The sequence below is a fragment of the Acipenser ruthenus genome, chromosome 4 (genome assembly GCF_902713425.1).
Source record: "Acipenser ruthenus chromosome 4, fAciRut3.2 maternal haplotype, whole genome shotgun sequence".
Lineage (NCBI taxonomy): Eukaryota > Metazoa > Chordata > Actinopteri > Acipenseriformes > Acipenseridae > Acipenser > Acipenser ruthenus.
This window is the reverse complement of record NC_081192.1, coordinates 20295774-20421875: the sequence shown is the minus strand read 5'-3', so window position 1 is coordinate 20421875 and position 126102 is coordinate 20295774. Positions and strand designations below refer to the sequence as shown.

The 126102-nt window shown below is 36.8% G+C and overlaps 4 protein-coding genes, 1 long non-coding RNA gene and 2 other non-coding genes across 13 annotated transcripts in view; 1 reads left to right on the top strand and 6 right to left on the bottom strand.

Annotated features, from left to right (window-relative positions):
* The first annotated feature begins 5555 nt into the window (after positions 1 to 5555).
* LOC117400239 (tyrosine-protein kinase Lyn) lies at positions 5556 to 61882 on the top strand. Of its 2 annotated transcripts, none has more exons than XM_033999867.3 (13): positions 5556 to 5923; positions 20260 to 20390; positions 21028 to 21085; positions 21177 to 21282; positions 23635 to 23733; positions 23836 to 23939; positions 24466 to 24615; positions 25091 to 25243; positions 33724 to 33906; positions 40820 to 40896; positions 42404 to 42557; positions 46183 to 46314; positions 59817 to 61882. In XM_033999867.3, the coding sequence occupies exons 2-13, from the start codon at positions 20265 to 20267 to the stop codon at positions 60017 to 60019; spliced, it is 1545 nt and encodes a 514-aa protein (XP_033855758.1). In that variant the 5' UTR covers positions 5556 to 5923; positions 20260 to 20264; the 3' UTR covers positions 60020 to 61882. The 2 variants fall into 2 exon arrangements, with proteins under 2 accessions (XP_033855758.1, XP_033855759.1); XM_033999868.3 differs by lacking the exon at positions 5556 to 5923 and adding an exon at positions 18414 to 19542.
* Positions 61883 to 62948: 1066 nt separating this feature from the next.
* On the bottom strand, positions 62949 to 75764 carry LOC117400240 (uncharacterized). Of its 5 annotated transcripts, none has more exons than XR_009328425.1 (6): positions 75127 to 75764; positions 73739 to 73834; positions 73214 to 73333; positions 64697 to 64806; positions 64265 to 64332; positions 62949 to 64042 (listed from the first exon to the last, which is right to left on the bottom strand). It is a non-coding gene; the product is annotated as an uncharacterized LOC117400240 (long non-coding RNA). The 5 variants fall into 5 exon arrangements; XR_009328424.1 differs by having other exon boundaries at positions 62949 to 64091; positions 75127 to 75763; XR_004544196.3 differs by having other exon boundaries at positions 62949 to 64091; positions 64265 to 64806.
* A 2426-nt stretch (positions 75765 to 78190) lies between these two features.
* LOC117399969 (small ribosomal subunit protein uS10) lies at positions 78191 to 80136 on the bottom strand. Its single transcript, XM_033999434.2, has 4 exons — positions 79981 to 80136; positions 79115 to 79214; positions 78793 to 78866; positions 78191 to 78410 (listed from the first exon to the last, which is right to left on the bottom strand). Exons 1-4 carry the CDS (start codon positions 79981 to 79983, stop codon positions 78228 to 78230), a joined length of 360 nt encoding a protein of 119 aa, XP_033855325.1. The 5' UTR covers positions 79984 to 80136; the 3' UTR covers positions 78191 to 78227.
* On the bottom strand, positions 78580 to 78644 carry LOC117400797 (small nucleolar RNA U54). Its single transcript, XR_004544258.1, has one exon. It is a non-coding gene; the product is annotated as a small nucleolar RNA U54 (small nucleolar RNA).
* LOC117400796 (small nucleolar RNA U54) lies at positions 78936 to 79002 on the bottom strand. Its single transcript, XR_004544257.1, has one exon. It is a non-coding gene; the product is annotated as a small nucleolar RNA U54 (small nucleolar RNA).
* A 16258-nt stretch (positions 80137 to 96394) lies between the features above and the next one.
* On the bottom strand, positions 96395 to 97999 carry mos (v-mos Moloney murine sarcoma viral oncogene homolog). The gene has a single exon (XM_034920700.2). The coding sequence runs from the start codon at positions 97609 to 97611 to the stop codon at positions 96586 to 96588; it is 1026 nt and encodes a 341-aa protein (XP_034776591.1). The 5' UTR covers positions 97612 to 97999; the 3' UTR covers positions 96395 to 96585.
* A 5659-nt stretch (positions 98000 to 103658) lies between these two features.
* LOC117399829 (zinc finger protein PLAG1-like) overlaps positions 103659 to 126102 on the bottom strand; it is a 22576-nt gene continuing 132 nt past the window's right edge. Inside the window, exons 1-4 of one of the 2 annotated variants that reach the window (XM_033999230.3) lie at positions 126084 to 126102; positions 113815 to 113929; positions 112098 to 112459; positions 103659 to 111498 (exon numbers count right to left, since the gene is read on the bottom strand). The exon at positions 126084 to 126102 is cut by the window's right edge and continues 132 nt beyond it. In XM_033999230.3, coding sequence (XP_033855121.1) covers positions 110232 to 111498; positions 112098 to 112345 — 1515 coding nt within the window. In that variant the 5' untranslated portion in view covers positions 112346 to 112459; positions 113815 to 113929; positions 126084 to 126102 and the 3' untranslated portion in view covers positions 103659 to 110231. The remainder of the gene's footprint in view (positions 111499 to 112097; positions 112460 to 113814; positions 113930 to 126083) is intronic. The other variant, XM_033999229.3, reaches the window with a different exon arrangement.

Sequence of the window (126102 nt, the reverse complement as noted above, 5' to 3'; positions counted from 1 at the left end):
AAAGCACAATGTTAAATTAGTCGACAGCAAAAATGAAATGCGAGTTCAAAGTAGGATCAGGGATGAACAATTCACGTAATTTGTCAGCTCTGTTTGAAATAAAATTAAGGGGGCCAGAATTAGGTTCAGGCAAGATATGAAAGTAAAAGCAAAGATTGTTTTGTAATTAACAGCTTAGTTATGAAAACAGAATCAGCTCGATTTGTTTAAATGGACATCACGTGATAAAAAAATAAAACCCGCAAACTTCAAGCCCTACGTGTGTGTGTGTTTGCATTTACTTTTTCCAAAATACTTGTTTTATTTCATTTTAGCAATATAGACCTCTATTAATATGGGGCATAACACATTATTTTAAAATAAAATACAGTGCTTGGTGGGATACTATCGTATTAATTTCCACGGTTCGTGGCGCTGCTAGGAATTGTAACCGAACTATTCTAATAGACTGCCCCTGTTTTCATTTACGTATCAAATTCTGGGCAGCTTTGCCTTTCAGATAATGTCCCAAATTCTGGGCCGCTTTGGTTTTTAGATAACGTCCCAAATTCTGGGCCGCTTTGCATTTTCGAATTCAGCCCAGTTTTGGGGACTCAGTGACAGCCGAGTTTCTAAGTCATCCATGCAGTTTACCATAAACTGGATCGTGAATTCATTTGAGAGTAACCCTTAGTACATGAATCAAAGTTAATGTATTTTTTACTCTCCCCAGAAATCTTTTTTTTTTTTTTTTTTTATGAAAAAACAGAAATAAAATGTAAATGTTAAAAAAAAAAACGTATTTCTTATTACATGAAGAAACTACATTGCACTGAAATAGATACATGAAAATTAATTAAAGCAGTCGTTTTCCTTTATTAAAGACTAATATTAAAACACATTTTTGGGAAGGAACATGGTATTCCCAAAAAAGGACATCTCATTTTCTTATGTAACGTCCATCAATATATTGTAGTGTTTCAGGTTCTTTTTGGACAGAAATGGGACTGCAACTATGAGTAGATGAAGGCCGTTTATTTTGACAATAATTAAATAATCACAAAATAAAATCATAAAGTGAGGGTAAGGAGACTGGGAGTCGACAGTGAAAATAAATGATTGTAGTAATTTTTCTTTTACCCTACCCTTCCCAGTCTTTTCCCCGCCCCTCTTTTGCGCAAAACCTGCACACCAATTCCCCTCCACACACATGTACCACCATGCAACCCCGGCACGCACACACCACCATGCAACCCCTGCACGCACACACCACCATGCAACCCCTGCACGCACACACCACCATGCAACCCCTACATGCACACACCACCATGCAACCCCTACATGCACACACCACCATGCAACCCCTACATGCACACACCACCATGCAATCCCTGCTCGCAGACACCACCATGCAACCCCTGCACGCATACACCCATCGTAGCAATTCTTTGCAAAATATATTTTCGGGTATTCAGCCCCATTCATGTCTATGGCAGTGTTAAAAAACACATTTTCAGTCATATCTCTCGAACCAGAGCACCTATAACCACCGTTCAACAATATTTATCTATATATAGATACACGTTTTACTCACTCAGGGTTGTGTGTTCGGTGAGTGGAGAACGGGTGTGGAGAGGAGAAAAGAAAGTAAAATAACGTAAATAAGTGTTTAAACTCACCGTGTTTGTGTGTCTGTCCGTGCACCGTTTGTTAATGTTAGTCCGTTTTGTTTGTCTATTTATTTTGGCGTAAAGTGCCGTGTCCTGTGTTTTGTTAAAACCTTTTTATTTATAATAAACCGGCGCAAACAAGCGTCTTCATCATTTCATTTCATCTGTTCTGTGTGTTATTCATTTCCTTGATCTGACGGCACCACTCAGCCAGCCGTGTGACAAACCCCTTTGGGGCAACACCCACCATCTGGCGGTGGGGTGGCGTATGAACCCATGGCCGATGTCTTTCTTTAGCTAAGACTCTTCTGCACGCAAAGAGTGCCCTTCTGAGTTTGTTGGCCCAGGGGTCATGGAGATACGGGTACGATAAGTGACCACCCCCTTCCCTATGGCAATTTCCCTTTATAAAAACACCATCGGGGTAAGGCTCGGTCAATGGTGGTCGTGGGTCGTACGAACTTGAAGGAACCCATTTTCTTTAGCTAAGACTGTTGTGCATCTAAAGAGAGTACTAGCGAGTTTGTTGGCCCAGGATTTGTGGACTCATGGGGTACGACAGGAGGACCCCCCTCCCCCCACCCCCGACCACGATTTCCTATAGCAAAATACATACAAAAAATGTCCATTATATATAAGACCTGAAATGTGCACATTTTGTAGTGTATTTATGCAACAAAAGCACCAATTTAAGTCCATTCCAAGTGTTTTGTGATCACAGTATCAGCTTGAGTGTATCGGAGCATAGTTTTGCACCAAAAGCGAGCAGAGGCGAAAAAAAGCACTATATACCCTATTCTTTAAAATATCACTTTGCAGTGCAAATTTGAGGAATGCAATTTGCAAATTGGTACCGCAATTTAAAGGCCTGTAGTTTCAGACTGGTAGTCCCTAACTGATTCAAGTGTTTTTGGAATGATTCCTGAAAAGACTGATTTATAAGAAAAAAGAGAGATTGACAAACAGCATTTTGCTTTATATGCAGAAACGGGCAACTACAAGAGGGTGTCAAACCAGCTGTGAATGTCCTAGGAGGCTATAGATTACCTCTGGGTATGAATCCAGATGCTCGCAGTACCTGTTCTTAGATGTCCGAAACTACTGTATCGCTGTATAACTATATACCCTATAAATATCACTTTTTATTGTGTATTTGAGGAACACAACCAATTACAAACTTAATTTGAATTGCTGTGCTATCAGAATATCAGTGTATAACTTTGCTGGGTATTGCAGTGTATGCTGGGTATCAAAAGGCCTTCACTTTTACAAAAGGCTGTCAAAATTTAAAAAAGGCCGTCAAAGTTACAAAAAATAGGTGTGCTCCTAACCCAATACTTGTCTTTTTAATTCTGTGCATCCAAATACTTGTAGTTAAAAGTTTTAAGAATTAAGCCTACTGTTTGTTGTTCTGTCCTAAACCAGCAGTTTGTCACCCACATTTATTAAATAAACGGGGGGGGGTCATCACATTATTCTCCATTTTATTGTAACTGAGGTACCGTTCAGTTGAGCGAAAATTGTAAAGGGGTACTCGAGCTGAAACCTCCAGATAGAAAGGGTACAGTTTCAAAAAAAGGTTGAAAACCCCTGACCTACAGTATAAACTATCAGGAATAGATAAGGGAAATGTTGACTAATACAATACAATAGGATTTATTTGAAGTTGTTGAAGGGCACTGGTCTCTTAAACCCAGAAGTTCTGATAAACCCCTACACCTCACTATATATTGATGGACATTACATAAGCAAATGAGATGTGCTTTTTTTTTTTTTGGTATACCATGTTCCTAAATGTTTTCTGGGGACAGTAAAAAATACATTAACTTTGAATCATTTACTAAGGGTTACTCTTAAATGAATTAACGGTCCAGTTTATGGTAAACTGTGCATGCATGACTTAGAAACTCGGCTATCAGCTAAGCAGAATATCTCAAAAACTGGCCTGAATTCGAAAATGCCAAAGCGGCCCAGAATTTGGGACGTTATCTAAAAACCAAATCGTCCCAGAATTTGGGACATTATCTGAAAGGCAAAGCTGCCCAGAATTTGCGACGTAAATGAAAACAGGTGCAGTCTATATGTAAAACTGTGATTACAATAGAGATAAACTAATGCATCCTCTAACAAAACTGCAATAGTGTATACATTTTATATTAAAATATATCGCAAAAACGATTATAGATATATGCTACTTGAAAGAAAAAAGTACACCACCAAAGAAAGCCAATTCTTACATTCGTGCATAACATTATCATTCATATAAAGTAATCGCCCATAGTTTGTTATATCAGTACAGCGTAAAACCACATTATATTTTAACGGCAAGGTTGTAGAAAGCAGATCACTCTCTCTCTCTCTCTCTCTCTCTCTCTCTCTCTCTCTCTCTCTCTCTCTCTCTCTCTCTCTCTCTCTCTCTCTCTGATCACAATGTTAAAAATGCCTGCAAGCTTTTCCACTCGTGTGACGACATATTCATGTGACAGACATGGACCAATCAAAACGCGAGACTGTTATGCGGGTCCATCCCAAAAACCGGGCCTGTGTCATACCTCCCAGGGTTCTTACCTTTGTATTCCGGTCTTAGTGGTCAGCAGATGTGTCAGCCGCACAAAAAGCACAGCGTGTGGTTTTCACTAACTCTGCTGTGCAGAATAAATGATTTTTTTTTTCTATGTGTAAATATCGGGACTTTCTTCCAATGCATTGGGACGCGGGACTGTCCCGACCATAGGGACTGTTGGCATGTATGGGGTACTCTAAAAACTGGTACAAAGCTCACTGCACTTGCTCGCGCGTGTCTTATTAATAATGCCTAAACAACTTCAGCTAAGAAAGCAGGGAAGCGCCTATTCAAATGTGGTACGTTGTGCTGTTTTCGGTCTTTTTTTCGTTCAATTTATCATATGTTCCAGTCTTTTACATCATTTCTAATGTAATATATCATATTTTGGAGCTTGTACTTTTTTTTTCTTTACTTGTGCAACTTTGCGGTGGATTTTCTTGTTCATGGTGATTTTTTTTTTTCTTTTTGGAGAAATGCATTGTTTCCAGTTTGCACAGGTTAATTGTAAATTTACCTCTGTTTGACAATAGGAAAACACCCATCAGATCGCAATTGCTTGCACCTGTACTAAAATCTGACCGTGTACAATTTCCAATGTGACAGCGTACCACTTTCTGACATTACAAGTTTTGGTACACGTACCACTTTCTAACACTACACCAGTAAAATAAAAATAAAGTGCACTACATGTATTCATTTGATTTTACTTTTCTATAGGCCGACTATACATATTTATTACATTTTTTTTTAAACTCAAGTCTCCAGACATGTACAGTTTAAATTTTGGGGTGGGAGGCACTCCATTTACCGGTGCCCACAAAAACCTTGCGCCGGCCCTGGTTTATAGAACACTACAAAGCGGTATGTAATTCACTGTTAACGTAACATTATTCAGCAGGCAAAATTGGTTAAATATATAGGGTGATGCAAAACTGTTGGCCATAGCTTATCCAGGGCGACTTACAATTGTTACAAGATATCACATTATTTTTACATACAATTACCCATTTATACAGTTGGGTTTTTACTGGTACCTTGCTCAAGGGTACAGCAGCAGTGTCCCCTACCAGGGATTGAACCCACAACCCTCCGGTCAAGAGTCCAGAGCCCTGAGCCCTAACCACTACGCCACACTGCTGCCCTTACAGCAAGCAAGCAAGCAATTTAAGCAAGCATGCAAGTTTCCTTCATATGAGTCACACAAACTTGTTGGTTTAGATTAATTTCCTAAACAAACTTCCTAAACGTGTTTTGCAGGTTTGTCTCAAAGGCAATTGAAGTGAAGCATTTTGAAAGCACCATTATTATAATGACAAATGTCAAATTTTTGCAGGTTGAGTTGTTACCGAGGGTATGGGGTTGTACTTCTGCTGCGGATTTCAACTCTTACAAAACAAAACAAGTCGATTACGTTTATCAAAATGCTAACTATTTTACCGTCTTGATAGACCTTCGGCTTTGCAGTAATTATGCAAATACAAAATAAATAGTGTCCAATGTGCCGTGCGTAACAGGAAGTTAGTCCTTTCGAGACGGGTCAGCCAGTTCCTCTTATTTTAGTTTCTGGATCTAACGAGAGCAGAAAGAAGCTAGACTGCTCGCTTTAACTTTGTAAACCAATAAATGTTTAATATAGCTTATGAGGAATTATCGTAATTGTAGTGCTAACATTTTCTAGCGCTAGGAATTGGGCCAAAGCAGTAAAAATGTAAGTGTATTATTATTATTATTATTATTATTATTATTATTATTATTATTTCATATCAAAGTGCACGTATGTTTTGTAACTCGTATTCTTTAGTATGGTTGTGAATGCTGGCTAGCTCCGCTAGTACGTACCGTGGTAAAAGTTGCAGTTATTTTTAAACTTTTAAAAAATATATTTGATTTTATCTATAATTTGGAGTTGTAATAGGGTCTGATACCATGCTATGTAAAATAATTCGCACTCTACAACACAGCCCGGTGTTTGCATGTAAAGTAGGTGTAAACAGTGTAATATGTTCTATGTATTTATTTACAGCAGTTTAGAAGTGTATTACTGTACCGATATAACGCCAGTTTTTGCTACTTCGTCAAACTTTGCTACCGGTAGCAAAATGTGACATGTAAGCGTCACATTTTGCTACCTTGACAAAATCTGCTACATGAACTATACACGTTGTTTTATTTTATTTATTTATTTATTTATTTATTTATTTATTTATTTATTTTTTTGGTCAAGTTAAAATAATCCAACAGTTATTCTTGGTGGTTATATAGAGAGTAGTTTGGAGATATATAATGAATGTGTGTGTGTGTGTGTGTGTACACATATATAAATAATGAACATTACTTATTTGCAAACTAATATCAACAACATTATCAGAATTCACACCAGGAAATATCTCTAATAATAATAATAATACAGTAGGCCTATTACCTTTGGCAAAACAGTTTTACAAAGGTGTACTTATAGTATAAAGAAAACGCTCCGCTTCAATGCCTATAGTTGCCTTTATACCTTTTGCTTACAAAAATGTACCTAGCTCTATAGTATACTTTACCGTTCGTTAACACCAGCTGTCTGTATTTAATATAAAATTAATTATTACATGTTGAGTAAAATGTAACTTTACAAAACACATACGCATCTTACACATGGGAGGAATCATACGCAAAAAACACTCATTATCATATGATATATGATAATTATCATTATCATATAATAGACGTATCCCCCCAACTCAACACGACACGACCATCATGACAGTAAAAATAGACATAATGAAGTGTTCTTCCCTTTGTATAAGGTAGTAATCAGCAGATGTGTCAGCCGCACAAAAACCACAACGTGTGGTTTTCACTAACTACTGTGCAGAGTAAATGATTTTTTTTTTTTTTTTATGGGTAAATATCGGCACTTTCTTCCTATGCATCGGGACATGGGACATTTGCTAGGAAATTGGGACTGTCCTGACCATATAGGGACTGTTGGTATGTATGCTTTATGAACAAAGTGTGTGTGTAACTGCGGACATACATACCTTAAATATTGTAGCGCTCTTGGTTAACGCAGGCAGGTGCATCACACAGGGCGAGGCAATCCACAGACAGGCGGAGGGCGGGCGTGAACCCCGCCCCACCCTCCATCTGTGTATGGATTGCCCCGACCTGTGTGATGCGCCTACCTGCGTTAACCGATATCGCTACAATATAAGCAATACAAGAAAGCTTAACTGCCAAAGAATGGGAGTTTATTACTTGTACAAAACACGCCCCCTGTGGGCCGTACAGTGTAATACATAGTACCATTTTAAGAATTTATATTTTCGCTAAATGTAATTAAAATTGGGTACATTTAAAGTGTACAACAGCTGTGCCAACAAATACATAAAGAATAAAAATAAATGGCAACTGTTTTTCCTGCCTGACGTCACAAATTGCGCTGTGACTGTCATTTACTGTCCCGGGTGTACCTTGGCGCAAAATATCTACCTGTGGAACAGGAAAACTTTACATATTAAACAGTACTGTATGTATTATACTGTATGTATTTAACGCAAAAGACCTGCCTGTGGAACAGGGAAACTGTATGTATTAAACAGTACTGTATGTATTATACTGTATGTATTTAACGCAAAAGACCTGTCTGTGGAACAGGGAAACTGTACGTATTAAACGGTAGATACATTATAAACTGATCTGTTTTAACCAGAGTAGGGCCTAATTCCCCATTAAAGTTCATGTTGTTTGGCAGGGACATGCCTCCGCAATACGTTGTAAACGGAACTCCGTTCTAACAGGATCCTTTAAGTGCAGTGCTCCTGTACATTTCACTGATGGAAATTCTAGCAGTTACAAGCACTGTTCTACTGGCTATCAACAGGACAAACTGGTTCAGGATACTTGGATCTTTTTGAGGAGTTAGTAAACGTGTTCCAAGAAAAAAATAAATCCATTAAAAATCCCAAAACTACATTTTCTATAAATCAGTTGGGTTACTGTACCTGCTGGGAGCCAAGAGACCATAGGCTTATTTGTTCCAATTCCTAACTCTTAGCTTGTTGCCATACCAGTACTGTAGCCGGAGGAATTTTCTGTTTATTACATAAAACAGTATTTCTTCCTTAATAGAATTCGGGCCTAAAGGTTATAATGGATCATGCTTTTCAGTAGTATCACTTAATAGTTCCATTACCTGCAGGCTCATTATTATCACATTTGTGTAGACTTTACAGGTTACGTCAGCTTCCCTGCTGTGACCCAAATTAATCTGTAAACTAGAGTAAAATGTGTAAACTAGACACATACACATACTGATTACTTGATATATAAAGGACTTGTACTGAAATTGAATGGTAATTTGAAGACAGCAGTATTTTCCCAGATGCCTCGAGGGTTAAAGCACCTATAACAGGGATTTGTTACATGTGTTGGATCGTCACTGAACAATACTGAGGCAGACACAGAGCATTGAGTGTTGACACGCCGCACAGGCGTGCAGGATTTAATTAGCGCAAGTGCTGACACTAGGGTACCAGCAGTGGTAGCCATCACAAATCACAAAGGTTGTGATTTGTGATGGCATTGGCATTAAAACAAGTATTCCTTTTGTATGGAAAACTAAAACCTTTATATTCAAGCTAAATCTGAATCAAATACATTTGTGGTGTAATTAATTTTAGATGGCACAGTAACTGAAACATAACAAACATTAAATATCAGTCCATGAAGAGTTAGCTTTTATGTCCATGTAAATAACAAGAAACTTTAAATAACACACAGTATATAGCATTACAAGGGCTCTAGATGTGTATTTGATTAGGAGATGCAGTTTTACCATGTTTGTTCAAGCAATATGATCATATATTACTCTTGTAGCATAAAGCTGAGGGACAAAGCCAGTTCTTCATGAACAGTGGCTTGAAACATGGTTCCAGGAAAACTAGTTTGAGGCAACTTTGCTGTATCAAACCCCAAGTCTCCCCTGGTGTGCCATGCAGTGACCTAAAACCTAGTCTCCTGAAACCAAGTTCCAAGCCACAAAATGGCTTCTTGTTCTTCCAGTTTAAATAACGTGATTATTTTTTACTGATTACTGAACAAAAGTGATGCCATCCTTGCAATAATATAATCAGTCTTCTACTGTGACATACTGATTTTCCATCATGTTACACCTGTCTCAAAAGCAACAGACACAACTTTCTCCAGGTTCCCAAATCAGATACATTTGCAGTCATTTGTTTAGTTGTTTGAGCAGCATGTTGATAATGTTTCTTTTTAAATCATTATGAACTTGATTTATTTGTAAAAAAAAAAAAAAGAAGAAGAATCTGCATATCTGCATTCAGCTGTGGAAACACCTGTCATAGGCATGCACTCTGTGGTTTTCCTGGTAACAGAAATGCATTAAGCCTATTTGTTAAATGTAAATGTTTACAGGCATCAAAACATGCATGAGCGCATCAAGGAAAGAATATTATTTACAGTTTTGTTTTCTTTCCTGTTTTTTTGGATAAAAACAAAAGCAACTTAATATCGTATTACCATTGTGAAGACTTTGGCCTGTAATGTCCATTTTCGCTCTGGTTCTTTATCATTCAGTAGTCAGTAGTACAGTGCAAGGAGGTGATCATAGAATTAAGTTATCCTTATGTTTTCTTTTGCTTTCTGTTTTTGTTTGTTTGTATTTTTACCCTGACAACAAAGCTGCCTAGGTGGATGCATTATTTGACACTTGTACCAAAAGGGACCCCAGCATCTTACAAGAAACACACACATCTACACAGTACCACTTGCTGTTAAGACCACTTTTACTCTAAGCTGTAGTCTTAAGAATTCTGCTGTGCAATTTGTCAGTGAAGAACATTTCATCATGGAGCTTGTTCATAAAATGTTTTTTTTTTTTGTTTGTTTTTTTTCTGAGAGTACACTTACATTTTTCTGATCCAGGGAGCCCCTTTAATACAGTGTCTGTTTTTGTATCTCCATTTACTGTACATTTCATTTGAGTACATAGCAGTGGCCAAAAGTTTTGAATCACCCTATAGAATTCACTAATTTTGCTTCATAAAGTCAGATGAAACCTGCTGAATAATGTTACTTAAACATATTGAATTACATACTGCTTTGTAGTTTTCCATACACTTAACGAAAAACTGACAAATATTGACATTTCTCAGTCTAACATGAAATACTGTACTACGGCTTCCGGTAGACTTTTGCAATATCATTTTGTAGTTTCTTTGATTACATAATGTTAAATAAAAGATCTAAATCATTTATATATATATATATATATATATATATATATATATATATATATATATATATATATATATATATATATAATTTTATTTTATTATGTCTCAATCCTAAAATTCTAGGTGATCCAAAACTTTTGGCTACAGCTGTAGATCCATATTTTTTATCAGATTGTTTAGTTATTATTATATACTGTAGCTAGGAACTGAACGAGCAATAATGGCCGAATAGTCTCCCCTAATTTGTAATTGTCTTATGTTATTATACATAGAAGTATAGGGTGTAATCACTAATAGCTAATATCCATCCTACAGGAGAGCAGAGCAGCCAGACTTTTTTCTTTTTTTTTTATAACATATAGTTAAATAAGATAATTAAACAGTTTCACTAATATTAACATGATGTACAATGTATGTAGTTTGTGTAATTGTACCTTTTTATTGTTAACTGTCAGCAATTGTTTTTTACTGCTTAATTTTTATTTTTAAATGTAGACAATATTGAAAACACAAATCATCTTTTGTAAATTCTTTTCATTTTTTTTTTGTATAATATGTCTCACCAAACACATATTTGGTCAGTATATTTTAAACACAAATGTATGGACTTTATCTATTTCTACTACAGTCACAGTAAATACGCTTGCAGCAACATTAAGAACACGACATGAAAGCAGTACACTTTCTGTTTTATTGTGTTTTTTGGTACAAATTTTGATTGGGTGTATTCTAGAGTAGATGTCCAGATCTTTACAAGCACTACAATGTTACTTTATTTGTGGGGCAACTTTTAGCATGTCCACATCCTGTTGGTGCGGTTGTACAATGAGTAAACTGTGAATTTACAGATAGCTCATTCTGTCCACATTTTGCTTTTACAACCACAATAAAATGTGTTATTTATTTACTGGTTTTCTTTTTTTTAACCTAATAGTCGACTGTGACAATGAATCTTAATACAGAAACAATAATAGATTTGTGGAATATGTTACGAGAGGATTTGTTGAGCTGATTTATGCAAAGATTCAGTGAATTGGGTGGGTTTAAAGATCCCTTGGCTAAAGCCGTAGTCAAATCCTGATGTCAATGCTGCTTTGGCTGAATAGAGGATATGTCATTTGGAGTTTGATGTCCCTCCATTGCCTATGACATTAATACCGTATGTCCTAATTTTCCATGACAGATCTTGTTTAGGCCACACATTTTACATATTCTATAATTATCAGTAAGAACACTGTAGCTCCCTGAACTTGCTTGAAGGTATTGCTTGATAATCTATTAGTTTTTACAAGGCAGTACAAAATTGGCAATATGGAGCTCGTCCCTTCTAAGAAGTGAGCTGGTTGCTGAAATGTGCATAGAAACTTAGCCACATATGTTTTCCAAGAAAACTGTAAATATGAATAACAAAAAGAGGTCAGGGAGCAGGTTTTGTATGGTGCTGATATACTGTATAATGTCAGCATTGCGTCCCTGTCTGCCTTTAAAAAAAAAAAAAAAGTCTGTAACGCAAGTTCTGGTCAAAGGAGGAAGTAAAAATGTCACTTCTAAAATGTCACAATAATCTGGCATTCCCTCTGCCTCCCCCCCCCCCCCCCCCTATTGCCCAAGTTCCTGGCACTGTTATCTAAAAATAAGGTCTCAGCTGTTACATTTCCACATTTACAGGCTAAGTGAATGTCATTTTTTCATTGTTTGCATTTTAATGTGGTACTAATATAAGCAACAACACTAACTAAAGGAGTTTTTTTAGCTCCACGTTCTAAATGAGCTGCTCCCCACCCCCACGGCATCTGTCACATCTAAATAAAAAATAATCTACTTTTTCTTTTTTTTTTTTTTTAACGAGAGAAAGCAACAATTTTTTTTTTCTTTTATATGAATTTTAAAACAAACATACAAGCTTGTAATTCGGTAAACTTGGGGTCAAATATGTAATTGAATAACAGTATAATATATTTTGAGACTTTATGTAACTTTATACTACTTAAACTTACTTCGATTTTAAATGAAATGTTTTTACCCAAGGTGTTGATTGTATAACGACAGTAGACAACAATAGACAAACATTTTGGCGAGTACTTAAAACATTTATTCAGACTGAAATCATTTTATTATACCAATCATGTGGTAAAAATGTTTTGTTACTGCATGATTATAGCCTTGTCATTGTGACTTATAGCCTACTGCAGCACAAATAACATTTTTATTGCTAAGAAGGCTGCTTATGTTTAAAATAAACTATTTACAAAATGTAGATATTCACAAAATACCAAATATTTTATGATGCAAGTCAATTTTTATCCACATTTTGTCTAGGATGAGTATATCCTAAATGGGTATTAGGTAAGCACTTGTCTATATCCAGCTCATCTGTCGGAAGGGACAATCCCTTACCGTCTATTCCAGTAACATGTACTGTAGCTACTTTGTCCTTTCTGATATTGATATCTTATTTATAGAAAATGTAAACATTCGTGGAATAAACTAGAAATGTCATGAACAAATTGACATATGGTATCAATGCCATGGCTGGTGACCCACGTCCGCCCATGTCACAAATACTGTATGTCATGGTTTTTCATGACATATTCTCCATTTGTTGAATTGATTGATTACTAGCTGAGGAGGACCATGAGTGGTGAGACATCAGCCTTTAGTAACATCAGTTATCTGACGGTTATGTTACATCGAATATTTTTCTTTCCGACTGTTTAACAAGTTTAGGGGATGAGTAATGATTAGTTGTAGTGATTGTAAGAGTAAAATAATTAGAAATTGAAACAGCATTTTATTCCCCTAGTGTAAGTCTGTATATTTGTAGCTTTTATTGTTGTTATGGACTATTTAGCTGTTAGTGTAGTTGCTGTTCTGTCTCGATGGCAGTGCGCTGTGTTTATTCATTTTTAAATAGGGAAAGAGTGATGCAGTTTGATTGCAGGTTTCTAATGTGACAGTGTAGGTGCTGTGAAACTCTAGGAAAAAAACAAAATGCAGCACTTTAATTGGCTGAAACACTTTACAGCATGGTGATGCAGAGTCGTTACTGGCATGAGATGGGATGTTGGTGTGGTACAGTTTTGCGTACCATGTGAAATATTTCTTGGGGCACTCCTGCATCCAACATATTGTTACACATAAATACATATTTGTTTGCTGCTGATTTTGCTTTAGTGACTCTAGTATTCTATTTTTTTTAAAACACATCTTTTTTTAATGTATAGGGAGGTATCACATGATTATGACAACATAGCCCAAAGTAAAAAATGATCGTCAGTCAACATAACTACATACAGGTTTACAAAACATTTGGATATAAAATCAGACACACTATGAAAGCTAACCATTGATTCCTGGTTTAAAATGAAGACTGGACATGCCTGGTTTTAGTGATGCAGTACACCTCTTGCTAGGCTGTGTTACCATTTACTTATTTTGTGCAGCCTTGACGTTTCCCCCTATGATCACTAGAAAACAACTTTCAATCTTAATACACATAATGTATATGGGGAAATAACCTACAGACTTACCTACCTTAAGGAATGCTTTATATTCCATTTTATTTTGTTAGACTGTTTATATAACCCACTTGGTCACCTGTTTAGAAATGTGAGAAACAGCTTTGATAAGAAGTATAGAAAGACAGTTCAGAGAAGCAAAAGCCATTCTGAATTAAGGTGCCAAGGCCAGGTGATGGTGGACGATCGACTCCCTAAAATGTACATGCTTTACAAAAGAACAGGAGGGTTTTTTTTGTTTGTTTGTTTGTTTGTTTTGGATAAGGACTTGAGCTTTTTAAGTTTGGTTTAACCAATAGGATTTAGAGAAATAATTATTGCAGTCCTTCAAAACATGCTGTCAAGTTGCAATCATGTAAAGCAGCAGTGTGGAGTAGTGGTTAGGGCTCCGGACTCTTGACAGTGTTTTGACAGTGAGAAATTTAACCCCATCCCTGCCAACCCATTATTCTCCACACCAACACATACACACGTGCACCGGCAGGGCTTCCCCTGCCACACTGCCACAGGGACCCAATTTAAGATTTGGTGAACTTGATATTCCAAACACTTACACATGGGAAAGATGAAATAACCAAAACTGTATGTGTCTAGTCTTAACAGCTCTATGCAGTGTGGAGTAGTGGTTAGGGCTCTGGACTCTGGACTCTTGACCAGAGGGTCATGGGTTCAATCCCAGGTGGGGGACACTGCTGCTGTACCCTTGAGCAAGGTACTTTACCTAGATTGCTCCAGTAAAAACCCAACTGTATAAATGGGTAATTGTATGTAAAATAATGTGTAAAAAAAATGTAATTGTATGTAAAAATAATGTGATATCTTGTAACAATTGTAAGTCGCCCTGGATAAGGGCATCTGCTAAGAAATAAATAATAATAATAATAAAATAAAGGTTGGAAAAAAAGTAAAATTTACTGCAGAGTTGCAACACCTATTGGGATCTACGTTATTTATCTAAACAGATTATAATACTCATAATAGGGTGTGGGGGGATTCTTTGGGCAGACTAAATTTAACAATAGATAAAAAAAAAAGAAATATTTATTATATCTACACAGTGCTCCAGAGGAAGGGTGTACCATCATAATTCCCAACTAAAAAACAGCCATTTACGACCTCCAAAAATATTGAGGATTTGTTTTACAGCCGTGGAAAAACAAATACGACCCCTGCCGCTTTAACGGCAGTACAGAAATTAATGAGTGCGTTCTTATAAAGCAGATTTCCAAAGTTCTGCACAGATCTGCGCAGTTCACAACAGAATTACAGAAATTTCTGTTTTTCAACCGCCAGTTTCTATTGGTGCTGCGGTGCAGGCTGTGTGGTCCAGTGGTTAAAGACAGGGGCTTGTAACCAGGAGGTCCCCGGTTCAAATCCCACCTCAGCCACTTACTCATTGTGTGACCCTGAACAAGTCACTTAACCTCCTTGTGCTCCGTCATTCAGGTGAGACGTAATTGTAAGTGACTCTGCAGCTGATGCATAGTTCACACATCCTAGTCTCTGTAAGTCGCCTTGGATAAAGGCGTCTGCTAAATAAACAAATAACATACTTAATGGTTACAATTCTTTCTCTCTGTCTCTCACACGATAAACACACGTGTCGCGCAGAAGCCAAAATAAAAAGAAGCAGGCAGTTCGCACTTCAAAAAATGTCACAAAGAAAATTTCGACTTGTATTTTAAATATGCCAGCTGTAATGTTGAAGAACCTGAAAATGCTAACATGGAATTACGCAACCTGAGAAAAAAAAATAGAAAAAAAAAGTTTAAACGTGTCGTACAAAACAACACGGTTTACTTGTTGCAGTGTTTTTGGAAAGTTGAAACAAATTACAGTATATTGTGCCATATATTGCATGTGTATTGTTCAGAGTAAATGGTATACAGGTATATAATTAGAAATTTTAATTTTATCTGTGGAAGAGTCTAAAGAAATGCAGATTTTGCATGTATGATAAGAAGGTAATGGAATTGTTACACTGCTAGTCCATACCACACAATCCATTAAAAAAAAAAAAAAAGTTTAGTTCCTCCCTTGTAACAACTGTAATGGACTATACCTTTTATTTGAGAAGGGAAACTTGAAAACGTATGTGATTTTTATTTTTTTCCATGAAAATCACTATAGGGCTATACAAATTATACTTTTCGATATTTTCTGTTTTAGTGCAATGTTTTATATTGCAAAACCACTACAAAAGTTGCAAACTAAACAAACTAAATAAATTTTGTTATGATGCATGATTATTATGTTACACAACAGTGTACAATATATCTGTTTATAGTAATTTAACCTACAGAATAAAAACCGGGTGTAAAGCCCCTTGAGGATTTTATACCTGTAGTGACTAAAGATTATTCAAAGGATTAGTCTACAAAGACTACAACAATATAAAAGCCAGGGTAACCCTGACTTATTTTATTATCACAAAACTGTACTGCTGCAGTTTGTGGGAAATTTAAAATTACTCTTGCTGACAGTTCTGGGAGTGGTTACTGCTGACAGAAAAGAAAAAAAATCTGGAGCATTGTCTGCGAGCTAATTATTTGTTCTTTGATTTTCGCAACCAAAAAAGAAGGTATATATGCCTTTTAAATAATTTACTGAAACAGCTATATGCAAGTATTTACTAAAAATTAGTACTTCTTAAAGTAATGGTCAATTAATTGATCATTCTCGTGTTCATATTTAATTTATATATATATTTTTAAAAAATCATCAAGATTGAAAGCCTAATATTAACCCTTTAAAGATGTGATCTGTATTACTGTATCTCTTAGTTATATCTTAGCACAAGTTGGTGAGGGTTTTGGAATTATCATTGTGAACCGCTGTAGGAGTTCTATAGCTATACTTTATTGGTTGGCTGGGATATAATTCTCATGATGCTGATAGTTCTAATTATGTATTATAGCTTGTTGAGGGATATAGTATATGTTACTAGCATACTTGCTGGATTTGTACTATATACTGTAGGCCTAAATGGATGTAATAATCTGCAAGTATTAATATTGCAGACAAAACCTCAGAACTTGCCATCGTAGGGGGAAGATACAGTACAGGGCAATCACAGTTCCAGTAAATCGTGCCTATGCAAAGTAAAAGCAGGAAGTACAGTACTCAAGAATTTAAGGTTAATCAACCCTAGTTAACTATTCACAGAATTTGGTTTGAAACCAACAGGGCCTTAAAGAAAGTCAATCTTTAATAAGAAGCAACAGCCAATTTTAGCTGCCTAGCATTCTAGAGATTATTAAACTAATTAAATTGTTTAACGTGAAAGCTGGTGGAGTGCCAGATCTACTACTAGGTACAGTACATCTATTGTAGTTTATAGCAATAACAACTTACCTCTATTGTGTTGGCCTTTACCTATGTAGGTTACAGTTTAGGGGACTGTGACAGGACATCGTCACTGGCGATGCTGTTTCAACCAGGAATAGAGACTCAGACACAGAAAAGCTGCAGTGAAGCACTAATGTGCATGTTTAGTAATAACAAATAACAAACAAAACACTGGACATAAAACAGAACAAAACACATTACCAAAATAAAACGGCACAAGGCCCAAAATAAAAGGTCTAAAAACACCCACGGACGCGTAAACAGAACACGAAAAACCTCCACCTCTCAAGAACATCAACTCTAATCATTACTTCAATTCACAGCTCCAGCCACATTCCCACGTGTTTTGACAGTGAGAAATTTAACCCCATTCCTGCCAACCCATTATTCCCCACACCAACACATACACACGTGCACCGGCAGGGCTTTAACTGCAACACTGCCACAGGAACCCAATTTAAGATTTGGTGAACTTGATATTCCAAACACTTAAGCATGGGAAAGATTAAATAACCAAAACTGTATGTGTCTAGTCTAACAGCTCTATGCAGTGTGGAGTAGTGGTTAGGGCTCTGGACTCTTGACTGGAGGGTTGTGGGTTTAATCTCAGGTGGGGGACACTGCTGCTGTACCCTTGAGCAAGGTACTTTACCTAGATTGCTCCAGTAAAAACCCAACTGCATAAATGGGTAATTGTATGTAAAAATAATGTGATATCTGTATAATGTGAAATAATGTATAATGTGATATCTTGTAAAAATTGTAAGTCGCCCTGGATAACGTCTGCTAAGAAATAAATAATAATAATAATAATAATAATAATAATAATATGTTCTATTGAAGCAAATGTCCGCAAACAGACAAGGTGCAACAGGAGAAATCATCTACTGTGTGTGTGTGTGACAACCGTAGGGTCTCCTCTACCAGCTACAGTAGCAGAAAAGCAACAGACACTGTGTTGGAGAGGCACAAATAATAATCCCTTCATTTTCCCTGAGCCCTTTGAAATGGTCACTTTCTCATTACAGGCAGATACCACAGAGAAAGACAACATTAACTTTTACTGTTAACAAAATAAATGATGATAATTGCCCCCGCCGCCCATTTTACCACACATCTATCACTCACACTTTTTTGCAAGTCACACGTTACCAAGTAGCTGTATAGTAAACAACACTAAACCTACTTATCACTTGCTACAGTGAAGTGCACACAGCCAACCACAGTCAATGGTACTGTGGGGAAGTGGGCAAAAAAGTTATATAGCTTTCAGCTCTCACAACCCTTAATGTGCCTTAATGAGGTAAGGGTCAACTGTAACAAAGTTTAGAATCAAACACTTGTACAGTAGCTGATTTGGAGTTTGAATTAAAATGGCTTTTTAAACCTGTGAATCTAACTTGTCAGCAGAAGGGGCACTTGAGCAACCACGCATGCTTCTAATTTTAAAATCAGGAAGGACTTCTTAAACCATTAGTCATTTAAGATCATAGCAACCACATAAACACCAGTCCAAAGGCAAAGTTAATAAGTTATTTTTGATTAGGCTACCAAGTCTAAACCTTGATCTGATAGTATAGACATGTCATTATTTAATTTCCTTACCTTTCATTTGCTTTAGTACCATTTCCACTCCACATTGCCCCTTCATTGTACTTTGACTGAAATGTATATTTTCAGCTGGTCAGTCTCTAATTTGGTACACACCTACGTACAGTCCTTCTCTCCCTGACTCAAGGAAGCTTGTAGTAGCTTAATCTAAAAATATATATTATCATTTACCATCTTCCCTCTGTCGTATGTTTTTGGAGCAGAGGGAAGCTTGAACTGGATTTATATCCACTAAGATTGCAGAATTGTATTGCAGAGCATAAAAGCACCCCAAATCATACTGCTATTCGAAAACACTGCAATCTGACATCGCTGCCTGGATCTCCAGAGGAACACGTGTTTTATCAAACCAGACCGACTGCAAAAAAAGGAACACTTGTTCCAGAGCAGACACAGAAAACTCCAAAATGGTGAACCACACAGGCTGTACCAACACTAAAGGTGTATGCAAACCTAAACTACAAAAGAAACGAGCGGACTATAAACTTTGTCTGGCAAAACAGCCAGAGATAGTGATCACACACCAACCTCATTACTCAAAGAAAAAATGCAAGTCTTATCAAGCATTACACTCCTGAAGAAACTGATCAAGAAATGCAAACACTGTATGTAAATATATACTTGGAACAAGTTGTTTTACTTGATATTTGTGATGCCTCCTCTTTCTGTTTTTTAGTAGTGAGTATATTTAGAAGTACCTTATTTATTGCTTGGCTCACCAAGGTTTAAATAATGAGCAATGCCACACCACAAGTTTTATAAAGGGTGTAGAGATAAAAACATATATATTCTAATTATTCATTGGTTTTGTTGTGTAGATTTATATATCAAGTTTAATATCTTATGGATTAAGTATGCTGTAAAAAATATATAACAAGATGATTTTATTGTCCCATTGAACAGTAATATTGTTGGATTTGAGTAAACAAACAAAATAAAAGTTACTGCTGTTTTCACAGACCTAACAATATATCATTTCCTAACCCTATCTAAGTATGGAAAAATGTATAGAAGTCTGAAAGCAATACATTTAAATCCGAATCAGGAATTAATAATGTAAATGTGGGAAGATCTTGGTACAACTTGTTTTCTTTTTGAGGATTAAATCTTATTTAAACAATATTGCATGATTATTTACTTTTAAGGTCATATTTTTCAGTATTCTTTCAAATTCTTTTAGTTTTTTTTTTCAAAAAAAATCAGCAAACTTTGTACTGGAGCTAGTTATTAACCTTATTGTTTATTTGGTGTTTTTATTTATGTATGTATTTTATCTTTTATATCAAAGCCATGCTAAAGATTCATAATTGTTCTTCTGACAGAAAATATGGGATGTAAAAAATCCAAGCTGATAGGCGATCAGAAGGGAGGTACATTTGATCTGAAGAAACCGCAACCAGTACGTAGTGACCGAACTATAGAAGCGAGAGATCCAACGTCCAATAAGCAACAGGTAATAGTAAGTAGTGAGTTATGGTGGGTGTCCCCTCCGCCACTCCCTTACTGAGCAAGATCAATTAACTCTAAATAACAAAACATGTGCATGCAGATCCAAATGCTTGAGCTTGGAATGGTACACGTATTTTTCCAATGGACCCAAACCCCCCACCCCTTCTCTCTCTGCTGTATAATTAATTCAGTTTCTCAGATACCTTTCTTGATCTGTCAAAATACTCGTAAGATTGAATTTCTAGATCATACCCTGATTTCTTTAACTTAACTTGCTTTCAACTTAACAGAGGCTGTCACACATACAGTAATGCATCTTGTCATGCCGTTCAACACAAATAATCTACAGCGTCTGCCAGCGGTTATCTTTTGTTTAAGTAGTACCACCTGAACTGAAGTGGATTTCTTGTTATATGCAAGTGTAAAGTTGCCCATATTTAGCAATATGTACTATATACCCAAAAAAGGCCCCTCAAGTCTGAGATTGTCTATTGGTAACATGATAACGATGTGTGAATTAAATCACAAATGTCGTCCTACAAGAGCATTCATTAAGAGCGTGGTAGCTAAAGCTGCTAATCTTGGAAATGAAGCACTTAATGATTACAACTGTTTCTACGCTTTAAAATGTTTTGTTGTAGAACACATCATCTCAAGAGAGTCATCTACTGCCAGGCCAGAGATTCCAGAAGTTGGGAGGTAAAATAATCTAGTTTCTGTTTAATAGTGCATAGCATTTGTTGACTTTATAAACATTATGTAACTTTGCCATTTTTGTTTTTGGAAACAGAAGAGCCTGAACCTGGGAAGATCGTAATCACCCTGTACCCATATGAAGGTGTCCATGATGAAGATCTGGGATTCAAGAAAGGGGAAAGACTGCGAGTTATTGAGGAGTAAGTACTGTTGTTGGTTTTTATAAGAAAAGAATTACAGAGGATCTGTGAATCTACAAGAGCAAAGCTTTTCCCATTACACAGTGCCACTTCAGTGCAATGATGTACACAGAAGAATGGCAAGAAATTAGTTCCACAGCGGTTTTTATTAACCAGTAATTGTTTCATGCAATATTAATCGTTATTTGTGTCTTGAATATTTATTGTGTACATACTAAGAAATTAATTTTGGTAATCACATAATGGTGTTTCTGTCATCAAAAGCTAAGAATGATGACTTACAAGGACAAGATTGTGCATAAATTACAGGCGAAATAAGGACATATACACAGTAATCAACTAGGCTGTCAAAGCAGATATTTAAAACTGAACAAAACAATTTCTAATTTAATGACTACCATTTAGAGAATCTAGAGAATCACTTGTCCTATTGTGATGAAACAAACCATGGATCTTCTTTAGCAAAAGTTCTTAAATGTATCATAACATAACGGTTTACATGGAGGTTTTTTTTTCCTGTCTGTATTTATACGTATGTCATTTGAAAGTTTTGTATTTTTATGGAGAAGGGCTTGGAGAACCATGATTTAGCTTAAATTATTGAGCGATTCATAATCAAGGGCTATATGCATGCCTTTTTGGGTATAGGCGGCTGCAAGTATGGGGCCAACTAGAAAACAGTAGCATCACTGTTTTTGTTTCCTGGCGTGAATCTAAGTCAGTCATTGGTTGAAGATGATGCATGTAACATAAAGATGATTTCACTATAGATGCTTATGTGACTGTCCATTACATAAAACAGTGTCTCATAAAGGGTTTATATTCTGCTTTTACATTTCTGCTTCTTTGCTTATGTCCCTAACTGGGAGAAGTTTTGGGTATGTCTTCAGAAACAGATTGTATGCCATACTGGCTGACACTGTATGTTAAAGATCTGGAGCAGGAATCTTTTATATATATATATATATATATATATATATATATATATATATATATATATATAGGGCTTCTGATTTTCAGTTTTAACTGATAAAACCTGATAAAACACCCCCGATACAAAGAAAATGAAATCAGTGGAAAACCAGTAAACACCGGAAAAACTGTGGAAATGGTTAAAATTCACATTGACTTTACCCTTTTCCCATTCAAAAATAAAACCTACTACAAAAATAATAGTAAATACATTTCCCAGTGCTGCTGGGCAATGTCCCGCCTTCCTGACTTACAATTACCATTGATTCGTTCTGAATACTTTACTTTAAACCCGCCCCAACTACTGAGTGACAGCACATTCCTACATTTCTATTGGAGACTCCGCTTGCAAGATTTAAAACGAGATTATAATCAGGATGGAGGCTTGTTAATGGGATTTAAAGCTGTATTACAGTTAAGATACGGAAGATTTAAAACAGAATTGTGGCGAAATGTACAAAAATGCCTACATACAAAAACCTCAGAAGAATGTGCCTGTGACCATAGGGATTTCATTGTGGAAGACAGCAAAGGAAAGAAGGTACAACTTAAGTGTGCAAGTACTGTCAAGTTACTACTATACATATTTTGACAGAAAAAAAAATGCTCAGTCATTTTGGAAAGTAACCGAAAACACAAATTTCATACAGTATATCAAAAACGAAAGACCCGATAAAAAAACGATTGCTAAAAATAAGCACAGAAAAATACAATTAATAAAACCCGAAAAACTGAAGCCCTACATATAAGCAAATGTTTATAAGGCCCCAAACTGCAGAATACCAAATGCATTGTATGGTTTGACTTGCATTAACATTGACCTTATATTTTATATACACTGTTAGTAACCACAACTTTAACCTGTTATGAGCCTTGGTATTAAGATATTACCCAGTCATGTTTTCTATGACTTTATATGTTCTATGTGCCCAGTACTAAATGCTTTGGTGTTCCTGGTTCAGTCACCTTAGAAAATCTAATCGAAATTTAGATAAACACAAGAGTTTACAGAGTCGTTGGAATAGCTGTGCATTACATAGCACTGACACTGGCATTAACTTTGTCAGCTTCAAATAAACCTGCATTTTAATGTCTTACAAGCAAATCATTTTTACTGTTGTTTGAATGTACAGTTTATAAAGGGGGTCTCCTTTTTAATGTAAAAGTGATGCATTCTATACAAGTTGTTGCAACAAATATCTTTTGTGTTCAATTCACTGAAGCTCCAGTTTAAATTGGCCCAAAAATCTAGACTGTAAGTGAAATACTAAAAACACTATAGACAATATTTAGCAAAATAAACTGCAAAAGAGGTAATTCTTAATCTTTTGAATTTGCAGCCATTATTTGAATTTGCATTTATATATTTTTTTCTTTCAGATGTGGGGAATGGTGGAAAGCCGTGTCTCTTACAAGCAAGAAGGAAGGTTTTATTCCCAGCAACTACGTGGCACAAGTGAACACATTGGAGACAGAGGAGTAGGTTATTTGCAATGTACTGTCTTAAGTTTGTTTTCTTCTCAAGTCACCATATGTGGAATCATCTAAAAAAAATAAAAATGTTTTTAATATTTCATATAGTTGGTTCTTCAAAGATATTACAAGGAAAGATGCTGAGAGGCAACTTCTAGCACCAATAAATAAACCGGGGGCATTCCTTATTCGAGAAAGTGAAACTTCAAAAGGTAAGTATGCAAGAAAGCTTATTTTTATAGTCCTCACTGCCTCACTAAACAATATTACACTTGTAATAAATGATTTCCAGTATTAACTGTTATAACCTATCCCTATTGGGTACTTTGGGATTATGAGTACCCTTTGAATGTGCTAGAGGGAAGCCAGGAAAGCCAGGAAAATAACCTGCGTAGTTTATACTTAATTTACACTAATACTTCGTTTTTTTAAATTGTAAAATAATTCATTTGTAACATTTGTATCCAAAATACTTCTAACATAATTGAGTTTGTATTGTTAATGTTATTGGTATTGGCTTTAAACACCTTGCTTGGTTCCACACATGTTACATTACCATAGCCTTCTGGTTACCATAACATACTGCTTGTTAAAAATAAACATTAAACCGCAAAGTCTTACTTTACTTTTGGTAAACATACCTCATTGCCAATGTTTTGTGATGTACAAATGTAAACCTGAATACAACTAAAGCACAAGAACAAGCCTTGATTACTCTTCTTTTTGATGTTTCTCTAGGTAGCTATTCTCTGTCCATCAGAGACGTTGACCAGCAGGGAGTGAATGTGATCAAGCATTACAAGATCCGAAGTCTGGACAACGGTGGCTATTACATCTCCCCAAAAATTACATTTCCTGACATTCCTCAAATGCTGAAGCATTATCATAGTAAGTTATATTTAGAATGTGATGGTTTTTAAGCATGAATAGTTACAGCTTATAGCATTTGTGTAAATGCAAACAGCCCAATGTCAATTGAAACAATGTTATAATTCTTCAAGCCTTTATAAAACTCAAAGAACAGTTGTTTTAATGTATTTATTTGACATCATTGCTTGGTTTTTTATTGTCCCCTACTGGAGATGCTTATCACTGTTGACTAGACCAGGGTGCACTGAAGGAGCCTGTACTTTATGTACGAAAAACACACTTACTGTACATTTATACTGTTTAAGATGAGTGTTTTCCATCTGACTTTACATATGCTACACTTGCATACAGAGAGATGTTTTTCCAATATGATAAAAACTCTGTTAGAACGTTCTTTGTATGTATGTTTGGGGTTGTAGGTCATGGAGATCTACTTTGTACTTACATGTGTTTTATTATATACCGGTAATATAAAATTGTTTTTGCTGTTTAGAACAATCAGATGGTCTATGTCGATGCCTGGACAAGCCGTGTTCCAAACCCAAGGCCCAGATGCCATGGGATAAAGATGCTTGGGAGATTTCCAAGGAATCTATCAAAATGCTGAAGAAACTGGGAGCAGGACAGTTTGGGGAAGTGTGGTTGGGTGAGTGATTTCCAGAGCAAAATTTGTTTTGCAATAATGACAACCATGCTTCTTGTGATGTATATTGTGTACCCCATGATTAAGTTTCATCAGAAATAGGTTGATTGTGAGTAGAATGAGGATGTTTTCTTTTAATAAGTATGTCTACTGGAAATTGATTCAGTGGCAATAGACATGAATTTAGGAACAAATGGTAACAAATGGTTTCAAATGTGTTTCCTACCAAACAATTTATTTTTATTTAAAAATCAGACTAAGACGGCCAATATTCAATACCTCATTTTCAATGCTAGCTTCAGTGTCCTTTTCACTGCCCCTTTTTAGTATTTAGTTCAACTTTTCTAATAAGTTTTAATGAACGTCAACATATACCCTCAATTACTTAATTGAACCAGTTTAGCCAGGTAATTTGGCCATAAAACCTGGAGTATGTACTTGAGGACCAGTAATAAGAAAAACAAAAAACAACACATTTAATGTTAGTCTGGTGCAGTGGCATATTTGCTTTATCAAATGATACTGAAGTAAAATGTATTATTTTGGGAATATTGCCATATTACTGCATTTGGATTACCACTGTCTGATATTACTTAATCTAGCCTTTTTTGTCCTTGTGTGAGCAAGATCATAATAAATTAAGCTTATGTGCCAAAGCAGTTAAAATGCTGTAAAAATAGTAGTCATAGAATCAATTTGCCCCTCTCATTGCTCTGTACTACGCAAACTAAATCAAATGTTATGTGCTCCGATGCCCACGTGCAGGGTATGAATTCACAAAAGCTACTAGCTTTGCAAATATAAAAACGTTTTGGATGGTTTCAGGTTCAAGATGTTTCCTCTTGTTTGTTCGTCCCTCTTGACGTCTATATTAAACGTATAGTAAAATGCTTTCCTCTGTTAATTGTTACACAACGGGGTAACTGCTGGACCGTGCAAAAGTACAGCACATTTCCTTTTTTGCTTCTGTTTAAAGGGTCCAGTGCTAAAAGCAAGAGACATTTAATATGCCCTACCAATAAGGATCAATGCAATTTCTGGCCTCCTTGCATATAGATGTAAATTCACTGTATTTTTGCATGAGTAGGCTTGCTACTATTCGATTTTTAATTTTTTTGCCAAATTGACGATTAATATCAATGTTTATTTTTATTTTTTTATCTTTATTTTTCAATTCAAGCAGAGAATGGGTGAAATCGACTTTATGCTTTAAAAAAAACAGACTTTTTATGCCATTGAAAAACATTTCATTTAGCGAAGCCCCTTTCTCATATTCAACATGCAACAAAACTTGCACTTATTATTCGGAGTCTGAGCTCCCCTCTCCTGCTTCAGTACAGCCGGACTCAGAGCCACTGGAAGACAAGGCAGACGGGCCCACTTTGTCCTGCCGTGGAGACTTCAGCCGTCGGACAGGGTATTGTGACCAATATTCATAAAGTGTTTTTCTCTTGCGCCCCGTTTTCAAATCAAACTAGTTACTGTCACCGTATACCTAAAGCAAAAGCTTGCGCACACCTTAACCCGCTAATTTCAAGTAGGCACTTTGAATGACAGGCGCTGTAGCTGGCAAATGAGAGCATTCTAGCACTGCTTCAGTCAACAAGATCTGTCAGAACAGGGTGAAACTACAGTACTAACAGACCACAGAGATGACTGACAGCGACCCCCAGCCATTCAGAGCGGAACGGAGACGGGACAGACAGCAAGTATTAAAACTACACAAACTGGAAAGGATTTCTAAATTATTATTTTTGGTTAGAAAATTAAAAATAGCGAGTGGTTTATTTCGGTCAAACTCATATTTTTTAAGAATTTGATGTTGAACGAGCATTACTGATTTATTTTTTTTATATATTTTTTTTTGTATTTTTTTTTTATTTTTAAAAAATTTAGTCGTCGCCAATTGTTTTTACCCCGGTTTTCACCCCAATTTAGCATGCCCAATTATTATCTGTGTCCCCGGCTCACCGCTCGCAACCCCCCCGCCGACTCAGGAAACGGAGGCTGAAACACGCATCCTCCGAAACGTGCTCCTTCCAAGCCGTCATTTTTCGCACTGCAGATCCACAGCAATGCTACCAGACCTATAGTGCCGGAGGACAACACAGATCTGGCGGCTCCGCTGCAGAGCCACAGGCGCCCTATCGGCCACAGGGGTCGCTGATGCGCGGTGAGCCGCGGATTCCCCTGCCGACCTAAGCCCTCCCTACCCGGGCAGCGCTTAGCCAATTGTGCGCCGCCCCCTAGGAACTCTCGGTCACGGTCAGCTGTGACATAGCCTGGATTCGTACCAGCGATCTCCAGGCTATAGGGCACATCCTGCGAGGAGCGCCTTTACTGGATGCGCCACTCGGGAGCCCAGCATTACTGATTTAATATCGAAAAGTAGCAAGCCTAATTATGAACAATTATATTGAATGCAATTTGTAATTCAGAAGAGATTTTTTGTCCTGGATGTCTTTTTAAATCAAATTAATTTGGTTGCTTTCCTGTATGATTCATTCATGAACATGTTCCTAAACACATCTGTGGTAGCTTCATTGAAGTTAAGAAACCAGAAACCTGATGGTTGTGGTTCTAATATTTCACTTGAAACTTGAAAATGACTTTACCAGTTATAGTATTATTTGGGAATTGTATTTTAAAGTAAAGGGAAGTGGAATGAACAGTTTTGTCTTAATTAAACAATTAAGAATAAAAGCCTACTACTACAAAAAAATACTCTTACCGTACATTGAAAGCTGTAATTTTGAGAATTCTGCTTAATGATTAATTTAACACATGATAGCACATGATAGCAACACAAAACTCTTTATAAACATATTGATGTGATCTTTCATTAACAATCAGATGTTACTAAACACTAAATCTCTCTGATAATCACTTGTAGTATGGTAGCACAGAATTGTGGTGGTGTCTCATCAGTTTTGTAGTAAATGCTGGCCATGTTATCCCCATGTTAGATTATACTGCTCTTAGACTGCAATTAGAACATTAGAAAGGTTACAAACAAGAGGAGGCCATTTGACCCATCTTGCTCGTTTGGTTGTTAGTAGCTTATTGATCCCAGAATCTCATCAAGCAGCTTCTTGAAGGATACCAGGGTGTCAGCTTCAACAACATTACTGGGGAGTTGGTTCCAGACCCTCACAATTCTCTGTGTAAAAAAGTTCCTCCTATGTTATGCTCTGAATGCCCCTTTGATCTAATCTCCATTTGTGACCCCTGGTCCTTGTTTATTTTTTCAGGTCAAAAAAGTCCCCTGGGTCGACATTGTCAATACCTTTTTCATAGATTCCTTCTTCAATTTCAGTATCTCCCATATGGTATATATAATGGACATTTGTATTGTTTGCGTGCAGTACCTTACACTTTTCTACATTAAATATAATTTGCCATGTGTCTGCCCAGTTCTGAATGCTGTCTAGATCATTTTGAATGACCTTTGCTGCTGCATCCGTGTTTGCCACTCCAATTTTTGTGTTGTCTGCAAATGTAACAAGTTTGCTTACTATACCAGAATCTAAGTCATTAATTTAGATTAGGAAGAGCAGAGGAACTAACAATGATCCCTGTGGTACACCAAGGGTTACCTCGATCCATTTTGAGGTTTCTCCTCTAATCAGTGCTTTCTGTTTTCTACATGTTAACCAGACCCTAATCCATGTGCATGCATTTCCTTGAATCCCTACTGCGTTCAGTTTGAGAATTAATCTTTTATGCTGGACTTTGTCAAAAGCTTTCTGAAAATCTAAATAAACCATGTCATATGCTTTGCAATTATCCATTGTCGATGTTGCATCCTCAAAAAAGTCAAGCAGGTTAGTTAGACACGATCTCCCTTTCCTAAAACCATGCTGACTGTCTCTCAGGATACTGTTACCATATAGGTAATTTTCCATTTTGGATCTTATTATAGTTTCCATAAGTTTACATGTAATAGAAGTCAGGCTTATTGGTCTGTAGTTACCTGGTTCGGATTTGTCTCCCTTTTTGTGGATCGTTATTATGTTTGCTATTTTCCAGTCTGTCGGTACAACCCCTTTGACAAGAGACTGTTGCATGATCTTGGTTAGCGGTTTGTAAATAACTACTTTAATTTCTTTGAGTACTATTGGGAGGATCACATCTGACTCAGAGGATTTGTTTATTTTAAGAGCTCCTAGTCCCTTTAACACTTCTGCCTCTGTTATGCTAAAGTTACTTAAAACTGGATAGGAACAGGTAGACATGTGGGGCATGTTGTCTGTATCCTCCTTTGTAAAAACTCCTTTGTATAGCTTTTTGATTCAGAGTATTAGTTGCACCTGGTTTTCTAATAGTATTTGTCAGAATCTGCATGTCTAGCAAGAGACAATACAGGTATGCAAAAGAGAAGATAATATCTAAGAAATGTCCAATATTTGAGAACTACATTGCATTATTTACAAAGAAAATATAAAAAGTTGTATACTTGTGCCAAAATAGGATAGTATAATGTTAACAGACAATTTTGGCACAAGTATACTTGCAGTATATTACTTTTTTTGTAAGGGATGATATTGGATTCTGATCCAAACTTCTTTATACCATCCGTTAAATGTCGAACACCATGGAAGGTGAAAAATAACAAAAATGATTTAACAAATGTGCACACATTATATATTAATGTGCAAGTGTCCTATGTTATTATTATTTATTTCTTAGCAGATGCTCTTATCCAGGGCGACTTACAGTCGTAAACAAAAAATACATTTAGTAAACATACACGTCAGATACTAAATACTGTACACCCTCGCTATAACAACCCTGTTTGGGTCCAAAGCCTTTTGTTCGCTATAATAAAAGGACAAACCAAAACGAACAAGCTGCTGGAGTAGGTTAAGGAAGTCACCTTGGATAAAGGCATTAGCTAAATTATTAGTAATATCAGTACTATTTTTATTCTTTGATTTTCTTTTACAGTATTTGTCACTACTACCACTAATAATAATAATAATAATAATAATAGCAATGAGTTGTGAATAAAAGTACAGTACCTATTTGTGGCATGCTGCATCTAGTATTATGGCTATATCCTATTCGTTAAACACAGTACAACCCCCACAAAAAAAAAAGAAGTGCATCAACGTTTCAGTTTTGTTTCATGCAAATGTTGATTTAAAACCTTGGTTCCTTATTTAAAAAAAAAAAAAAGTTGCTTTGCCGTGCCGGTTGCACAGAGCTGTACAAGCCAACATCAGCAGCACTTCATCAGATTACTACACCAGATTGATTTATTTATTTATTTATTTATTTATTTTTAAAATCAGTATTTAATTTTATAATGAAGGCCATATAGCGAGGATGGAAATAGTATATCTACACTCGGCTGACAGTTTGGACCTGAGACTGTAAGGGTTGGTTTATACTTCTCTTGCAGACAAAAGCCGTATGTCAGCTGCAGACAGGTCTGGTGCGCCAGAAGGATTGAAGCACCCCCAAGTTTGCAGCCTTTTTGACTCAGCAAAGTGGTCGTAGCTGTCGGTCATACTTTCAGCCAGTCTGCGTTACTGCCGGTGTCGACTTGTGACTAGGGTTGCCAACAGGCTCCACAATCCCGCAACACTTTGAGACGGGATTTTAAAATTTTCCTTCTCATGAGTGAAGTGAATGTATAAATTGGCTCATATATGTTTATATGAGCAGCAAACAAGTAAAACTGATCAGCCATTCTCCATACTGCCTTCAATCACATGTATTGAACAGCTGAGCAACGTTACTGGTTTGATGGGGAAAGTAATTGCATACAGAAAATAAATTGCAATGTTAACTTTAGTGACTCAAATATATAAAAGAATAACAATAATACAAATAAAAGTACATTGTATTCATTATTATTATTATTATTATTATTAGTATTATTAATTATTATTATACAAGGGGCGGCACGGTGGCATAGTGGTTAGCACTGCTGCCTCACAGCGCCAGGGTCCTAGGTTCAAATCCGGCTTAGGGTACTGTCTATGTGGAGTTTGCATGTTCTCCCCGTGTTCCCGTGGGTTTTCTCCAGGTACTCCGGTTTCCTCCCACAGTCCAAAGACATGCTGTCCAGGTTGATTGGTCGCTCTAAATTGCCCTCTGTGTGAGTGTGTGTGTGTGTGTGTGTGTGTGTGTGTGTGTGTGGTGCCCTGCGATGGACTGGCGTCCCGTCCAGGATGTAGTCTCGCCTTGTGCCCTGTGTATGCCAGGTTAGGCTCCGGCTCACCGTGACCCTGTAAAGGAGTAAGCAGTTAATGATAATGGATGGATGGATGGATTATTATACAAGTGGTTGCTGCGCATTTTTTAGAGGCAAGTTTAAAATCCTGTTCTGTTGTTCATGTTTATTGGGTTCCTCAAAAACTTGCTCTATCGCGCTTCACTGGCTTTCGACCACGCAACAAATGTTGGAATTTTTCAACATCATCCTATCCTGTGCGTTTTGCTGTCGCAGACACACAAGAAAAGGCCAGACTTTTCAAAAAGTACGCAGCTCGCGACAGTGTGGGTGATGTCATTCCGACCGTTGGAGACTACTGACTGAGACCAAAAATTGGGTCGCAGTCGGAAGTATAAACCAGCCTTCAATTACAAGCAAGCACCACACATTTATAATAAAATTACCGGTACATTTTATTAATTGCATTAAAGAAATGAAAAAAGCAATGTTAACATGCTACATTTATACACACCATAGGGGCTACAGAAAGCATTTTTTTTTTATTAAATCCGAGTCAGTGATAATAAATATTGTATTGTATTGTAATTTTTTTTTTTTTCCTGGGTTGGGAAATAACGTTAACGATTTAAAAGGTAACAACAAGATAACAAAATGTGAATCCTGGTGAGCAGAGTACAGTAGCTTGTAATTCCAGTTTGTAACTTTGTTTAAAAAAATCATAGCCTTCAATATAAATTTATATATTTTGGCTATCTTAGTGTCTATTTTACCCTTTGTTTCACTGGAGCAGACATAGTCATGTGACATATACCGGTGCGCTGACTGGATAGGATTGCTTGAGTTGTCAGGACGTTGTCAGGGGTGTTACACAGGGCAATCCTTGCGGGGTTTGGTTGCAAGCAATATAGTTACTGCGAGAGCTGCTGACCCGCTTTCAAGATCAATTATTATTAATAATAAAACATAATCGCGTAATTATTTTCATTCTCCCGTAGTAATAGTGAAACTAGAAAACAAATGATGCCCAATAGCAGTTCAATTTAAACTTTTTTTTTCTTTATTCCCTAAACAAATACTACATAAAGTTGACATAGCATTTTATTTTATTTTTTTTACTTTGTCACTCCTTGCTATTTCTTCACAGTAAACAGTGGCCATAGACATGTTTTCACAAAGTAATACATGAGGTTTACTTGTGCCTTTTTGTACAACCAGCAAGAAAACTGAAATTTAACTTTAAATTTAATTTTTTTACTTAAATTTAACTATATAAATATATAAATCTCACATCACATGGAGCTCTTTTTCATTTGCCGTTTTTTAAATTGCCGCTCAAATTCTGGTGAGGCGGTAAATAAGCGCAAGGTATTTTTGTCATTTCTAGCGAATACGAACATCTGATTTTTGTTTCTGAATACATGTCAAACAATATTTCTTCGGATATTTGTCCCAGGACTATAATATATTATATGCTTTTGTTTAATTTGTATTGGTCATATTTATGCAAAGATATGTCTAAAAAATTAAGAACGAATACAAGCCTTGTTACCGATACTGTGGGTATAAACTTGAGTTCTCATAAAGGTTTCCGAAAATGATTAGGTAAAATGTAATAGTAAAATTTGATTTCTTTCAGAATAAATTCATGGAAAAGGGGGTCTGCTTGATAACTTTTACATTAATCTGTGTTGCTCATCATTTTGATGAGCTGAGTTTTCTGAGTTGTTTTAAAAGATGATGTTTGTATGAGATCTGCAGCTGCTTTCAACTGATTCACACGTTAGTTTCATATGCACACGTCCACTTGTAGTAGTCCCTAAGGTTTAGTTAGCATAACACATTGCTTTGGTTTTGCAGATTTAATATAGAATGGTCAGAAATGTATTTCTTTTTTTTTGTGAACAAAATATTTAATTGTTTTTTAAATGGAATGTTTATACAAAAAAAATAATTAGTTAATTACTATTATACATTTAAAGGTCTTAATGCAGTGATAAACTAAGAAGTTTTTAAGTAAATTGGTTCAACAGTATTAGCTACCCCTCTGTGTTCATTAATACTCTTAGCAATAGCTACAGTGTGTCAGTGGTTTTATTATGGTATTCAACCATCTTAATGCACAAGCAAGAAAGCCTGTATTATTATTGATGCATGTAGTGTTATGATTTGACTCGGAGATCTTCCTTGAAAGGGCCCCTATAAGTCAACTATTACAGAACCAATGAATACACTTTTTTCTGAACAAGGCCTTTGGCTGCTGCCTGGTCTTTCAGTTGATTTACTGTACTTTCTTCATTAGCGTACTACAACAACTCCACTAAAGTGGCCGTGAAAACCCTGAAACCAGGCACCATGTCAGCACAGGCTTTCCTCGAAGAAGCCAACCTGATGAAAGCCCTTCAGCATGACAGACTGGTGAGACTGTACGCTGTGGTCACCAAGGTGGAGCCCATTTACATCATCACTGAATTCATGGCAAATGGTATGTATGCTAGTTTAATATCTAAGCTAAAACAATATTGCATACTGCACAAGCAAGGAAGTCTGTATTGTCATTGATGCTGGTTGTGTATTAACAAAGACACCCAGCACAGATCAATAACCTACCATTCACGCTTTGTAGACTCCTTAAAGAGCAGTCATTTGCTGTTCCAGTCATCACATCCTGATGACCTTTTTTTATCTTAAAAACAGCTCTCGAGCATGTCTATCTACAGTTGGTACACCGGAACGTAATCACTGACATGTCCCTTTGAAATAATTTTCGATGTACTGTAAGCAATCGACCAGTAAGAAATAAGACATACAGTACAGTATAACAAATGTGCTTACCATTTATTTTAATTGTATTATATATATATATATATATATATATATATATATATATATATATATATATATATATATATATGATTGAGCACCTGTAATAATTTATATAGTTACTTGCTGATGCGCAGAGGCACGCTTTCGATATATATATATCATAAACATGTAGTCGAGTCCTCAAACCTCGAGTCAGAGTCCCGAGTGCCGGGTCCGATTTTTTTTTTTTTTTGCGCCTGTGACTCGAGTACGAGTTCTGAAAAATGCGACAGTAATCAGTCGCGTATCCGCCCGTCACATATCCACCCTAACCATTTATCCGCCATGATAAACCTCTTCAGCAACGTTAGTTTATTATTGAACAGCGAAGATTAGTTCAGATATTGTAGATCCTACCAAAGTTTTCGTACACTGTGTTGTATGTGCTCCGTGCGCTGCCATTAGTGGTAGTGTCACGTGAGCTGTTCAGTGTGTTGATATGTAAATAAATCCTGTTTGCCTGCGGGGGGCGTATCGGCTTTAACCTCTGTTTCGGTCTCCTGCCTGTCACTCAGCAGCGAATGCACGTGTGAATATAGTAATTGTTATGTGGGTGTGTAATGGTATTTAAAAAATAGGATTAATTCATTCAACCTTTTACATATCCGCCCTTACTCTGGTCCCACAGCAGTTGGATATGCGATGGATTACCTTGTGTGTGTGTATATATATATATATATATATATATATATATATATATATATATAACAACATCTGATTGGTTAAACAGCATCACATGACCGTGCGCATATATATAGCATATAGCATGGCTTGCATACTAATGAGCCGCTTCACACTGAATAAATCACTATGCACCACTACATTCTAAATTCCATGACAAACTGCCATTTTATTTGTTATTAGTTACAAAACCACTGCAAAAAAGAGGACCAGTGTTCAGTCTCTAGTTTTATAACACTGAGCTGGACTAAATACATATACATAAATACATTAATACAGTAGAAGCTTTAACATCTCTGCTGACAGCGAGTTTAAAACCAGCAGTAATGTATTCCTGTCAGTCAGGAAAACTGGAAAAACAGGTGAAGTAAAGGCTAGACACCACCCCCCGAATTACCGGCCTGGATTTGAAATGTCTGCGGGAAACAGAGGCACTGTCCCCTGACACCGCAGTTGGATTGGTGCGTAAAGTCTGTTTGATCGTCAACTTAATCTAGCACGACTTGGACGCAAGGATGTCCGACAACTAACAAAAGCATCTTTTGAGATCCAAAAGGATGAAAACCTACTAGAATATGTGTGCCTCGCATATAATGAGTTCACAAACTCACCTCAAGATCTGACTTCAGTCTCCATCATAGCTGCTCCCCTTACTTCCTTAATGTCATTTGAAACTCCGGTCATCATCACAGTTTGTGCTCAGTCTCCTAGTTTCTAGTGAGATGACACTTTGGATGCAGAAATTCATAATAAACGAAAATGTGCAATTTATTTTTAATAAGCGAACAATGAATTAAATTAAATTTGGGACTATATTACACTGTGGTTGTATACACAATAAAAGTTTCTGGTTTTGTCTTAATTTAAATGTGTTTTAATTATTTTAATTATTTTTCTTCCCACAAATGACAGGTAGCCGTGTTATAAGCGGTATAAACCACTTCTGGGGAGGTTAAAGGCGTGGTATATATCATAGGAACGGCACAGCCCGTCGTGGTTTATACCTAGGGCTTCTGTTTTGGGGGTTTTAGTAATTGTATTTTTCAGTGCTTAATTTTCGTGTTTTATGTAAATCATTTTTTTCGGGGCTTTCGTTTTTGATAATATTGTATTATGAAATTAGTGTTTTCAGTTACTTTTCAAAATGAGTTTTTTCTTTTTCTTTTTTTTTTGCCAAAATATGTATAGTAGTAACTCGACAGTACTTGCACACTTAAGTTTTTAAGTACCTTCTTTCCTTTGCTGTCTTCCACAACGAAATCCCTACGGTCACAGGCACATTCTTCTGGGGTTTTTGTGTGTAGGCATTTTTGTACATTTCGCCACAATTCTGTTTTAAATCCTCTGTATCTTAACTGTAATACAGCTTGAAATCCCGCCACCAAGCCTCCATCCTGATTGTATACTCGTTTTAAATCTCGCAAGCGGAGTCTCCAATATAAATGTCGAAATGTGCTGTCATTCAGTAGTTGGGGCGGGTTTAAAGTATAGAGAACGAATCAATGATAGATCTAAGTCAGGAAGGCGGGACATTGCCCAGCAGCACTGGGAAATGTATTTATTATTATTTTTGTAGTAGGTTTTATTTTTTAATGGGAATAAGGTAAAGTCAACGTGAATAGATTAACCATTTCCACAGTTTTTCCGGTGCTTTCCGGTGTTTATTGGCTATCCACCGATTTCATTTTTTTTGTATCGGGGGTGTTTAATCGGGTTTTATTGGTTAAAACCGAAAATCAAAAGCCCTATTTATACCTTACATTATATATATATATATATATATATATATATATATATATATATATATATATATATATATATATATATACATACAGTGCCTATAGAAAGTCTACACCCCCTTTCAAAATTTTCACCTTTTGTTGCCTTATAGCCTGAAATTAAAATGCATTAAAATAGTTTTTGCTCATGGTTGAGTCTTTGCTTTGAAATGCATTACCCAGCAGAGGAAACCTACAGGAACTGCTTCAATTTGTCCTGAAATCATGTGAATCACTACAATTTAACACCGGTGGAGGCCACTTAACTTGGTGTGTGATTTTGAAGGCGATTGGTTGAAGAGGATTGCTATTACAAGGGGGGTGGACACTTATCCAACCAAGCTATTTCAGTTTTTATTTTTAATTAATTTTCTACAAATTTCTAGAATATTTTTTTCACTTGGAAGTTGTGGGGTAGGATGTGTAGATCAATGAAAAAAACAAACTATTTTGATTATTATTATTATTATTATTATTATTTATTTCTTAGCAGACGCCCTTATCCAGGGCGACTTACAATCGTAAGCAAATACATAAAGTGTTACAATACAAGTAATACAATAAGAGCAATTTTTTTTGCATTTTAATTTCAGGCTATAAGGCAACAAAAGGTGAAAATTTTGAAAGGGGGTGTAGACTTTCTATAGGCACTGTGTGTGTGTGTGTGTGTGTGTGTGTATACTGTGTGTATATATATTTTCCACGCAGGGAGGCTTTAACATGCATGCATACATACATACATATATATATATATATATATATATATATATATATACATACAGTAGAGAGTCAATTATCCAAACTAACTGGGACCAATACTAGTTTGCATAATCGATTTGTATGGCTAATCGAACAGGTATTAATAACAATTACAGATGAACCCATTTTATATCACCTCGCTTAATGTCATACCCAGTTTATTATCGCAGTTTTTTAAAACTCACTCACCATGCACCATAACTCATCTCACAAACCTGCTTTATTGTCACGTTTTGTACAGCCTGTCAAAATCCGGTGTGGCTGGGCTTTACTAAGTAACCACAGGATATACTTGATTTTCAACGCAGCTAACAAGCAATAATCATGTCGGTTGATAAACTGACATTTTGTGCAGCCTGCCAAATGCTGCGTGAGCGGTCTTAACGGGATACAGTTTAGTTACAAAACACCAACGTCGTCAAATTTTTCTTCTTTAACAGTCAGTTTTATATAAGTGCACACAAAACAACAAGAAGTGCAACTGCAACAATTTAAAGCACACAATGCTCCATCTAAGGTTTTTGGTGGTCTGAATAATTCTGTAACTTTCATTTGCCTCAGTCTGCTGGTTCTTTTTTTTGGCAGCTAAATCTCATAGCCGTTTTAGCAGCAGAAGCTGTGTGTGTAATACACCACACTTAATTCATCATGTGATTACAGGTGTGTTCGGTTGATTAGACAGTACGGCTGACCAAAGATCGGATAATTGACTCTCTACTGTGTGTGTGTCTCTCTCTCTCTCTCTCTCTCTCTCTCGCTATATATATATATATATATATATATATATATATATATATATATATATATATATATATGTATACAGACATGATCAAATTTGTTGGTACCCCTCCACAAAAAACGAAGAATGCACATTTTTCTCTGAAATAACTTGAAACTGACAAAAGTAATTGGCATCCACCATTGTTTATTCCATATTTAATAGAAATCAGACTTTGCTTTTGATTTTTTATTCAACATAATATTGTAAATAATAAAACAAATGAAAATGGCATGGACAAAAATGATGGGACCGCTAACCTAATATTTTGTTGCACAACCTTTAGAGGCAATCACTGCAATCAAACGTTTTCTGTAGCTCTCAATGAGACTTCTGCACCTGTTAACAGGTAGTTTGGCCCACTCTTCCTGAGCAAACTGCTCCAGCTGTCTCAGGTTTGATGGGTGCCTTCTCCAGACTGCAAGTTTTAGCTCTTTCCATAGATGTTCGATAGGATTCAGATCAGGACTCATAGAAGGCCACTTCAGAATAGTCCAATGTTTTTTTGTTATCCATTCTTGGGTACTTTTAGCTGTGTGTTTTGGGTCATTATCCTGTTGGAGGACCCATGACCTGCGACTGAGACAGAGCTTTCTGACACTGGGCAGTACGTTTCGCTCCAGAATGCTTTGATAGTCTTGTGATTTCATTGTGCCCTGCACAGATTCAAGGCACCCTGTGCCAGGCGCAGCAAAGTAGCCCCAAAACATAACCGAGCCTCCTCCATGTTTCACTGTAGGTATGGTGTTCTTTTCTTTGAAAGCTTCATTTTTTTCGTCTGTGAACATAGAGCTGATGTGACTTGCCAAAAAGCTCCAGTTTTGACTCATCTGTCCAAAGGACATTCTCCCAGAAGGATTGTGGCTTGTCAATATGCATTTTAGCAAATTCCAGTCTGGCTTTTTTATGTTTTTCTTACAAAAGTGGAGTCCCCCTGGGTCTTCTTCCATGGAGCCCACTTTCGCTCAAAAAGCGACGGATGGTGCGATCAGAAACTGACGTACCTTCACCTTGGAGTTCAGCTTGTATCTCTTTGGCAGTTATCCTTGGTTCTTTTTCTACCATTCGCACTATCCTTCTGTTCAATCTGGGGTCGATTTTCCTCTTGCGGCCGCGCCCAGGGAGGTTGGCTACAGTTCCATGGACCTTAAACTTCTTAATAATATTTGCAACTGTTGTAACAGGAACATAAAGCTGCTTGGAGATGGTCTTGTAGCCTTTACCTTTACCATGCTTGTCTATTATTTTCTTTCTGATCTCCTCAGACAACTCTCTCCTTTGCTTTCTCTGGTCCATGTTCAGTGTGGTGCACACAATGATACCAAATAGCACAGTGACTACTTTTCTCCATTTAAATAGGCTGAATGACTGATTACAAGATTGGAGACATGTGTGATACTAATTAAAGAAACTAATTAGTTTGAAATATCACTGTAATCCAATTATTTATTATCTTTTCTAAGGGGTACCAACAAATGTGTCCAGGCCATTTTGGAATATCTTTGGAGAATAAGCAATAATTCATCTCTTTTCACAGCTTCTTTGCTTTATTCTATGACATACCAAAGGCATGCAAGTATACATGATAAAATAACTTTTAATTTCATCACTTTTCAGGAGGAATGAAGCATTATTTCAATGAGCTGTAAGGGTACCAACAAATTTGAGCACGTCTGTATATATATATATATATATATATATATATATATATATATATATATATAGTGTAGCTATATTTACACTGTGGCCCATGCTTAAAAAAAAGTTGTATTGCACTTGATTGCACCGTCAATCAAGATTAGCTTGAAAAAAGATGGCAGTGAGTATGAAACTGGCACTCTGTGTAGTGGGCAGAGCTCTCCCCAGAGGCTTTGGTCATACTGTATGTTTGGGGATTTAGCTATTTTTTCTTGAGCTGCATGACTTGACTCTCCTTTATAGACTTGGTAGGTGGTGTCTTTTTAAAGATTGCTACAATACTATTCTGATTTCAACACATGTTATTGTTATTTATGCATTACGAAGAGAGACGGCATTGAGAATTAACCCGGAAAGGTACGTTCTGTTTTGAGTAGTAATGATAGATATCTTAAACAACAATGTATTTTTAAAATCCATGCAATACAAAAAATAACATGGGCTGAAGTGCATTCCGAGGAAATATTTCATCTCGGTGTTCTTCACTCTTGAGGTTTATGATGTCACATAACCCCTCGATTTAAATATTTTCTAGTAATGCACTGCAGTGTGTGTGTGTGTGTGTGTGTGTGTGTGTGTGTGTGAATATATATATATATATATATATATATATATATATATATATATATATATATATATATATATATATAATCAAGGAAATAACTAAGAATAATTTGCAGTTCCTCTACTGTACTTCTACTTATTTAATAGCCCTGCATTCATAACATGTTCACTGAAACATTAAAACAGTACAGCTTAAACAGTAAACCTGGGACTGCAACAACAGAACTTACTCATTTATAGTGAATAACAACACTCCTAAAACATTTGTCTTACAGGTAGTTTGTTAGATTTCCTAAAAAGCGAAGAAGGCAACAAGCTGCTATTACCAAAGTTAATTGATTTTTCAGCTCAGGTAAGCAAAGGTGTTCTTTTATAATTCTAATGCTATGTATAAAAAATGAAGCTGCCGTTTATTGTAATACGTAACAAAGTTTTAAAAAGGACATTTTAAAACAAATCTCTAGGCTTCCCATTTTCAAAATTTGCAGCACTGTTGGTTTATTTAATACCAAACAAAAATAGAAATACATTTCAAAATGTGCATTGGTAAACCAAAAAAGAGGAACATAAAATGTGCTTATTTGCAGTCACTTTCTGACTAGTGGCTGGTTTCACACGCCCTGGTTAGCCCTAATCTTGGATTGCCGTACCAAAGGTAACATTAGGCGATCCAAGAATAGTGCTAATTTGGGTCTGTGAAAACCAGCCATAGATGTGTTATTGCAACATTCACTGATATATTAAAGAATACGAAATACAGTAAATGCTTTGCAGTAGACTCTGCATCAGTGTTGACATTGTGCCCCCATTTCAAATAAGAAATAGGATTTCCTATGTCATTTCCATAGCATACCATGTGGACACTGAAAGGGAAAAAAAAACAAAAAAAACAGTTTAAAAGACAATATGAAATAACAGGAACATTTCTCCTCATTTTAATGCTTCCTCCAGTCAGCCTTAAATGTTTTTGTTTTCCACAGCTGGAACTATACATACATAAATACATTTTCACTCTGTATACACTTCTGCTTTATTTAGTTTCACAAGCATACATTTTATGGTTTGATACTTACTCATAGGCGGTTTCTTAATGGTCTTTGTGGATTTCAAAGTAATACTCGTGTTCTGTAGAGCTCGGACGGTTCAAATAATAACACGAGAATGCACAGTGCAGTCTTTGTGAGGAACCTGTTCTGTTCCCACACTGGGTCAGCTGCTCCAGGGGTTGTTTTGTTTTAAAAATGGTAAATTACAACAAAAAAAAAAACAGGGTTTCAAGAGACCAGTGTGGTTGATGAATAACTGCTGATACCTAGAACACTGCCAAATGGTGTTATGTTTCCTATTGAAGAGTGTTGCACAGAAAGAGGATCTACAACCTCTTTTTTTCTGAGGATTGAAACCAAGTGTTGATGGAAGTTCTCCTTTATGAGCAGTTCCTAATATTAGAGTACCAATTTTATTTTTTAGATTTGTCAGCCAAAAATGTACTTTGGCTTGTTGGAATGCCATGTGATATATACAGTAATATACTGGATCTCCTCACAGTGCTCATCCCCCGCTGGGGGGCAGTTGAAATAGTAGAGACATGAGCATACTGTATGTCACAGTTCTTTATTGATTTATATTGAGATATTTTCCCTTTTTTGTTTTACATTTTTATGTTTTTGAGAATGTACAAGCATGAGGACATCTGACCAATTCCAAAGGACCAAATTCTACTGTATTTTTATAACATTGTAATCTATTCGTATTACTTGATTATTGTAATTATTATTATTATTATTATTATTATTATTATTTTATAACAAGGCATTTCATTTAATGTTGAACCTACAGTATATGTGCTTCTGTTGCAGATTGCAGAAGGGATGGCTTACATTGAAAAAAAGAACTACATACATCGTGATCTGAGAGCAGCAAATGTCCTTGTTTCAGAGTCACTGTTATGCAAAATTGCTGACTTTGGTTTAGCGAGAGTAATTGAGGATGATCAGTACACAGCCCGAGAAGGTAAAAACCCTCTACTAAGAGTTATGGAATGTATGCACATAAAAACGGCAGATAATTACCAATTTTATTCACAATATCTGTGATTATTAGTTGAATAATTCTCTCTTTTTTTAGTAGTATTTGTTCAGCTACTGTATAAGCTAAAACTTTTGCTTGATTTCAACCATTTGGTCTACCAATAAAGACATACAGTATGATCCAGAGAAAACAATAAACATTATCACTGCATGTGATCATTGGACTGTAATTAGAGAATCAGAAACATATATTACCAGTATAGATTAAAGGCTGAAAGTATATATATATATATATATATATATATATATATATATATATATATCAGTGCCTTTCAAACGTATTCAGACCCCTGACCAATTCTCTCATATTACTGAATTACAAATGGTACATTTCTTCTGTTTGATATTTTATTTTAAAACACTGAAACTCAAAATCAGTTACTGTAAGGTGACATTGGTTTTCTGTTGGGAAATATTTTTAAGAAAAATAAAAAACTGAAATATCTTGCTTGCATAAGTATTCAACCCCTGTGCTGTGGAAGCTCCCAGTTTACACCGATGAAAGAAATTGCCCTAACGAGGACACAATTACCTTACCATTGGCCTCCACCTGTGAACCATTAAAGTTGCTGTCACATTTTCTGGATAAAAACCCCACTGTTGAAGGATCATTGGTCAGGCTGTGAATCTGAAGGAAAATGAAGACCAAAGAGCATTCTACAGAAGTTAGAGATAAAGTAATACAAATGCATAGATTAGGGAAAGGGTACAAAATAATATCCAAGTGTTTGGATGTCCCAGTGAGCACAGTTGGATCAATAATCAGGAAGTGGAAGCTGCATCACACCACCCAGGCACTGCCAAGAAAAGGCCGTCCCTCAAAACCCAGCGCTCAAACAAGAAGGAGACTTGTGAGAGAAGCCACAGAGAGGTCAACAATCACTTTGAAGGAGCTACAGAGTTCAGTGGCTGGGAGTGGAGTAATGGTGCACCAGTCAACCATATCAAGAGCTCTGCATAACACTGGCCTGTATGGGAGGGTGGCAAGAAAGAAGCCGTTACTCAGAAAGTACCATCTGAAAGCACGTCTGGAGTTTGCCAGAAAGCATGAGAGTGACCCAGCTGCGATGTGGGAAAAGGTTTTGTGGTCAGATGAGACCAAGATAGAGCTTTTTGGCCAAAACTCAAAGTGCTATGTGTGGCGCAAACCTAACACTGCCCATGCCTCAAGACACACCATCCCTACAGTGAAGTATGGTGGTGGCAGCATCATGCTGTGGGGATGCTTCTCATCAGCAGGGACTGGGCATCTTGTTAAAATTGAAGGAAGAATGGATGGAGCAAAAATACAGGGAAATACTGCAAGAAAACCTGCTTCAGTCCGCTAAAAAACTGAAGCTTGGGAGGAAATTCACCTTTCAGCAGGACAATGATCCCATGCACAAGGCCAAAGCAATATTGGAGTGGCTCAAGAACAAAAAGGTTAATGTCCTACAGTGGCCCAGTCAAAGTCCTGCTCTCAATCCCATTGAGAATCTTTGGCACTATTTGAAAATTGCGGTCCACAAGCGTCGTCCAACCAACCTGAACAACCTGGAGCAAATCTGCCAAGAAGAATGGGCCAAAATCACTCCGACACTGTGTGCAAAGCTGGTACATACTTACCCCAAAAGACTTAAAGCTGTTATTGCAGCAAAAGGTGGCTCTACCAAATATTAATGTGTGGGGGTTGAATACTTATGCAAGCAAGATATTCCAGTGTTTTATTTTTCTTAAAAATATTTCCCAACATAAAACCAATGTCATCTTACAATAATTGATTTTGAGTTTCAGTGTTTTAAAATAAAATATCAAATAGAACGAAATTTCAATGTACCATTTGTAATTCAGTAATATGAGAGAATTGGTCAGGGGTCTGAATACTTTTGCAAGGCACTGTATATGTGTGTATGTATGTATATGTGTGTGTATATATGCATTTAAATGAGGATTTGTTTCCACTTATCTACACACCATACTCCACACTGTTAAGGGGAACAAAGTTTATTGAAAAAAATTATATATTAAAAATACAAAACTGAAAGATCATAATTGGATAAGTCTCCACCCCCCTGAGTTAATACTTGGTGGAAGCACCTTTGGCAGCAATTACAGCTGTGAGTCTGTTGGGATAGGTCAATACCAACTTTGCACATCTAGAATTGGCAATATTTGACATTCTTCTTTACAAAACTGTTCAAGCTCTGTCGAGTTCCTTGGGGAGCGTTGATGGACAGCAATCTTCAAGTCATGCCACAAATTTTCAATTGGATTTAGGTCGGGGCTCTGAGTGGGCCACTCAAGGACATTTACATTTTTGTTCCTTAGCCACTCCAGTGTAGCTTTGGCTGTGTGCTTTGGGTCGTTGTCATGCTGAAAGGTGAACTTCCATCCCAGTTTCAGCTTTCTTGCAGAGGGCAGCAGGTTTTCCTCAAGGACTTCTCTGTATGTTGCTCCATTCATTTTCCCTTCTATCCTGACAAGTGCCCCAGTCCCTGCCAATGAGAAACACCCCCATAACATGATGCTGCCACCACCATGCTTCACAGTAGGGATGGTGTTCTTTGGGTGATGCGCTATGTTGGGTTTGCGCCAAACATAACGCTTTGCATTAGGCCAAAAAGTTCCATTTTAGTTTCATCAGACCACAAAACTTTTTGCCACATGGCTACAGAATCTCCTGAGTTTTTTTTTTGCATACTTCAAACAGGATTCAAGGTGGGCTTTCTTGAGTAATGGCTTCCTTCTTGCCACCCTACCATACAGGTCAGATTTGTGGAGTGCTTGGGATATTGTTGTCACAGGCACACTTTGTGAATCACTACAATTTAACACAGGTGGAGGCCACTTAACTTTGTGTGTGATTTTGAAGGCGATTTGGTTACACCTGAGCTAATTTAGGATTGCTATTACAAGGGGGGTGAACACTTATCCAACCAAGCTATTTCAGTTTTTATTTTTAATTAATTTTCTACAAATGTCTAGAATCATTTTTTTCACTTGGAAGTTGTGGGGTAGGATGTGTAGATAAATGAAAAAAAATGATTTAAAAATCCCTTTATGATTTCACATTGGTGACGCACAGTAAATTATTTTTGTGCCAGAATTTCATGTTCTGTTTTTTAACTGCCTTGCACTAAATTTGCCAGTAGATTTGGTTACTAAACAACTCTAAAAGTCAATCAAGCCCCTGACAGCTAAAGTACCTTACACTTAAAATCTCCAAATTACCTTGTGGAGTTCCGTGTTTAGTATTCAGCTGTGCAACCTAAAAGTCATCCTTCTGATGGTATGTAATGGCAAAGTACAAAACAGATGTTTATGCAAATTATTCACAAAAACACATATACGCAGCTGTGACCAGGAGAAGACTGTAATCTGAAAATTATTTTCAATAACCTTTTTTGACATGAAATAAGTAAAAAAAAAAAAAAAAAAAAGCTTGCCTTTACAATTGTAGCTGGAGTGTTAATTACGCAGAGCTGTATTCATATGAATGAGAAATTAATCCTGATATGCATTTTTCTACAATGATGATCCAATGCATGTAATATTTTGGTGTGTCACAGGTGCCAAGTTCCCAATAAAGTGGACCGCTCCGGAGGCAATTAACTATGGATCATTCACTATCAAGTCAGACATGTGGTCCTTTGGAATTCTCCTTTATGAAATTGTTACATATGGAAAAAATCCATATCCAGGTAAGACTCTTGACAAAATGTCAAACGTGCCAATACATTTTATTTGAGATTTCTTAGAACAGCAATGGAACTAAATACAGTCAGCTCATTAATACTTATTTCAAGGGACCAGAAAAAAAGAGTCTTGTCAGTAATTCTTTTATTCAGAAGTCTAAGCCAAATGCATACTGTCAGTTTTTACTGAAGTGCTAACTTATTGGTAGGGCCACGGAACATTCATGATTTCACGAATTTCACGGAAATCGTGTATTTGACTGCCTACCGTGAAAAACGTTTTTTTTTTTTTTTACATTACTCTTCATCAGCTTTTATCATGTAGAAACCATAGACAACTACATAGAAATGTCTGCAACAATAATAAAACTACGACTAATAGATCCTACATTTATCATGTTGACAGTCTTGGATGTTACATCTTTGCCATGAGATGCAATCCCTGATTTCACAAGCTGAGGAGATGAAATTGAATCTTCCAAGCACCATGCCGCTGAAAGTGACAAAAATGTCAATATTGTTGATTTCTGGGTGAGGTCTGAAATCAGATTCCCAAACATGGCAAAAACTGCACACTGCTTTTTGTCAATTCCACCAAACTCTGTGGATGTAGAACGAGCAGTTTCCGCATATAGACAAGTTTGTACACCACAAAGACTAACCATAAGTGTTGAAACTGCAACAACATGCACGCTGCTGGCCTTCAACAAATAACTATTTTTCTGCTCACGGGCCAGATAATTATTGTGTGTGTGTGTGTGTGTGTGTGTGTGTGTGTGTGTGTGTGTGCGTGTGCAATACACTAGATGGATAAAAAGTCGTATATGATTTGTTGTTCTTGTTTTTCCTGTTCTTGTTCTTCAGATTATTTTGTATAGGTTGATTCGTTCAAGTAGCACGATGTTATGTGGTTTTAAAACGTCATATATAATTTATATAACACAAAGTTTCGGTTTTATCACTTGCACTTAACCCTGTTTTTAACATTTCGTTTTTCAAAGCCAGTATAAAGCTATACAACACAGCCCGTTTAATTACTGTATGAACATAGCCTACGTTTTAAACGTTTACAAAACTCAACAACGTTGCCGAATTTGTCATTCAAATCAGTTTTGTCTGCTTGTTACTTTTTTTAGCCAACACATTTAAATGACCCATGTTTGTTACATTTTAAAAGATTGTTTTAAACGTTACAATGTAAATGTTGACTCAGTAGCTACCATCAACCACTTCAACTCCAGATGTAAAAATGAAACCCCTTCCCAGGTACCAGATTTTGAAAATAATAATAATAATGTTTTCAAACCTGTAATTGCTATAAAATGTCAACATATGATAAATAAAACAAAAATAAATGACTTAAACTGTGTTTTTCATTAACCCTCTATGCTGCTGTGTACTACATACCCATATTCAATATAGAGAGAAAAACTTTTTTTTTTTTTTTTGAACAATGAAAACAAAAGCGCTGCTAATAACGATAATAATCAGGAAACAGTAATTATCAAATAAAAATCAAACAACATCAAAACGTGTGCCAATATCGACTTGTTCGGTGCCATTTATTGAAATGTTCAATACAACAGAACCCGGGATTGCCTTCGCAACCACTGCACATTTTTCTTGTCTTTTCTTTTGTTTTCATTTTCGTAGCAGACCCTGTACCTTTTTTACGATGTCTGCTTCGCTTGTGTTGGAGGGATAGTCACAAATGCGTGTACACAGCTACTTTGTGCAGGCATTGTGATGGATCTGCCTGCCGCATTGCCTGTACCCAGCGCTGTGTTTTGATAGTATTTCATCACAGCACTGCCATTTCAAACCAAACAGCTTCCCGTTTGCAGCTGGCTTACCTGTAAAGTAGCTGCATGCTCTCCTGTTTGTTCTGTTCTTGGCTTTACATCCTCTTCATTATAAATCGCTGAGTGATAAGTTAGCATCACTGTCTCTGGTATCGAACGGCATGGTACTGTAAGTGGGTTTTCAATTGACGTACGTGCGTACGTCATAGTGTTGAAGTGGTTAAATGTTAATGTTTCAACCTCTGATTTTCTTTGATGCGCTATTAATTTTAGGCAACTTATAAAAAAAACTTTTATTTTTTTAAAATAAAATGGCACTTGCGTAACAATCTGTGAAATCCTATATATATATATATATATATATATATATATATATATATATATATATATATATATATATATAATATATATATATATTTTTTATTGTAATTCGTGAATTTCTTGAAAAAGTACCATGAATTTTCTGTCGCCCTACTTATGGGTAGGGCCTTGCAAAATTCATGGGAGAATTAAAACAACAGGACTAACCTGCAATTCAGTCATAAACCTCCAGATGTCTGTATAGCCACTCCAGCTAAACTGATCTAAAGAATAATTAAGGAATCAACACATGCAATTCTGGATAATTATGGTCATTCTAGAAATTGATGCGTTTAAAGAAAAAGCTTACCTCGAGACTTGCTGTTTTAGAAAAAAAATGGATGCACCAACCAAATCAAAAAGCATTTATTTGAGAGATAGCAATATCCACCTGGTGTCTCAGCTGTCCCAACGCATGGTATGGGACTAGTGGATCATATCCAGTGGTTTAGCCGTAACGTTAGAGTTCATCAAATGTATAATGAAGTTGAAAAATTTTAAAAATAAAAAAAATAAAAATAAAATAAACACAGCTTGTATGTTACATAATCTATCAAATGCCCAGATTCCAATATATTGTTATATTAACTATAATGTTCAGGGATCAGTGACAGGAACAGGAAATCCATTAAAAAATATATCTCCCCTTCTGTTTACAAATTACATATTTGTGCCCGACAAGATCCAGATATCAATGACTTTTTTTTTTTTTTTTTTTTTTTAAACAAATGATTTGCGTAAAAGTGTACTGGTAAATTTAAAACTTATCAATAATGTATTTACACTTATGACTTCTCTGAAATAATATTGAAAAGAACTTCCTTTTAAAATCCTGTTATACATATTCATAGGGATGTAAGGGTTAAATAAATGTCAGTAGCCCTCTACAGCGTTCTGTTTATTAATCTGTTAATATGTACTTGTAGTACAGGGATGAGAAATTCAAATGGTTAAAGTTTTGGTAATGTAATGAGATTATTGTTTGATTGCTCATTACGTGGCTTACTGTGGAGGCTATATCGACATCGTGTGTCTAGAGGACTAAATTTACAGGTTGAAAAACATAACTACAACCTTACATTTTAACTGTCATCTTACTTTGAACTACTGTACAACAATATGGCCTTACAAAAACAACAGTTATTCTTATTTGCTTTAATGACAACAAACAATGTGGCTGTGAAGCAAATAAACACAGAAACAGTATACATATATTATATACAGTACTGTGCAAAAGTTTTAGGCAGGTGTGAAAAAATGCTGTAAAGTAAGAATGCTTTCAAAAATAGACATGTTAATAGTTTATATTTATCAATTAACAAAATGCAAAGTGAGTGAACAGAAGAAAAATCTACATCAAATCAATATTTGGTGTGACCACCCTTTGCCTTCAAAACAGCATCCATTCTTCTAGGTACACTTGCACACAGTTTTTGAAGGAACTCGGCAGGTAGGTTGGCCCAAACATCTTGGAGAACTAACCACAGTTCTTCTGTGGATTTAGGCAGCCTCAGTTGCTTCTCTCTCTTCATGTAATCCCAGACAGACTCGATGATGTTGAGATCAGGGCTCTGTGGGGGCCATACCATCACTTCCAGGACTCCTTGTTCTTCTTTACGCTGAAGATAGTTCTTAATGACTTTCGCTGTATGTTTAGGGTCGTTGTCATGTTGCAGAATAAATTTGGGGCCAATCAGATGCCTCCCTGATGGTATTGCATGATGGATAAGTATCTGCCTGTACTTCTCAGCATTGAGGAGACCATTAATTCTGACCAAATCCCCAACTCCATTTGCAGAAATGCAGCCCCAAACTTGCAAGGAACCTCCACCATGCTTCACTGTTGCCTGCAGATACTCATTCGTGTACCGCTATCCAGCTCTTCGGCGAACAAACTGCCTTCTGCTACAGCCAAATATTTCAAATTTTGACTCATCAGTCGAGAGCACCTGCTGCCATTTTTCTGCACCCCAGTTCCTGTGTTTTCGTGCATAGTTGAGTCGCTTGGCCTTGTTTCCACGTCGGAGGTATGGCTTTTTGGCCGCAAGTCTTCCATGAAGGCCACTTCTGACCAGACTTCTCCGGACAGTAGATGGGTGTACCAGGGTCCCACTGTTTTCTGCCAATTCTGAGCTGATGGCACTGCTGGACATCTTCCGATTGCGAAGGGAAGTAAGCATGATGTGTCTTTCATCTGCTGCAGTAAGTTTCCTTGGCCGACCACTGCGTCTATGGTCCTCAACGTTGCCTGTTTCTTTGTGCTTCTTCAAAAGAGCTTGGACAGCACATCTGGAAACCCCTGTCTGCCTTGAAATTTCTGCCTGGGAGAGACCTTGCTGATGCAGTATAACTACCTTGTGTCTTGTTGCTGTGCTCAGTCTTGCCATGGTGTATGACTTTTGACAGTAAACTGTCTTCAGCAACCTCACCTTGTTAGCTGAGTTTGGCTGTTCCTCACCCAGTTTTATTCCTCCTACACAGCTGTTTCTGTTTCAGTTAATGATTGTGGTTCAGCCTACATATTGAATTGATGATCATTAGCACCTGTTTGGTATAATTGTTTAATCATACACCTGACTATATGCCTACAAAATCCCTGACTTTGTGCAAGTGTACCTAGAAGAATTGATGCTGTTTTGAAGGCAAAGGGTGGTCACACCAAATATGGATTTGTTTTAGATTTTTCTTCTGTTCACTCACTTTGCATTTAGTTAATTGATAAATATAATCTATTAACATGTCTATTTTTGAAAGCATTCTTACTTTACAGCATTTTTTCACACCTGCCTAAAACTTTTGCACAGTACTGTATATATATATAAATAAAATGATTCCAAAGCTGTAGATGGAATATACTTAACAAAAGGCCTGCATGCCATTTGTGTAATCATGGTCACAATTGGGATGCACCATTAATGATGGGGGAGAACATACAGAACACTTTGTAATAATAATAATAATAATAATAATAATAATAATAATAATAATAATAATAATAATAATAATAATTAATAATATTCCAATGTATGCTGTAGATTTTATTATTTTTTTCTTTTTTTCATTTGCCTTTGCAGGTCTGCAGTGTTCTCCCCAGCATTAATGGTACATCCCAGTTGTGACCCTTTCATTTTCAGTTATACCATTGTTTGGTTTTCCATTATTTTAGCAGGAGTAACCAAAAATGAAAGAGGTGTAATTTTTAAACCACTGACTCATTATTTTATTTTATTTTTTCAGAGGAAACAAAAAACAAAGTTATTGTGATTTTCACCAAAATTACAATTCTTTCCATTTTCTAATTCGAAATGAAAAAACGCAATGAAAACAAAACAAAAAAAAGACCATATTTTCATTTTTTTCAATTTCAGGAAACATTCTAAAAATGTAATCGATAAGCGTTACACGGACCGTGAGCACTATGGCAATTTGAAATGCATCATAGGGTCAGCAGTCCCAAAACAGTACTAAAATACTGTACAGAGGCTTTAATCCGGATGTAAGTTAATACAATTCTCAATATCCTTTACACAGCTGTTCGAACTAGGTCAATTCATTTTATTCAAATTTTTCTTCCCTGGAGGGGCTCCAAAATGATTTGTACAAACAGGAAATTCATGTTGAGTGAATTTGTGTTCTAAGAAGTCATTTACATTAAGTGGCTGCTAAATTTGGCCGTAACCATGTTGATAATTCGTTGTATCAGGAAATGTGTTTAATCATAGTTTGTCTTAATGAGAACTGACTGTAGTATCATGCCTTGCCTAAATGTAAACACTTGAGTGGAGTACGTCATTCAGTTCTTATACTATAGAGATCTTTGTAAACAACACATCATTTTTAAAGAAATATAACGAAATGTGCTAGAAAAAAGTGTACCAGCTTCTAGTATTTAAAAATAATGGGCCATTTAAAAGCAGTTGATATCCTATTAATGTGTAATACAACCCCCTATGAAACTTACAGCCTGCAAAAAGGAGCCTGTGCTATACAGTAAATGACTGGCTTTACATGACCAAAGACTTGGAATGTCTTGTCTGGTTAAACTACACAGAGACACTTCCTAACAATCACAGTAAAAGCTGCTTTCTCCATCTAATTTTGATTGTACACAATTTAATTGAACTACTTCTCCAACAAAACTCTTTTGTTTTCAAGTTCTAACTTTGGTAGGTTACCCTTTTACTGCTTCATTTTTGTTTTAATGAAACACCACTCAGTAGCACTGGTGGCTGTTGAGTGCTGCTGATGTTAAGAAAAGCAATTTGTCCTTGGTAACTGTGAAACTGACTACTAAGTGAGAGAGGCATGGAGTCTTCCTCCGTAGTAACTGCAGAATCTTTGAAGCTTTGGCAAATGAAATTAAGGGTCTCTTTTGAAGATTAAAATACAAATGAAGTTTTTCCTGACAGCAACAATTGTGTGATATTCATGTCAAGTTATAATTTTAGGACATCCTTCATCGCCCCCTTCAAAGTGGGCTTTATTTCCATTTTGCCATGTCAAGAAATACTTGATCAAATTATTACCTGTAATTGGCTTTGGCTTTGGCTGTGGCTTTGGCACTCCTGGGGTTGGGGAGATGGAATCCAGCTTAGGCTGTTTCTCCTCACCGCTCTGCGGCGACCCCTACAGGCCATGTGCCGAGTGAGCTTGAGGGCGGAGATTTGCTGGGCTGGTCTTTGTTCTCCAGAGGCCGGTAGCCTGCGAACATCCGCTCTCAAGTTCCTGGGTGTAAAAAGGCGCTGATTGGCTCGTGGGATCGGAGGACACCCACTGAGCCTCGGGTCTCTGTGCTGTGTGGAGAATCGCTGCGGTGAAGGAGAAAAATAATAATTGGGCATTCCAAATTGGGAGAAAAATTTAAAAAAGAATTGGAGATTTTAAGTTTATATAAAAAAGCATTTTTATTATTATTTTTATTTTAGTAAATGTTACACATTTTCACAGAACAACCGTTCTTTCAGGCCACTGTCACTGTGGTTTAATGATACAACTCGTAAAGATTAAATATGAGGGTTGTAAACTAGAACGAAGGAATCGATACTGCACGCTCATTACATCGCATGTAAGGGCCACCTAGTTAAATTAGGAAGATTTAGATTAGCGTGGCTAGATCATTATATTATTCTAATTTAATTGAAACCAATACAAATAATCCTAGATTTCTTTTTGCTACCCTAGATAAATTAATTAATCCTTCCTCTAATAGTCATACCCTTGACATTGGCTGCTCTCACAGTTGCAATGACTTCTTACATTTCTTAAAAAATAAAATACTAGACCCCAGAAATGAGATTCCACACATGCCTTCTATTACGGAGAACTCCAGCACAATTTTACCAACTACACCTATTAAGGCTACTATGGGGGCTTTTTCTTTGATTACCTTACAGGAACTGACAGAGCTAGTTCAACATATGAGAGCTACTACACGCTCTCTTAATCCTATTTCTACAAAACTATTAAAAGATGTTCTTGGTGTTATTAACACCCACATTTTAAAAATTATAAATGGTTCACTTTCCTCTGGTATAGTTCCCTCAGCATTTAACACTAGAAGGACCAGAGATATACTCATACCTAGAAGCCCCGCAGCAGTCTCTCTGACGACTGTATTCAAAACACTGTAAATAGCATAACGGATGTAATTTGTGTTGTTTTTTTTTTAATTGAGTACGTTACATGAACATCGGAACAACTGAAGCATATCATATACATATGAACATTTATTTTATAAATCAAAACAAGAAAATGTAAATAAACATCTGAATAGACATCGGTTTACAACATACATATTTATAAAACTGAAACGATAGCAATACATTTTTAACTTTTCAACAGCAATCGGTTTATTATCGGATGCGCAAAAGCAACTGAACAACGTAGATAAAGAAAACATTTTACAGAAGTGCACAGCACATGAATGTATTCTTTTTTTTCTTTTTTTCCGACAAAATGGTATTTATTCACAAGTCCACAATCAATACAGATAATGCGCTTCTCCACGGCGCTTTTCTGCACAGCTGCCCGAAGTTTTATTTTTATTGCACTTGCCAACCTGGCATTGGCGTCTCTTGTGGCTCTCAGCAGGGTTGCCAGCTTCAGCTGTGGGTACACGCTTGGCAGTCTCCCTCTGTTCCAAATGCTTCTTGCGAAGTTCCTGTGCTAACTGTCCCTGAATCAAAAAGATCAAATGGAAAAATAATGTTAGTCAGTTTTACAGACAAACATGAAAAACAATATGGCCCCCTCATGAGCAAAGATATATATTTTTTTCTCACAAAGAGTGGACCTTCACGACAATTAATTTTTTTTCGTGATCAAACATCTTACCTGAAGAGCTGAACTGAGCACTATCAGAACCCAACATTTTAAATCCTTGTAATTTAGGAACAGATTTGTATTTGTTCACTAAAAGTCACTATCTGGATCTCGGAATCCACACATCCGAGTGGAACGAAATTGGCCACGTCAAGAGATCGAACCCATGAGACCACACGTGCAATATTTTGTGCAAATCCATTGAATTGGGTTGAAGTTATTAAAGTACAAAATTTGGGGTTGTAACTCAACCCTAACTATACTAGCGCTACCACGCCACTATAATATATATGGTATTCTTATGCCACTGAGTTTGGTGTTGCTTGTGTCATGTATTAGTTCCCAGAATTAATACTAGCTCTACAAAATCAGAAACTTGCAGACATATGATAAACATCCCCAGCCACTGTGAACAGACAAACTGCAACAATGTAATTTGTATATTCGTAGTGTAACGGAGCTGGGGGTTAAAGTCTTCCCTGCCAAATACACGTGCAAATGCAAATTTGTTAATTGTTTTATTGTTTTGGCAGTTGGCTCGTCATTGTAAATTAGAGCCAACTGCCAATATTTAAGGGCAGCAGTCAATCTGCTCGGGGCTGCAGAGTGAAGAAGCCTGACTCTGCGTGTGTGCGTGCGTGCGTGCGTGTGTGTTAAAAAAAGGTAGTGTGAAATCTTTTTGTTATGTTTAAAATATAACCTTTGTGTTTTGTTTTGTGCCGGTAAACAGTCTAGCTGTCCGGTTGATAGCTAGGAAGTTCCTGTATGTTTAGTAAGCGCTCCGAAGGAGCTAGGTTTTGTTTTCGTTGTTGTTTTCGTTGTTCTGCGTGTAAACACTTAAAACCTCAAGTTTTTGTGTCGAGTCTACGTTTTTATAGGGGCAAACGGACGTGAGCGAGAGTGGCTGTGTTACAGTAGCTGGACAATAAATACGGTATCCTGCTTCATCACAACTTTCAAGGATGGTGGGTAGTGGTGCAACAATTAATCGATGCATCGATTATTGATTATCTGTCCTTAAATTTCCAGAGCTTCGATTACATATTGGTGAATTGATGCATCAAATTAGAACGCAGTTTGAAGTCTCCTGTTGCCGGTTTGCATTAAAACCTTGAGTGTGTGAGTGCGCTTTTAGTGCTAGTGTGGTAGATAAACAATGTCAACGTGTTGCTAGGATACACACTTTAGGCCTCTACATTCGCTTTGGACAAGCCAAATCAGAAGTAGGCCTATTGTATTCACGTTTTCTTGATTTTATAATTAAGGCAATGTGTTTGTTTTTTTTTTTGTGTTTTTAAATCTATTAAATCTACCAATTTGCCTTCTGTTGTTTCAAAGCATGTTGTGTTTGGATTATATGGCAATATTATATAAAAAGAAGCTGAATTTAGTACGGTAGTTAAATTAGTCTGGATTTGTGAGATTTATTTAAATGTTTGCTTTGGACATAAAATGTTAACAGTAATGAGCAACCATAGTTGAAATGACTTCTGTTAAAACATAGTATTTTTTTATTAGTAGTACAATGTTAAACGGACATCTGATGCGGACACAAGCATATTCTTTTTAGTTATTAAACTATATTTATTTTTTTATAATCAGAAGTGTTTTAATTTGAATGTAAGTTGTCACTTTTTGTTTAACTATTAAGCACAGCAGTGTTTTTAGTTATTGGATCTTCTGTTAAAAAAAAAACAAAAAAAAAAACCCTAATGCTTGTTCTATATTTTGAAAAATAAAACGTCAAATGCATCGATTATCGATTATACAAAATTATGGTGCCGATTGCACCAGTAGTGGTGGGTATTGAAAGAAGTTTTGTAGCTGTGCCCATGTGAAACTAATAATAATAAAAGACACAGCACAGAAAAACTCTCAAAAGTTATAATTCACAGAAAGTGCAACATTTGCAGAATGTTGTTATACCAGATTTTTTTTTTGTTTTGTATAAATTGTTGCAGGTATTCGTAAAGTGTAAAAGTTTTGAACTACCTAATAAGTAGACTAAATGTATCTAATAAATGCTTATTGGCATAATCTATTCTCCAGAATTGTGATTGCAGCTCAAATCCCTTGGCCTATGTGTTTTTGTAATTGATAAACAGAATTAACTTTAATGAGTGAATACTTGTAATATCAAGCTCTAACCAGTTGGACAAAAATACTTCCAGCATTAAAGTATAATACTTCCTCAGGAAAAAATATATATAATTAGTAGAGACTGCTCCCATTTAAATATGTAACTAGCTCATAAACCTTAACAGGAAGCATGTAAAAGGACAACACTAACTGCTGTTCATTTTAAACCATTTAGAGTGTAGTCTTTGAACACCACCTAGTGGTGAGATAATGTAAAAGGGCATTTTTATCTGCTTGGTAATTGTGCACATGGAGTGCAGGCAGGGCCGGATTAATGCATAGGCAAACTAGGCATGTGCCTCGGGCCCGAACTCAAGGGGGGGCCCCAAAACGGTTATGTGTTTCTTTTTTTTTTTTTTTTCTTCACATATATATACAGATTTGACTGGAAAAACTTCAGTCACTGACATTCATACCGAGGCATGTATCTCAAAATCAAATTTGTTCCGACAGGTGTTACGCAAATATCTGTAACATTACCCCATAGAATTCTGTATCCTCACATTATTCCATGCTTGTGCAGATGCAGTTTTTAAAATATCGCGATATTTCTGTGCCCAAGCCCCGTTGTTTTTTCAAGCACTGCCATTGAGTTCTGCTGCAGCTTGCAACAAGCTTTTGACAAAGTCCCGCATAAAAGATGAATCCTCAAACGCACATGGATTAGGGAGTGGTTAACATGTAGAAAACAGAAAGTACTGGTTAAAGGAGAAACCTCAAAATGGAGCAAGGTAACCAGTGGTGTACCACAGGGATCAGTGTTAGGTCCTCTGCTATTCCTAATCTATATTAATGATTTAGATTCTGGTATATTAAGCAAACTTGTTAAATTTGCAGACGACACAAAAATAGGAGTGGCAAACACTGTTGTAGCAGCAAAGTTCATTCAAAATGATCTACACACCATTCAGAACTGGGCAGATACATGACAAATGACATTTAATGGAGAAAAGTGTAAAGTATTGCATGCAGGCAATAAAAATGTGCATTATAAATATCATATGGGAGATACTGAAATTGAAGAAGGAATCTATGAAAAAAGACCTAGGAGTTTATGTTGACTCAAATGTCTTCATCTAGACAATGTGGGGAAGCTATAAAAAAAAATAATAATAAAAAAAAAAAGGCCAACAAGATGCTCGGATATATTGTGAAAAGTATTTAATTTAAATCAAGGGAAGTAATGTTAAAACTTTACAATGCATTAGTAAGACCTCACCTAGAATATTGTGTTCAGTTCTGGTAAAAAGGATATTGCTGCTCTAGAAAGAGTGCAAAGAAGAGCGACCAGATTTATCCCGGGTTTAAAAGGCATGTCGTATGCAGATAGGCTAAAATAATTGAATCTATTCAGTCTTGAACAAAGAGGACTATGCGGTGATCTGATTCAAGCATTCAAAATTCTAAAAGGTATTGACAATGTTGACCCAGTGGACTTTTTCAACCTGAAAAAAGAAACAAGGACCAGGGGTCACAAATGGAGATTAGATAAAGGGGCATTCAGAACAGAAAATAGGAGAATTGTGAGGGTATGGAACCAACTCCCCAGTAATGTTGTTGAAGCCGACACCCTGGGATCCTTCAAGAAGCTGCTTGATGAGATTCTGGGATCAATAAGCTACTAACAACCAACCGAGCAAGATGGGCCGAATGGCCTCCTCTCGTTTTGTAAATTTTATGTTCTTAAATATTGTAAACAAGACAAAACTAATTCTGTGGCAAAATAAAATAGCACATTAACACCACTGATTCTGTAGATATACAGTATGTTCAGCCTCCTGAGTTGCCAAATACACGAAACCCTTCATTTAAAGTACCCTTATACAACTTGTTTTTCTTTTAAAACACATTTCATTGTATTACATGTAAGTAATATTAAGAAACATCAAGTGTTCACGTCCAGCAGTCTTTGAAAAAAATACAGCTGTGTCGGCATGGAATCACAGAACTATAGGGTACAGACATCTACCATATGTAACACCCAAACTTACTTGTATGCCAAAACATTGGCAATTTCTCTGCTCTTTAGAAAAGGGCATTTTCTTTAATAAACCCACCCGATCAACAAATAAAAAACAAGGAAACATTATTGACGATTTTGCGTGCAGTAAACTAGCGTGTTTAACAGTGAACAGGTAGGTTTGTTTTTTTATTGTAGATTTATTTTCGTGGACTACTGTGGGGTTACCGTTAGTGAAAAAAAAACTTTGAGCACCCTTCTATATATTACCTTTTTCAACTTCACATGGTGTTCCTTGGTTGTTTGCACTGTTGCAGTAAATCAGGAAAAGTCATTGTCGAGCTGCGCTACAGGATTTAACGTAGGCTTCGTTTTTTTTCCGGTTTTATTCTGAAATGTATTTAGCACACCCCCTACAGTTTAATTTTCTGTCAGATTCATTCACTCATTCATAATAACTTCAAACTGAGAATTATACCTGTTGTAAAAGGGTGGAGGGCTAATATAAAGGCTATAATGTGTGTGTGGCTGTTTGTTCAGGGGTAGGGGCCCCACAAGTGTATGCTTGCCTAGGGCCCAGTGGTGGGTTAATCTGGCACTGAGCTGGCTTAAATGTCTAGAGCAGTGGTACCCATTTCATTCCAGGATCTTGTTCCACCAATGTCATTAATTATTTAATTGAACAGTCCAGAGCTCTTAAGTGTTCGAATGAGTAGACCTGCTCCTGGCACCTAAATAATGTGTGATCAACAGGCGTTGAAACCACATGATTGCCAATCACTGTGTTCACAATTAGGTTTTCAAAACATGATAGTTGTGCATAAGTAATTTTACTGTGAATAGGGTAAACAAGTACTGCTAGTCTAGATGTGTAATACTAAATGAAAATTAGAATACATTTTCCTTATTTATTTTATTTTATGCAGGAATGAGCAACGCCGATGTGATGAATTCAGTCCAGCGTGGTTATCGGATGCCTTCTCCTGATAAGTGTCCACAGGAGCTTTATGACATCATGACTTCCTGCTGGAAGAGCAAACCTGAGGACAGACCCACATTTGACTATTTGCAGAGCGTGCTGGATGACTTCTACACTGCAACTGAAGGACAATATCAACAGCAACCTTAAAAGCAAGAAGAAACTTTTTTTGTTGTGACTGCGTGAAACAATGTTAATGATATGGTCCATGTAAAATGACGACGATATGGCCAATGTAAATTCATGTATTCATCCTTCACTAGTATCTTGAATCCCCACCACTGCATGTCTGGCGCATTGGGCCCAAATTTACAGCAAGGAATAGTTTTAGAAGGGCAGTGGAAATTTTACACTGCTTAGAAACATGTATGGCCACTGTTTGGAAGACTTTCAGAGACAAGGAAATGGCCAGGGGCTTCTGATTCATAATGCTATATTGACGAAAACATTAAGCCTGTTGTGCTTACAAAGTAAAACATGTGAAATGTTTGAAACAGGTGATTTGTAATGAAGGAAACTTCATATATATATATATATATATATATATATATATATATATATATATATATATATATTGGTTCTTAAACCAAAAGAATAGTTGCTTGATTGCAAAGATTATCTAGGAGACTAAATGGGTAGAGGTATTTTTTGTATTTTGGGGGAGGCAAGTCTTACTGTAGATCTGAGAAATAGTATTTAAGGCAATAGATGGTGCTAGGATGCTAACATAAAATTTTTCTTACTGTGTCTTGATATTCTGTTGATCCAGTTTGATTGAAAATAAAGACGAATGGTGGCTTGCAAACATTTTGTTCATTGAGCAGTGGACATGGACTCTCCTGTCGGACAGAATAATGTCAATGTCTTAATGTTGTGAACCCTTCTGTTCCTTGAATTTAATGACAATGCAAGATATATTGCTCAGGCTTAACATATATCTTGTGTGTAAACCACAAAACAATCAAACCTTGCAGGGTTGGTAAAGTGTATGCATATTGGAACCAAGTGTTTTATTTTGCCATTTCTTAACAGCTGATGCCTATTATCCTACAACTCCATTGATTAAAACATTTCAACTCGTTAGTTAGTGTATGCAGCACAATATATTTTAAATTGATAATTTTAACAAGAAATACATGTACAAAAGTTTTTTTCATATAAATATTATATATACTGTACTGTATGTTGTATATAAAGTTTCTAATCTTTCTGCATATTAATATGTAACGTATTGTGTACTGAGCTGAAGTGCAATATGTGTTGGGGCTTCAGGTTCGGAGTGTTGACCCAGTTGATTTAATAAAGAGGCTTTTATAAAATACATTATCATTATGGATGAAAAGCACTTTTCAAAAGACATCTTAAAATTCCAAATACATCTGAACATTTCAGCAGTGGGGACTGGCAATACAGATATTGTGTGGAATGCTTGGAACACTATTCAAATTCCAAACTACCAGATGAGAATTTGGTCCACTCTTCTATTTTCTAAACTGCAATTTTTGTTTTCTCCAGTAAACTTTATCCATTGAAAACAGTCTTATGAGAGATCAGAAATACCAAAAGTATTTTTTTTGTTTTATATTGTTCCTTCTTTGGTTAATAAATAGTAAGAGGCCCGCCTATGAATTTGACATCGTCATATGTGTCGTATCCTATGTAAAATGCTAGCCCAAGTTGTCTTTTCCACTGTACAAGCGAGCCTCGCCGGGTCCTTACCGAGCCCTCACGATGGGTTTAAGGGGAGCCTGGGTTGTTTTTCCACTGCAGAGCCGAGCCGTGCTACTGACGCCACACGCAACGAAAGACAGTTGTTATTAATTAGTGTTATTAATTAACTCAGTTTGCCAAAAGATGCACAAACAAATAGTGTTTGAGCGCAACGAGAGTCGTAGTTGTATGTATGGTACAGTTGTATTTTGTTTTACTATATTTTTGTAAAGAAGTTTGTAATTTTTTTCCCATGCTTTTTTCTTTATATTAATATAATAAAGTTCAAGGATGAGAAATTTGGTAGAATTTTGTATTTTTGAGTGTGTGAATTAAATGTACCACCCACAGTTTATGCCCATTTGCTTCAAATTGTCAAAAATCCTGCCATAAACTTTCTCATATCTGACACACAACTGCAGATCTTCCTGAACACTTCTATCTGTCTACAGAGAAACTATAACCTGCACTTCATCACCATCCCAAGGCTGTACTTCTCTTATCACATTTGCTGTCTGGCGTGTTGTTTGCCTTTGTGGAGTGTACTGACTGATGCAACGCAATGACGAAAAACCTTAACCTGGCCCCTGGCTTGGCTCGCAGCTGGATTCAGATGTCTTGTGAGGCCGCCAGGAGTTTCACAGTTTGGTTCTCGCTCAGCTCAACAAATAGCCAGTGGAGAACCACTTGTACCCATACCATACTGGGTTGGATGTGCCAGTGGAGAAGGTGTAATATATACAGTTTTAAAAAGTACTTGCATAAGAACATAAGAAAGTTTACAAACGAGAGGAGGCCATTCAGCCCATCTTGCTCGTTTGGTTGTTAGTAGCTTATTGATCCCAGAATCTCATCAAGCAGCTTCTTGAAGGATCCCAGGGTGTCAGCTTCAACAACATTACTGGGGAGTATAGCTAACTAGAGTAACTAGAGTGGCATTAAAAATAATCTTTTCCAAACTTTCAGGACACCATAATAGTTCATAAATAGTAACATTCCAATAAAATACTTGACAGCAGGCATTTATATTCTTTAAAAAAAAAAAAAAAATCATGATACAGTACGTGCAGTCATTCAGTGCTCCAATATAGAGTTATCATTTTCTTTCTATGGCTGTCTTAACCTACCACTGAGCTAGGCTTGGCTTCCTTCGATTGACCAAAGGTTTAGTATTACCCTATAGAATGAACTAATTTTGTTTCATAGTTGATTGAAACCTGCTGCATGTTATGTTAACATATTGAACATTGTTACATTTGTTACATTTTGCTTCGTAGTTTCCTATACTTACGAAAAACTGACAAATTGAAAAATGTGCCATTTCAAAATCTATTATTTATTATTTATTTATTTCTTAGCAGATGCCCTTATCCAGGGCGACTTACAATTGTTACAAGATATCACATTATTTTTACATTCAATTACCCATTTATACAGTTGGGTTTTTACAGGAGCAATTTAGGTAAATTACCTCGCTCAAGGGTACAGCAACGGTGTCCCCTACCAGATATTGAACCCACAACCCTCTGGTCAAGAGTCCAGAGCCCTAACCACTATTCCACACTGCTGCTGTACTAGTATGGCTTCCAGTAGAGATCTAAATCTTTATTATAGGGGATGATGCAAAACTGATACAGGAGCTTACTATTCAACTGAAATCAAATTCAGTCGCGAGGCAATACTGATATTGATAACTCAGCCATTAGGAGGAGATCCATTGCAGGTTTAAAAAATAAAAATACATTTTCCAAGTTGACCGATCTTGTGGAAATAGAAACCAAACAAAACTTAAATAAACCTTTATTCCATTTTTAATAAGACAAACATTAAAGAAAAACAAAATATATACACATATTTCCACCATTTACTTGAACAGGCTCCTCTTTCTGGTAGAGCTTGGTGTGCCTGCAACAGTTTTTTTGGATAGTTTAGCAGGCGAGCCAACAGTGGCTCTTAAGTTGGCAAGTATGCCTTTCTTAGCTTTAGGTTCACCAGTGTTCACACACACACACACACACACACACACACACACACACACACACACACACACCATATAAAAAAGCACAATTTCAAGCTATTTTCCAGATGTATTCAAAAAATAGAAGTGTGACAGACTGATAAATAAAAACAGACACCCTCAATATATCTACAGTATTTGATATTTAACAACATGCTAAATAATGTTAAATACCAAGACATTCATGACAATTGAATAAGCAGTTGTGTGACCTTCTATACAATTTAAGTTACAGGGATACAAAAAGGCTTCAGGTGACAAGTTTCAACAGCCATAGGTTTGTATGACCCTTCTTTGAGAAAGAACACAAGACAAATCCTTTGCAGTTCATGAAGATGTACCTGTTGAGCTATTTTCTCCTCAAGCCGCTTACTCTCCTCCACTTGTTCTCCTGCCTCCTGGATGGTTTCATTCAGGGCCACCACCTTCTCCCTGGACTTTATAACCTTGAATGAAGAGACATTTATCCTTTAAAGAACCTCCACTTCAGTGTTCCTAGAATACACGGAACACAAGTAAGGCAGTTGAATGCAATTATTTCTCTCCACTCATACCTCAAATCAGCAGCAGACATCAATAGAATGCATTAAACAGGCATTCAATCATCTTCTAGTAAAAGAATAACTGCTTTATTTATAAATGTTTAACAATATATAAACAAGTTATACCTGGTTTTTTTCTTCACTTAGTGTTTCAGATGATGAATTTTCCTCCCAGAGTTCCTTGTACCTCACCTCTTAAATAAAAATAACACAGATGAACACACCTGCAGTAAAGTTATAAAAGGAGGAATTGCTATAAACCAGTATTAGAGGAGCAGATATGCTCAATATTATGGTGAATTGTGCACTTTATCCCCAAATTATATGATCATGAAACTCGAAGCGTTAGGGCCATCAAGAAACCAGAAAGTCACATGACCACAATGAGGCCCATCTTGGATCTCGGGTCAAGTGAAGCATATGGATTAAATTTTGCCTATTAAGTTTTCATAACACTGAAAAAAATCGAGCCATCTGATATGGTTTGATACATTACCAGTTATAGTGGATTTATTACACCACGAAATCCCCTCACAGGGATGTTTAAATATACAATACCAGATTTGTGTGCAAGTGTGGGAGATTGTAGTGAATTTGCACCATCCATAGATTCAGCTTCAGGGGGGGGGTTAGATTCAACTCCATTTCTGTATTTTTCTCTCCAACTCCTGGATTTCAAATAAAAAATACAAAAAAACACATCCTCAATATTGACTATTTCACCTAGAAATAAGAAATCCTACAATTATAATTTTAGAAAGTGATAAGTTACACAGTGGCAGCTCATGACCGTTTTATAGGCGAGGCACACACTAACTGAAGACAAGCCAGGTTTAAGTTACAGAAAAAGTAGCATTTATCCATAGCAGAAATGCCAGTCAAAAACATGTAAACACTGAAATTCGTATATTGCAACAATCTGAGCCCTTAACTATACATTTGTTACTGTATTTACATAACATTGGTCTGCCTAATTGCAATTAAACTGGGTCCGCTAAACGGCAATCCCCAGTTGTTCACACGAAATTTGTATTGTACATAACTAACAATACAGTTCCTGTCAGTTTCTTCTCAATGCAAGAACTTAAGCTCCCCGAGTCAAACCCTTCCTTGCCTCAGAAAGATGACCTGTTACTCTAGCAACACCCCTTTGGAGCTTGCTCAGTAGAATGTTTAAACACCACTGCTTTACATAACAGAATAAATGTTATTTGAAAACTTTATAGCCATATGTCAATTGAACAGAATAGATTTTATTCAAGTTTTTTTTTTAATAAAACATTTTAGAGAGGAAGTACCACTGTACAGACAGTCCTATTTAAAAATAAATAAATGAATAAAAATTATATGTTATCAAGACGACATTAAAAATACCAACATCTGAAAGTAAACTGATTATAAAAACAAATAGGAGACCCCTACACAACTTTTTCTTGTTCAGCAAGTAACTCATCTACAGCCCTGTATTTTCTAAGTAAAGAAACCCTAAATGTCCCTGAAATATGAATAGCACCTCCTGTTATCTTTATCACAGTTTCTGAGTAAGTAACCACGTCTTTTGTTATCCATCTAACTTAAGTAGTGCAATATTTATAATGTAAAAAAATTATTATTATTATTATTATTATTATTATTATTATTATTATCATCATCATCTTACCCATGGTCTCCAAAAGCCATCTATCACCAATGTCACTACAGTGATCTGTGATATCACAATTCACCCAAATGAAGCTGTCGGGTGTACTCCCAGGGTATCGAATGACAGCATCTAATCTAACACAGACATTTCGAAGTCCCAGATCACATGAATATTAATGGAATGAAACCCTTTCCTGCATACATACAGATGTTCATTCTCAGTAGGGGACATCATTTGTATCTGACTTCCATCTACGTCCCAAGTAGCCTACTTTCGGCAAACCACATAGTTTAAAAAAGTCAGTCACTATGCTCTATGTCGGGTTCTTCAGGAAAGCGCATGTAGTCACCAATGCGGTTAGACAAAGCTGTAGAAACTTTGCATACGCATCTAGAAACAGTGGCCTTACTTATACCATGACAGTTGGCTACTACCTGAAAACTACCGCTTGCACAGAGAGCAGTTAAGACTTGCAATGATACGTGTACACTGTATAAAAAAAAATGTAGTGTTTAAAGCCTAACAGCTGCGTGTATTTTTCTGATAAGCTGAAGCTCAGAGCAGCGGATTCAAATTCACCGCCGTTCTGAGACACGGGGGAGGGGCTGAGCCAGCAGCACACTACATAAAAAAAAAGCCAGGCAGTCTTCCCATCGACAGCGTGTGGAAGCGACAGCGTGGGAGAAGTACAGTCGTGGAAAAGTACAGAGCAGTTGAAAGCAGGTTGACAGCTGCAGAAGCTAAACTAAACTTCCAATATATATATATATATATATATATATATATATATATATATATATATATATATATATATATATCGTCTTCAAGCCAGTAATCTGTGACACCTGCATGATGTGGGAAATCCGAGAAAAAACAGCAGAGCTAAACCAAACGTGTGTAAAGTGCCGCACGATCCAGGACTTGCTTAAACTTGTAAGTATGTTAGAAATGGAGCTGCAGGAAATGAGACAGCAACAGGAGCTTGTAAGTCAGCACCCCTAGCAGACTGAAAGCCACCAGGGAGATAGAATAGGGTCAAAACAGCTGGATTCAGGTAGGCAGCAGGAAAAAAAAGAAACTTTGTCAAACACAACCAGAAATCAAAACATCCAACAAATTTGAGCCACTTCAAAAATTTAGATGATCAAAACCAACATCAAGAGAACAAAAGGAACAACATCCAGGACCCTATAAACAGCGCTGGCCAGGCAGCAAAAAGAAGGGAGGTCATGATTGTTGTGGACTTCATATTGAGAAACACAGCAAGTTCAGTTCGCAGTCTGGACCCCCTTACTACGACAGTGTGCTGCTTTCCATGAGCCTCTGTCACGCACATCACTGAGAACATGGACAGGCTCCTAGAACGAACAGGAGACAACCCGGTAGTAGTCGTCCACATCGGTACAAACAACACTGGAAGAGATAGGCCAAGATCAATGCAAAACAAATTCAGAGAGCTAGGAAGGAAATTAAAAGACAAGACCAAAACGGTGGTATTTTCTGGGATACTGCCGGCATCTTGCAAAGGAGCATATGGATAGCTGAAGATACAAAATCAAAATGCATGGCTGAAATCGTGGTGCACACAGGAAGGCTTCGTCTTTCTTGAACATTGGAGCACATTCTACAACAAGGACTATCTATGCAGGTGGGACGGACTGCACTTAAACAAAAAGGGAACCAAGCTACTCAGAGAAAGGATCCTTGAGGAGGTTCAGAAGCATTTAAACTAGAAAGGAAGTGGGGAGAAAACAAAAAACAGAAGGGAGACCACATCAAAACAAGGGCAACAACTCAGGTAAGGCAGCCATTAAATGTATTTATCTAAATGCTAAAAGTCTCAGAAACAAAATGTTAGAACTTGAAGCTACTGCACTAACAAGTAAGTACGACGTGATAGGTGTTACAGAAACTTGGTTGTCTGAGAGTGATGGAGACAAATATAATATTAGTGGGTATACACTGTATAGTAAAGACAGGCAGGACAGAAGAGGCGGAGGGGTTGCGCTATACATAAGAAATAGTCTTGAAGCCCAGGTGTTAAATCTGGACGAAGAAAACAACGCAGAATCAATATGGGTCCGAAAAATTGACAAAAATTCACTGCCAAATTCAGATGCCGAGCAAAATAATCTGTTATACAATGACATTAGAAATGCGTGTAGCAAAGGAGAAGCCATACTAATGGGGGATTTCAACTTTCCCCGTATAAAATGGGAAAACCCGGTGGGGAGCATGACGGGCGAAATTGAAATGGTGGAAATGACAAATGACTGCTTCCTAACGCAATTTGTCAAGGCACCAACTAGAGGGGAGGCATGCCTTGATTTAGTCTTTTCAAAATAACGAAGACAGAATAACTAAAACAGAGATCAGAGAACCACTGGCAAACTCAGACCACAACATGGTATCATTTGAAGTGATTTTTAAAACCGAAAAAGTAATGACTAAAGCTAAGGTTTACAGTTTTAGAGAAGCTGGTTTAATAGATCAATTAAAAAAAATATATTCAACAAAAAAAGGCACTTTACAGAACGTTTAAAAAGGACCAAAAACAAAGTACACAGAAAGAGTACTTGGAACTGCAAACGCAAGTCAAAAAGGAAGTTAGAAAGGCCAAGAGAGAGATAGAAATGAACATTGCATATTATAACATCAAGAGAACATTCAAAGAGGAGGTTAAATATCTAAGAGATACAAATGGCAAAATCATAGACAAGGAAAAAAAATAGCAAATATATTAAATGATTAGTTTTCACAAGTTTTTACAAAGGAGGATATGGACAACATGCCCCACATATAGACCTGTTCCTATGCAGTTTTAAATAACTTTAGCATAACAGAGGCAGAAGTGTTAAAGGGACTAGGAGCTCTTAAAATAAACAAATCCCCTGGGCCAGATGAGATCCTCCCAATAGTACTCAAAGAAATGAAAAGTTATTTACAAACCGCTAACCAAGATCATGCAACAGTCTCTTGACACAGGGGTTGTACCGACAGACTGGAGAATTGCAAACGTAATACCGATCCACAAAAAGGGAGACAAAACCGAACCAGGTAACTACAAACCAATAAGCCTGACTTCTAGTATATATAAACTTATGGAAACTATAAGAAGATCCAAAATGGAAAATTACCTATATGGTAACAGTATCCTGGGAGACAGTCAGTGTGGTTTTAGGAATGGGAGATCGTGTCTAACTAACCTGCTTGATTTTTTTGAGGATGCAACGTCGACAATGGATAATTGCAAAGCATACGACATGGTTTATTTAGATTTCCAGAAAGCTTTTGACAAAGTCCCGCATAAAAGGTTAATTCTCAAACTGAACGCAGTAGGGATTCAAGGAAATGCATGCACATGGATTAGGGAGTGGTTAACATGTAGAAAACAGAAAGTACTGATTAGAGGAGAAACCTGAGAATGGAGCGAGGTAACCAGTGAAGTACCACAGGGATCAGTATTAGGTCCTCTGCTATTCCTAATCTACATTAATGATTTAGATTCTGGTACAGTAAGCAAACTTGTTAAATTTGCAGACGACACAAAAATAGGAGGAGTGGCAAACACTGTTGCAGCAACAAAGGTCATTCAAAATGACATTTAATAGAGAAAAATGTAAGGTACTGCACGCAGGCAATAAAAATGTGCATTATAAATATCATATGGGAGATAAATTGAAGAAGGAATCTATGAAAAAGACCTAGGAGTTTATGTTGACTCAGAAATGTCTCCATCTAGACAATGTGGAGAAGCTATAAAAAAAAAGGCCAACAAGATGCTCGGATATATTGTGAAAAGTATTGAATTTAAATCAAGGGAAGTAATGTTAAAACTTTACAATGCATTAGTAAGACCTCATCTAAAATATTGTGTTCAGTTCTGGTCACCTTGTTACAAAAGGATATTGCTGCTCTAGAAAGAGCGACCAGAATTATCCTGAATTTAAAAGGCATGTCGTATGCAGACAGGCTCAAATAATTGAATCTGTTCAGTCTTGAACAAAGAAGACTACGTGGTGATCCGATTCAAGCATTCAAAATTCTAAAATGTATTGACAGTCAGTGCATTTACATGAGCATAAGAATAGCATAAGATATTTTTCAGAAAACTAATTCCGATATCAAAAGTCATGCAAACAGTTTTCGGAAAATGTATCGGAATATTCCTTAGGTCAGTTTTCGGAAAACAGCACCTAGAAATTTCTGATTCAATTCCGAAAACGAACCAAATGTATATCATGTAAACACACTTTTCGGAAAACATATTCCTATAGCGTACTGCACATGTGCAAACTTTGACTTTTATTCCTGCACGTGGTTTTACAAAACAGAGAAAATAATAATATGTAGTCAGTCTGCATGGATCCATTTGCTCCGTTATTGAATCGTATTTTGTCATATACTTGTACTTGCTAGAACCGAAGTCATTGTATTTGATCTTGTATTAATACTTGTACTGTGATTCTTGAAATGTATTTTTGTTTACGACTGTAAGTCGCCCTGGATAAGGGCGTCTGCTAAGAAATAAATAATAATAAGTTAGGGATCAAGTAATAGTTGTACGTATGTATTTTTTAATAGCCCATACTGAAGCAGCACATGTTTTCCAGCTTTAAAATTACGTGATAATTTAAAATAATGTCTGCCAAAGAAACTGGTAATATAGAACAGGAGGAGCTGTTTGAAAGACTGACTGCACATTGTGGGGAATCTGAAGAAGTAGTAATCTTTGAATTTACGACCTGACACTTCGATAAAGCACTTGTTATTGGATTGGTCTCCGTTCTATCGCAGAAAAAATGTCCGGTCTGTTCAAATCGTAGGGTACTACAGTACTTTGCATGCGAAAACTTCAATCCATGTATACAGTTGAATTCTAATTAGACTTTCTATCGTTAATCAAGTAAACACAGAAAAGTGACTTAAGAAAATCAGTTTTCTGATTCAGTTTTCCGAAAACATTAGTTTTCAGAAAATGCTTTGTCATGTAAACGTACTGAATGTCGACCCAGGGGACTTTTTTGACCTGAAAAAAGAAACAAGGACCAGGGGTCACAAATGGAGATTAGATAAAGGGGCATTCAGAGCATAACATAGGAGGCACTTTTTTACACAGAGAATTGTGAGGGTCTGGAACCAACTCCCCAGTAACACACACAGTTGTAGTCAAAAGTTTACATACCCCAATGGAAATGTATAATTTCTAGAAATGTCTCAAACAAATTATAGGCAAAAGTTTTGCTTTTGTGGATCAGGGGAAAAAAGTTACAAGAAATAGATGTCGACAATTATTTATTTCAGCTTTCTTTTTGCAAAAGTCCAAAAATGCTAATTCAAAAGTATTCATACCAACAAGGAAAATTTAATTAATATCTAGCTGAGGCACTTTTAGCAATAACTACCTCTTTTAAATGACTAGGACATTTGTCAATTAACTTTTGACATGATTCTTTGACCATTCTTCAACGCAAAATTGTTCCAGTTCATTCAGATTCCAAGGACTTCTCTTGGCACAGCCTTCTTCAGCTCATATCAAAGATTCTCAATTGCATTTAAATCAGGACTTTGACTAGGCTATTCCAGAACCTTGATTTTATTCTTCTTTAGTAGATTTCTGAAGTAGATTTTGATGTGTGCTTTGGATCGTTGTCGTGTTGGAACGTCCAGTTGCGCTTTAAACCAAGTTTTGTAGCGGAGGGTTTTAGATGATTGACCAATATCTTTAGGTATGCTATGGAATCCATTTTACCATGTATTGGAACTAAATTTCCTGTGCCATTAGAGGAAAAACAGCCCCATAGAAGGATATTACCACCTCCATGCTCGACAGTAGGTATGGTGTTCATTTCTTTGTACGACTCACCAGACTTTCTCCAAACTTAACGACTATCAGCGTGACCAAATAGCACAATTTTTGTTTCATCACTCCACAAAACCTTTGACCAGAACTCATATCCATCATTCAAATGCTATTTTGCAAATTTTAAGCGATTGTCTTTGTGACGTTTTCCTAAGAGTGGCTTTTTCCTTGGCCTGCGACCATTGAGACCTTCACCATGCAATACTCGACCTATGGTTGAAATGGAAACCCCAGTCCCACTTGCAGTCAATTCACTTTGAATATCTTTGGCAGTCAATCTCAGATTGTTATTAACCTTCCTCGCAATACTTCTACTTGTTCTTTGTGAAACAAACTTCTTTCTTCCAGACTGAGGGAGCGTTGTGATAGTACCATGAGTCTTGAACTTCTTGATAATAGAAACAATAGTTGAAATTGTGATACTCAAATGCTTGGAAATCTTCTTGTATCCTTCTCCAGCTTTATGATAATAAATAATTTTCTGCCTAAGGTCTTCAGATAGCTCTTTACTTTTTCCCCATATTGACTTATTGGTAATGACAGCAATCATCCTATGCCTAAACCTTTTATACTCTCTAAGAATGTTCACCTACAATCCAGCATTTTCTAGACTTTTCTAGAATTAGGTTCTGCACTATCATATTGAAATTTCTAGCACCTTGTAGACAATACCATCAAAGGGTGTTTACCACTCAGTATAGATGGTAACCAAGATGTATTGGTTATAATCAATATTTATTTCCCGATTGCAAATATTTTGAATACAATTATATATTTTTATATAGTACATAAGTGTAAATATATCAGAGGGTTTGCACCCCACATTTCAATCACTGGAGCCAAGGTTTGAATCTGCTGTGCCTTTTTTTTTTTTTTTTACTGACCTCTTTTAACATGGCAAAAACAGCAGCCTTTGCATATTTCTCCTGATTGCTGTCCACCGACTCACTGTGTGACCCTGAGCAAGTCACTTAACCTCCTTGTGCTCTGTCCTTTGGATGAGACGTAAAACCGAGGTCCTATTGCAAGTGACTCTGCAGCAGCAGTTGTGATGCATAGTTCACCCCCTAGTCTCCCAGTTGCTTCTGATAAAAGTGACTGCTAAATGACCAATTATTAATAATAATAAATCTAAAGATCCAATTATTGTGAGGTTGTGGCCCACAGAAAAAGTAAATAATGGATAATTAACCTATAGAAAAACTTCAAATTAATTTCAAGTGAAAGGTTTTTAGTTCCAACGGTCCATATACTAGATGTCAGAATTTGGCTTCTGAGCTGAAACTTTCAAGTACAGTATATATGGGACAGAGATGATCAATTGGTGTGGTTGACAGAGTATCCAAATTCCAAGAATAACTGCTAAATTTTTATTTTGAAAAAGACAAGACATTTCTCCTGTAAATTTCACACGCTGGGGTTGTTGCAGTACATGACAATTTAAATAAAAATTGTTCCATGACAGGAGAGGGGTTTGAGCCACTTCATGCCAGCCCTGCATGATCCTAATGTCTAAGCTGGCACTGTACAGTGTGCGCAGTTTAAGTGAAGGGAAGCCTTAGACAAGCACCTGAGAAAATGAAAACTTGTGTATCGATTGCCCCACCCCTTTCTCACTGCTCTTCATGGATGAAGTTTCTTTAGGAGCTTGCAGCACAGCCACCTCAGCATTTTCCAAAACTATACAACCCTAAAAAAAGAGGGGGGTACAGAACAGTACATCAATATTCAACATATTCAAAATACAACAGCTTGTTTCACAGACACACACCCGCTCCCAATTACCACTGATCTGGAAATTCAGGTGATGTGAGCCAAGATGCCAATAAAGTAATGTTTCACACAAATTAAAATGTACAGCACTGGCATTGTAGCTTGGGGTTTATACACAAATGCTTACATTAAATACATTATAATGTGAAGTGCATAAATGGGCTTCAGTAGCACAACTGCATCCTTGTGTTCTCCATAACTTGTTCTGTGCCAGTACCAAACATTCAGCACTTAACATATGCATCACTTTTTGCAACACAAGTCACTGCATGTGTGGAAATGACCTGCATATTTGCAGAGATTTTGCATTTGTCATTTTTACCTGATCCTTGTCATTTGCAAGCTCTTCTTTGGAAAATGGTCTCACCCTCAGGTAGACTCTTAACTGGCGCTGCTCTGCGTTATCAGCCTTCTCAGTCTACATTTCAGCAGAAGAGAAAAAAACAATAATTTCACAGTAGTTGCTCAAAGGACATCAACTATAGTGGTCGGGTAGATATCAGAACACGTTTCATGTAATATTAGGCATCCAGCAAAGTGGATGCCTTGTTTCATGAGAAACATTTAAACACCTACCACCACAGCCACAAACAAATACAGGGAATGTCCAGTATAGAGAACAGAGGGCATCAATAACTACATTTTCCAGGAGGGGCACCTCACATACAAATTTGCCATCATACAACATTGATATTGCATCAATAATTTAACTTATTGCAGAGACAGAATTAAATAGATACAAAGAATTGGACATTATCTATATAAACACATTAACAACATGTTATTAACATGTTTTAGACTATATTCTACCATCCAAAAAACTCCTGTGCTAATTAAATTCCTCCATTTACACATTAATTTAGTCCATAGTTTAGTCATAGTAAACTGTTAATACCGATTAGTGCTAGTCTCAACTTGTGCAACTACTGTTGTAAAAGCTCATTACATACATATCTGCATGTTTTATATCCACACAGCCATGGTGTAAATCATCCATATGTATCCACTACTTACACACAGCAGTGGTGTACATCCATAAAAAAAAAAAACACAGGGCCTTTCAAACTGAGTCCCTCTAATACGGCGCATAGAACTGTAGTTAATTTTTAATTTCTAAAAAACAGTGCAAGTATATGGTTTCTTTCATAAAGAGAGGATCCTTCTGTTAGGTTAAGTTCAGATAAAAAAAAAAAAAACAGATAAAATATAAATTCCTTGAATTGTATGAATAGCTTCAAATCAATAGATAGCCAAAGAGGCTATATTTTATTATAACCCAAGAGCCTAGGTTGTATTATAGTTTGTGTTGTAAAAGGAGAATCGTGTGAACGTTGTTAATGCTAATATATCATTTCGTGCGCCTCCTTCACATAGACGGTCCTGTTCTTCAGATGGGATGCATTGTTTCAGTCATTCTGAACGTTTTTATATTTGCCTTGTATTCTAGGAATCCATTATTTTATATTTGTATAAAAGGTAGGGAGAAGAAAAATGTTTGGGACGATTTGGTGGTGGTCTGTGTTACTTGAGCTTTATTTTATTTAAGAGTATCCGACACAATAAAAAAATTAAGTAAACAGTTTTCACATATAATCGTCTGCTCCTCCACAAACGTTCAATTATCCTATAATATTGTTTCAGCTCCTCTTGGCCCCTTGTTAAATATGGTTAAATTTAATAAAAAATTAATAAAAACAGATAATACTTCACCTGAGCAGAAACTGACAAGGTCAATAGGTCAATATAGTCAATAGCTCAGACCGCACACCTTTGTGAAGATTATCAACGTTCAGTTCACAAGGAGTAGATTCCATTTCATCTGTATCAGCATGAACAAGAACGCAACTTTCATCAGCAAAGTCGATTCTCGTGGACATTTCTAATAAGGTTACTTCTAAACGATACTACGGAAGCGTCCTAGTGCCAATTAAAGAACAATAACAAAAAATATCTCCTATGTCGGACTTTATACCTCCTACTTAGGACTTTTTTTAGAAATTGGCACTAGGGCGCTTCCGTACGATACTAAAGCGCTCTTCGAAATGGATGAGAAACAGATGAATGAAGTTCTGGGTTTTTTTTTTTTTTGGTTTGTTTTTTGCTTGTTTCTAACAAAAGGTTATAAAACCATTCTACTTAACAACGAACACTTCAGCATGTATCGAAAATAATATTAAATTGACTAGAGTGGCCAAATCAATACCTTTTACTACGACTACTCTGCTGACAAGTTTTGTTTAAATAGATTTAACCCCGCCTTCAAAGCACGGAGTGAAATGAGATTGAAGTATATTTGAGTCTCGTTCAGGTCCAATTAAACCCAGTTGATCAATTTTCTGCAGCAGTGTTACGACTAAGATTTTGTGCGGACTGATTTACTGATGGTTCAGATTGGAAACTTGAGCTATGTGAATTTAGTAGAAGAAAATCTGCACTTTCCAAGTAACTGATATTTAGAAAGAATAAAATGTCTGTGTAATTGTTACAAATAAAATAAGGAATAATGTTATCCAACTGTGCATAAGAGGCTGTAATTATATGGGGAGGGACGGATTTATTAATGTCACCAAAAACCCGAGATACAATGTAATGTTGGTGTATATGTTAAAATATAATACATGCTGTTAACAATTCATTTTAAACTTATTATATATATATATATATATATATATATATATATATATATATATATTTCTTAAAAAAATGAAGGGGGGGGGGGGGGGGGGGGTAAAACTGCATGTTGTTACTAGCCTTGAGTACACAATTCGCTTGGCTTTTGGGGGTGGTAGAATTGGATGATTTCGTCGTCGCCTCTGCTTTCTCCGGCCCATCATCAGTCTACCTCTGCCTAACATTCCACGGAGGACATGTGGCTGAAGTAATCTCTAACTAAATTGACACCGTTTATTGTTTTTCTAGGAGTACTTGTGGTATTCTGCTCTTCCACAAATTTATTCTTGAATTCTGCAGATAAAACTCTGCGTGCCGTTTATTTGCTTTAGTATTGACTGTGAAACACAACATTTTATAATAATAATAACAGTACTTGTAGTGCTTTAAGACGGGAGTTAACGCTTTGAAAATATTGGCGGGGGCATTATATGGTCAGCCGAATCTGTTTATAATATTGATGGCAAGTTTACAGCGCAGATTACGTTATTATGAGGCTGTTATTCCACACTTGTGCAATCTTTGCCTACTCGTGTAGCAGCTGAGATTTGCTGGAAAGGTCCAACGGGTACAGGTGGAGTGTTCCTCATGAAGAGTGGACAGTGGGCCATATTTTTACACCTTGCCACCATTTTTCTAAAGGGTAAACATAACAAAACTACTAATAAAAAAAAAGTTGCTGTCGAGCACTTCAACTCAGTTTCATGCTAATTACCATACTGCTAAAATGGTTTTATTCCTTTAAAAAAAAATTCAACTTTGCCCTTGTAGCAGCTAAAAGCACCCACTGTCTATCTTGTACTGCTTACATAGTGAAACAAAGCAAAACCAGAAAAAGGGCTCCAATTGCATAGCAGGTTAATCCAGTCTTGGCTTCATTAGTTTAGTAAAAGACACTTGAGCTTGTTAACTAGACTGTGCCTAATCAAGCTCTTCTTAAAACCTGGAATGGGTGAACTTGCTGTACAATAGGAGTCTTATTTCCATCTCTGCAGTCACGGAAATCAATTCTGGGCTTACAAATCAAGCAACTTTATCACAGCAGTTCACATATGCTGGGTAGTATTAAAAAGTCATCTCTGATTGAAATACAATCGACTTACAGCCACCACTCCACAACAATCAGGTAACTGCAGAAAATACAATCCTCTCACATCAGGGAGAATTTGCTTGATATAGTGAGCAACTTGTTTATATTTTAGTATGGATTCCACCAAATCCACTGTCTAAATAACTAGTTTAATGTGAATTTCTGTAAACCCCTTTAATAAAAAAGCAGTTTGTCAGGCTGAAACAACCTCAAAACCTGAAATTAAGATTCTTGTTGGAATACTGAAATGCCACTGGTTACTGCCAGTGAGACACCAAGATCCATGGGTGTTGCGATTTTAAAATGGTTCCTTCTCTCACTAGTTGCAAGGGTTATTTAAAAAAAAAAAAAAAAAAAAAAAAAAAAAAAACACACACATGATCTGTCATACAAAAAAGTCCTTATAAATTGCTTAATCTGAAAAATCACTTAAATGTATGCAACTGCAGTAAAATGAACTACCATGTGCACATACCAATACGATTTGCATATATAACAAATTACATACACTACAATCCCACCCAACATTTCTGTAGGTAGCACCAATTTCGATTTACACCCACAAAAAAAAAAGTATATATATATATATATATATATATATATATATAAACACAGGGCTTTACGTCCAACGGTGCCTGTAATATATTGCACTGTATTTTCATCACTATTGGTTGATTGGCAAAGAGCAGCCCACAATGGCAGGTGTACTATTGCATCACACTAGACCTACAGAGTACAGACCCCACAACATGCCATCCAAGACCAGCTTCCCCAGGTGTCAGACTTAAGAGCAACCATGAAACATCACACTGCATGCAGGTTCCAGGAGAAGTTATTTGATCAATGTTTTTTTTTTTTTTTTTTTTTTTTTTTTTTAAGCAACAGAGGACATCATAACAACTTGTAGCCCTGTGTTCGATACCAACCGGTTCCACTCATTTTAGCCTTAAAGTTAAATAAAAATAAATATAAAGCCGAGATGGCAGAACATATAAAAAAAAATTAAAAAGCCAGTGTGTTTATCATCTTTTTATTACAGCCGATACAAAATTTATGCATCTGCAATTGTAACCTCAACTTCTACACCAGGTTCAATGCTGATGGACGTGATCTGCTTCACGATCTCAGATGGGCTGTGCAGATCTATCAGACGCTTGTGGATCCGCATTTGAAAACGATCCCAGGTCTTGGAACCTTCACCACAAGGAGTCTTCCTGGTTGTGATGCGCAGAGTCTAGGAAAAAAATTTAATCAAAACCCATACTGATTCACGTGTTATACCTAAAATGTCCCTTAATACACATCTAGTGCCATTTCAGATTTCAGCTGGTTTACCAAATAATTCCGTAACAAATTTCTTTGGGGTTTATAACACATACAATTACAGTGGCATGTACCATGAAATGTGGCTCAGAATAGCGTATAAAATTAATCACAAATTCATTTTAAAATATCATCCTCATTGCCAGCACAACAGTAGGTACATGTTAGTAGAGTGTCTGCCTCAATACACAGGAATAAAATCTGGTTAAAACATGATTGAGATTTCAATTTACAGACCAAATCAGTTCCCATACACTTAATGTACGAGTGGTAAAAGTATTTGCATCAGATACCTTGGTTGGCATGCGGACAGGCCCCTTCACCTTCAGGTTCTTCTCCTTGGCACCACGGATCAAGTCTGCGCAAACTAACAAAGAAACAAACCTGCTGGTTAACGGGGTCTTGTGCGACTGCACATTGTAAACTATGCAACATGAAGTGGCTCAGAATAGCGTATAGAACAAATCACTGAGATTCATTTCAAAAGGATATCCTCATTGCCAAAATAGCTGTTTTGTTTGCGTAAACTTTACAGACCGTTCAGATACCATATCCAACTACACACGGAGTAAAGTAGGAGCACACCAACAAACACTTTACTGTCAAGATGCTTACCCTTTTCCAGAGACTTCACATTGCGGCTTGTCAGAGTGATTCTGATTCGGTGGATTGCAACTTCAGCCTCTACGGGTGCCTTACCAGTGTCCTTAAATGCCTGTAAAAAAAAAAAGTAATAATGGTTTGAACAAAACCGTAACAAGTGCTGTAAATACGCACATGGTAGACATCTCACAAAGCACGACAAAAATGTTGTTGCACACCGGTGCAGGAGCACTTCCAACACACGGATTGCTTGATAAAATATGTAAAAAAAGGTGAATCATGGGTTACATACTCACTGCAGTGCTCTATTTTATAACTATGTGATGGATCAGGATAACGTAAATGAATCAGCTATATGCAACGTATTTATCCTCAGAGCAAAACCAGATTAATCACAATGACCGACCAGCGCACATTTCTATAAACTACCAACGGTAAAGCGCGTTTACTTAAGTTATCTGACAACTTATGTTCTTGCAAATACCAGTACAAGTTACCGTTGTAAATTTTGCAAGAATAAAAGATTAGGCATTGCAAATTCTACTTAACGCGTAGCAACAAAAAAACACTGTTGTATACTGTAACGTTCAAAGCACAGCTTGTATCATCATAGCTCGCATCATTACCGGTAACGTCACTTGTATTACTACTACTACAACCAGTAAAAACGGATTCGTTTTACTTTTAAGCTTGTAATTCATAGTTCGCCAAACCCCTGTATTCGACGAGAATTACTATCTGGAAGTAGTCACGCACTACACACACACGTGTGTTGAAGCAGGCCTGATCATTTTACAGAAACACGCACATACATATTTAGCAAAACAATAGTAAATTAAGTGACAGCCATTAAGTATAATGAAATAGAAGTGTCTTGCCATGATTAAACGTCCCGGCCGACTTATTCGTAATTTAATCGCGCGAACAGCGGTGAGCCAGGATCCAAAACTCCGTCCCTCTGTAAAAGAGCTTGACGAAAAGAAGGAAATGTGGCCTTGACGCCTTTATATAGCTGACATACGGGTACTCGGCGAACTTTGCTCCAAAGACAGAGCCAATAATATCTCGCGGTGCTCCAGAGAAACAAATCTGCAGAGACCTCTACAGGCGCTGCGTTGAATTGAGAAATACTGAAGTTGTATTTATTGTTGGGAGCAATATTTAGTAAATAAGTATAGTACTTTTTTTTTTTTACATTGTCAATCAGTGAAATAAAACTATTTATGTGTTTATTATTTATTATATTCTATACTATACACGTGTAAATTACGTGTTTTCAGCAGTTGTTTCAGTATTTTATGGACCACGTTCCTTTTTTTTTCTTTTTTTTGGCTACAATTTAGACAATGTGCCTGGCATTAAGCCATTTCTAGTCACTATTATTTTTTTCTAAATTGCTGTCGAAATAATTTGTTATGCAAACTGAATACCTGACACATTTCCTTAGAACGCCAAATGTGTGCACTAGTTTAACCCTTAAGATAGTGACTTTAACCAATATTTCATGCTCACCGCTCACCCATTACATTACAGAGAGGGATAACAAACACCCCCATATAAAGAGTAATTTACCCGTTAACTGTTTATGATTTTGAGTGGTTCTTATTACAGTTAATCTAATACTGTGTATTTGTTTTATATACGTTTGATACAATCTATTGGGGATTTGATAGTCTATAGTCCGTGTTGGCCATCATGATCTCATTTTTTTATTATTATACTAATTCATGTGGTCTATTTTTTAGATTCCTTCCGTTTAACTGCTTATTAAAGCAAATGTTTATTTCATGGTTCGCTTTATAGTACATCGGTCTTTAACTTGCTACACCTTTCATTTCAATATTTCATTTGGAAAGGAAAAAAAACAAAACAGTGAATTCCTAGATAACACCTCAAAATGTATGGGAAATAGATTCAAATCTCGTTTAACGTTTTCCTTTGTTCTACAGGTTTCTAAATCTGTATTAAAGAATGTTCATTTGATTTTCACACTTTCAGTCCCAATGTTATTATATAGACTTTTATTCAAATTACAATGTCACATTCTTATCTCAAAAATCAATTTCTTTTTTTACTTTTTTTTTTTTAATCCTTAGAATTTATTGTTTAAGTGTTTTCTGCAGAAATGATTGCACGCATTTCCATGCACTTTGCACTTTGCATTTCAGATAGGGCTTGTCCATCAATTTTGTTTCTATTTATAAAAATGCAAACGCTTCTAAATCGCCCTTTTCAGCTATACATATTCAAAGTTAAAGTATTGGTCAAAAGAACTGCATTTGTTTACGTACTGGAACAACACAAGTTGTGAAATCCGAATTAATAGGATTTAATTAGTCAGGACAGACCTGTCAACTCTCCCGTATTCATCGGGAGTCTCTCGTATTTTTGTACCCTCCTCCTCCTCCTCCCGATTTTGTATTTTCAAAAGTTGACAGGTATGTGATGATCTTAATTTTCATTTCCCCACATTGTAAAACCATACGTTTAATTGCACACACAAAAATCTAGGGTATATAAATATAGATAATTTTCTATAATTTAATGTAAAAATAATGTAATTGTATGTGAAAAAAAATAATGTGATATCTTGTCAATTGTAAGTCGCCCTGGATAAGGGCGTCTGCTAGGAAATAAATAATAATAATAATAATAATAATAATAATAATAATAATAATAATAATAATAATAATAATGAAAGTTACATGCAACCATATTATACTGTTTTGCTACATTTAAATCAAAATAGCAGGTGTGAATCTAAATTGTACCCAGGGCCGGGTTTACAATGGCGCCCACACTTGGAAGGGGCCCATAACGAGCTAAATATGTTTAATTGTACACATCACGACACATTTCAATAGAAAATGTGTGTTTATTGTAACGACTTTGGGACGACTGGCGGCCCTTTTAAGACCTCTGTGATGGACAGGTGGCGGGAGCGGTGATTGGGCAAGAGGTGGGCTACCGAGAGGTTTTGGCCAACCGGATTCTCAGAAGCGAGAGGAGGTGGGCAGTATATAAGGGTTACAGGGTGGCTACGAGAAGGAGACGACCACCTTTATTAAACCATTCCAATTAAAATCCATTCAATAACAATAATAAGGTAAAACACAATTAAGACACTTGCTGGCTCCTGGGAACAGCCGAAACCTTTGTGAACAGCTGCTTGTAGAACTGCACAGCCGCCTCACTGATCTCCTCTCTGCTGTGTAGTTCTCTGCCACAGGGCGTCCACACACACCTCAGCTGCTGGCTGCATGCTCTCTTCTTCTCCAGGCCAAAGAAGAAGGAAGTGGGTGCATCCATGTCCCTCAGCGCCACGAAACGAGAACGCACCAACGCCCCCTTCACCTTCTCCTCCAGCAAGCTGCCCAGCACATGTCTTTTTTCTTTTATTTTTTGAAAGGTTTGCTCATTAGAGAGATCCCCATTATTCTCTATGTTTAGAATGTCTCTCTCTAACTCCCTGACTGCTTTGTCCAGTGACCTGGTAGCCTCCAGGGTGTACTGCTGACAAAAAATTCGAATTTGTTTTTTCCCAATGTCCCACCACTGCCTTAAATCTTGATAATTGTTTTTTTGATTTTGCCAAACTTTCCAAAACTCTTTAAAAATATTTCCAAATTTACAGTCTTTTAATAATTGAATGTTGAAATGCCAATAAGAAGATTTGTGTCCTTCGGTTGGAATAAGTACACTGACTAACAGGCAGTGGTGGTCCGATAGACTGCTGGGAATAATGCTTGCCCCTACAAAAAATTGAGGTGACAACGGAATGAATAAAACTGATCCAGTCGTGCTCTAGATGTGTAGTTGTTACGAGACTGGGACCAGGTGTACTGTCGGGCTTGAGGGTGCAGACACCTCCATACGTCAACCAGGTCACTGGACTGTAGAACTGCAGTCAGCTCTCTGGAGGATTGAGGATGTGGCTCTTCAGTATTTCTATCTTTAGTAAAATCTATAGTGCAGTTAAAATCACCCGCAACCACTAATATGTCATTATTACTGCATTTTAAAATGGTTTGTTTCAACTTGTTAAACAATAAAATTCTGTCTCTTCCCATATTTGGTGCATAAATATTTATAAAAGTAAAGTTAAAACCAGCTATTTGTGTCTGTACTTTTAAAAGCCGCCCCTTCTCAATCTCTTCTACGTGCTGTACACTGACAGGCAGATCTGATTTAAAAAGCACTGCTACGCCCGCACTGGTGCTGGAGCCGTGACTGAACACACCCTGACCGCCCCACTCTGACAGCCAGACCGCCTCACTCTCCTGTTCAATATGCGTCTCCTGCACCATCACAACCCCAGCCCTTTTCTGCTTTAAAAATTCAAATAACTGTGCTCTTTTAAAAGACTGTCTACAACCATTAATGTTAAAAGAAATAAAAGTACACTTTTCCATGGCGGATAAAATATTTAAGACCATCAAGTTAAAACAAACACTAATAAATAAAAATAAAAATGTCCTTTTTTAAAAAAAATCCATTTTAAAATAAAGTTTTTGATCGTACCATCATTTTCTTTACAGTCTCTACTACTTTTTTTAAACGGTACCTCTTCTACTGATCTAGCTCCTCAAGCATTGACTTCCTGGAGACTACATGGGCAGAATGTAAAAACAATTTTAAATCGGGAAAAAAAACTTTTAATGTCCACTCCCCTCTTACCTTTGGTACTGTCGAGAAAGTTGTTAATGTGTTGCAGTGTATAGAGTTTTCTCCTGACGGGTTGGCTGTCAGGGACGTCCGAGATTAACGAGGAATCAGAGAGCCCCCCGTCATCCGACTCGTACATGCCCTCATCTTGTTCGCCATCCGCCCCGTCCTCTTCAGCTGTCTCGCCGCTCTCCACAGCCACAGCTCAGCTTCAGTACCCCCTGTCTTGTAGCCAGACTGGGGGAGATCTGTGCTTCTGCCTCCTTCTTCAGGGCAAGGTGGCACAGCCTCCGGGGAAGACGTCAGTTCCTCCTCAGGCATTGGTTGTGGATCGCCTCCGCTCTCCGCAACTTTCACGCCGGGAGACTGAGTCTTCTCTCCGCTGCTCACAGATACTGACCCAGAGTCCCGCCTTGGCTCTCCTTCCTCAGAGTGCTTGTTTTTCTTTTTCTTTTTTTCGCCACCACTTCATCAGTTTGCCCAGCCTCTTGCCCCGAAGCTGTTTTCGCTTGGCTGTGTCTTTTGAGTTGTATCAACTCTGCTTCAGGTACCGCTGACTCGGGCTCCGCTGACCCGGGCTCTGCTGGTTCTGCTGACCCGGGCTCTGCTGGTTCTGCTGACCCAGGCTTTGCTGTCCCGGGCTCTGCTGATTCTGCTAACCCGGGCTGTGCTGGCTCCGCTGACCCGGGCTCTGCTGGCTCCGGGGGCTGCTCATCCTCCCGCTCTCCCCGATCGCCACCAACCTCCTCCCCGCCAGGAGCTCCCTTATCCTGCTCTGTTTCAGCCCGATCCCTGTTTCTGGGACACTGCTTTCTTTGATGTCCCTGAGCTCTACATTTAAAACACCTCATTATATCTGAACTGGCAAAAACAACACAATTCGTCCCCTCAACATTAAAATTCCACGCTACTGCAATAGTTAAATTAGGATCATGCTGTAAAATGAACGCCTGTCTTCTAAAAGACAAAACATGTTTTACACTGGGATTTTTACATCCCAGAGGAATCGTTTTAATGGGATACATTAATTTTCCGTATCTTGATAACTCTCTTTCCAGTAACTCATTTTTTAAGAAGGGTGGGACATTAGACAGTATTACTTTGGTTACGGGTGTTACTAAAGGTGAAACTTCAATAAAAGACCCCTGCACACTAAACCCCTCCTCCACCAGCTTATTTACCAAATCCACATCAGTTAAAAAGATGACTAGAGCTTTATTCATCCTCGATGCCGATTTTATTTTATTAAAGCCCACAACCTCTTCTACCGCCACCAGGCATTCCTCCACTGACACCCCGATAATCAGGCACACATCGGCAGCCGTGCCGGCGAGTCAGTACCCCCCCTCCCCCCGAACTACACACCATATGGGCGTTTCTGCTGATCTACGACCAGCTAAACAAACAACAATGACTCACAAATATACTAAAACTATTACGATAAACAAACAAACAAATTTTACATAAAACACAAAAATATAAATATATATAAATAAATAATTGCAAAAGTTTAGACTCTCCTGAATCACAACTCCTGCGCTCCACTCACCACCTGGCTCCTCCCACAATCCTTGAGAGAGAGAGAGAGAGAGAGAGAGAGAGAGAGAGAGAATTTTAAGATCCTTTATTAAACATTCCAATTAAAATCCATTAAAAATCAATAAAGGTAAAACACAACAAAAATAAGACTTATCAATATTAAAAATCTTAAAATACATCATGTTCTCCTTAAAAATAGATTTTAAATAAAAAAGGATCATAAAAAATCAATTGAAAAAAAAACAGTGTTTTCTTTCTGTTAAAAAACAGATTAAACCAAAAATAATAAAAACACTGTAAAACAATAAAAATAAAATTAAAAACTAGAACAAAAACTGGAGCTCCCCCTCCTCACTCACAGCACACAAGGTGTCTCCCACACACCACCTCTCCTGGATGCTCTCCAGATTACTGACCAGTTTAAAATACTCAAACTCTACTCTGATCTGGCTGACCACAAGCACCCTAAACTGACCCACCACACTGGTCAATCCAGAACCAGAGAGCTGGTTTTTCCTTGTCTTTAAAATAGCCAATTTTGCCTGTCCAAATAAAAAATTAATTAGAACACACCTGTTTTTCATTTTAAAACTGTACATAACCCCAAAAATAAAAAGCTCCTTACTAAAAACAACCCCTAGAACGTTCAGGATTCCCTGCAGTAAATTAAAAAGTGGCCGCAGCCTCTCGCACTCACTATAAGCATGATAAATGGTTTCCTCTGCTGAGCAGAAAGCACACTGCTCACTAATACTGGGGTCCACTCTGTGGAGAAACCTGCCCGTGGACACAATGCCGTGGAGAATCCTCCACTGCAGGTCCCCAACTCTCTTAGTGAGGGGCGGCTTGTACAGCACCCTCCACACCGGCCTGCGCCCCTCCTCTACAGATAAGTGAACTCTCCACTTGGAATCTACCAGACCCCTTAGCCTATTGTACTCCATGGCTTTAACACACAATTTATATATAATTTTACTATTCATTGCATGAAAAACAATTTCCTCTACACTGTGCAAAGTGAGCAATGTCCCTCCATTCTCTCCACCCCCCTCTCCTCCTGCTGGTGACACAATCACCCCAGGGAATAAGGAACACTGTCTCTGCTCTGTGCCTCTGGACAGCTCCTCCCTCAGGACCTCCCTGAGCCGTGGGGAGAGGCAGCCCCTCAGCTCAACCATCAGTCTCTCTGCAAGCCTTTCGGAGTGCCAGCCCAGCTGTGCAGCTAGCTGGGAGGCAGTTAACCAGCAGGAGAGCTCAGGATTGAACAGATGGATCATCCTGGTTATACCTGCTTTTAAAAACCTGGCACAAAGCATCATCGACTGGAGGAACTTAACTGGAAAAAGTGGATTAAAAAATAGGGGCTCATCAAACAGGGCCTGCCCGGTCAGGGACTCTTCATCCCTTTCCACCCTCACCAGCTGCCAGGCACTTAAAATATTCTGGTAAAAACTAGGAAGTCCTGCTTTACAAAAACTGGTGTTCTCAATTAAAAATAGGTGTTTTCCTAACCCCAGCCCCCTGACTCTATTTAGGAAACAAGCCAGCCTCTTCCAATGAGCCTCCTCCTCAGTGTACAGGAGTCTCTGTACCGCCTGCAGCCTGAAGGCTGCCACCCTGCTGGCAATGCTGACCAGCCCCTGCCCCCCTTCATCACTGGGGAGGTACAGAACTGCCGGCCTCAAACTGTGTCTCCCGTTCCAAAAGAACTCCAGCAGCACTTTCTGGATCTCCTCCACCAGGCCTCGGGGTGGGTCCAGGCACATTAGCCTGTGCCACATGCTAGAGACCACCAGATTATTAATGACCAGCACCCGACCCTTGAAGGACAGTTGGGCCAGCAGTCCCTTCCACCTCTGCAGCCGCCCCCTCACCCTGTCCAACAGACCCTCCCAGTTCTTTCTCATATAATTCTGCGTTCCGAGGTACACCCCCAGCACTTTAATGCCTGTTCTGTTCCATTCCAGCCCTTCAGGCAGGACAGGAGGGGTGCCCTCATCCCAGCTGCCAGACAGGAAAGTGTCGCATTTTGCCCAGTTTACTCTGGCAGACAATGCTTTCTGGAACTCATTTAAAGTTTGCTGCAGTGCTTGAACATCAGCATCCCCACTCACAAACACAGTCACATCATCTGCGTAGGCAGACACTTTCACTGTGGCAGGGGAGGGTGTGGAGGGCAAGGAGGGCACTGTCCATCCAGCCAACCTGCCCCTCAGCTGGTGCATCAGGGGCTCTATAACCAACGAATACAGCATACCAGACAGGGCACAGCCTTGTCTTATACCCCTGCACACTGGGAAAGGTTGACTCAGCCCATTGTTAATCTTTAAAATACTAAAAATGTTGGAATATAAAAGCTGAATATAAGAGATAAAAACAGGGCCGAATCCGAAAGCCTCCAGGGTTTTAAAGAGGTAGGTGTAGTCGACTCTATCGAAAGCCTTCTCTTGATCCAGGGAGACCATTCCTACATTAAAATCACAAATATCATTTACAGATTGACCCGGTATACAATATGGAGCGACCCGGTATACAATATGTTTGGTCCATATGTACAATAGTTCCAATTACTTTTTTTAATCTGTTTGCGATTGTTTTAGATAAAATCTTTAAATCGGAGCATAAAAGTGACACAGGTCTCCAATTCTTTAGCTGACAAAGGTCTCCCTTCTTTGGCAACAGTGTAATCACTGCCCTGCGGCAGCTGAGAGGCAGTTCCTTGTGGCTGAGGCTCTCTCTCAGAACCTGGAGCAAATCCTCCCCTATTATGTCCCAGAAAGTATTATAAAACTCTGCTGGCAGTCCATCGATCCCTGGAGCCTTTCCGCTGGAGAGCTGCTTGACAGCAGTGGTCAGCTCCTGGTAGGTCAGCGGTGCATCCAGCTGAGCCTGCTCTTCATCATTGAGGCTGGGTAACCCCTGGAGCAGCTGCTCAGTGTCCTTTAGATTGCACTGTTCTTTATTGTAAAGTTCCTTATAGAAACGTACCGCCTCTGTGCTGATCTCCTCCTGGGTATGCAGTTCTTCCCCACCAGGAGTCCTGACACAGCACAGCTGTCGGTTGTCTGCTCTCTTCCTTTCCAAGTTGAAGAAGAAACTGGTGGGGGCATCCATATCTCTCAGCTCCACAAATCTGGAATGCACGATCGCCCCCTTCACCCTCTCCTTCAGCAAGCTAGTTTTTTCTGGACCTGCTCCAGCAGCCCTGGGGGAGGGTCCCGACACATTAATCTGTGCCACAGCATGGACGCTACCAAGTTGTTAATCACAAGGACCATCCCTCCGAAGGAGAGGCGGTTTAGCAGCCACTGCCAGCTCTGTAGCCTTCCTGCTACCTTCTCCAGCACCTCCTCCCAGTTTCACTGCATGAATGCCTCAGTTCCTAAGTACACCCCCAGCACTTTTAATCCAGTTCTGTTCCACTCCAGCATCTGTGGCAGGGAAGGAGGAGGCTTTCTCAGCCAGCTCCCTGCGAGGAACGCTCCACTTTTAGCCCAATTCACCCGTGCTGAGGAGGCTCTTTCAAAGCCCCTCATGCATGACTCCAGCACCACCACGTCTTTATCACTGGTTACAAACACATTCAGGTCATCAGCGTACGCTGAGAGATGGACAGGCTGGGCGGAGGGGAGGGCAGGTATGGCCAGGCCAGCGAGACGCTTCCTCAGCTTGTGTAGCAGCGGTTCAATGGAGATGGCGTAGAGCATCCCCGACAGAGAGCAGCCCTGTCTAATCCCTCTCTGCACTGGGAAGGGCTGGCTCAGACAATTATTAATCTTGACAACTCTAAAAATATTAGAATATAAAATTTTAATATAGAAATAAAAACAGGACCAAAACCAAATGCCTCTAGGGTGCGAAATAAAAAGCTATGGTCTACCCTGTCAAAAGCCTTCTCCTGGTCAAGCGACACCAGCCCAAAATCTAAGTTAAAAAGCTTAGATACATTAAAAAGATCTCTGATTAAAAACAAATTATCAAAAATTGAGCGTTTTGGTACACAGTATGTCTGGTCACTGTGCACCACAGTACCCATACACTTCCTAAGACGGCCGGCCAGAGCTTTGGAAAAGACCTTATAATCGCAGCACAGCAACGACACAGGACGCCAATTCTTCAGCTCACAGAAGTCTCCTTTTTTGGGTAGTAAAGTCAGTACTGCCCTGCGGCAGCTCAGAGGCAGCTCTCCCTCCGCCACACATCCATTCAGCACCTGGTATAGATCATTTCCAATGCAACTCCAGAAATGTTTATAGAATTCAGCGGGCAGCCCATCCAGCCCAGGTGCTGTTCCATTGGAGAGCTGTGTGACGGCGGTTGTGAGCTCCTCCAGTGTGATGACGGTGTCCAGGCCGCGGCTTTCCTCCTCACCCAGGTGAGGGAGACCTTCCAACAGCCACTCCGTCTCCTGCTGGTCGCAGCCCTCAGCCTGGTACGGTTCTGAATAAAATGTCACCACGGCCTGACGAAGCTCCGCAGGGCTGGAGACCTCTCTCACCCCGGGCAGCCTCAGTGTAAGCATTTGTTTTCTTTCAGCTTCTTTCTTCTCCAAGCTGAAGAAGGTGGTCGTGGGGGGCGTCCATGTCTCTTAATTCCACAAATCTTGTTCTTACCAGGGACCCCTTGACCTCCTCCTCCAGCAGGCTGCCCAGGCGCTGTTTCCTCTCTTTCAAGCTGCAATAAGCCCCTTCTGTGCTCTGACCGCCCAGCTCTCTCTCAATCTCTAAAATCTCATTCTCTAGCTGGCTGGCCACTGCATTCAACTCACTAGTGACGTTCTGGGTGAATTGCTGACAGAATATTTTAATTTGAATTTTCCCCACATCCCTTCTCAAATTAGAAAAACATCTCTTTTCTTTTCTCCAGTTATTCCAAAATAGTTTGAATGTTTCCTTAAACTGTGTGTCTTGTAATAATTTAATATTAAAGTGCCAATAGGATTTGGAGTGCTGTGCAGTGGGTAAACACAAAACAGCTGTGATGAGGTGATGATCAGATAGAGATTTGGGATGAATACTGCTGCCAATAATTCTATTAAGGTGGTGCTTTTGGGTGTAAAATCTATCTAACCGTGCTCCAGACAGTTGACCATTATTTAATTTAATTCAAGTATACTGTTTAGATCGATTATGTAAATTTCTCCAGACGTCAACTAAATCAAATTTTGTCAGCACGCCAGCCAGCTCCCTCGCAGATTGGGGATTGGGTTCATCATGATTTCTGTCATAATTAAAATCCAGCGTACAGTTAAAATCCCCTCCCAACAAAATAAAATGCTCTGGATCACACTTCTCTAAAACCTGGTTGAGTTTTTTAAAAAATAAAATCCTGTCCTTATACAAATTAGGAGCATAGATATTAAAAAGATCAATAAAAACACCATTTAATTTTAATTCAATTTTTAAAAGCCTCCCTTGTACAACTTCCTCTACAGACATCACGTCTACTCCCAGCCCCGGAGAGAATAAAACTGCCAGCCCTGCACTAACATTAGAGCCGTGACTTAAAATTGCCTTCCCCTTCCACTCAGACAGCCAGTGCGCTTCATTGTTGCTGTCAGAGTGGGTCTCCTGCAATAGAAAAAAATTGGCTTTTTTAAACTCAATAAAATTAAATAATTGGGCTCTCTTAAAATCATCACGGAAACCATTTATATTTAAAGAACTCAATAAAAACTTATCCATAAAGGAAGAAAAATAAAATGGCAATACATAAATACAAAAAAACAGGGTAAAAGCTTTAAAATTGAATTGATCCATTAAAAACCTTTTGATTGCTCAACCATTTTTCTAGCAGTGCTTACAAACTTTTTCAAACGAAACCTCTTTTTCCTGTCAAATTCCTCTAAACTCGCTTTTCTTAACAGTACATTAGCAGAGACAAAAAACAATTTCAAGTCAGGAAAGAAAAGTGGAATTTCAACTCCCCTTTTACCCTTTGTGCAATCCATAAAATTAATAAACTGTTCAAGCGAATACAGTTTCTTTTTTTTGGGGCTGACTGACCTGGGTGTCGGAGAGCATCGAGGTGTCAGAGAGCTCACCCTCCTCATCCTCGTCTCCCGCGAACGCCTCCCATTCCTCGGCCGAATCCTCCTCTCTGTCTCCCGACTCATCTTCCTCCGGCCGTGAGGACTCTGCTGAGGGCAGGGCTATGGCGTCACTGGATGCTAGTCCAGCGCTGCCACTAGCCTCCTTCCCTGTGCGGGGAAGCTCCGCAGCCATGGCCTGCTCTCCCCCGGGCCCCGACTCTTTGACAGCGGAAGCGCTGGGCTGAGACCCCGCATCACCACCAACCAGCGAGCCATGGCTCGGCTCCCCAGAAGCAGCGAGTTGAGGCTCGCCGCTACCTTTGTGAGTCGCCACAGGCCCCCAGATAGACTCCCCCACGACCACTGCTTCAGATCTTTTCTGCATTTTCTTTTTTTTTAATCACAGCAGTAAAGCTCCCCTCCGGATCGGCAGGGGGTTCCTGTACGGTTGACTCTGTAGGAGGATCCGCTACTGTAGACTGCTCCTCCGCAGCAATCCTCTTCTTAACTCGGGGCGCAGGCACGGGCGTCTCCGCCGACTCCTCCACCTGTGCTCCCCGAACACCCTCAGCCTGACCAGCTCCCTGCCTTTCAGCGCTGCCCTCCGCCGCAGCCGCTGATCTGAGCTTAGGGCAGGCTTGCTTCATATGCACTTCCTCGCCACAATAAAAACATTTAATTGTGTCCGAGGTTGCAAAAATAACACATTCTTTCCCCTCTATAATAAACCTCCAGGCTACATTAAGATCCTGCCTCGGGTTATGCGGCAATACAAACACTTGCCTACGAAAAGACATCACATGTTTCACCTCAGGGTTCTTACAGCCTAGCGGAATCATTCTAATCGGGGACATGATTTTACCATATCTTGCCAATTCTCTTTCAATCACTGCATTTGGAATAAAAGGGGGGACATTTGATAAAACCACTTTCCTTAGAGGAGTTGAAAAAGAGGTAAAGCAGAAATAAAAGCACCATTGACAGAAAATCCTTCCTCTACAATCTTATTTACCAGTGTTTCTTGACTTAAAAACACACACCACCTCTCCTGGAGCTCCCCCTCCTCACTCACAGCACACAAGGCGTCTCCCACACACCACCTCTCCTGGAAGTCCTCTGGGTTATTATTGAGTTTAAAAAATTCAAAATCCACTCTTATCCGGCTGACCACCAACACCCTGAACTGCACCACAACATCAGTCAGCCCGGCCCCAGAGATACTGTTCTTTCTGGATTTTAAAATGGCCAATTTTGCCTGACCCATTATAAAGTTAATTAAAACACACCTGTTTCTCTTTTTAAAACTGTAGGGAACCCCAAAGATAAAAAGCTCTTTCGTGAACTCCTCGTCTAGGCCCTGCAGGAGCTCCTGTAGGAGATGGAAGAGTGGTCCTAGTCTGACACACTCACTATACATGTGAAATACTGTTTCCTCTGCAGAGCAGAAACAGCACTCTGAGCTAATGCTAGCATCAACTCTGTGGAGAAACCCTGCCGGTGGACACAATACAGTGCAGGATCCTCCACTGCAGGTCCCCCGCTCTCTTGGTGAGGGGCAGTTTATACAGAACCCTCCATACTGGCCTGCACCCCTCCTTTACCTCCAGACATGCCCTCCACCTTGAATCCACCAACCCCCTCAACTGGTGGGAATGTGATGCCTTCACACACATCTGGTAGATCTTCTTACTCTCTGCTGTATGAAGAGTTAGATCTTTAACTGTGTCTAAGTTTAATAGCATTCACTCGTTTCCTACATCCTCCTCTCCTTCACCTAGTGCTGGACACACTAGCAGCCCTGGAAAGATGAAGTCTTGTCTCTGCCCTGTGCCGCTGTGCCGTTTTTACACCCTAAAGGTATATTTTTAATTGGGGACACCAGTTTGCCATATCGGGCAAGTTCATTCTCCAAGGTCTCATTTTTTAAAAACGGCGACACGTTTGACATGATTACCTTGGTAACGGGTTACTAAGGGGGATACTTGGATAAAATCTCCTTTGACAGAAAAACCTTCCTCCACTAGTTGATTGACCAGCGATACCTGTTTAAAAATATGACAAAACTTTTATTCATACGGGATGCCGACACTATATTGTCACGCCCGACTACCTCTCCCACTGCCAGCAGGCACTCCTCCACCGACACGCCGGTATCGGGCAAGCAGCTAACCCCGTGTCGGCGGCTGAGAGCCCCCAGCCCTCCAGCGTGAGATCTCATAACGGGACCTACACACACAAACACACTCACAAAACACTACTCTGTAAACGGTAAAATGCAAACAAAGCAACGAAACAAAGATATATAAACAAACTAAACAATTAACAAATATAGAAATGTGCAAAAAAATTGTAGCAAAAACACTCTCCTACCGCACCAGCGTTCAAACGCTACCGCCTCTCTGCAAGCTCCTCCCACAATCCCACAATCCTCAGAGAGAGAGAGAGAGAGAGAGTTGATAGCACTGAGTGTAATGAACTTTGAATTCACGTTCAAAACACTCCCTTTCAGGACCAAAACTCCATAGCTACGTACGCCGAAAACACTCCCCTGTAACACAATCAAATCAATAAACAATTTAATACTAATACGTACATATACCATATTTTCTAATAATTACTTAAATAAATAAAACAGCTACATATAATACATTTAGCCTATTAGTTTTATTTCATCAATATATTTTGTTGTTTGTAGTCTATATATATTTTCTTCTAAATATTCGTAAAACGTGTGTAATAATACTGCTAGTCTAAATTTGTCTAAACGAGACTAAATGTGAATGTCATTCTGTATTTGACTAAAAGTGTTAGTGCTATTTAGCTAACTAAAACAGAATGCAATTCTGCCTCAGGTTTATTGCTGATGTTATGTGCAACATCACAATCCAACCACGTTGGAAAAGGAGATACCAGCTTTCAATAAATACTCAGTTAGTTATCAAATGGGAAATATCCAGATGCACTTAAAGGGTACATTGGAATAAAGGCTAATTTTTGGAGACAATGGGGTTTCCATGCGAGTTTTTTTTTTTTTTTTTTTTTTTTTAACTCGAGACATTTACACAAGAAAAATATCTGGTGTAAAATGCTTTTTGGGTTTCAGTTAGCTCAGTTTATTTTACTCGAGTGAAACCACATTTTCACAAAATTTCACTAGTAATCTTCAAAAACAGCACGAGTACTTTATGCATAGCTAATTTACATGTCAACCCCCACCTTTCCCATTCATTTGCATGACGTCGGGTGAAAAGCCCGGTTTCCATGCGCAAAGAACTGGTACACGAGTGAATCTAAGCTGCTGTAATAAACCAAAATACCTTGTGCCTGTTTGGTTGTGTTTTACTGCTCTTGCCAAAATTCTTTTCGGGGGTGTCATGTCGTTAGTAGTGAATATCAGATTATTTTCAAAGCAAAAATAGTGACAATGAATGCAGGGTTTTCAAAGTAAGCTGGCAGTCGACGCAATCCACCGCCTAATACTATATTTGCGCCGGCTACTTTATTTAAAAAATATTAAGATTTTCGGGTATTATCATTCAGGCCATTTTTTGTCGTATTATTTTACTGTAAGGTGAAGTCCCTAACAGATACATAAAAAAAAAAAAAAAAAAATTAAACTATTCCTTTTGTTGTGATATCATAACAATATGTACCCAGGTCCTTGTGAGAAATATTGGGGGTTGTATAGAGGCTGTACGCCTTTAAGTAGAAATGCGTGATCAGATATCAGCTGGAACACTTGTCAGCTGATATACAATTGCAATTATATATATATATATATATATATATATATATATATATATATATAATCTCCCTTTCATTCAGGCAACATAGCATATATATGGGATCAGGTGATGCTGCATATACTACCCTGGCTTAGAAACCCTACCCATCCGGACGGCTGAGTGACAGCTGCTGAGGAAGCATTCAACACCATGCTTAGGCAAATACGGGTAGTTGGCAACTGAAAGGGAGGTAGCAGATACTAATGAAACTGACTGAAGTGCATGAATTAATTCCCAAAATTGCCACGGACTGCTGTATCCCGCACAAACTCTTATCAACAACAAAATGAGGTGCTCAGGAATCACTGGCTGCCTGTGAGACAGAAGGGGAAGGTTACAGTCTCACGAGAGAAAAAAAAAAAAAAAAAAAAAAAGCAGCACTGCCTTTCACAACAAGCCCAAAACAGGTTAGAGTGGGTGTTTATGCAAATTACAACCCGTGATTCTTGAAAACAAGCCCATTTCCGCTTATTATAAGCGGACTTGGCAACTGGAAGGTTACCTCAGCCGCCAGTTTCAATTGGACGGCAGCAATCTGAGGAGGCTCGTGCTGTCAGAGATACTCTCCTTTATTTTAAGTTTTGTTGGATTTACTGTTGTGTTAAATATTAAATGATGCAAACAAATAAAACACAATCAATACGTTCACTTGCAATTTTACTTGGTCAGTGCTGAGAGGGCATCAACAACTTGTTGGATGGGCGATCGAGCTGCCTCATGACACCCAGTTCACCAACTACTAACTAGGCTATATTTATACGCAGACACGCGTTGTCTTTAGACATAGCTGGGATCAAAAAAAGGACGGGAAATAGTTACATTTAAGCAGCTCACTTGCTCTTCCTGTTTTTTTAGCGTAGTTTTTACAGCAAGGGTATTCAAACAATTGCTTTAATACTATAACGCCTTTCATGTACAAACATTGCAAAGCAGTATAGAGTTAGTAAAGCAAGACATAACAGCCATTAAAATGTAAGAGACATAACCATTATAAAATGCTAGTGTATAAAAGTACGTTTTTTAAGACATTATTTAAAAATACCCAGTCTCAGCGTCCATGACCGCCCCATGAAGAGTATTCCACAATATTGTTGCGTTCTACAGAAAGCTGTTACCCAGTGAATGCAGCTTGTTTTTGCAATAATAAAGACCAAAGGCCATTCCGTAAATGCCGTTTATGAATATAGTTGTGTACTATATATTTTATATAGCGTGGAGCCATTAAAACGGAATCGATGCAAAATAGATGAAACGTAATAAGCAAGGTAGAAATCAGAATACAAAACGTGTCAATCCTTTATTAAACAAGAGGCATTTGATACCCATGATTTATTTAAAAAAATTACTTTTTTTGCATCAAAACGGAGATCCACACAAGCAAAATACAGGTACATATTTTAATAAGCAACAAGTTCCATTATACAATATAAAAAAAAAAAACACACCAATTTAAAATTACATATTTACAACCTGTTGTACATGTCCTGCATCATGCCAATTTTGTCTAGCAGATGTTTGGCGCTGGGTCTTTCCAGGGGGTCAGCATTCCAGCACCCGTCCAGAACAGATTTACAAGTTTGTCCTAAAACTGTTTCATTAAAAACGTTCTTTGTGACCACAGGGCGTAAATTATACGCAACCACAACATATAACACGTGTTGGCGATCACCTGTATACGGCTGGTCCCTAGTGAGCAGTTGCCAAAGAGTGATGCCAAACGAGTAAATGTCTGCTTTCAAAGTTGCGATTTCGCCTTTTAGCAGTTCCGGAGCTCTATGAGTGTACGTACCTCCCACGTGACAAATCCGGGGATCTGTAGAAAGCAAATCTTTATACTTTACCAATTTCTGGGAACACCCAAAATCACCAATTTTGCAGACACCGTCTTCGGTGACCAATACGTTAGCTGGCTTTAAATCAAGATGGGCGATGTTGTTCGAGTGCAAGAAAGCCAATCCATTAACAATATCCAAAGAATGCTTAAAACATGTATCCATACCCAAAGCGTCTGTGCTGTTGTAAATAACATGGTGTAAAGTGGTGGTCCCAGTGTATTCCATAATTATGATGCCAAGTTTATCCTGGTTTTCAAGGCTTTCGGGGATGCAGGTGGTTGCAGCAAAAAATTTAACAATATTCTCGTGATTCAGGTGGGCCGCGTTCAACTCCGACCAAAAGCTTTGTCTTGACGCTAGTTTGTTTTTGGTGCTCTTCTTGACCATTTTCACTGCCACCGTTTTTCCATAGTAGGCGCCCTTGTACACCGACCCGAAGCCCCCAGTGCCCAAAAGCTGAAGCAGCTTGAGATGTTCCCAATTAATCACACACCAAGAAAGTCGGAGCTCAATCCGTGATTTAGGATATTGCATGGAAAAAATAATGTCCGCTTCTTTCCCATGCCGGTGTATCGGGCTGCTATAAGGTCCCAGGTTTGGGGAAGGGCAGAACTCTCTGGGCAGCAGACGGCTTACTGGAATAGGGGAAGGCATTGTGGATTTCAAATACACAGAGATTCAGCATGAAGAACGTTTTCTTTGAAGTGTGTCCAACGGCCTGTGGATGCCTTCACAAAATATGTTATTCCTGCACCTTAACTTTGCAAAGAAACATAGTTACACCTGCGCGTTACTGGCACCGTCTGAAAGCTGCATGGCGAAGCTGATGAATCAGACTAGACCAGATGTGAAGCATTGTCTAAAAATTACTTCTTTTCAATCAACCCCTAAAGTGAGATCTAATAAGCAGACACTCCCCCTTTTCACACAGACCGCAACAATTAACTACGGCAATGTTTTAACTGATGCTTATCAACTATAATTGTGAATGAGAGGTAAACGACGGAGTACTTTGACCCCACCAAAAAAAAAAAAACTGTCCAAAACCAGCGATTCTGACAGCAACCTTTCGTATAATGTTAGCCTCAATAAAGCAGTTCGCTTTTATACTGTGGTCAATCAATTAAGTTACGTTTTTAAAGAACCAACGAGCTGGCACGGTGTTTGCATCCTAACCCACCATAGTTAAATATACACACTACCATATTATTCCTTATAACACGGGTTCTGTCTGTACTTAGTCATTTTAATTGTGATTTCTAAATTTAGAATCACCGACACATGTTAAGTAAATACATAAACCATTCTAGCATCAGATGTTACCATGGGTTAAGATATTATTATTATTATTATTATTATTATTATTATTATTATTATTATTATTATTATTATTCCTTTAAAAAGGGAAAACAAATAAATCAAAGTTTTAAACAAAAATAGTTTAAAACAAAATAAATAAATAAATAAATAAATAAATAAATAGAAGGGCAGGAGGCAAACAAAGGAGCACATGGCCTGTGCTGCCTGCCCCTCCCTCCCGCCTCCCTGCACACAGCATTAATGGGGGTTGAAAAACAAATGGATTTTTAAACAAAAACTAAAAACAGTTTGGTGTCTAAAACTAAAATATATAAAACTAAAACCGAATACCTTTAAGGTAAAATTAAAGTATAAATATAAGAAGTGTTTAAAAAAGAAGAAAAAAGTACATAAAGAAAACATAAAGATCCCTGCTGCACTTGCAAACAAGCACAAGTGCAGGGAGAGAAAGAAAAAGACTACAATTGTGTTTTTTTTAATTAAAAAAAACACCTAAATCAAATATGTTTTTTAAAAAAAGGTGCACTACTACTTTAGAAAAAGAAAGATATACAACAATTTAAAAAATAAAAGGTTTAAATAACTGTTTTAAATGTTTTTATATGCTAAATGAGGCACACCAGAAATGTGTGACCTCTCAGTAGTAGTAATAGTAGTAATAGTAGTAGTAGTATTATATTTATTACTACTAATAATATTTCATTCACGTGAATGAGTGTAGTGCATAATATAATCATTATATGACCACATAAGAAAAGTTTAAAGTGTAAGAAACAGCACAGACGTTTGGGGTAATATTAAACCCTCTAACATATGAAACCAGATGCCGTATACAGAACCTCAAAGTCATCCACATTTCAAAATGAATGACTGCAATATAAAGAGCTCATTTTTCTTTTTTTCTTTACTATTGGACAGACCGGCATCCATATGTCAATAACTATACCTATGTATAACTATATGAAATACAATAACAAACATTTCCCACATGAAAACTGGCAGGTATTGTTTTTAGACAGAACACCAGTATTTTAAAACCCAGTACAGTCACAGTTAAGGAAGAAGAACGAAATATCTAAATTTGTTTAAGAAAAAAAAAAAAAAAACACACAGTAGCTATATTAATGAGTGATTGTGAATGTTGCAGTGTTATTTCTTGCTATCCTTAAGAAATTATGTCTATGAAAATATTATTATTACAATTAACTGATACAATGAACACATCTTTGAATTGCTATATGATTTTTACTTAATCATAATCTTTTGCTCTACATTTGCCCGAAGCTGCAAGGGTATTTAATTTTTCCACTTTGGCTGAGTCTGCAGTATATATTTAATATATGAATCAGTGAAGAAAATAAGTGAGACAAGGTTGGATAGTAAATATAACTTTATATATAGCTGATACTGCATAAGCAAATACATAAATAAATAACAGAAAACATTTTTGAAGTGAATACCACATACAGATTTCCAGACAGCTTTTGACAAAGTCCCGCATAAAAGATTAATTCTCAAACTGAACGCAGTAGGGATTCAAGGAAATGCATGCACATGGATTAGGGAGTGGTTAACATGTAGAAAACAGAAAGTACTGATTAAAGGAGAAACCTCAAAATGGAGCAAGGTAACCAGTGGTGTACCACAGGGATCAGTGTTAGGTCCTCTGCTATTCCTAATCTATATTAATGATTTAGATTCTGGTATATTAAGCAAACTTGTTAAATTTGCAGACGACACAAAAATAGGACTGGCAAACACTGTTGTAGCAGCAAAGGTCATTCAAAATGATCTAGACAGCATTCAGAACTGGGCAGATACATGGCAAATGACATTTAATAGAGAAAAGTGTAAAGTATTGCATGCAGGCAATAAAAATGTGCATTATAAATATCATATGGGAGATACTGAAATTGAAGAAGGGAACTATGAAAAAGACCTAGGAGTTTATGTTGACTCAGAAATGTCTTCATCTAGACAATGTGGGGATGCTATAAAAAAGGCCAACAAGATGCTCGGATATATTGTGAGAAGTGTTGAATTTAAATCAAGGGAAGTAATGTTAAAACTCTACAATGCATTAGTAAGACCTCACCTAGAATATTGTGTTCAGTTCTGGTCACCTCGTTACAAAAATAATATTGCTGCTCTAGAAAGAGTGCAAAGAAGAGCAACCAGAATTATCCTGGGTTTAAAAGGCATGTCGTATGCTAAAAGAATTGAATCTATTCAGTCTTGAACAAAGAAGACTACGCGGTGATCTGATTCAATCATTCAAAATCCTAAAAGGTATAGACAATGTCGACCCAGGGGACTTTTTTGACCTGAAAAAAGAAACAAGGACCAGGGGTCACAAATGGAGATTAGATAAAGGGGCATTCAGAACAGAAAATAGGAGGCACTTTTTTACACAGAGAATTGTGAGGGTCTGGAACCAACTCCCCAGTAATGTTGTTGAAGCTGACACCCTGTGATTCTTCAAGAAGCTGCTTGATGAGATTCTGGGATCAATAAGCTACTAACAACCAAACGAGCAAGATGGGCTGAATGGCCTCCTCTCGTTTGTAAACTAACTTATGTTCTTATGTTCTTATAAAAGTTTTTTTGGCATCCAGCTCTCCTTGCGGCTTGCTGACTGCTGCGTAATCCAGTTTATATCCCTGCCATCATATTTGTTTACATCGTCGTGTCAGAAAACAGTGACAATGACGTTTTAATCACCATTTTAGTGTTTTGAGCATCTCTCTTTTGTAGTATGTTTTGTAATTCATTTTCTGTTAAATCACAGAATCAGTGTTCAGCCATTTTCTCTTGTTGTGAGTGCAGGGGAGAAGGGTGTTCCATTGAAAAGGGGCGGGACTGAAAGTGATTTGAACCAATCACATGACAAACTGAGACTATTGCCCAGTGGTATCAGGGCAATAGTTCAATCTATTTGATGATGAGATTAGGCACTTGGAATTAACATTCTATTCTGAAGTCATCATTTCTTCATCCTCTGGAACTTTTCTTTGAAAGACAGCTTGTTTATCACAACAGTTTGTTTACATTTGCAAAAAAGAACAAATGAAAGTGGAATAACAGTAGGTCACTTATTTAGGTTATACATGCACTGTAGACAACAGCCTGCCTCATGCAATAGATGTAGTGTGTATATATGGGATGGTTATAAAGTCACATGCCCCTTTGGTGCTGCTGTTGTAGAAAAAGCATGTAATGCTGAGTAATGAAACTGAGTAACCACAAGTTATAGATAGCACCGAATGCTATCCACATTCTGTACAAAGTGTTATTGCTTTAACATGGTCTGGCCTCCATTGTTCATGAAGCTTGATGTCTCTTTAAAACAACAGAATGCAGCTTTTTCAAAGGAAGGATGTCCTTCAATTTGGAAATATATAAATACAGCAGTGTGTGTATATATATATATATATATATATATATACACACAGACATGCTCAAATTTGTTGGTACCCCTCCACAAAAAACAAAGAATGCACAATTTTCTCTGAAATAACTTGAAACTGACAAAAGTAATTGGCATCAACCATTGTTTATTCCATATTTAATAGAAATCAGACTTTGCTTTTGATTTTTTATTCAACATAATATTGTAAATAATAAAACAAATGAAAATGGCATGGACAAAAATGATGGGACCGCTAACCTAATATTTTGTTGCACAACCTTTAGAGGCAATCACTGCTTATCAAACGTTTTCTGTATCTCTCAATGAGACTTCTGCACCTGTTAACAGGTAGTTTGACCCACTCTTCCTGAGCAAACGCTCCAGCTGTCTCAGGTTTGATGGGTGCCTTCTCCAGACTGCAAGTTTCAGCTCTTTTCATAGATGTTCGATAGGATTCAGATCAGGACTCATAGAAGGCCACTTCAGAATAGTCCAATGTTTTGTTCTTATCCATTCTTGGGTGCGTTTAGCTGTGTGTTTTGGGTCATTATCCTGTTGGAGGACCCATGACCTGCGGCTGAGACAGAGCTTTCTGACACTGGGCAGTACGTTTCACTCCAGAATGCCTTGATAGTCTTGAGATTTCATTGTGCCCTGCACAGATTCAAGGCACCCTGTGCCAGGCGCAGCAAAGCAGCCCACAATGATACCAAACAGCACAGTGACTACTTTTCTCCATTTAAATAGGCTGAATGACTGATTACAAGATTGGAGACATGTGTGATACTAATTAAAGAAACTAATTAGTTTGAAATATCACTATAATCCAATTATTTATTATCTTTTCTAAGGGGTACCAACAAATGTGTCCAGGCCATTTTAGAATACCTTTGTAGAATAAGCAATAATTCATCTCTTTTCACAGCTTCTTTGCTTTATTCTATGACATACCAAAAGGCATGCAAGTATACATGATAAAATAGCTTTTAATTCCATCACTTTTCAGGAGGAATGAAGCATTATTTCAATGAGCTGTAAGGGTACCAACAAATTTGAGCACGTCATATATATACATACATACATATACATACACACACACACATACATACATATATATATATATATATATATATACACACACACACACATACATATATATATATATATATATATATATATATATATATATATATATATATATATTGTTCCACAGTAGCAGTACATACCAGCTGAATGGTTTTAAAACCTTCCTTTAAGTATTATACCACGAGGATTTTGAACAAAGGACATCAGATATCTTTACTCTGTAAAAATTCCTGCTGCTCAATTAACCTCTGAGGGTCATGAAACTAGTTAAGCACAAAACACAGTAAAAATAGTTCAGTTAACATTTAAGACACAAAATACAAATGTTGTTTGAATCTCCATTGGGGTATTTTTGGAAGGGAAAGCTCAAGCTAAAGCCTATCTCAACTGAATTAATAGTGATGGCACTGCCACGTTTGGTCACCAATAATATACTGAAGCTTTTCTTTTGAGCAGTGAAAGAAATAAGAATTTGTCCCTATACAATTTAAATTTAAAACATGTTTATGACTTTTTGCAAGGCAGAACAGTGCATTGTCTTTGTATAATGTGCTATGTTGTCACACTCAGTCTGCAGACATTTCTAAAGGTAATTATGTGCTGATCTAGTGTTACCTTTATTATTCTCCATAATAAAATAACAATTGCTTATTTGGATCCGAATAGCAGTTAATTAATGTATACAATTTTAATGGGCACAAATGATGTTGCCAGATGTGCTAACATTCTTTTTTCTTTCCTACTTATAAGCAGGTATCTATAAATGCAAGGTTGAAATTGACCAACTTATATATATATATATATATATATATATATATATATATATATATATATATATATATATATATATATATATATACACACACACAGTACTGTGCAAAAGTTTTAGGCAGGTGTGAAAAAATGCTGTAAAGTAAGAATGCTTTCAAAAATAGACATGTTAATAGATTATATTTATCAATTCTTCTAGGTACACTTGCACAAAATCAGGGATTTTGTAGGCATATAGTCAGGTGTATGATTAAACAACTATACCAAACAGGTGCTAATGATCATCAATTCAATATGTAGGTTGAAACACAATCATTAACTGAAACAGAAACAGCTGTGTAGGAGGAATAAAACTGGCTGAGGAACAGCCAAACTCAGCTAACAAGGTGAGGTTGCTGAAGACAGTTTACTGTCAAAAGTCATACACCATGGCAAGACTGAGCACAGCAACAAGACAAGGTATTTATACTGCATCAGCAAGGTCTCTCCCAGGCAGAAATTTCAAGGCAGACAGGGGTTTCCAGATGTGCTGTCCAAGCTCTTTTGAAGAAGCACAAAGAAACGGGCAACGCTGAGGACCGTAGACGCAGTGGTCGGCCAAGGAAATTAATGCAGCAGATGACAGACACATCATGCTTACTTCCCTTCGCAATCGGAAGATGTCCAGCAGTGCCATCAGCTCAGAATTGGCAGAAAACAGTGGGACCCTGGTACACCCATCTACTGTCCGGAGAAGTCTGGTCAGAAGTGGCCTTCATGGAAGACTTGCGGCGAAAAAGCCATACCTCCGACGTGGAAACAAGGCCAAGCGACTCAACTATGCACGAAAACACAGGAACGGGGGTGCAGAAAAATGGCAGCAGGTGCTCTGGACTGAAGAGTCAAAATTTGAAATATTTGGCTGTAGCAGAAGGCAGTTTGTTCGCCGAAGGGCTGGAGAGCGGTACACGAATGAGTACAGTGAAGCATGGTGGAGGTTCCTTGCAAGTTTGGGGCTGCATTTCTGCAAATGGAGTTGGGGATTTGGTCAGAATTAATGGTCTCCTCAATGCTGAGAAGTACAGGCAGATACTTATCCATCATGCAATACCATCAGGGAGGCATCTGATTGGCCCCAAATTTATTCTGCAGCATGACAACGACCCCAAACATAAAGCGAAAGTCATTAAGAACTATCTTCAGCGTAAAGAAGAACAAGGAGTCCTGGAAGTGATGGTATGGCCCCCACAGAGCCCTGATCTCAACATCATCGAGTCTGTCTGGGATTACATGAAGAGAGAGAAGCAACTGAGGCTGCCTAAATCCACAGAAGAACTGTGGTTAGTTCTCCAAGATGTTTGGGCCAACCTACCTGCCCAGTTCCTTCAAAAACTGTGTGCAAGTGTACCTAGAAGAATGGATGCTGTTTTGAAGGCAAAGGGTGGTCACACCAAATATTGATTTGATGTAGATTTCTCTTCTGTTCACTCACTTTGCATTTTGTTAATTGATAAATATAAACTATTAACATGTCTATTTTTGAAAGCATTCTTACTTTACAGCATTTTTTCACACCTGCCTAAAACTTTTGCACAGTACTGTAGATCTACCTCTAGGTATAGCTGTATCAGATTTCATAAAAGCCCATACTCAATATTATTATCCTGTATGGCTTATATTAAGGGTTGGATTTTGTACATTCACTAAAGACAACAGGTTTGGTACAAGATTAAAATAACCACTCTATAAAATCATAGTTTACCTATTTTTACCTACCTTTTTTTTCTTCTTCAATAAATACAGTTTTATCACAGAAAAAGCACATTCCTTCCTATTTGATGTACCTGGTTAAAAGAAGTGGAAACTATTTCTAAGTAAACGTTATGTGTTTCATTATACATCTTATTTGGATAATGAAATCATAGATTCTCTTTGTTTTTGTTTATAAATAAATGTTAATGTACATTAGGAAATACGGGATACAAAAGCATACATTGCCTGTATTAAAACTACATTGATAAAAAAAAGGGACAGAACGATATGTATTGTGGGTTATAGGAAATAGCTATACATTCCCACTGTACCAATATTGAGGCTTTACAGAATGGGCACAATCCTACCTGTTACAATTTCCACACATATTTATAAACTGTAACTTGCAGGGATATTGACCACTTCATAATAAATGAATCAAGTGAGAAATTTGCCCACATTGGAAAGCCAGGCCCTGCATGTGCTAAATATGGGCTACAGTACATTCATGCAACTAAAATCATTACAACAGGCTACCTGTCTATACTGATGTTTAATTTTTTAAACAAATGCCTGGTGCCATTTTGCTTGGCTATATGTGTTTTTTTATAATTATTTTACTATACAATATGTCCCAAAAGTTTTCAAATTGTAACATTCATTACCTTTACCACTTGCAGTGCAAAGTTTTGACTTCAGCATTATTAGCATAGCCCCACCTCAATTAAAACACAGTCATCCATTTCAGGACACAGACAAGTTTGTTTTAACTCCTGAGCCCCCCCAAAAAATAATCCAGTTAAATCAGTTTTAGTTTATTCACTTCAGTTTACACCTGTGTTAGCCCTGTGGGCACAAAGTGAATAAACTAAACTAACTAACTAAGAATATCTTTCAAATATTGCATAAATGTGTGCTTGAAATTCACATGTATCCCAACAAGTATGGATAAGGTTTATGAAAATACTTTACTTTTAAATACAGGTATTGACAGTATGTATATCATTCTAGGAAGTATATCTTTACATGTGTCCCTACATTTGAAATACACACATACTGTATACATTTTAAAACATTCTGGACAATTCTAATAGGAAAAAATACAACACTCATTTTGTTGGGTTTGTAATTTATGACACACTTGCCATTTCCACCTTTTCATCACACTGAATTGAATTTCATTAACGAATAAAAACATGTAACAAACGGTACTCATGGTATCAATATATTTATGTAAAAAGTGTCTATATTTAAGACAATAGCAGATACCTTGTGTTTTGTTACTAAAATAAGATATTCTGAGCTTACACAGATCTGGTGTTAAATGTTCTAATAAATTACAAATCCAATCTATCCACCCAAATACTTTTTCATGAGTTCTAGTAATTGTTCAAGTTTGATTTGGCTTTATTTATTTTCTAATAAAAAATATATCTTTCTAAGAACAGCAGCTGGATCCGTTTCCAAAATCTCTCCATAGAGAAGTGTTCCGGGGATCTTTTTCAGGTGTATTGTAAGGTTAAGACATATAAAAAAAAAAAAAACAAAAAAAAAAACACACACATCATATTAAATGGATTATAACACAATCTAGGATTTCACTTTTCTGCACAGTATTAACTAAATCCTTCTTGTATATTTATTTACACAATTCATATACTGTAGAAACAGTGACAACACTGTTGCCTGTAAGAATGCAACTCTTGTTTAATAGCAGCAAAGTACTATAAAAAATAAAAAAAAAGTTATTTCTCCAGACAATAAACAATCTGTCTCTTTGGATGATGTTAATGTTAGGAATTTGATGAAAAGCTGCAGCGGTATAATATAATTGCTATCTTACATGGCTTATACACACACACACACTAATATATAAACAGTAGTTTATAAATACATTTGAAGTAAAATAGGCATGATTAGCAAATACAGTCCATTATCACAGGATGGCATTACTGAAATGTGATGAATATTAAAATTCCTCTGGAATGCAGTTTCCCCTCTAACAAATCCATTCCTTTTTAACTCACGTCATCATTCTTTAAAACTAGGTGAAGTTTTCCTATTTGTTTAAAAACAAATGCCCTTGTCATCCCTTCCAGAAAACTGTTCTCTACTTGCAAGACACCTCGAACAGCAGGAGGTACTCCCCAGTCTGCCTCTTAAGTGCATAAGAATACATTGTGATATTACAGAAAAAAGTCCATGAAAGAATAAGAGAAGTCACAGTACAAAAATACAGTATATGATGACAGTTAAGCATAGTATCTGTGCTCAATTGAATTAAAAACCTGTTTAGAAAGAGAGGTCTGTAGCACCACGAGGAGCAGTTTTAAAGTGTACGTTAGCAGCATGATCCAATACAAAAATATTGCAGGAGTGTTTCTAAGATACACATTCAATATGGTTCACTTGTACCACTGAAGCTTATACTGAAAGATACTGAATTGCGAAATTCTGTGTCTCTCACTTGGCTTGCAAGCCCTTTCACAAAACAAAAAGAGAACATAATGGCATTACATGTTATATACCATATTTTTTTCAAGAAAGGTGTGCTGTGAAATATTCACTCAGATGAAAGGTTTACATGTTTTAAAATCCATGTGCTACCTCTAATTACCATATGCTCCCCTGTACTTGCAATTTTTAACTTGAAATAAATTGTATATCTTAGGAGTTTTTGTTTTATCCTTTCCAGTTAACTTGTAGCCAATATATATATTGAATTAAACATCTAGTACTGATAGTATATACCTGTATGATCATTTTAAAATAAAACCCTTTGCAAGTACTTAACCATTTAAAGTTACAAGGTTTTGTAAAATTAGAGCACTGGAGGAACTGAATACCAACAGAACAGGAATCCAGCATGGGAAGATACAGAGGCTGCTAGGGTTTGTATTACTTCTGGAGTAGGACTCAAATAATAAGTGACAATAGTATGAAAACTGACAGATTCAGGGGAATGGATTTTAAAATTTGAAAAACAAACCAATAATATGAACACATGTTGAGAATAAATGAAAGCAGATAGCACACATAAAAAAACAAAACCTTGCCTGTCATTACTCAGCCAATTAGTATTACATTCTGTAAAAGATTAGATCACCATGAACTATATTCACAGTATGCAAAACAATACAACTATAGGATACAACTACATGGTCACATGACCAATATTTTTACACCTAAACTCCAACTTCACCACGTAATCGTAAAATAGACCTGTGCACTGAATTTGATGGAAAGTTTAAATACATTTTACAATAAATGTGTTGGAAGTACAGTGCTGGTGGTGGATTAACAAACAGGGCATACTTAAATTACTGTAATGTGTTAAGAGCCACATGTTTTTTCTAGAAGAGTGAACATTTAATATGAATGTATTTGAAAGTAGTTTAATTACATTGAAAGCTTCAAGTGAGGGACACAGAAGTTTTGTGCAAGTAAAGCAAAATCACACTTCGATAGTAAAAACACTGTAAAATATTGTACCTCTATAAGACTATTACAAATTTTAAACATTTATATACAAAAGATTAACTTTCTAAATGACTAAATATAAGAAATCTAATGGCATGTAACACAAGTTAATAATAAAGATTATTTTTCTGAAAGCAAATCCTTTAGAGCTTCTGTTTTGCTCTAAAAGGCTTCTGATTTTAGAAAGTGCTATATTTTAAATATGCCTTATACAAAGGCTGACCAAGCAATAATGTAAAACCACATACTCTTAACAAAATACACTTATAGCACATTTAAACCAATTTTAACAATAACAAAAAAAACCCACATTCAATAATATCTTTCTATAAAACCTATAGATGTGGCTCATTTTCATATATTTTTGAAAGAAAATTATTTCCCAAGGTTTTTTATAATCACCACATAACATTTTAAGGTTGCAAACTTTTCAAAAAGTTAGCAGTGATCTATACAAGGCCAAACTAAAAAGCAGAAAAAACTAAACAAAACAAACTTGCCAACATCTTTCACTTAAACTAAAAGCACAGAATGATCACAAGATCAGTGCTACTACACAAAAAGTGAAATGAGGTTCAAAGTTGTGTTTGAGGTCCTTCTTTGTGACTTATCTGCAAACCCTTCTTCCCTTTTTCCCCTTTGCATGGGAACCAATCAGCTTAAAAAAAAAAACAGGAATCCTTGACTTACTGCTGAATACAATCCTACTCATCAATACATTAGGGCAGAAACTGTTATTCACTGAATGAAGTAAATATCCGATAAAGAGGGTGTATCAGCTACAAACATCCAGCTGTTTATACTGAAATAAACATTGTAATAGTTATTTATATTAGAAAAAAAATACTTTCTTAAATTGAATCACCACTGACATGGGCAGATATACATTTAATATTTTTTAGTCAGATTAAGGATTTGAGTTTGTGTTATTTCTATATATTTGTCTACATATACTTCAAAGTGGCATAGATAGCTTACAATTTGCAATGAGTACCAGTTTTTTAGGCATACATACACCTTTTGCTAAGTGCTATATGTTTATTTAGAAATGTAAAACCGTGCTTACTGTTACACAGTATTGCACCAAGAAAGGAGACCCTATTATAACTTATAACATTCTTTAAGTTACGGTAATCACATATAATTAGGGGCATTCACCGCTACAGGAAACCTCTCCAAATCCCCTAGAAAATAAAGGCTGGAATTTACCTTTATGAGAAAAAAGATGGCAGCTTTTTAAAACTGTTAGTTTAACTAAACTACTTGTAAAGTTCACTCTCTCAGAATAAGGCACAACACCACCTGTGGATGTTATCAAAAACCAAACCACATTACCACCAAAGGAGTCTACACATTTTATAAAACACAATACATTTCAATTCTGTTATTGGCTTTTTGAAAATACTTTTGAATATATTCATAAAATACTATGTTTGGCAGCTACATTAGCTTTCCACTGGTAAGAAGCTCCCATATCCTACTGAAAGGCTTGGTGAAAGCGAGGCAGGGTGGTAGTTGTGCTTAGGCTGGTTGTAAAGGCTGAAGGCAATCCTTGCAAGTGGCTTATGCCCACACCACTCCCAGGGTCTTGAGGCTCCTGGGACTGTGAGGGGAGCTGGGACAGAGAGGAGAGAGCATCCTCTTGGGTGTAACTTATTCCCAGGCCTCCAACTGAAACAGACGGGTTATATGGAGGACCATTTAAAGGCAGGAAATTAAATAATTGAGAGAAGTCTAATGAAGAGGAGTGAAGAGGTTCACTGGCAGAAGCAGAGATTTTTGAGAGTGAAACATCCCCGGGTACATCATCCAGTGCTTCCATCTGGGGTTCCAATTGTAGCTTAGAAGCAGAGCTATGAGTATCCTGTGATGAAGATGGCATGCTGCTTTCTAGTTCCATTAAATAGCTCTCTATGTCTCCCTTTAATGGCTGTTCTTTTTCAGGCATAGAAATGGCACATGAGGTAGAACCAAGTTGATATTTTAAAGAAAACTGGTGGGGAGGGCGAGTAGCCGACTCCATGTCGAAGGGACAGGTCATTCCGAAAGGCAAAGATGTGGTGACCATTTGGTGTGCAGGTCCAGCACTCTGCATTGACTGGATCTGGGTGTTGTAGATGTTTAGCTGCAAAGTGTTGGTGAATGGCTTAGAAGCAAGTTCACTGGAAGATATGGACATCATTGAATGCAGTTCATCTTTTATTGGTAAAGAAAGGTTGCAGGAAAAGGGATCTAAAAGGTCCAGTGGTTCTGCTTTGACCTTAAGCAGTTCTTGCGTGTGGCTTTTCTTCATGTGGCGTGTTAGGTGGTCCTTCCGGCCAAACCTCTGTGCACAGTATTGGCAGAGAAAGTCCTTCCTCCCAGTGTGCACCACCATGTGCCTGCGAACATCCTTGCGGGTATAAAAACGGCGGTCACAGTGTTCACACTGGTGCTTCTTCTCTTTGGTCCCACCTGAAGACTTACCAGCGTGGGTCTTCAGGTGTGCCAATAACACCCCTGTGCTTTCAAACATTTGCAAGCAGACCTTACAGGTGAGGTCACCACTGGTTGCAGCATGCAAGGCTAAATGACGCTTGAAACCAAGCTTGGTATTGTAGTTCTTGCCACATTCTTCACACTTAAAAGCCTCTTTGTTTGGGTCATGCGTATGAAGGTGATTCTTTAGGTGATCCTTGCGGTGAAACATTTTCTCACAATAATTACACTTGTGGGTTTTCTCAGGAGAATGAGTAGCCATATGCCTTTAAACACAGATATATTTTGTAAGCATTTATATATTTTAACAATAATTCATTTATTAGGATTAACTTGGCAAAGAATGAGTAGCCATATATTTTATACTTAGATATACCGTAGACCAAAATAAATTGTGCTAAAAATCAATATACACTAGATGCACTTAAATTAGAATCCATTGGAAATGACAGTACCGGTATATGGAGATACTAAAATCACTTTCCAACTGGACAGCATTAAAAATAGCATGAAAAGCAGTTAAGTTTTGTTTGCTTGTTAAAAGTAACTGTTCCATGTAACAGTAATTAAAACTCCAGATACTGAAAATAACTAAAACATGTTGATCTAATACAACATCTTAGATTTCTTATGTCAACCTCAAACTGACTTACAGTACCACTTAAAACTTGCAACACACTTACATAAAGTGGTAGTTCTACTAAATGATTACTTCTGTGGAAGTAATGGAATACAAATATTTTCAACTGCAGATAGACAAACATAAAAACCTTCTTTACATCTACAATTATATACTGCATGTGAGGTTTTATAGGGCTATATACGAATACATGGTCTTAGTTGAGCTTCAAAGAGAATTTAGTACCTTAGCAGCTTGTACTTAGAAACAAAGGCCTTGGTGCAGTCTTGGTGAGAGCACGGGTAGGGCCTTTCTCCTGTGTGAGAATATGAATGCACCTTTAATTTCTCAACACTGTTAAAGGCTTTATCACACAGCAGACACAGAAAGTTTTTTCTGGGTTTGCTTTCACCTCGCTTACGTCTCCCTGCTGCTGCCAGGACTTTCTGTGTATCCTTAACATCTGCTAAATCACCGGGTATGACCGTGGCCATTGCAGCCTAAGGCAGGCCTCCTTGTTGGACACTTGCGTATGGCCCAGTTTTACTAAATGCTTTAGCTTTGGGCGGGTTCCCTTGTTTCATGTGGGCAACACAGTTAGTAAGGGCCTGGAAGAGAAAGAAAAAATTGCATATGTTAAAAAAATAAAAAAATCCATTAAAAAAGAGAAAGTCTATCTATATAAAACAAGCATCATTCATTATTGTTAAAGGCGTGCTAACCAAGGCCATCATTATGCATAAAATCAATTATTTGCTTGTCATTTCAGAAGTATCCAAAATTAACAAACAGAAAACAGATAAAGAACCAAAAGATAGACGCAATCAGACACGTTGCATGTTGTTAAGATTACCACACCACAACAGACACCATCAAGTATTCTTCTTGAGATTAAAATGGTCCTTTCCAGAAAAAAAATAGTAGTGTAAGAAAACAATTTAGGAATAAGGCTAAAGAGATTAAACCAGTGTACTGTTGTCCAATAACAGCTTTCCTTGGAATTACATTCTGCCAATCAGAGTGCTGTGTTCCCCAATGCTATTTTATAATGAACTACCACACTTGGAAGTACCACAAAACAGCAGCAACTTTTCATCAATAGTGCCGTCTCTGAAATATCTGCATATTGCAAATAGAAGTACTGTATAAAACACAAAAGAACCAAAGGATAACCAGCAGTAATATTGCAAGGGCTAAAAATATATAAGAACATTTATTTTAAATAGGGAGCGGTGTGGAGTAGTGGTTAGGGCTCTGGACTCGACTGGAGGGTTGTGGGTTCAATCCCAGGTGGGGACACTGCTGCTGTACCCTTGAGCAAGGTACTTTACCTAGATTGCTCCAGTAAAAACCCAACTGTATAAATGGGTAATTGTATGTAAAAATAATGTGATATCTTGTAATAATTGTAAGGCGCCCTGGATAAGGGCGTCTGCTATGAAATAAATAACAATAAAAATAATAATAATAATAATTCCTTTGTTAGCATTGCTTTCAAGATTACATACAGAGTAATTCTAAAAGGTCACACAAACTAAATCTACTGCACAACAATGCAACTTTCCAGATGAGAATACTGTACCAAACAACGGGCTACGAAATTCTCTGGCTTCCACTGCTCTTAATAGAAACATTGTTTTCCATAGCACTGTAGTAAAGCAGTCATGTGACTTTACAATCACCTTTGTACATCTAAAACAATATAAGCAGTAACTTTTTGTAACAAATGTCCATATAAAAGACCAGTGTTACTGATCAAGAGGTAAAGTGCAGTGGCATTTGCACATGCCTCAGTTTTTTTTCCCCCAGCAGCTTTGTCCAGGATTTGGATAAGTATATTCTTGGTGCCACTATAGGGTCTTTTAGGAGTGTTACTATATCAATACGTTTTTTCACCATTCTACAAATGTTGACTAGTTTTCCGCTACAATTCTACAAAAGCTTGCAACTTTATTTATAGTACCATTTGTTAATCCACACCTGATGGAAGGCCAATGCACTCTTCCTTGTGGTCTTATCCAGTTCCACTAAATACTTTTGATGGTGACCAGAATGTGTTACTTGCCATTTTTGATGATCTAAAAAATAAAAAAAGGAAAAGAAAGTTACAATATTTACATAATTAAGGCCTGGCTGACTTGTGTAGGACAGTGTTATCTGTATGTATGATTGTATTTGTATTCATTAACAAAAACAGCCGATGAAACAGGAAATGATTGAAAAGCAACACTTTTTCAGAAAGATCAACTTTTTAAAGTTCTGTATAAAAACAGCTATATATTTAAAAATGCAAACTGCAGATGTGGAGTAACAATTTAAAAAAACAAGTTACACTCAAACATGCATAAAAGAATTCAGTGGAGCAGAAAGTATTAGACAATTTTAACAATTTGTTAAATGGATAATATAAAATGTTGTTATATACAAAGATGTATCACATCAATACAATTTCTGGTAAAAACTATTGTCTTACATTTAACTTTTACAAAACTGTAGCAAGGCTAGAATAGCTGGAGCAATTTTAGAATCCTCACATTTTATTTAAGTGCACAACAAAGCCCTAAAAACACGTGGTGTGCAATCATGCAAGCTTACAAAGTGACTCAAACAAAATGTAGAGCCAAAACCACCAAAACCTATTTAAGAAATGGATGAAAATTGCAAAGACAAGTAATGGTTTTCCCCAAGAGATTAAAACCAACAAAATATGTTATGTGGGTAGTTGCTCTCAAACAGATGGTGTCTTTCCTGACCCAGTATATGTCATGTTGTAACACAGTCTGGTGGCTTGGAAACAGAAAAGCCCCACTCTTTTCCAAATGTTTATTTGACCAAAACAAAATGTATTGTTTCATGACTGGAAATGTTCTCCATTTTTTTTGGTCAGCATGTCTCACAACTAATGTATTGTACAGTAAACAACTTTATATTGATTTGCAATACACTTGCCTTTATGACCTGTTATTACTTTGTCTATTTCCAATATTACACAATTGTACTGTATACAAGTTGATCGTGTGGTACAATGTGTGATGATGTATGGAGGATGTTTTTAATCCAATATAATTGAATGAAACTCATTAACTTTTCTGTAGTTTTATTTGCCTACACTTTCCAGCAGCAAAGCTTTATAATTAATAAAGTATGTCAAGGACATGCTTATTTTGTTAATGGCCATATAAAAATGGTTCACTCATGTTGGACAAGACAACAGATCTCACACAAGTTCAAAGAGGGTGCTACGTTGGTATGCACTTACACATTTAACTGACGTTTCACAAGAAACAGTTTTCAACGTGGTGAGTCCAGGGCAATCACAGAGAACAAACATCCCTTCAAATTTCCCTGTAGATGACCTTCCCTGATGGAAGTAGGGGTAGTAATATTCCTTCTATAACAATTTAACCACAATAGAGGTGTGTTCCACTATACGCGAATGATTTGTTTCACAAAAAACAAAAACATGTTGTCTAATACATGGTAACCAGACTAAAACCAGGAACTGCTTAAAGGCTTAACAAAAAAACTAAACAAAACCAAAAATAAAAAGTTACATAAAACACACATTATATGTTTGAATACATGGCAACAAAGAATATAAATCTGTTTGGTTTTGCTCTCAGCAGCCAGTAAACACCAATAATCACATGAATAATGTATGAGTGACAGCTACATTGAACAAGCATACACAAATGGAAAGTCCCTTTGGTGATCATTCAGTTCAGATTTCACTGTAGTGGTATTTGTGAGCCAATAAATCACAAGATGAACAAATACAAAATAATGAAAGTGTGTATTATTACTTTCAGTAGCTTCAAATCTTTACAGAATGTTACAATATAACTATTCTCTCAGTTGCAACCTTAAAAGTTTTCTTTATTTACATGAAAGCTGTATTGTTTTTCTATTTTCAGCTATTGGAATTCTGAGCTCGACTGCCATTTATTTTTTCAATCTACACTTCTACTTTATACACTTCCTTAAAGGACTAGCAAATGTACCTTAGATAAGGCTGTCCTAGATTTGTGCTATCTGTAAAAAAAAAAACAAAAAAAAAAAGACACATCTGTTCCTCACTTTCATCATTTGAAAACATGAATCTGCTTTCGTTTTTCCTCTGTTGAGTTGCATTTTTTAAATAAATGTGCAGTGTGATTTGCCTTTAGTTCCAGAACATTAGATTTATTCAATATAAAATTACCAAACGTTGAAAACACCCCCCATCATTCAATACTTGTATAACAGCGATGCACTGTACTGTACATGGACAGTATGCATTCAGAATTCTGAGCAAAGACAACATCTCTGCTACATGGCAATCAAATTGGGAAAACATGAAATCTTTGACTTGGTTTCCTTATCACTTTATTTAAAATCAAAAAGCACAGGAGAAACGATTTCATTCTATTTACTGCAGATTGTAAATCTAGGCTTAATAGATTAAACAAACATGTGAACACATTATTTAAGCTGACTTGTTTTGGTAGTCATCATGGTGTACTTTCACACACAGTAATCTAAATGCTTAATTTAAAATACTATAAAAAGACACAGATATATATATATATATATATATATATATATATATATATATATATTAGTGTTGGTTTGCACCATTATCATACAACACTACAAACTAATTTGTCATATTTCAATTTTTCTGTAGCCTAAATAAACCATTAAATTGTATTTCTACAGATACAATTTGTTAAAAAAGTAAATACTGAGGGATGATGAAATAAACTTCACACGGGGCAAGTTGTTTTTATTTAGAAAATGACACACTGAATTTCTATTACAGTAGTTTTATCACATTTAAAAATTACAAGTCATCAGCTTCTCTAGTTTGGCACTGCCTTGAAATTTAATACAGTATCTTTGCTTAATAAAAAACAAATAAAATCATTACTTTTATAAAGTCCATTTTATTTGTTTTATTAACAGCTCTAATAGCAAATTCTTCTACAATACAAACATTTTAAAAACAGGTAAATATTTACCTTAAGTTAAATCACAGAACCAAAAAAGGATATATGCTCAATGAAATGCTTTTTGGTAGGAAGCTGTTAAGTCTGATAGACTAACAGCATAAAACACTTAATTAGATTACTGAACCTTAATGTCTTCGATGATATCTTTTGAATAGAACCATTACAACCCACTTGTAAAACTAACCTAATGTGTGTAAAAATATACTACAGCACATGCACACACTGAATACATTTTGTGTAACAAATTATTTATCCGTGTTGCCAGCATCTCTGACAAGTTCTCAAATTTTGGTTGAAAAATCATCATCAATCATTTATATAGCTGATGAGGGACAGTTGACACTTTCCAAGGATTAGACATGACAGTAAATGGCTTAACAACTTGTCTATGAACAGTTTCAATTCTGGGTTTGTTTCAATCTTTCATTGTAAATGGCATTTTTTTTTTAATTAGACATACTTCGCTTTTTACTCCTGTTAATTTCTCAACCAAATGTTTTTTTTAAAAAAAAAACAATATTAAATTTGGAGTTGAATGCATTTTGTTTACAATTTGACTGTTCCCTGTTCTGTTAGTAAAGTGCAGTATGTTGCCCTAAAGCAAAGACAAAAAAAAGGATTGGTTCCCCCAAACAAACAAACTTAATTCACAGCACAGTTTGCATGTAGCACATTAAAATGAAAGCTTTGAAAAAGTAAGAGAAATAAAATATTAAGTGTTTTTATTCAAACAAATCATTTGGGGGTTCAGCTTTAATCTAAAAATACAACATAGAAGGCATATGTACCATGAGGTTTCAGAACTTCTGTTCAAGATAACAGGAAGACAAATGTGTAACTATGCAAAATGTACACACATTTTCAGAAGTCAGAAGAGCAGGTCCACCAACTAGTAAATGATCAAATCTAAACCAGAATGCTGCATTTAATTCCCTAAGAGGACTTATCTATGTGTAAAGATGGTTTTGGAAATGCAGGTGGTTCTGTTCATATAAAAAAGAGCCTTGAATTCCAGAACAGCATTAACAAACAATAAATTACACCTGTCAATACAGACATCAAATTTGAACAAAGAATGAGTATACAGTTTCAGAAAAAGAACACATGAACTTGATTTCCTCATGATTTCTAAAAAAAAAAAAAAATTGTAGGTTTGGTTGCTGTAGTTCTAGCACCCAACGCTCACATTACCTTTTGTAAACAGAAGAACAACCAAGGCAGCATATGCAGGTTTATCATTTTGTCCTCACAAACAAGGAGTTTAAATTAACATTTACTGTAACTGTACTTTGGCCACAGTTCCAATCAATTAATTGACACATTTGGTGCAAACTATGGTGGCACTCTTACATAACAGTTCATATTCTCACTATGGTCATCTTTGAGGCATCAATTTCCGCTTTGCCATTTACTTATTACAGTACCACCACAAAATACTGTACAATTAATTAATTAATCCTACTTGGAATCTAGCAGTGTGTGAAATTAATACAAGTCAGTTATTTGTAAGATGATACATTTCCCCGAGTTGTATCTTCAATAAATGAAAATGTCTTACTGACATGCATTAAATCAGATGGTAAATGAAAAACACATACCAATTATATATATACACAGTTGTAGTCAAAAGTTTACATACTCAATGGAAATGTATAATTTCTAGAAATCTCTCAAACAAAGAATTCTAGGAAAAATGTTTTGTAGCAAAAATGTTGCTTTTGTGGATGAGGAAAAAAAAAAAAAAAGTTACCAGAACTATTTATTTCTGTAATTTTTTTGCAAAACTCAAAAAATGCTAATTCAGAAGTATTCATACCCAGACAAGGAAAATGAAATTAATAGCTAGTTGAGGCACCTTTAACAATAATAACCTCTTTTAAACTATTAGAATATTTGTCAATGAGCTTTTGCCATGATTCGTTAGTGATTTTTGACCATTCTTAAATGCAAAATTGTTCCAGTTCTTTCAAATTCCGAGGACTTCTCTCATGCACAGCCTTCTTCAACTCATACCAAAGATTCTCTATCCGATTTAGATTGGGACATTGACTAAGCCATTCCAGAACCTTGATTTTATTCTTCTTTAACCATTCTGAAATAGATTTTGGTGTGTGCTTTGGATCGTTGTTTTGGAACGTCCAGGTGCGAACCAAGTTTTGTAGTGGAGGGTTTCAGATGATTGGCCCATATGTTTTGGTATGCTATGGAATCCATTTTACCATATATTGGAACTACATGTCCTGTGCCATAAGAGGAAAAACAGCCCATAGGAGGATATTACCACCTCCATGCTTGACAGTAGGTATGGTGTTCTTTTCTTTGTACGCCTCACCAGACTTTCTCCAAACATAACGACTATCAGCGTGACCAAATAGCTTGATTTTTGTTTCATCACTCCACAAAACCTTTGACCAGAACTCATATCCATCATTCAAATGCCGTTTTGCTTTAAGTGCTTGTCCTTGTGACATTTTCCTAAGAGTGGCTTTTTCCTTGGGCTGCGACCATTGAGACCTTCATCATGCAATACTCGACCTACAGTTGAAATGGAAAGCCCTGTCCCACTTGCAGCCAATTCACTTTGAATATCTTTGGCAATCAATCTCAGATTGTTATTAACCTTCCTCACAATTCTTCTACTTGTTCTTGGTAAAATAACCTTCTTCCTTCCAGAGTGAGGGAGCATTGTGACAGTACCATGAGTCTTGTACTTCTTGATAATAGAAACAGTAGTTGAAATTGGGATACTCAAATGCTTGGTACTGGTAATGACAGCAATCACCATACAAGCCAGCAATATCTAGACTTTTCTAGAATTAGGTTCTGCACCTTGTAGACAATACTATCATAGCATCAAAGTGTATGAATATTTCTCAATTAGCATTGAGTTTTGCTGTAATAAATAATTGTAGACATCTATTTCTTGTAACTTTTTTTCCTCATCCACAAAAGCAGAACTTTTGCTACAAAAGATTTCCTAAAATTATTTGTTTGAGAAATTCCTAGAAATTATAACATTTCCATTGGAGTATGTAAACTTTTGACTACAACTGTTTTTCAGTTTTGTAACCACATTCAGTCTAGTGAAAATTACATACAAACCAAAGATACATTTACTTAGGACATTAAAAAAAAAACAACAATCCAATAAATGAGGGGTTACATACATTTTACTGTTTTGGCTTGAAATCCTACTATAAAAGCTGCAAGTTACTTGCATTGAATTTAAAAATACTGTATCAGGACAAATGACAAATTTGAAAAATTTCAAACACTTTAATAAACTTTTCAATGTACGATTCTATTTAAAGTAATTATAGTTTACATAAGTTCCATAAAATGTCACCACCATGCACATCCATCCATTATATATGTGCAGTTTTGAAAGCAACACATGTTACAGCAAACATGGATTTTCTTAAAACATGATATCTGGTACTACACTAGATTAAAAAGAAAAAAAAACGAACCTATTTACAAGCCATACTTTTAGATGGTCTTGTACTTTCTAGGTAATTTCAGCTGCAGTCTCTTCACTGGTTATTCTGACAGGAAAGATGCCAATCAATAAAATTTGAGACCCATGTAGCTAATGGAAGTGCAAAACGGCTCCGATTTATTGAACTATTTTGTTAGCTACAAATCACTTAGAAATCAATCAATTGGTGGCCAGGCGGTTCTGATTTCGGACATTTTTTTACATTATAAAAATACATTAAAAAGAAACTAAACAACCTAAACAAATACATTAAACTGACAGGATATTCATATTTTTTGTTGGCATTGGCGCCAGCTGTTAAAGTAATAGGACATGCGAAAATCTTATTCCTAAAAACTCTAAATGACATACCTTAAGAGTGCTTATGGAATAAGATTCAGACATACCTTGATCTTGGAAGACAAGTATACATTTTCATTTTACATGAATATTGAGTGCATACTTCTGTGAAAGCTGATTAACTTGACTAAGTAATGAAACCTTAAAAGTAACTCACTCTAGATTGCAATTGTAATAGGCTCACAACATACCCAAACAATTCTTAATAGCTTTAATTTTAATCATAATAGACATGTCGGAAGACTTCAGATAAAAACATATGTTTTTGGTACAATCTTCTCGTCATCATTTTTTTTCTGTTAGCAAATCATTTTCAGTAGAAACCAAGACATATGGATACTCAGGAATACTGTAGAATTATAAATATTTTTTAGAGTAAACATTTATTGGAAGAGCAAGTGAAATTTTCAGTAAAGCCACATTTTGGAAGAGAATTGCTTTCTTGATCAATTTATTATGAATGATTTTAATTTAGGTGAAGCGATTAACACATCCAAAAAGTACATAAAAAAAATTTAAAAAATAGCAGCTTACTTAAAGAACAAAATAGGGGAAATACAGGAACAAATTGTACTGATTCCCAAGAAATCTGCCACACACTGAGATTAGCCATGCTTAGTGTTGTTCTCAAACATTTATGGTTTGCAGTTATGTCTCGTGGTAAGGATCAATTAACCCTGTAATGCCCAATCGTTTCTGAAATGAGAAAAGCTACTGTATTTATGCAACTAGATTCCGCTTATTGTCCCCCCCGGCAACACAATGTACTGCATGTGAAATTCTGGCTTGTGAGGCTGGATTTAAAATAAGAGGGGTGACTAAGCAATGTATCCTATGTGATACAGAAACAGGCATTACAGGGTTAAATATGTACTAACTGCAGTACTACAGGTGAACAAGATCAGCTTTAACTATCTGCCTCTGGAGCCAGGCCACACTGGGCAGAAGCCTTCAATTCACATTGTTATTTTCTGTGTTAGCTTTATGTCTGCCTAAAATGTTTCTGCCAATTCTATGACAGTTTATTCTGACCAACCGTTTGAACTATGCCACATTATAAATAGGGGCCAACTTTTTTTAAAGTTCAAATTAGAATGTCTTACATGCACAAATAAGGCAATTAATAATATGGAACCCATTTTGAGTCTGGAAACCAAGAGTTTATAGGGCTTGCAAATTAACTGCCCTCACAAAAGTTCAAAAGACAACCAAGACCATTTTTTTTTTTAAATGTGTGTTTTTTGTGGTTTTATAAGACTGGGAAATTATCCTGTTCTGGTGTCCTCTATAAATCAGATTTTAAGGTTTGTAAAATAAGTAAAATCAGAGGGCTACAGAGTGCATAAAAGCCTAGTTGCCAAGTAAAGGGAACGATCAGCATACTCAAAATTCAAATAATATATGTTTAAAGAATATAAATACTGGTTTTGTTCTACAACCCCCAAATATAAAAGAAATAGAAAAGTGAAGCTTCTTGTATTTAAATAATTATTTTAACAACATTGAAACAAATTAATCTCTCAATTCTCTGCCCAAGATTAAAGACTTTGCTCTTCTGGGTACCAACAAACCTCACAAATCTTTCAAAAATAAAAAAAAAACACCTTTGTTGCAAATACAGGATATAAAACAAAAGACAGCTGACCGTTCTTTCATAAACTTATATGACTTGTGGTTTGTTTTAAAACTTTACAACACAGTTAACTGTAACCCAATAGAACACCCCATCCATCTTTTCCCATTGACACACACACACAACTAGGACACAGATTCATGTGGGATTGGTCAACATTTTCTGAAACAATTCCTACAAGTAAATGCTTTGGTGTGAAATAAATCAACTTTAAATGTGTGCCACAATTTAAAATGTCTCACGTTCAAGGTACGATAACACATATTTGTAAAATTGTAAACAGACATTGTGTTGCTCTCCTCAGCAGTGTGTATTTATATAATTCATGAAACCCAGTGCCATTCAAGAATTTTTTTTCCTGTTAAGAAAACATTGTGAAAACAATTAGATTTCACTAAAACCTAATGGATAAATGTTACTATATATTCACTTGAAGGTCAAAAGTATCTTTACAGAGTTATACAATAATCGTGTATGTGGTCAGTTACTCACTTTGATGACTAAACACTGCAGCTCAGATGCATCACATTAAGTTTACCTATTGATTTATGGCAAATTATTGCTCTAGTAAAAGGTAAATCCAACACAGAATATTTTAGTTCAGAAACTTGTATGTTCCTGAAATGAAGGTATTGTTGCCTTTGCTTTCAATAATTAACAGTTTTATACCTCACGTACAATACCGTGACAGTATCTGTCACTGTAATGTTTTGTTCTAAAAGTTCATTACAATGAAAAATATCTTTTGATAAAAGCAATAAGAATGTGAACAATGCACACTAACCACTGAATAGTTGGTGATTAATTAAAACTGCAGTCATTGCACAGACACATTTTAGCAGGGAATTGCTGCTGAACAGAAGCAAGACAGATTTATAGCAGTTTAAATGTAAACTACTATACATGTCAAACAAAAATAGTTATGTACTTACGAAATAGCAACATTGATAACATCTTTATATAAGTTACACACAAATGCGTATGACATCTTTAAAAACAGCGTTTTAAAATATTGTTACTGGCAAAACAAGCAGTAAGTTTAAGAGAACACTTGTTTTGTTTTACATTGTCTCACCAATCAGTTTAACTAAAATGAAGTGAAGGTTTAACAGAGTATTTCTAACATTAAGTTTGACATGCTGATAAAAAAGGCCACAAAGTTTAACATAAAAATGTGACAAATCAAAAACTTCAAAATGAACCACAACACATTCCACAGAGAAACCACCATACTTTTGCATTGTATTTGTAAACATTGTTAACCGATCTCTATAAATGAAGATTACATGTAGCAGACAAAAAAAAAATTCCAAATTGAACAATTAAAACACATTCATACTTAAATATGTTTTTTACATTAAGAAAAAAATAGGCTTGATTGTATTTGGCATTTAAAATGCATCCTTTATCGAAGTTTGGTTTTCAAAACAAATATTCATAGATCTTAATATACATTATGAAAGCTCCAAATGAAAAGAAAACAAACCTATCCTTAAGAATCATGTGTTCTAATATGTACCACAATTAATTTACAATTCACAATTAAATACATATAAAGCTTCTGCACATTTCAAACTTAAGCATACTGTTGGGCAGAAACAATATAATGATAGTATATCTCAGGGGATATTTGACACCAATTGTTGTGTGTGTGTGTGTGGTTTTTTTTTTTTTTTTTTTTTTTAATTGCTACCAAATGCACAAGTTGAAGCACACTGCTTCTCTATTGGCATATAAGAATTTAAAAAATGCACACACTCAAATATTTAATACAAACTGTATTTCTCGTTCTTTTCCATTTGGGAGGACAAAACTAGGCTTAAGTTAACCAAATTATGATTTTTTTTATATGTACTTAAATAAATAAATAAAATTATTCCTAAAGCCTGAAGTTGAATGACAGTTCACTGTAAAAACATAAAGCAAAAAAACCTGTTTAGCAGTTTAAAAAATTTGCTTATTTTCTTGTCTCTTTTTATTATTATTATTTTTTTAAAGAACCTACAATATGTAAATCCAAATACATTACAGTATGGCCATTTGTAAAAGCCAGAACTTTTTAGTTGTTTTGTTTAAAATACAAATTACACCACTTTTAACTAGAAAATGCATACTTAATATAAAAAAGAACCAAATAGAAATGCTTTTGTTATAAAATGGCAGATTTGGAAACAGTATTTAGAAACGTCATTTGCAGAAATGCACGTTCCATTCTATGCACTTTGTAAAAGTGAATTTTTTACATCACCGGTTCAAGTGGCTTTATCCACTACTTACGTAAAATTAGAAATCATAAACCAAAATAATTCTCTAAATATATATTACATGTACATTTTAGAAAGCATTCAATGTAACTTTTTTTTTTTTTTTTTTTTTTTTAAAAAGGACCAGTAAAATCAGAAGCAATAAAACAGTACTGTCTCTTTAAGATGCCTATCTCCGTCCATGTTCCCACGTGAAACAAACATCAACAGCATTTCAATATGGTAAAAACGCGTGTGTGTAATAATATATATATATATATATATATATATATATATATATATATATATATATAGAGCTCACTGTTATACTTATCATTCATGAGGAAAATATTTAGGACAAAATAAAATCCCGAACTAAAATGCAAGCGATAAACAGTGAAACCAGACAGGATTAATTTAATAATGAACAGCCACCTTTAAAACAAGTAATCAAAATAAACAGAACACACAGCTTTTATCTTGTTAAAACACACACGAAAAAAATAGATACACAAGTAACAAAAAAATGTAGCAAGTATCAGAATACGCATTTAATTAATGCTCGTCACACACACGTTCAAAAGCAAATATAACCTAGATGACACACATGTCTAATATGCAAAAAGGCAAGCCATTCATAACGCATTTCAGCACAATACATTATATTTTTCACGAGTTTAACAAAGTAAAACAGATCTATAGCCGCAATGCATTTTTAAATAAACTTTAAAATATACACTTAAGTTTCTGACTTTTGCATTCATTTTACTAGCTATCCTACGAAAACGAATGAAACTGTATACTGTAGGTTTAAAGTGAAATGTTAATTAGTTTTTCCCTTCTGTTCTCCCTCCATTTTGGTTGTTTATGATATTGACAAGCAAGTTCTACTTTATATTGGTGCTATTTTCTACTTTAGCACAAAAATAACCCTAAATATGCATTCCCAAATTAATTACCTTTTTCTTTAAAACATTAAATCGTATCACTTTAATCACTTAATTACTAAAATGTGCAAAACTTTATTTCTAACGTAACTGCATGAAAATACCAGCTTGTCTTTAATCGATGAGTGTGAAGGTGTTTTCAACACACATTTACATGAAAAGTGCAGCAGTCTGCACGCAACATGCAATTTTAATTTTTTTTTTTTCAATATTTTTGTTTGCATGCCCCGTCGGATGTCTTCCTCGCTCTGTTGTCATAATATTATAGGAATCTGTTGTTTTTAACCAACTTTCCAAAACTTTTTAGCAACCTTTTATAACTCCACAAATTCTGCTTGATGCTGAGATGAATTTCTTAGTAACCTGACGTGACAACAATTCATTCAACATTTTATTAAATTTTTTTTCTTCATTTTTTTATGTCTTCCTCTCCCTTTCTCAGGGGTCCCAAACAGGGGCTGATTTACACTTTTTTTTTTTTTTTTTTTTTCCTTGCTCACCCCTCTCCCATAATTTAAATAACCCTTATATTTTAATTCAAGAAGGCAGCAACAATTCACCAAATTGACATCAAACTCACCGCGGGAGCCTTAACATCC

Coding starts and splice junctions, on each gene's coding strand:
- LOC117400239 (XM_033999867.3), top strand. CDS start 20,265: ATGGGATGTAAAAAATCCAAGCTGATAGGCGATCAGAAGGGAGGTACA. Junction 23,734..23,835: donor AACACATTGGAGACAGAGGA/GTAGGTTATTTG, acceptor TATTTCATATAG/TTGGTTCTTCAAAGATATTA. Junction 25,244..33,723: donor GTTTGGGGAAGTGTGGTTGG/GTGAGTGATTTC, acceptor TTTCTTCATTAG/CGTACTACAACAACTCCACT.
- LOC117399969 (XM_033999434.2), bottom strand. Junction 78,867..79,114: donor TGTGAAGTCTCTGGAAAAGG/GTAAGCATCTTG, acceptor TTTCTTTGTTAG/TTTGCGCAGACTTGATCCGT. Junction 78,411..78,792: donor CTGTCCGCATGCCAACCAAG/GTATCTGATGCA, acceptor TTTTTTTCCTAG/ACTCTGCGCATCACAACCAG.
- mos (XM_034920700.2), bottom strand. CDS start 97,611: ATGCCTTCCCCTATTCCAGTAAGCCGTCTGCTGCCCAGAGAGTTCTGC.